General features: G+C 38.2%; 2 protein-coding genes across 2 annotated transcripts in view; one reads left to right on the forward strand and one right to left on the reverse strand.

The window, feature by feature from the left end:
* Window positions 1-13,594: 13,594 nt before the first annotated feature.
* LRPPRC (leucine rich pentatricopeptide repeat containing) lies at window positions 13,595-120,143 on the forward strand. The gene is made up of 38 exons (XM_029231905.1): window positions 13,595-13,768; window positions 27,788-27,987; window positions 29,286-29,408; window positions 35,661-35,782; window positions 35,887-35,945; window positions 36,617-36,703; window positions 37,319-37,445; window positions 37,779-37,923; window positions 38,237-38,382; window positions 38,638-38,743; window positions 38,825-38,932; window positions 43,898-44,016; window positions 45,965-46,058; window positions 49,156-49,222; window positions 58,245-58,272; window positions 60,393-60,450; window positions 61,545-61,651; window positions 61,864-61,941; window positions 62,282-62,326; window positions 62,688-62,801; window positions 63,862-63,992; window positions 64,705-64,790; window positions 66,196-66,403; window positions 74,376-74,500; window positions 75,166-75,272; window positions 85,286-85,354; window positions 86,158-86,248; window positions 93,551-93,693; window positions 93,834-93,939; window positions 97,548-97,674; window positions 103,545-103,633; window positions 107,272-107,476; window positions 109,534-109,673; window positions 109,810-109,925; window positions 112,369-112,443; window positions 113,729-113,813; window positions 115,523-115,665; window positions 118,012-120,143. The coding sequence occupies exons 1-38, from the start codon at window positions 13,620-13,622 to the stop codon at window positions 118,066-118,068; spliced, it is 4,185 nt and encodes a 1,394-aa protein (XP_029087738.1). The 5' UTR covers window positions 13,595-13,619; the 3' UTR covers window positions 118,069-120,143.
* A 9,766-nt stretch (window positions 120,144-129,909) lies between these two features.
* The window catches only part of ABCG8 (ATP binding cassette subfamily G member 8), an 18,732-nt gene continuing 7,948 nt past the window's right edge, over window positions 129,910-140,693 (reverse strand). Inside the window, 10 exon segments of the mRNA XM_029231617.1 lie at window positions 129,910-130,225; window positions 130,311-130,438; window positions 131,418-131,678; window positions 132,347-132,430; window positions 132,857-133,056; window positions 133,936-134,019; window positions 134,108-134,270; window positions 136,526-136,795; window positions 136,886-137,018; window positions 137,484-137,722. Coding sequence (XP_029087450.1) covers window positions 130,088-130,225; window positions 130,311-130,438; window positions 131,418-131,678; window positions 132,347-132,430; window positions 132,857-133,056; window positions 133,936-134,019; window positions 134,108-134,270; window positions 136,526-136,795; window positions 136,886-137,018; window positions 137,484-137,722 — 1,700 coding nt within the window. The 3' untranslated portion in view covers window positions 129,910-130,087.

Genomic DNA, 140,693 nt, shown 5'->3' on the forward strand with positions numbered 1-140,693 from the left:
AGAAACACACTGAGACACATACTAATGCAACTATCAAAAATTAAATACAAAGAAAAATATTAAAAGCAGCAAGGGAAAAGCAACAAATAACATACAAGGGAATCCCCATAAGGTTAACAGCTGATTTCTCAGCAGAAACTCTGCAAGCCAGAAGGGAGTGGCAGGACATACTTCAAGTGATGAAAGGGAAAAACCTACAACCAAGCAAGGATCTCATTCAGATTCGATGGAGAAATTATAACCTTTACAGATAAGCAAAAGTTAAGAGAATTCAGCACCACCAAACCAGCTTTACAGCAAATGCTAAAGGAACTTCTCTAGGCAGGAAACACAAGAGAAGGAAAAGACCTACTATAACAAACCCAAAACAATTAAGAAAATGGTAATAGGAACATATCAATAATTACCTTAAATGTAAATGGATTAAATGCTCCAACCAAAAGACATAGACTGGCTGAATGGATACAAAAACAAGACCCATACATATGCTGTCTACAAGAGACCCACTTCAGACCTATGGACATATACAGATTGAAAGTGAGGGGATGGAAAAAGATATTCCATGCAAATGGAAATCAAAAGAAAGCTGGAGTAGCAATCCCCATATCAGACAAAATAGACTTTAAACAAAGACTATTATAAGAGACAAAGAAGGACACTACAGGGCTTCCCTGGTGGCGCAGTGGTTGAGAGTCCGCCTGCCAATGCAGGGGACACGGGTTCGTGCCCCAGTCCGGGAAGATCCCACGTGCCGTGGAGCGGCTGGACCTGTGGGCCATGGCCGCTGAGCCTGTGTGTCCGGAGCCTGTGCTCCGCAATGGGAGAGGCCACAACAGTGAGAGGCCCACGTACCACAAAAAAAAAAAAAAAAAAAAAAAAAAAAGAAGGGCACTACATAATGATCAAGGGATCAATCCAAGAAGAAGATATAACAATTGTAAATATTTTTACACCCAGCATAGGAGCACCTCAATACATAAGGCAAATGCTAACAGCCATAAAAGGGGAAATCAACAGTAACACAATCAGAGTAGGGAACTTTAACACTGTACTTTCACTGATGGACAGATTATCCAAAATGAAAATAAATAAGGAAACACAAGCTTTAAATGATACATTAAACAAGATGGACTTAATTGATATTTATAGGACATTCCATCCAAAAACAACAGAATACACTTTCTTCTCAGGTGCACATGGAACATTCTCCAGGACAGATCATATCTTGCCTCACAAATCAAGCCTTGGTAAATTTAAGAAAATTGAAATCGTATCACGTATCTTTTCTGACCAAAACGCTATGAGACTAGATATCAATGACAGGAAAAGATCTGTAAAAAATACAAACACATGGAGGCTAAACAGTAGGCTACTAAATAGCCAAGAGATCACTGAAGAAATCAAAGAGGAAATCAGAAAATACCTAGAAACAAATGACAATGAAAACACGACAACCCAAAACCTATGGGATGCAGCAAAAGCAGTTCTGAAAGGGAAGTTGATAGCAATACAATCCTACCTCAAGAAACAAGAAACTCTCAAATAAACAACCTAACCTTACAACTAAAGCAATTAGAGAAAGAAGAACCAAAAAACCCCCAAAATTACCAGAAGGAAAGAAATAAAGATCAGATCAGAAACAAATGAAAAAGAAACGAAGGAAACAATAGCAAAGATCAATAAAACTAAAAGCTGGTTCTTTGAGAAGATAAACAAAATTGATAAACCATTAGCCAGACTCATCAAGAAAAAAAGGGAGAAGACTCAAATTAACAGAATTAGAAATGAAAAAGGAGAAGTAACAACTGACACTGCAGAATACAAAGGATCATGTGAGATTACTACAAGCAACTCTACGCCAATAAAATGGACAACCTGGAAGAAATGGACAAATTCTTAGAAAAGCACAACCTTCTGAGACTGAACCAGGAAGAAATAGAAAATATGAACAGACTGATCACAAGCACTGAAATTGAAACTGTGATTTAAAATCTTCCAACATACAAAAGCCCAGGACCAGATGGCTTCACAGGCGAATTCTATCAAACATTTAGAGAAGAGCTATCCTTCTCAAACTTTCCAAAATATAGCAGAGGGAGGAACACTCCCAAACTCATTCTACGAGGCCACCGTCACCTGATACCAAAACCAGATAAGGATGTCCCATGAAAGAAAACTACAGGCCAATATCACTGATGAACATAGATGCAAAAATCCTCAACAAAATACTAGCAAACAGACTCCAACAGCACATTAAAAGGATCATACACCATAATCAAGTGGGGTTTATCCCAGGAATGCAAGGATTCTTCAATATACACAAATCAATCAATGTGATACACCATATTAACAAAATGAAGGATAAAAACCATATGATCATCTCAATAGATGCAGAAAAAGCTTTTGACAAAATTCAACACCGATTTATGATGAAAACCCCCCAGAAAGTAGGCATAGAGGGAACCTACCTCAACATAATAGAGGCCATATATGACAAACTCACAGCCAACATCATTCTCAGTGGTGAAAAACTGAAACCATTTCCTCTAAGATCAGGAACAAGACAAGGTTGCCCACTCTCACCACTGTTATTCAACATATTTTTGGAAGTTATAGCCACAGCAATCAGAGAAGAAAAAGAAATAAAAGGAATCCAAATCAGAAAAGAAGTAAAACTGTCACTGTTTACAGATGACATGATACTATACATAGATAATCCTAAAGATGCTACTAGAAAACTACTAGAGCAAATCAATGAATTTGATAGAGTAGCAGGATACAAAATTAATGCATAGAAATCTCTTGCATTCCTATACACTAATGATGATAAATCTGAAAGAAAAATTAAGGAAACACTCCCATTTACCATTGCAACAAAAAGAATAAAATACCTAGGAACAAACCTACCTAAGGAGACAAAAGACCTATATGCAGAAAACTGTAAGACAATGATGAAAGAAATTAAAGATGACACAAACAGATGGAGAGATATACCATGTTCTTTGGTTGGAAGAATCAACATTGTGAAAATGACTATACTACCCAAAGCAATCTACCAATTCAATACAATCCGTATCAAACTACAAATGGCATTTTTCACAGAACTAGAACAAAAAATTTCACAATTTGTATGGAAACACAAAAGATCCCGAATGGCCAAAGCAATCTTGAGAAAGAAAAACAGAGCTGGAGGAATCAGGCTCCCCGACTTCAGAATATACTACAATGCTACAGTAATCAAGACAGTATGGTACTAGAACAAAAACAGAAATACAGATCAATGGACTAGGATAGAAAGCCCAGAGATAAACCCATGCATATATGGTTACCTTATCTTTGATAAAGGAGGCAAGAGTATACAATGGATGAAAGACTGCCTCTTCAATAAGTGGTGCTGGGAAAACTGGACAGTTCCATGTAAAAGAATGAAATTAGAACACTCCCTAACACCATACATAAAAATAAACTCAAAATGGATTAAAGACCTAAATGTAAGTGCAGACACTATTAAACTCCTAGAGGAAAACATAGGCAGAACACTCTATGACATAAATCACAGCAAGATCCTTTATGACCTACCTCCTAGAGAAATGGAAATAAAAACAAAAATAAACAAATGGGACCTAATGAAACTTAAAAGCTTTTGCACAGCAAAGGAAAACATAAACAAGATGAAAAGACAACCCTCAGAATGGGAGAAAATATTTACAAACGAAACAACTGACAAAGATTAATCTCCAAAATATACAACAGCTCATGCACCTCAATATCAAAAAAACAAACAACCCAATCCAAAATAGGCAGAAGACCTAAATAGACATTTCTCCAAAGAAGATATACAGATTGCCAACAAACACATGAAAGGATGCTCAACATCACTAATCATTAGAGAAATGCAAATCAAAACTGCAATGAGGTATCACCTCACACCGGTCAGAATGTCCATCATCAAAAAAATCTACAAACAATAAATGCTGGAGAGGGTGTGGAGAAATGGGAACCCTCTTGCACTGTTGGTGGGAATGTAAATTGATACAGCTACTATGGAGAACAGTATGGAGGTTCCTTAACAAACTAAAAATAGAACTACCATATAACCCAGCAACCCCACTACTGGGCATATACCCTGAAAAAACCATAATTCAAACACAGTCATGTACCACAGTGTTCACTGCAGCACTATTTACAATAGCCAGGACACGAAAGCAACCTAAGTGTCCACTGACATATGAATGGATAAAGAAGATGTGGCACATTTATACAATGGAATATTACTCTGCCATAAAAAGAAACGAAATTGAATTATTTGTAGTGAGGTGGATGGACCTAGAGTCTGTCATACAGAGTGAAGTAAGTCAGAAAGAGAAAAACAAATACCGTATGCTAACACATATATATGGAATCTAAAAGGAAAAAAAATGGTTCTGGTGAACCTAGGGGCAGGACGGGAATAAAGACACAGACGTAGAGAATGGACTTGAGGACACGGGGAGGGGGAAGGGGAAGCTCGGATGAAGTGAGAGAGTAACACGGACATATATACACTACCAAATGTAAAATAGATAGCTAGTGGGAAGCAGCTGCATAGCACAGGGAGATCAGCTCGGTGCTGTGACCACCTAGAGGGGTGGGATAAGGAGGGTGGGAGGGGGACACAAGAGGGAGGGGACATTACGGGGCTATACATATGCATATAGCCGATTCACTTTGTTATACAGCAGAAACTAACACAACATTGTAAAGCAGTTATACTCCAATAAAGATGTTAAAGGAAAAAAGAAAAAAAAAAGTCAAAGAGGAAAGAGCTTGCTGGAAACTTTCTCCAAAGGAAAATCTTTCAAGAACCACTCTCAGCTGCAGGAAGGGAACGTTCCCATACCAATTTGATCAGCAAAATGAATGGGGGCTTTGAGCAGTGCAGATCAACAAAAGAGTATCTGGTGTGACTGAAGGAAGGAACTCTCTGGTTAAATATCTAAAACTGCAAATGGGTAGGAACTGATTAAATGTAACGTCAATCTCACGAAATCAGTCCTAAATGAATCTAAAATTCACACGTCACAGGTTTCTAAAGTCAATTTAGCGCTTACAAATCTGGTCGACAAATAACTTTCCGATGCCCTGCACCAGGTGCTACAAGCAAGGGGAGAAGTAAAACTGGACCTGAGTTCTCAATTTCTCATCCAGTTGAGAAGGCCAGACTAACAGAATGAAAGGGGCATAATTAAATGCCAAATTGTGCAATACTAATTTTAAGTTGAATATAAATTCAGAAATGAGAGAAATCAGTGTTGGTTGGGGTGGAAGAGTTCCTGGGAGGCAGAGTAGCAAAAGACCCCCAATGAACGAAGACATATTCTTCTACGGGCCTGCCTGCAATTGTCACCATCACTGCTGTGCCTTTGCATTGTGGTTATTATTTTAAAACAGTGTAGGATAGTGGTTAGATACACACTGGCTTTGGAACCCGCCTGCCTGGGTTTCAAACCTGGCTCAATCACTTATTAGCTGTGTGATCTGGAGCAAATTAGCCTTTCTGTGCCTCAGTTTTCTCATTTATAAAATGTAGTTACTAACAGATCCCACCTTATAGAACCATTCGGAACATTAAATTAGTTAACGTATGTAATTCACTCAATGAGTTTATAATTTGGTGTGCATCAGAATCACCTGGGGAGTTATGTAAAATATGGGGTCTGTAGAAGTTAAAGAAACTAAGCTCCCTAGTGCAGCTAATTACATTTGGGGAGATGGTGGTAGAATATAGCGTAGAGACTTTTTTCTTTTTTTTTTTTTGCGGTAACGCGGGCCTCTCACTGTTGTGGCATCTCCCATTGCGGACCACAGGCTCCGGACGCGCAGGCTCAGCTGCCATGGCTCACGGGCCCAGCCGCTCCGTGGAATGTGGGATCTTCCCGGACCAGGGCACGAACCTGCATCCCCTGCATCGGCAGGCGGACTCCCAACCACTGCGCCACCAGGGAAGCCCCAAGACTTTTTTCTTTGAGTGTCTTATTTCCAAGCCACTTGGTCAGCAGACCATTTCACCTTTGTTCTAGGGTGTTTCTCCTCAACCTCCTTGCACAATTTTGCTTTGGAATATTTTTGGTGTGTTAGTTTCAATTTGGAGTATATCTGATTTTTTTAAAAATTCATTTATTCTTGACTTGTTCCCTTTTGTTGAAACTTTGGAGTATAGCTTGGTTATATTTTAATCTTTCAACATTTTCAGTGTGTTATCTTTTTTAATGTAATGAAGTTATAATCAACAAAATGATAAACCAATGAGAACACAGAGAATGAATTAAAACAGTAAAAATAATTTAAAAAATCAACTTACTGATGTTTAGAGGAAGCATGCTGTTAAAGAATTAAACCTAAAACTATGGAGAATAATGGTACTACCCAAAGTCAGTATGTATTAAGTTGGGCCTTTCTCTAGTGCAACAGCAAAAGCTCTCTGAAACCAGCTTAAGTACAAAGGTGATTTATTGGCTCATGTACCTGGTAATTAAGTCCAGGGGTAAATCCGGCTTCAAGCACAACTGGATACGGAAACACCAATAAAGTCATAAGCCTTCTCTCCAGACCTTGGCTCTGCTTCTCTGTGTTGTTCTCATTCTCTCCTACTACATACAGGTGTCTTGGTGGGGCAGGGAGAATGCCACCAGCAATTACTGATTCACGTTTTCATGGCTGATAACTCTACAATAAGGTGTCTTTCCTACCAGCTGCAGTTAAAAATTCAATGAATTATGCCATTTGCTTTATTTTGGGTCCCTATTACTCTAGCCAAAAGGATGGGATTCTCTCATAGCCTGGCTCATGTGCTGATCCCCTGACCACTAGTGGGGTGTAATATTGGAAATTAGAAGAAGTATGAATGTAGGGGAAACATTGTGGAACAATGACAAAAAAATGCTGACAGTCTCCTTCTAACATGCAGCGATAAACACGTATCTTTCTTGCCATATATAATTCAAAAAAGTGCTTTAATCTAATATAATTCAACTGTCCCACACTCAACGAAAACACACCACTCACTTTCCAGTGGGAGACAACCCCAAGACACACATTGGTTCTACATCCTGCTTGCTGTGCCACATTTGCAGGTGATTTGCATTCCTCCCAGTCAGGCCTGGAAAGCAAGATGGGCAGCCAAGAACAGTAGCCATATCAATGTCTTTGCAACTTAATGCAATGAAAAATCCATATATTCTTTACTAAGCACAAGTAAAGTCTATTAGTTTCCCTCTCCAGCTTAAACTGAAATTATCAGAAGGTAAATTGCATAAAAGTATCCAACTTGTAAAAGAAATTACTTTCCAACCCTTGGAGAGACACAAGCTAAAACAAAATTTCGTATTACCTATTGCTCTTAGAAAATTAAATATATTTTCTAGTTCCTTAAAAACAACAACAAAAACTTCAGTTAAACAGGAAATTTAAAAGACCCATGTCACATTTTAGGAATTAACAATGACTGTTAATAAAGACTTCCTAAAGTTTATGTTCAGCTATTACAAGGATGATAACTGCTTTCTGTCTTGAAGGGATTCAGTTGTATAGTACATTGAAATGCCAATTACGTTTGACTACTATTCTATATTGATTTATCCGGATACTATCCGCCCTGTGGGAAACACATAAACTTTCAGCCTTCACACATGGTAACACTGGGAAAATATCAGCAATAACCCCTTGTTGCCAATGCTGGTTACTTTCTTACAGTAAATGACCCTGCACCTGTCTTCCTGGTTTGTGCACTTACGAAAGAATTATTGTTTGATGGAAGTGTTGCTGAAGGGTGTAACAATGACAAATTGGACCTCCACTTATAATGAGAATCTCGGGGCTGTCTGCAAATAAAGGTCTGAGCAGAATATTTTTTGAATAATTGGGAATTACATACATGTATAAATTTGGATATGATAAACGTAGTCACAGATGGAAGAAGCCCTTGATTCATCAGACAAGTTGCCTTAAGAAAAAATACAATCATAACTAAACATTAAATCTGCTGCTTAAAATATGTTAAGGCTTTTAAGCAAACGAGGCTTTTAAACTCAAGGCAATCACTTGGTTCTTTGCTCACAGTAGTTTGGATGTTATTTGTGTGAAAATTGGAGGAGACTCCAAAAAGGCCAACAAACAATTATGAATGATCAGCTCTAGTTTTTGATTCTTTGCGATTCCTCATAAATTATATGAGGCCAAGAAAAGGTGAATTTGACCTAAGTGAGATTAATGTCCACCGCCTTGTAAATTTCCCATTCAGGGCGTTGAGTACCGTACTTTCAGCTAAGAATTTTGAAGTTAAATCTTTTTTTTTTTTTAAACTTTGGTCTTAAATGAAAATCTTTGTCTTAGATTGTATTAGCTACAATCTCAGATATTTCATGTTTTATGTAAAATGACTTAGCAACAACAGCAACTTTTAATGTGTGAGCAACTATTTGCTGGAGAAGTCAATCAACCATGTTGTTCCCATGAACACGTCTCCAGTTCGAAGAGGTACAGTCTGATACATTTATCTGCCTGTTTCTGTTTACCCTGCACTTATATTGACATGACTGAGTACAGTGTTTTTCAAACTCCAAGTCATGCTGTATTAATGAATAGTGAAATCAAAATACAACCAGCATTTAAGATCTTTTTCTTTATGAACACTTAAAACCATATATAAAGTAGAGAGAATAGTAAAATGAACTCCTATACACCCACCCAGATTTTAAAAATAGGAAGATATTCACACTTGCTTCTTATGTCCTTTTGTTCTAACTTTTATTCCTTGGGGAGGTTTCTTCAAGAAAATTCCACACAGCATGTTAATTTACTTCTACATATGCCAGCATGTATCTCTAAAAATATACAAGTATTTTCTTACACAGCAACAGAGCCCATTATTACACTAAAAAAGCAATAATTCTTGTATTGTGCATTATACTCGTGTCTAAAAAAGTCTTCTTTAGCTGGTTTGTTTGAATTAGGATCAATCAGCATTTTAAAAAATGAAATAGAAAGTAGATAAGTAAATATCTAATGGCATCACACGCAGCAAGGCTCATTACTGTTTTATAAAATTTTTTGGTATGTGTGTATTTGTGTCACTTATAAAATGTATTTTCTTACCATTGGTCATAGCCACGGAAGCGTGAACACCACTGGTTTAGAGATCCTCTCCTTTACTCGATAGGCTCTGGGCAAACTTCTGTGTCCAAAAACACTTTCTGCAGTTTAAGAAGGGATGTATATACAGAAAGGAGAGCTCTGTATCTTTACTTTTACTGTTCCCTCTGACTAGAAGTCCTCTCGCCATGATGTCTACTACTTAACATCTTCCCCAGCCTACGAGGGCTGAAATATCATTCCCACTATGAAACCTTCTTCTGTTCTCCTGCCTGGCTATCATTTGGCTTGTCTCTAATTCATTCTACTCATCACACTGCCTAATGTGATGGTTATCTATATACAATATGTGTTTTATCCTCTCCTATAAATTAAGCTCATCAAATGTAGTATGAATAATTTCTTTGCCCTGAGATGTAACTTGCCCCGTGCTTTGCTTACACTAAGCATTTAACAACTGGAAAACTAAGTTAGGAATTTGGGACACTGGCCATAGATTATTAGGCAGTAAAGATGTTGGGGTCAAAAACTGGACCCCAGGGAGAGACTGGAGAAGAACCCAAATTCATGAGGTTTAGACTTGATTATGAAAAGCAACAACAATATTGATAGTAGTAACATTATTTTTCACAGTTTCCTATGCGCCTGTAAGTACGTCACTAATATTCCCAAATAATCCTGGGAGGAAAGGGTAGATATCACCAGTTTTACACATTAAAAAAAAAAAAAGCAGTTAAGTACTTCTGCAAAGTCTGGCTTCTAAACTGTTAAAATTCTGTTCAGAGGCTATTCTATTTACTGGGATGGGGACCCCTAATTTTCTAACCAACAGTTGAATGCATTTCATAGTTCAGAATAACTTGAGGGAGAAACCAAGGATGCTCAACCAGGGCTTCTCTTCCACTTTGTCACATCTTCTGGAGACTAAAGAAATCTGAGAACAACTTGGTTAAGTCTGAACTGAAAACCAGGCAAAACCACTCTTTCTCTCTTACACACACACAGCACATACCTTGCATGTGTTAACAGCTAGTCATCCTTCAGACCTCAACTTAAAGATCCCTTCCCTGGAAACCTTTTTTGATTCCCAGGTGAGGCATACTCGCTCAAGGAAACATGTCTCTTTCCTTCAGAACCCCTGTTTCAGTGTTTAATTCATTTAGTGTGATTATTTTATTAATATCTGCCTTGTCCCTTAGAATGTAACTTCCATAACAGTAAGGACCATGCCTGCTTTTGCCCATCATGTTTTTTTCTACACTTAACTTGCTGCCTGGCAGAACTTAGGGGTTTAATAGTGAATACATTTATGATTGAATAAATGAATGCCTAGACAAATTTCATCAGTATTGCCTCATACTTCAAGAGGAAGCCTGGTACAAGAACAGAGAGAATCTTGGTTGGGGATTAAGGGTTTCAGAGCTAGAAGCAAGTAGAAAAGAATATGCATTCATTCTCACTACTGCCTCTACCAGCCTCATTGATTCTGCAACCACATGCCTTGTCCTTCCTTCTGTGACATTGGTTGGACTGTCTGGATTCTTACCTAAAGTCAATCCCTTCACTTTTGTACTGGATCCCATCCCGTCTTGCATATTCAATGTACTCTTTCTCCGTCTTATGCTGCATTATCAATTTTTCACCCCTTACTGCAGCACTGTCCAGTAGAATTTTCTATGATGATGAAAATGTTCTCTGTGCTGTCCAATACGGTAGCTACTAGCTATATGTGGTTGAATGTGGTTAATTACTAAGGAACTGAATTTTAAAATTTATTTAAATTTAAATCTCCACTTCCCCTTCCTTCATGTACTCTTAAACTTGCTTCGCTCAATCATTTAGCTCAGCATGTCACCAAAATGGCTCTTCTAAGCATCACCAGGGACCCCTGGGTTGAGAAATCCTATGGTCAATGTTGAGTGCTCATTTTACCAGAACAGCAGCATTTTACATGGTTGATAATTCTCATGGTTGAAAGATTTCTCTCTGTTATTTGTGAACTCACTACTCTCTCTTGGTTCTCCCCCTACCTCTCTGGCTATTCTTTCTCAGTTTCTTGTGCTGGATTTTCATCTTCGCATCCTCTAAATACTGAAGTGTCATAAATCTCAGTCCTTCGACCTCATCTTTTGTCTATCCATATTTTCCTCCTAGGTGCTTTCGTCCATTTCTCATCCATTTCTATGGCTTCAAATAATAGATACAGACTATAAACTCCCAAGTGTATCTCTAGCTCTGAACTCCAGACTTGTATATCATACAGCCAACCCCCTACTCAAACTTGACATTTGGATGTCTAACAGGCACTTCAAGTTTAATATTCCAGATTACTTTTGATTTCACCTTTTAAATCTGCTTTTCCCTCAGTCTTTCTCTTCTTAATCAGTGCCATCTCTATCTTTCTAATTGCTCACGTCAAAAATTTTGGAGTCATTTTTGACTTACATCCCATAGCGAATCCATCAGTAAATCCTCTTGGTTCTATTTAAATAGAGTGAGGATCTGACCCTTTTTCATTCTCTCACCTGCCACCCCCCTTGTCCAAGCCACTACCATCTGTACTCTGGATTATTGCAAAAGCCTCCTCACTGGTCTCCCTACTTTTATTTATCCTATTCCCTTAAAATCACCTTTTCAAACAGCAGCCAGTGTAATCCTTTAAAAATGCAAATGGATTCATATCACAACATACTAAACTTTCCAGTGGTTTCCCATCTCATTCTGAATAAAAATCAAAGCCCTTACTACAACACTCTGCATGATGAGGCCCAACGCCCATGGTCCCCGCCACCCCATTTGCTCTTTCTTCTCATCCACACAGTCCTCATTGTTCTCCGAGGGGGTTAGGTATACCATCCTCAATTCTTTTCCCCTTATTTATTTTACATCACAGTTCTTATCTGTCTTCCCAAACTAAACTTTGGAGCCAATCGAATCAAAATCCAGACTTGGTCTCTTTTGTTCTCTGCTGTATCCGCATCTCAAATAGTGCCTGGCACTATTTGAGAACACTAGTTATGTGTTCAATAAATCAGTGTTGAATGAGTGAATAAATAAATTATATCCTAGTGCCTAGTAGTATAACCCAGAGTAAATCATTTAACCTTTTTTTGGATCTCATTTTTCTCATCTCTCAAAGGAGAAATGAGCTGGATAACCTCCAAACACATTTATTCAGTAATTATTTAATGCAACCTACCGTGTGCTTGGCACTGGGTAGGTGCTTCCGCTACAGGAAAAGGTCGCACGGTTCCTGCTTTCAAGGAGCTCCTTGTCCGGCTTCCGGAAAAAACTTCTGAGCTTTCACCTGGGAATGCTTAGAATACAGCTAGGTGAAGAGGGCGCTGGAGAGTTGTCTGTACTTGAAGCCTGTTCTCGGCTTCCCACATAACTCCGATTGCCCCAACAGACACTGAACCGGCAAAACTTTGCTGAGAAATCTGCTCTGAATTGTGTTTGAAAATACATACATAACTTGACTATCAATTAGTGTTTTTACAAACTGAGATGGCATATTACAGTAGTTTTAAAAGTTATGTTTATGAATCGAAACCTTTGGGTAACTTGGAACCCAAATTTACATATATAATATGCAAAAAATCTTTTAAGTTGATTTACATGCACAGGGTACCCTTCCAGGTCGTAAGGCTGGGGGCCTCCTATTTTATCCCCAGACTTGGCTCAGGACTTTTTTTTTTCAGGACTCTTAATTATACTGTTATCTTGCCGGTGCATTTACTGAAGGAATGGGTGGGGTGGGAGTTGGGGAATATAATGCGTTCACCGCCAGCTTTAAAACTATACGACCTTCGTTATAATCCATCCATTTCATAAAGCAAGGCACTGCTCATGGACTTAAAAGTTGTACCTCCGTATACCTTTACACTGTCCCCTAGCCCCAAGCACACAAATCACATCACATTTAACCTTGGAGGCCCCTAGCACAGTGCAAAGGTCCTTAACGTTCTTCCTGTCCCACACTTCTGACTATAGTACGTTCCTCTCAGTAGGCGCGGCATCTTCGGCTTGGAGCGGGAACCGCGTAACGTTGGCTACAACTCCCGCACTCTGCAGAGAAACGTCCCAACTTCGGGTTCTTCACAGTCGGCTCTTCTCGAGAGTTCCCGGGTGTTCTCGCTAGTTGGCCCCCCGCAAGCCCTTGCGCGAACCTGGGAGGAGTCGACCTCTTCCGACTCTACCAACTGAAAAGTGAAGGGGTGGAGAGACATAACATGCTGACGTGAAGGAAAGAGAACGGAAAGAGACGCTCCGTGGAATGATATATCAAGCTACCTTGTAATGCACATATCTCGTGGGGATCATATGTCCTGGGAGAAACAGGTTTTTCAATCTTCCAAGTTATAACAACACGTGCCTCCCCCTACGTCTGGCGCGCCCGGCCTTTGGTCTCTCCCGCGCCGGACGACCCCGTGGTCACGTGCTCCCCCATCTTTGCCCAGCGTGCAGCCTACGGTGGGGACGGCGGAGCCATGGCGGCCCTGCTGAGACCGGCCCGCTGGCTCCTCCGCGCCGGGGCGGCCGCGCACCTCCCGCTCTCCCTGCGCCTTCTAGCGGGTGGCCCGAGCCGGCCGCACGCCGCCTTCTGTCCGCACGCCGCTCGCGCCGGGCGCGTCGCCGGGTGAGTGCCCGGCCGCTTTCTCAGCCCGCCTGCAGCGCGGCAGTTCCTCGGGGTAGTGGACGTGGGCGAGGGCCGGGTCCCACTTGTGCTCTTTCTACACCCTCCTCGCTGTTCCAGGGCCAGGCGTCCTCGGGCCTCGTATCACGCTCCTTACCGGGGGGTTTAGGGTGACAGGGTTGGTCGCCTTCAGAAGGTTACGGCCGCGGGCGTGGCTTGCTTCCGTCATGGATCCTGCCATCGCCTCCTCGGACTCGGTCATCCTGCCCTCTGGTTACGGACGTCCTAAGAAGCTGAGAGGAGCTTTGAAGGCTGCTGCTGGGGGTCAGGTGTTACTCTTCTATGATTGACCGGCTCGGGTGTTGTCCCACGTGCAAGCGTTATTGGTGCTTAGTAACCATCTACGATTTAGGTTTCGAGAGCTTTCTTTTTGGAGGGAGGATAGGTTGGGAATTGTGGGTGAGCTAGGGGTAGTTTAGAGGTGGAAGTTTAATTATCATCAGTGTGGGCTTTTGCCTCCGTTTTTTTCAGTGGAGTTTACCTTAGTATTTACGAAGATGTGCAGCGGGTTGGGAGTCGGGACAGTAGACTCTGTAAATGTCAGTGAATGGATCAGTGGACACATTCTAGGCACTCTGTGGGAACTGGGGGTGCAAAGGCAAATTAAGTTCTCAGTGGGTGTCAAATGTGTGAATAAATGCTCTCATGGATTGAGGTTTATCGGGGTAAGTTTGGTATAGACTTTGCCAGGGAGAGGATAAGGAAGCTTGATGAAGGTGTTAATTTGAGTAGTATTTTTTTTTCTTACATCTTTATTGGAGTATAATTGCTCTACAATGGTGTGTCAGTTTCTGCTTTGTAACAAAGTGAATGAGCCATACACACACACATGTTCCCATATCTCTTCCCTCTTGCATGTCCCTCCCTCCCACCCTCCCTATCCCACCCTCCCTATCCCACCCCTCTAGGTGGTCACAAAGCACCGAGCTGATCTCCCTGTGCTATGCGGCTGCTTCCCACTAGCTATCTATTTTACGTTTGAGTAGTATTCTGATCGCCCGAGAAGGGTAGATGGGCACTGAGGTTTTAGAGTTGAAGAAAAACTGATTTTGAAAGACGAGTGTTTATAAATAGAGGTACTTTGGGAGACAGCATAAGGACTAAGAGCAGAGGATCTGGAATAGGCCAGGGCTGGACTGCGGGCTTCTCTATTTGCATTATGCCACTGGACAAGTTACGTAACGTTGACAGGCCTCAGTTTCTTTAGTTATAAGGTGGGAGTAGTAATAGTGTTGGTGACATTGCATGAGGTTATCTATATAAATCTCTTAACATAGGGCCTGGTTCCTCGTAAATGCTGTATTAGTTACTATAATAGTAACAGTAATAGCTGTGATTGTGTGGATTTTTTGTGGTCCTTGGAAACCTACTTTATGTGTAGAATTACATGGAGGAAATGTTTTATGACTTCTTAGCAACTTAGTTATACATCTTTGGAATGTAGTCTGCTTATGACTTGGAGCCCACCTGAATTTTCTCATTAGGCCTGAACAGTTAACCTTTAGAAGTTGTGCCTCTGCTTTCACAGATCTACACTTCTTGGCTTTCAGAGATGTTCTTTTGAGAAAGTTGTGCCAATTATTTATATTTTTCTAGTCCTTAACATCCCTGTGAGGCCAGGGGAGGGTCGATGTTACAGTTCATCTTCGCTGTTGCGTTTGAGGAAAACAGTAGGGGGAACACAGTCTAGTAGAGAGGGTGTTGGTCTGCTCATCAGACCTGGATTCCATTTACTTGCTGCATAACCTTACCTAACCTTTTTGATCCTCAGTTCATTGTCTGTGAAGTAGAGGTAACAAGGCCTTTCCCTCTTCTTTTAAAGCTCATTTCTTGTCATTCAGGACTCAACTTAAATGCTATCTCTTCAGGGAGGCCTAACCTCAACACTCAGTGCAAACCCTATTTTAGTTGTATCCCGGCGTGTCTCACTTGTCTGATATTTATCTGCCCGCTGCTTGTTTCCTTAGAACTTAGTCTTGTTCACCATTGTGTGCTCAGCTCATAGCAGGCAGTAAAGAAGTGTTTGTTTTCTTGTTCTCCTGGACTCTGAACATTTTCTATACAGTTTCCTACCCACAGCCTGTAAGCATGCTCACATCTTTCCCACCTGAAAAACAAAACCTTTCCTGAAACTGGACTTAACTCCACATGCTCCCCAGTCTCTTCCTGTCTGTACTCCTGTCTCCTTCATTTCTTCACTTCGAATTCGCTCTTTGACCCACTGCAGCCACAACACTGGGAATAGCCATCGTTGTTTTATTTATTAACTTTTTATTATGTATTTTTAAATTTTAGAACTTATGTGCCTTCAGGAACAATTGCAAAATATTGGGGGGGGAAAGCAATAAACTAAAAATCACTCTTAATTCTATCACTCACAGAGAGCCATTGAGATGTGTGTATATATATATATATATATATATATATATATATATATACAGAGAGAGAGAGAGGGTGCTTTTAAAATTAGGCATGTGTGAGATGTAAGTTTATTTCATTTAATTTTTTTAAGGGACTTCTTAATAACCAGATCCACTCTTGGTTTTTTTATATAAATTTTTTTTATTTTTGGCTGCGTTGGGTCATTGTTGCTGTGCGCAGGCTTTCTCTGGTTGCGGCGAGTGGGGGCTACTCTTCGTCACAGTGTGCGGGCTTCTCATTGCAGTGGTTTCTCTTGTTGCGGAGCACAGGCTCTAGGTGCGCGGGCTTCAGTAGTTGTGGCACGCGGACTCAGTAGCTGTGGCTCGTGAGTTCTAGAGGGCAGGCTCAATAGTTGTGGCACACGGGCTTAGTTGCTCCGCGGCATGTGGGATCTTCCCGGACCAGGGCTCCAACCTGTGCCCCCTGCATTGGCAGGCAGATTCTTAATCACTGCGCCACCAGGGAAGCCCCCAGATCCACTCTTAAGGCCTTGACCTCTGGCATTACTGTCTCCCATTTCCCCCTTAATGAAACCCTTTTATTGGCATTGAAGATGACACCACTCTTTCTTGATTTTATTCTCTTTAGAATTTTTCTCATTTTTTGCATCCTTTTTCCTCTGTTCATCTCTTAAATGCTGATATCTTTGCGGGGTGGCGGTGGTTGTCCTTAGTCCTTTTGTTTTCTCATTTTTTTTCATTCCCTTTGGGCGACCTCTTCCATTTTTAGGGCATCAGCTGATACCTGCCTATTTGATGATGGCAATATTTTTCCTCCTGGAGGTGCCTGCCTGCTACTAGGCACCTCCACTGGTTGACCTATAGGTACTTCAAACCCATACATCTCAAACTGTTGCTGTACACCAGAAACTAACACAACATTGTAACTCAACTATACTTCAATTTTTTTTTTTTTTTTTTTTTTTTTTTGTGGTACGCGGGCCTCTCACTGTTGTGGCCTCTCCCGTTGTGGAGCACAGGCTCCGGACGCGCAGGCTCAGTGGCCATGGCTCACGGACCCAGCCACTCCGCAGCATGTGGGATCTTCCCGGACCGGGGCACGAACCCGTGTCACCTGCATCGGCAGGCGGACTCTCAACCACTGCGCCACCAGGGAAGCCCTATACTTCAATTTTAAAAATTTTAAAAAAAAAAGAAAATATCAAACTGGATTCATCTTTCCTCCCAAATCTGTTCCTCGTGCGTCCCCTGTTTTAGTGAATGTTGCTATTTCTGTCAGCTTTATAGAGATTTTTCATTCATATTTCTTTGACACTTCCCTGTTCCCATCCTCCCTCCTATGTATTGATTGCACAAATGATTAAGTTCTGTTAGAGCTACTTCATCTGGAATGATTTCCCTCTTCTTCCAACCTCCACTTTATTCTGTAGTTTCCCTGGTAATTTGATCTTGTCATTTTCCTACTTAAGAATTAGACACTGTGGTGGCTCCCATTTGTTCCAGGATAAGGTGCTTCATGATCTGGAGATGCCTCTGGAGCCTCACTTCTTGTGAGTTCATTCCCATGGTGTCCTCTGTACTAGCCATCTCCAACTCTACTTCAGAGTCCTCCACAGCAGGGCTTCTGAAACCGTAATGAGCATAAGAATTCCCTGGGGATCCTCTGAAAAATGTGGATTCTTACTTTGTAGGTATAGGTAGGGGACTGAGATTCCGCATTTTTAACAAGCCCTCAGATGATAAAGGTGCTGCTGGTCTGTGAACCAGCAAGGCTTTGATGGAGCATGTTGCACATCTCTTTACCTTTGACTGTGATGTTCATTGTTGGGTTGTGTCTCCTTTTCTCTGTTTAATCTCTGTTGCTGGCTTCTCCCTTTGACCACTCCCTTCTTGTGCTTTCTCTCAGATCCGGAATCACTAAAGCGCCCATTAACACTATTGCATGTGTACCCACCAGCACTCCAGACCTGGTTGAAGGTTCCTTGAAGGCAGGGACTTTGTGTTACTCTTTTTGCCTCCCCTGGTTTCTGACTTTGTGGCACATACTAGATGTCAGATATTTGTTGAGTAAATCAATGAAAATCTTAGACATTGAGGAAGGAATATTTGTGGGATGCAAAGGAGTTTGAAGGGGTACTTAACCCATTCATGTAGTGCAGTGGATCTCCACAAATTCACCCTGATCTTGATTTCCAGGAATGTCTGAGAAGGACAGATGAGTATTATTGAGTGAAATTATTAGAATTTATTAATACTTAGGAGGAAAGGTAAACTTTGAGCTAAATCAGTTTGGAAGCGGATCTGGATTGATGATTATCTTAAAGGTGAAGAGCACATATTGCCCTATGACAGAATGATGTGACTTCTAAAACTGAAAGGAGAGAAAACTTTTCCTTGTTTACCTCTCATTAAAAAAACGTTCTCAGCACATCTTAAAAGTCTGTCTGGGTCCTTTGGAGTTGCGATTCAGCCTCTGCTCCCTGTGGGTTTAAGTTTATCAATTACAGAGGACTGTGATAGGCACGTGTACAACATGTTATGTATGTGCTATCCATAGAGAGGAATATAATACTGTGGCATTTCAGAGAGAAGAAGGAAAGAAACATTTGTTTTGTGGTAGGGGATTGCTCAAGTTTAAGAGACCATGTGGTAATGAGTAGTCAGAATGTTCCAGGGGAAGAAAGAGGAGGAAGAAACTTGGAGGCCATACTTTTATCCTGTGTGTCTACGTGGGGTGGGATGTAGTGGAAGTTGATACTGCAAAAGCCAATCAATTTCTTTTTTTAAAAAGATAATTTATTTTTGGCTGCGTTGGGTCTTTGTTGCTGCACGCGGGCTTTCTCTAGTTGCAGCGAGCAGTGGCTACTCTTGGTTGCGGGTGCGCGGGCTTCTCATTGCGGTGGCTTCTCTTGTTGTGGAGCACAGGCTGTAGGCACGCGGGCTTCAGGAGTTGTGGCACACAGGCTTAGTTGCTCCACGGCATGTGGGATCTTCCCAGACCAGGGCTCGACCCCGTGTCCCCTGCATTGGTAGGCGGATTCTTAACCACTACACCACCAGGGAAGTCCCCAATCAATTTCTTAAAGCTACCAGCGTTGATTAGAAAGTTGGTTGGAAGCTGTTGGAGGCTTTTGAGAAGTACAGGTCTTGACAAAGTTTACAAAGACCCTAGGAGAAATAGGGACTGGGGATAGATAGACCAGTGAGGAACAACATTGATACATACTGCGGATTAGGCTTAATAGGGCCACAACTAGGTGGTGCAGAACTGAAGAAAAGATACTTCCTTTTCTGAAGGAAAGAGAACAGGAGCTTGGCGAGAATGTTAGAATTAGGAAGAATTGATTTGGAGATTAGGATAAATAATAGTACCTTTGGGGTAGATCTTTACCATTGTCAAACTGTGTTTGTATGAATTTATCACACACACATTTCATCTTCTGTGGGTTGATATTACAAGTTAGGAAACTGAGGTTTAGAAGGGTGAAGTAATTTATCCACGATCTCCAGTTGGGATTCAACTGCAGATGCTGTGATTCTCAGTTCCCAAGTGCTTTGAATATGTTGTGTTTTAGGTGCTAGAGGGATTACTTATGGACATAAAAACATTTTTTAAAAAAGGCAATACATAATACATTATAAATTGAGGAATTAGAGACTATCACAAGTAAGTAAGCACATGGTAAGATCTCAGAATGTAAACTCTGGAGGGCATCTCTAGAATAATCTAGTCTATCCCACTCTTGCTTTATATTGATAGACTCTACAGAGTATCTTGCTCCACATTACATCTAAGGTCCCAGCCTGGGTAACTGACTCTTGTTACTTCCTGTCATAGCTGAGACAAAGGAGACATCCCTTGGGACTGGAGGAGCCTGAGATGGAGGGGATATCTGGATAGGTGGAAAGGAATGGCATTGGTGTTTCAAGTCAGAAGACTGTTACCAACTGCAGAAGGGTTGCAGGTGACTTTTTTACTCTGAAGTTCTGTGACTTACCGTAGAGCATAAAGCAGTGTTTGGGGGACAGCTTAGCTGGGCAAGAGTTTTCGGAGAACTGAGGTCTTGGAAAATTCAGGGAGAATTTTTCAGGGAGAAGGTTCATTGTGACAGCTTTACAAAAGATTTTTTAAAAGATCCAACAGCAGATATTTATTGAGTACCTTCTATAATAAGAACTATTTATTGAGCGCTCTTTTGTTAGGAATCTTATTTTTTTATGTGATCTTTACAAGGTAGGTACTTTTTCTCACTTGAGGGAACTAATGCTTAAACCAAATACCTTTCCCAGAGTCACATACCAAGCATAGCTTGGATTTCAGTAGGCCTTTTAAAATAAGTCTTGTACTTTCTGCTAATACATTTTAAAAAGAAGAAATAATTTAGTTTATATTTATTATGCTTAATTTGCTGGGTCCTTTATGTATACTTTTCTCAGTGTTGCCCAGACCTTGGGCATTTGTGTACTGCCTTCACATTTTTTGCCAAATCTAGTACTACCTAAACTATTATTTATGTTTAGCATTTTTCTTTTCATTGGGTTTAGGTTTAAACTGACACTTTATAACTTAATTTTGTTTTAAGCAAGAATTCTAGGAAGATAAAGAGCTAGATGCAAGTTATTTTAAACTGTTTATTGAAGTAAATAAAACTACAGAAATAGAAAGTCTTTGTCTACATGCTATCTAAAACCATTTTCCTGGCAGAAGTGCAATATTTTGGGAAACACTGCATTATCTCAGTCTTTGTGATATTCCTGTGAGGTGAGTACTATTATCTCTGAGATTTTACAGGCTTAGAGAGAGTTGTGGTAACTTGGCCAAAGTTACATATCTTAGAAATGGCAGAGCCTGAAATCAGGACAGTCTGTTTGTTTGTTTGTTTTCCCTTCCAATGAGAATGTCTTGAATGGCCTAAATTTTGCATAATGGCTAACCGTTTATCCTTTTTTTTTTTTTCCATATAATTAGAGACTTTTGGCTTATAATTAGTGATAGTTCCCAGGAAACATGGCAACAGATATAAAAAGAATATGTTAGACATTTCTTATTGGAATCTAGGTTTCTATTGAGTCTGGTGTTAGCAAATTTGGAATACTAGACTTCTCAGTACAAGTTCTTCTGTTCTTAAGCTTCTTTCTTTTCTCCTTATAATATAGACTTTACAGTTAGGGGCCATGTTGGAAATTCTTAATTTTTTTTTAACACATAAAATATTCCTGTTAAATTTGACTCTAAACAAGAATTTTAAGGACCAAAATTAGGAGTAATTGCCAAAATTTCCCCTCCTTATCCCAATAACCATTTTACATTTTTACATTCAAGCCCACACTCTGAAAGCTGGTGTGTTTCCACTATGCCATGGAGCCTTCTGTTTTTGTCTCTAAGATTGTGCTTATCAAGTGTTATGAAAATGATACATAATACGTTAAGATGTATACAGAGGATTAATTAAGACTCTGTAGGGATCTTTTACATGAAATTTTCTCTATTACATGGAAGTGAGAATTAACAAATTGTACTGGCAAGACTTGTTGCCTGGAATTTGCAGTTAAATCAGGTGGGAGCCTTGGTGATTCTCATCTCCGCGCCCACCCTCTAAGCTTCAGTCTCTCACTTGGACTGCTGCAACAGCTTCCTAAATGGTATCTCTATTAAATTCTTGCTGCTGTCTAATTTTTGGTGCACCCTGCAGCTAGACTGATCTTTTCTAAACAGAAATAGATCATACCACAACCCCTGCTTACAAAACCTTCAGTAGGGTTATATACAGTTTTGTACTTGGAATGAAATCTGTATCTAGAATAAAATCCAGACTCCTTACCTTCACAATCCTCCATGATCTAGCCCAGCCTTCCTCTCCAGTCTCATACCATCTGTTGCTCACGCAGTTGGTCTACTGACTGTTCCACTTGGCCTAGAATACTCATCCTCTGATATCTGTATGGCTGCTGCTTTTAATCCTTAGTTAAAAATTTTGAGTGTCATCATCTTTGTACATTTAATCCAAAGTAGAACCCTACTGTTGTTTCATTGGAGTCATAGAACTTAACACAACTCGGGTTTTGTTTTTTAAGTTTAACTAATTGATTATCAGGTTTACTTACTAGATAAGTAGAAAGGCTGATCCTAGCACAGTGCTTTATACATAGAAGGTGCTTAATAAATCTTCTTTGAATCAATAAATGAAAGAATTTAGGTGTTGTGATAAAAGTAAAAAAAAACAGTTATAGGATCCTAAAGAGGCAGTGGCATGAGACGGTTTTGGGGGAGATTGATCTGGCAGTTGTATGAAGAAAAGCTGAAGCCTGAGAAACTAATATGAGTTTTGTTCCAAAAATCCATGTGTTCTGGATTGAACAAGGAACTCAGAAATAAAGAGGTATCTGAGGGCTCAACAGATGTGCTGTGAAGGATGAGAGGGATTGGGATTGAGCAATTATCCTAAGATTTTGAGCTTGAGGGAACAATGTAAAGGTGGTGTAGTCAGTAGCAGTGAAGAAATTTGAAAGGAATACCAACCACTTTTAGGAGGAGTCATTGCTTTTTGAATTTTTAGCATGTTAAAACTTAATTGGAGTCAGTACATACATAAAATGTATAAAATAATTATATACTGCAACCAAGTTGGGTTTATTCCAGGTGTGCAAGCCTGGTTCAAGGTTTGAATAGTCAGTTGATGTAATCAACCATATCAACAGACTAAATAAAGAAAACTCAAGTAGAATAGTTAAAATAAGGGATTGGTGAGAACATAAGAGAAATTTGGATACCTATTGCCTACAGAATAGTTCAGCAAAATATGCTGCTGTGAGAGCAGCATTGTGAAAATCAGTCTTGTATTTTATAAGCATGTCATAAAATCCAAATCCTGTCGTTATCAGCCACTGTAGACTTTCCCTTATCTCGTCTCACATTCCCTGCCTAGGTTTAATTTTTACCACTTTCCAGTGTAAACTGCCTGTTGCAGCCAGATTAGTTTCCTTGATGCCCTTCCGCCATGTTGAGCTTGTTTCAGGATGAAATTACCCACGTACAGGTACAGGTCCTGTCATTTAACTAGCTTTTACTGTGACTTTGGGCAAGTTACTTCACTTTTCTTATCTGTAAAGTCAAGATTATAGTCCTAATTTTCTATTACCTTGCATGTCTTAAATGCATAATAAACATTAGCTACTGACTATACCTATTCTATTGCTGTATCTTTAAACTCTGATAGCTCTAAATTGGCTCATAATAGCAGTGAAAAAGGAAGAAGAGAATAGGGAAGGGAGAGTTTTAAAAATGTATGTGATTAGTTTGGTGTATATTCAGAGTTTAAAAGGAATGAATAACAGTTCAATAAAAAGTTTACTTGAAAGAAATAAACACTGAGACTATCCAAAACATACAAAGAACTCTTAAAACTCAACAATGAGAAAACTTAATGACCTAGTTGAGAAATTAGCAGATCTGAACAGTTCACCAAAGAAATACTGAAGGCAAATAAGCATATGAAAAGATGCTCATATCATATGTCATTAGGGAATCGCAAATTAAAACAACAGTTAGATACCACTACATGCATGTTAGAATGGCTAAAACACCTATGGCATCTGTGGTGAGATGTGGAGCAATAGGAACTCTCATTTATTGCTAGTGGGAATGCAAAATGGTACAGTCATTTTGGAAGATAGTTTGACGGTTTCTTACAAAGATAAATAAACATAAGCTTACCATATGATCCAGCAGTCACACTCCTAGATATTTACCCAAATGAGTTGAAGATTTCTGTCCACACAAAAACCTGCACATACATGTTTACAGTAGCTTTATTCATAATTGCCCAAAATTGGAAGCAACTAGTATGTCCTTCAGTAGGTGAACTGATAAGCAAATTGTGGTACATCCATACAGTGGAATGTTATTCAGCACTAAAGAGAAATGAACTATCAAGCCATGAAAAGACACAGGGGAACCTTAAATGTGTATTGTTAGGTGAAAGAAGCCAATCTGAAAAAGATTACATCCTGTATGATTCAACTATATGACATTCTGGAAAAGGCGAAACAAGACAAGTAAAAAGTGGTTGCTAGGGGTTCAGGAGGAGGGGGAAGGGATGAGTAGGTGGAACACAGGGCATTTTGAGGGCAGTGAAATACTCTGTGGTTCTGTAATGCATGTCATGTATTTGTCAAAGCCCATAGATATGTACACGCAGAGCGTGAACATTTTTGTATACTATAGACGTTAGCTAATAAAAATGTATCAATATTGGTCATCATTTGTAACAAATGTACCACACTAATACAGAATGTTAATAGAGGAAATTAGGTGGAGGGGGAAGAGGGTCTAATACATGGGAACTCCGTACTTTCTGGACAGTTTTTCTGTAAACTTAAAAATGCCTTGAAAAAGTAAGGCATTGATTTTTAAAAGTGACAGGCTTAATAGGGGAGCCTATTAATTAGGGAACCCATGGAAGCCTGTTTATAATAATCTAATAATAATCTAGTCCTTGTACCTTTTTGAAATATGGACGCTCAACTATAAAATCATTATTTTTTTCACTAAAGAGTCAAAAAACACTAGCACCCATTATAAAAAACAACAAAACCTGAGAAAAATAACTTTTTAAATGCCAGATTTTGCCAGAGAAAATTCATGGGTAACCTGGAAGTTGGTTGTGAGTGCTGGAGTCTCAGGAGGGAACCTGAGAAATTTAACTCAAGAATGTAAAGGAGCCATTTATGATACTTGGGTGAAATGATAAAATAATTTTCCCTTATGTGTTTACATCACTTGGTCATCAGGTTTTGGAGGCAGTGCATTCCAGCTTGTTCAGGCCTGATGGTTAGGTTCCTGCCTTGCATGGACCCACCTTAACCCCTGCACTTGTTCTTTCCTTTCCTTTCTATCACAACATACCTATCGTTCTAGGCTGTGAACACACCCTTTTTCCTTCAGGGTGTGTTCAAGTGAATTTAAAAATAAATTCTGTGTCAAATAAGAAATGTAGAAAACGCTGCCATATGAGGAAGCACTGGAGAATCCTTTTTTTTTTTTTTGTGGTACGTGGGCCTCTCACTGTTGTGGCCTCTCCCATTGCGGAGCACAGGCTCCGGACGCGCAGGCTCAGCGGCCACAGCTCACGGGCCCAGCTGCTCTGCGGCATGTGGGATCTTCCTGGACCGGGGCACAAACCTGTGTCCCCTGCATCGGCAGGTGGACTCTCAACCACTGCGCCACCAGGGAAGCCCTGGAGAATCCTTTTGAAGAGTGAAGAATCCTCTGATTTAAATATGTAACTCTTTCCCTCCCCAGTTTATTTTATAGTAGATTCATATTTTGACTTAACTAATTAAAGCCAAACACCCGTGAAGGAGACTTAGCAGCATTAAAGATTTATTTTGTGAGAAAAATTAGCTTTAGAATGTTCAGCATGCAGTGCTGGTTTATTAATGTCTCTGTTTTCTGCCTGGATTTTATTTGTGTTTGTTTGATCTTACATTTTATTTTATTTTTTAATATTTATTTATTTATTTTGGCTGCACAGGGTCTTGGTTGTGGCATGTGGACTCTTAGTTGCGGCATGCATGCGGGATCTAGTTCCCTGACCAGGGATCGAACTCGGGCCCCCTGCATTGGGAGCGCAGTTTTACCCACTGGACTACCAGGGAGGTCCCTGATCTTACATTTTAAAACTGCATTTTAAACAGAGGTTTTATTTTTATGCCCCTTCACAGTTTATCAGATTTGGGTTGTGTAAAAAACATTGACAAATACACTTCACTACAATTTTGAAATCTCTTATGTTATTTAGCTTTCATTGTTGAACAATATTATTGCACACTCTCCTGAACCTGACACATTGTTCTGGGTGATTTAAAATAATATTTTGTGTTTGCCTGACTAACAAGGGCATAGGTTAGTAACAGCCAGACAAACAGCCAGAGAAAACTTTTGAAAATAAGGGATAAGTATATGTAGGCATGTATCTTCTGCGGTTTATAGGTAAAAATCTAGCATTTAATTAATTCAGTTCATTTAACTAACTTTAATCAACTAGCCATCTACAAGTGCTGATCATTAGGCTTCTTAACTAAACAAGATAAGACATTGTCTTGTTTAGTTACTATTTTGACTTTTTCCATTGTTTTCCAGTCTACTGATTTACATAGGTGGAATCATTGATGGCCAGAGTGGTTGTGATTTGTCCCAGGTCACAGTGGTAGAATTTCTAGTCGAGTATCAGTTACTGCCTCTGTGTTTTACATAACCTTGTTGTGAAACTACTGGTGTAGCTTTCTTTAATGTAACATCAGGTACTTAATCATTCAGTTTTGTGACTGGTTTTCCAGGTTAATAACATAAGATAGGAAGTCAACATTTTATTTTTAAACTCACTAGTATGTAAATATTTATTTTGGTAATTGTGGTAAAAAATGTGCACATGCTAGAAAAATGTGATTGTCATCCTAAACGCATTCTCAAATTAGCAAGTAGAGTGTTTTTACATTATAGTTAGTTACTATATACTTAGTATTATTTAGTTATACTTACTGGCTACTTCTGAAAAGTCTAAGATATTTGGGGGTAAAGATGTAAATCTCTGAGAATTAGATAATTTTGTGTGAGATTTGAATGCACAGAAAGAGTTTAAATTCAATTCAAAGATTTATGACAGGGTTTCCTTTACACATAAGGATTATTTCTAAGTTTGATGTTTGTAAATCAGGTAGAGCCTATTTCTACAGCGTAGAATACCTCTGATTTCACGTTTTGGAGCATTTGGTCTGCATGCTAGACCTGTTTTATTAAAATGTTGAATGGTTTAAAGGTTGTTTGCTTTTTGTAAACACACATGTACTAGTCTGACCTTAATTTTTTTTCCTTTTGACTTTCCCCAAATTAATGATGTTTAACAGCAGAAATCTAGTTTTATATTTGTTGGTTGCAGTTGTTAAAATGATTAGAAAAGTATACAGTTAGCATTTTGACGTATGAATTGAGAGTTGAAACATCAGTATAAAATGTTTCAGATTTATTTAGAAAGATGGGAAATTCTTTCATTGTTAATGATCCTTTAAAATGTATAATTTTAACTTGGAAATTGGTCTTCTTAATAATTCATAATAAGCAACACCTGGAAAGCATTTGAAGAATGCTTTAGAATTTTTCAGAATTTTAGATATATTTTAGATCTCCTGTCTCATTTGTAGAGGTGAGAAGAGCTTTGTAGCATAATCTTCATTTTCCTTCACTGACTTGGTTTTGGTTAAGGGAGATTTAAAAACACTTAAAACATACTGTATTATTGTCTTAGTTTGAGTTGATTCCATGTGAAAAGTTATCCAGACATTGTCAAACAGTTATTCAAGAGGTTAATTTGCATGCAATTTATGTGCATGTGACTTCATTTAAAGCAAAGGTCAAAACTTTCTTCCCTACCAATTTATACTTCTCTGTGCATTTTTGCTATTGTGCTATGAATTTAGGTATTTAGTAACTAATAAGAAAGCTTTGTATAAATTTTACTCACAAAGATGACCTATGTGGTTAGTAGTTGACATAGTTTATTTCTAATTGTCTTTCATTTTGTAGAGAGCTACTGAGCCAAGCCAGGCTGTATGCCATTGCTGCTGAAAAAAAGAATTATCTTCAAGAGGAGGCCACTTCTTCTCATAGAAGGAATACCAGTCAGTTTGATTGGGATCTAATGAGGCTAGATAATTCTGTCCGAAGAACTGGCCACATCCCTAAGACTCTTCTACAAAAAGTCTTTGATAACACCTGCCACTCAGGTATTTCAAGATTTTCTGTTCAAAAAGTTGAACTTAAGTACTGGTTTGGTGGTAAGCTCATTATAGAGCACATTACTTGATACTTCAAATTTTGTTATTTCTATTCATGATTTTATGTTATGATTGTGATCTGTTTTTCCAACTCATCAGAGCAAAGTTTTGAGTAAAACATTTTGTTTTGCGTGTTTATTTCAAAATCAGCAAATAAAAATGGTCTTTTCCCACAGTTTATGAAGGAATCACTTTGAGTGGTAAATTTTCTTGGAAGATATTAGTTTTTCTTATCTTCTATTGTATAGTGTCTGCTTTCCCTAAGATAATCACATATGACAAATTCCCAGAAAGACTGATAATCACTATTTCCCTTTCATTTTCACTTAGCTATTAAAATTTTTTTGAGTCACTTATGCAACTTTGATAATCTGATAGAAACTTGCCCTCAACACCCCCCCCCAAAAAAAAACCCTAACCACACATGCTCACACAAAAGCCCACGTGCAAGGCACACACGTAATTTTGTATATAGTTTGAGAGCATCCACCAGCTTCCCAAAGCCCATCCATGATTTCAGTCACATTAAGCTGTAGAATCTCATGATGAGGGATACTAAAGAAGTATCAGTAATAATTTGCATTTAAAGACAGTTTTTATCATTTTCTCTCTTTGATTTATTGAGTTGTACGGCTATCACCGCAGTCAATTTTAGAACATTTTTATCACCCCCAAAAGAAACCTCCATACTCCTAAACATCAGTCCCCAGACCTCCATCCCTTCCAGCCCTAGGCAACCACTAGTGTACTTCCTTGTAGATTTGCTTATCCTGGATACTTTGTATAAATGGAATCATGCAATAAGTGGTTTGTTTTTGTTTTAAAGTCAGCTTTCAGAGACATGTGGATAAAGGGAGAAGGAAGTTAATATTTTGTAGAGGATTATAAACCTAAGTTGGATATTCTTGGGTTTTAATTGTACTGCTTTGTACTATTTTCATAAGATACTGAGAAGTTTAGCCTTTCTATTGCAGTAAACACTAGGTTCTTTGTAGTCTTGCAGATTGTATAGATTTATAACCTTAGCTTCCCTAAGAAAACAGATCAGTTTTAAAAACTTGTAGTAACATTGTAAGTGATACTTGTTGATTGGGATAGGATTTTTCTGATTTATGAGTACTCTTTTAATATTATCTTTAGTGAGGCAGGAGATTTTAAAATATTTACAGATTTCAACTTAAGTTTTGATATTTATCTGCATGGTATTGATACTATGTTAAATATTATACGTTAACCTGTTTTCATAGGTAGCCGAGGTGGTAATCAAGCCTTGCTTCTGCTGCGCAGCTGTGGTTCTCTCTTGCCTGAACTAAAGCTCTCAGAGAGAACAGAATTTGCTCATAGGATATGGGACGAACTTCAGAAATTGGGTATGATTGTATGAATATATGATGTGTATAAAGGGTGTAGATACTTTTTCTTTTAGTAAAAAAGAATTTCTTTTCATAAATGCTGTAGTTCAGTTTTATGGAAGGGTTTTACTTGATTCATATTTTTTTGTGATATGACTTATTTGGTGAGTTATAGTGACATCTAGGGGCATTAAGAATAAAATAATTTTTCATAACAAGTATTACTTTTAGGGTAAGTTAAAAAGAACGAAGTAGAAAGACATTTAGTCTGTCAAAGTTATAAGTGCACATACTATTTGACCAAGCATTTCTATTTGTTAGAATTTATTAACATATCAAGCATTTCAGTGTTTTAATATGTTTATACTTTAAAAAATTCCTTTTGACGTACAGTTGATTTACAATATTATATTAACTTGAGGTGTACAACATAGTCTGTTTGTTAGAGTTTAGATAGATATACTCACATGTGCAAAAGGATATTCTTCATTGTAGCTTGTTTGCAAAAGTAAAAATTGCAACCAACTCTAATGTCCCTCACTAGAGGTTTGGTTAAATAAATTATGGAGTGTCTGTAAAATGGAATACGGTGCAACCATTAAAAGAATGCAGTTCTTCATATACTAATGTGGGGTTTTCTCCAAAATATAATTAAAAATTAAGATGCAGAACAGAGTATATAGTTTGATACCATTCTGAAGAAAAATGTTTATATGTGTATGTGCATATGATATTAAAGTATTTCTGGAAGGATGATAAACACTAGATACAATTTTTACTCTATACTTTTAAAAAAAATTATAGTTGATTATCCTATACTCTTTTATACTTTTTCATTTTGGGGCTATGAATAGTACCTATTCAAAAAATAAAATAGTTTAAAAGATCATTTGATAAAATTCAGTGTTCATTCCTGATTTAAGAAAATCTTAACAAAGCAAACTAGAAATATCTATATGTCAGTAAGTCACATAATTTAAAAACACATGTTGAACTGGGAGAAATATTTGTGAGAATGGTTATATTCTAAAATAGAAAAGAGCCCTTACATAGTAGTCATAACATTAATACCTCAATAGAAAGATAGACACGCATTACTTTCTATTATAATTGTTCACAAACATGTCTTCTTTCTATACTGTATATCCTTTGTGAGAGTAGAATTCATAACATCTTTGTTTTTCTCTTTGCCAGTAGAAAAATGCTTTGAACTTATTACACTTGTTAACTAGTTGTTGAATTAATATTGTTAGAAACCTGGTAGATTGCCACCGTGACTCTTTTTCACAGACTTTTTTTAAGCTGTAAGAGATTTTTTAGCTTAGGTAATATGTCCAAAGTTACAGAATGAGCTGTGACAGATCCGAGACTGGAACTGAGTTTTCCAGACTAAAGGGGATTCTTTAGTCCCCTTTAGTCTGGAAGTGATAGGCTCTCATTTCAATGTTGCCATATGCTAAATTTTTTTTTTTTGCGATACGCGGGCCTCTCACTGTTGTGGCCTCTCCTGTTGCGGAGCACATGCTACGGACGCGCAGGCTCAGCGGCCGTGGCTCACGGGCCTGGCCGCTCTGCGGCATGTGGGATCTTCCCGGACCAGGGCACGAACCTGTGTCCCCTGCATCGGCAGGCGGACTCTCAACCACTGTGCCACCAGGGAAACCCTAAATTTTTAAAAATAGAATTACTTCTGGTGTACTTCTTGGCCACATCATGATAATATATGTCTCCTTAAGTTTTTTTATTCAGGTTATTTATCTTTTCTGGAGTGTTCGTTTCTTACTCTTTAAGTCAATCCATTTTTCAAGCTATAATTTAAATCCTTGCTTTCTAGAGTTTTACCTCCAATCCCAATTAGTGTCTCATCAGTTTCCTGCATTAGAATTGTGAATTTGTCTTTTTTTTTTTTCTTTGGCTGCATTGGGTCTTCGTTGCTGCACGCGGGCTTTCTCTAGTTGCAGTGAGTGGCAGCTACTCTGTGTTGTGGTGTGTGGACTTCTCATTGTGGGTTTTCTTGTTGTGGAGCACGGGCTCTAGGCATTTGGGTTTCAGTAGTTGTGGCACGCGGTCTCAGCAGTTGTGGCACACGAGCTTAGTTGCTCCGCGGCATGTGGGATCTTACTGGACCAGGGATCGAACCTGTGTCCCCTGTACTGGCAAGTGGACTCTTAACCACTGCGCCACCATGGAAGTCCCTGAATTTGTCTTTTTAATAGATATTCTTCTCTTGGAGGCTGATGATCTTATCTTATTCATATTTAGATCTTTGTCATGAACCTTCCAGTGTTTTGCATATGTTGGGTACTAAAGTAGTAATAGTTGAAATTGTAGAAAATGTTCAAGCAAATTTAACTTGATTTCAAAAAAATTCAAATTCTACTTCATTAAATAGTAAATCTATTAATATTAACATGGTTCAAATGCAAAAGGTTCAATAAAGTTTATAGTGAAAGGCTTTGACCTATGTTCCCCAGACACCCAGTTCCACTCTTGGGGCCAGTCAGTCAAATCTAACTTAAAAAAAATTCTCTAAGAAAATAATCACATTTTGGAAAAAGATAGATGTAAATTTTTTAGAAAACTATTTCTTACAAAGGCTGTTAATCTCTTTGGGATTGCAAAAAACCTTGATCACTTGAACTCTGGTTTAGAGACAAAGGTAGGGAGGGATAAAAACTACTCTGAACAAAAAAGTGCAAACATGTTTTTAAGTATTGGTATTAAGGACAGGTCCACATTTAATATATTTATATAATCTTAATGAAGGGGACTATATAATGACATCTTAAAGTTTTCAGATGACACCGTATTTTTCTTGAACAGTAAAATGTCAAGCTAATTAACATAACTACACATTAAAAAGCCCTGTGAGATGACAGAAAAGTGGCAGGTAACTTTTACTGTGGGCAAGCACAAGGTAATACATGGAAGAGAGAATAATTATCCAAAATACACCAATGGATGAGCACTAATCTAGTAAGAAACCTGGCTTTTATCTAAAATAGTAATATTTTAGGATATTCTTTCAGGTTTGAACAAAATAAGTATAAGATAAATGTAAGTGGATGACAATTTACAAAATTATTACTTAACGAGATTGAACAAGAACATAATATTAAAACATTAAAAGTAATGGACAGCAGAGCCAGAGCCATGAGATAGTATTAGAGGTATAAGGGTATATGGTAAGGTACATAAGGAAATGCTATTATATAGCTTTTGATTATTAAAGTAAGATATTTTAGGATTATGTCCCTAAACTTTGAGTTTTTAATTTAAATTTTAAAGATTTTAATTCACTCTGAAAGATACACGATGTATTTTTTAAAAATTATTCTTCAAGAAATGACCCATGAAATTAACTAGACATAATAGTAAATATGGGGATAAAATTTTTACTGAAGTTCGCAGAAACGTTTTTGTCATCTGTAGAACGATGTCAATGTGGCAGAAACAAAGAAATGAAACCCAGTTGAGTTATGTTAACATTGATCTTGACTAAAATCTGTATGAAAATCCAGAGTAGATGTTACTTATCTGGATTTTCAGCAGTTTCCTAAGCTTTTCCAGCACACTAGAGTAAATACCTTTATAAAATTATAGAATATAACTTCCTCAGCCTTAGAGCTGTAGCCAACCATTGTTAGAGTTCAGCTTGAGTTGATGGTTTTTTGAAAGTTCTCAGACACTACATGGTAACCCTGTTGCATAATTATATTACAGATGTGGACTTGCATATGGTTTCCTATAAGGCCCTGTATAAAGTATTACAATGGTTAAGAGATTGGGCTCTCAAGGCAGACTACCTACATTCAAATTTATGGTCACATACTAGCCTTGTGGCCTTGGGTAAATGGAAGAGTCAGTTTTCCTAATCTGTAAGATGGGGATGATAACAGTACCTTCCTGAAAGCTGTTGTGAAGAGTAATTCAACCTCTGTATGCAGAGCACTTAGTACAGTGCCTGAAACATAGTAAATACACTACATGTCTAAGGTTAAAAACAAGTTTTCATTTAATAGAACAGGACTCTACTGCTTTGAATGTCAAACTGACACCACAGGCCTGTGTAGCCACAGGCAGTTGAATAAAGATATAAAATTTAATTCCTGACAATTTAGTAAAACATGTTAGCACTGTATTGATATGGTAACCCTGATGTCATGTTGTGCATTGGTATAGTAAGGCTGAGTGGTAACCTTAATTGATACGGCTTTAGGCAAGATAAACATAGAAAGAGGGCTTCCCTGGTGGCGCAGTGGTTGAGAGTCCGCCTGCTGATGCGGGGGACACGGGTTCGTGCCCTGGTCCAGGAGGATCTCATATGCCACGGAGTGGCTGGGCCCGTGAGCCATGGCCGCTGAGCCTGCGCGTCCGGAGCCTGTGCTCCGCAACGGGAGAGGCCACAGCAGTGAGAGGCCCGCGTACCGCAAAACAAAAACAAAAAACATAGAAAACAAAGGGCATTGGAATACAGGTAATTAACAATAGCAGGCTAGAAATGGTGTTCAGCAACTAGAAATGGAGTGGAAATGGAGACTTCAAACACTGAGTAGCCTGGTTAGTAAATAAGCAAAATTGTTAGCACAGTCCTACCTGTATATAACAACTGCAGTCACAATTCATCCATCTCAGGGTATCTGTAATGTGGCAAGGACTGCTTTATAAGGAAAAATCTTTCAGCCACTTTAAATGTAGGGGTCTTACTATTATAAAACTCTTAGAGGAAAACATAGGCAGAACACTCTATGACATAAATCACAGCAAGATCCTTTTTGACCCACCTCCTAGAGAAATGGAAATAAAAACAAAAATAAACAAATGGGACCTAATGAAACTTAAAAGCTTTTTGCACAGCAAAGGAAACCATAAACAAGACGAAAAGACAACCCTCAGAATGGGAGAAAATATTTGCAAATGAAGCAACTGACAAAGGATTAATCTCCAAAATTTATAAGCAGCTCATGCAGCTCAATATCAAAAAAACAACCCAATCCAAAAATGGGCAGAAGACCTAACTAGACATTTCTCCAAAGAAGATATACAAATTGCCAACAAACTCATGAAAAGATGCTCAACATCACTAATCATTAGAGAAATGCAAATCAAAACTACATTGAGGTATCACCCCACACCAGAATGGCCATCATCAACAAATCTACAAACAAATGCTGGAGAGGGTGTGGAGAAAAGGGAACCCTCTTGCACTGTTGGTGGGAATGTAAACTGATACAGCCACTATGGAGAACAGTATGGAGGTTCCTTAAGCAACTAAAAATAGAACTACCATATGACCCAGCAATCCCACTACTGGGCATATACCCTGAGAAAACCATAATTCAAAAAGAGTCATGTACCACAGTGTTCATTGCAGCACTATTTACAATAGCCAGGACATGGAAGCAACCTAAGTGTCCATTGACAGATGAATGGATAAAGATGTGGCACATATGTACAATGGAATATTACTCAGCCGTAAAAAGAAATGAAATTGAGTTATTTGTAGTGAGGTGGATGGACCTAGAGACTGTCATACACAGTGAAGTAAGTCAGAAAGAGAAAAAGAAATACCGTATGCTAACACATATATATGGAATCTAAAAAAATAAAAAATGGTTCTGAAGAACCTAGGGGCAGGACGGGAATAAAGACACAGATGTAGAGAATGGACTTGAGGACACGGGGAGGGGGAAGGGTAAGCTGGGAAGAAGTGAGACAGTGGCATGGACATATACACACTACCAAATGTAAAATAGATAGTGGGAAGCAGCCGCATAGCACAGGGAGATGAGCTTGGTGCTTTGTGGCCACCTAGAGGGGTGGGATAGGGAGGGTGGGAGGGAGACGCAAGAGGGAGGAGATATGGGGATATTTGTATATGTGTATAGCTGATTCACTTTGTTATAAAGCAGAAACTAACACAGCATTGTAAAGCAATTATACTCCAATAAATATGTTAAAAAAAATACAGGGGTCTTGTCAGCATTTTCTAACAGGAAGGGAATACTGTGCTTCATAAGTAAGAACTTTTAGTCCTTGAATAGGCAGTTACTTGTAACTGTCCATTAATTCAGTAATTACTCTCTTGTATACTTAGTTTCCTCTGTTCTGGCAGAATTTCTATATAGGTGGGTCTAAATATGGGGTATAATGCTGAAGTGATAATTTTACCCTCCTTGTTTGTTACATTTAAGTGCACATATTTCAGTTGTGTTAAAGGGTATGACTTTAAGTGATCTTCTAAAAATTTGATTTAAATTTCATTTATAGGTACTGTGTATGATGTAAGTCACTATAATGCTTTGCTTAAAGTCTACCTTCAAAATGAGTATAAATTTTCACCAACTGACTTCTTGGAAAAAATGGAGAAAGCAAACATTCAACCAAATCGAGTAAGTAGTTGCTATTATAAATGTTTATTGGTCATATCCACTTTTATTTTTACCCAGAAAAAAATTTTTTTTAGGCAGTATTAACTGGCCCATTTCATTGACAGGTGACATACCAAAGGTTGATTGCTGCTTATTGTAATATGGGAGATATTGAAGGTGCCAGGTATGTAGTTCTATAAATGTATGTTTAAGCCAACAAATTTTAAGTCTTGTAAACCTAGAATATTTTCATTCTTTTTTTTTTAAGTTTCTACTTAGTAAGAAAATTATTTCAGAAGTATTTTAACCTAGCAAATTTGGTCATATGACTTAGATAAAATATAAAATTTTGTGAAAGGGGAAATGTAATTGAAAATTGCTGTTTTAATTAAAAATTTCATTTACTGGAGCAGAAGTTTAAAATTGTTGAGGTACAAAGCTGGCTTTACTTTTTTTTTAATTGCTGTTTCCAAAAGTAAATGTTCTTAACCATTTACACTATTCATTTATAAAACTGATAATATTCTCTTTTTTCAGTGATTTGTATAAAATTAGTTATGACATTTCTCTGCTCATGTAAAATTTATTAATACTTTTGGATGGAGGGTTTAGGAAATAAGGAATAAATTGAAATGTACAATCTCATTTTTAATGAATCACTAAACTTTATGCTTTTTAAAGGTTAATTAGTACAGAAGAAACAATCAGATTTTTAAAACTTATCTACTGTTTTTAACAAGAGTACTTCAAGACTATTGATAGAACTTCAGGGAGTGGAATTTTGTGTGCACATGTTGTAAAAGGTGTTTTTCATGTGTATTTCCAAGAAGTATTTTTATTTCTGTTTTGTTGCAGCAAGATTCTTGGATTTATGAAAACTAAGGATCTTCCAGTCACAGAGGCAGTATTCAGTGCTCTTGTTACAGGGCATGCAAGAGCTGGGTAATGTTCCACCTAAGGTTTTATTCTCAAGTGAGATTTAAATTACAGAAAATTATTGTGGAAAATTCTTAAACTATGTTTATCTACCTCTCAAAAAAAATCTTGAGTGTGTGTGGTAGAACATGCACGTCTTAAAATAAATTATTCTTAAATTTATCTGTTTCATCAAACTTTTATTTGAAGATTTCAGTTTTAAAAATTGGACTTGATCCAAAGTAACTGACTTTGTAAAGTTTATTAACTACTCTGCTAGTGACCTGGAAAATATTTTTATTTTTGAAGAATAATTTACTAAATGTTATTCTTTCCTAAAAAGGTAAATTTAAGTCACAACATACCAAGTGAAAGAGGGCACGTTATTTAATGTCTATGTAATTATTATTTAATTTGGTTTCTCTTTTGGAAAAGTTACCTATAAAAATTTGAGATGTTTATGATCTTTATTATTTCAGAAATCTGTTACCAGTTTAATATGTATTTATTCTTTTCTGATGTTACGATTCTAAATGGTATTTAAGAATTTTAATAAGCGTAAGTAATACATTCTAGATTAAATGATATGACATTTGGCAGTATTATGGTAATCTATTTTATTTTCTTTGAATTAACTTACAGAGATATGGAGAATGCAGAAAATATTCTCACAGTGATGAAAGAGGCTGGAATTGAGCCTGGTCCAGACACATACCTAGCACTGTTGAATGCATATGCTGAGAAGGGTGACATTGACCATGTTAAACAGGTGTGACTTATATAAATAAGCATACTTTAAAATCATTTGTATAAACTGTGCTACATTTTGCAGGATGCAGAAAAGTGTAGTTTATATGTTTTTAAAGATATCTCTTGTAGACAGTCTTGAAGGAGAATTCTTACTATAGTTGAGTACTTTGGTGTTGATGTAACAGTTATTGTTGGAATAGAATGTTTTTCTGTTTCATAAAAGAAGTCTTAAACCTTTAGATGGTATGTGTTTCTAATTTTTTTAAATCTTGGTATTTTAATTTATTTAGCTTTAATAAAAAAAAAAAACTTGTGTCTAACTTGTTCTTCTAATTCCTGGAACTGTCTATAGACCCTGGAGAAAGTGGAGAAGTCTGATCTTTACCTTATGGATCGTGATATTTTGCAAATTATCTTTAGCTTCAGTAAAGCTGGGTATCCTCAATATGTCTCAGAAATTTTGGAAAAAATTACATATGAAAGAAGATATATTCCAGGTAGTTTTACAATTTTTATTTTCATGATTTTTCTAAAAATAAGAATTACTATTTTTACATGATGGAAAGGGCATTCTTTAACAATAGGGTATTGTGGTAGATGAACATAGGATTCTTTTAAAGTCAGCTTAATAAACTGAAAAACTTGAGTGAATGAATACGTGGGAATGTTTTGATTTGGAAGTATTTCACTATTATTTAGGCAGATAAATCCTTTTGGTATTTGTAGTTCATAAGTTTGTCTTTCATATTGGTAACAGTGTAGAAATATTGTTCAAATCAGTAACAAAAGATGTCTTTGTTTTCTTTCCAGATACAATGAACCTCATTTTGCTTTTAGTCACAGAAAAATTGGAAGATACAGCATTGCAGATTTTATTAGCATGTCCTATATCAAGGGAAGACAGTCTGAGTGACTTTGGCAGTTTCTTTTTACGACACTGTGTGACTATGAATACGGTATTTACATAGTCCATTTTTTCTTTGTAGACAATGTAATTGGCAGTGAAACAATATTCTTTAAAATAAGAGAACATATTATGAAATTAGACCAACTATAAATATTAAGAGAACTTTGTTTTTGTGTTGGAAGATTATTGGGTAGAAAGAGGGTGAGAAGTTCAAATTTTTTATCTCAAAAGTGGTAGAATATTTACAGAAGGTCAAATGGTAGGATATTTGCAGATCAGCTGATGTGGTGCCTTTCTTTTCTAGCCTGCAGAGAAGCTTAAAGACTACTGTAAGAAGTTAAAGGAAGCCCAGATGCACACATCTCCTTTCCAGTTCACACTTCACTGTGCTTTACTAGCCAAAAATATGGGTACTATATTCTCGTAATTAAAACCCACATAAGTAAGTTTTGCTGAGGTAGCTTTGTAACATTTTATGGTGTCTCTTTCAGATTTGGCAAAAGCTCTAATGAAGGCTCTGAAGGAAGAAGGTTTTCCTATCAGAACTCATTATTTCTGGCCATTACTAGTTGGACATCAGAAGGAGAAAAATGTTCAAGGTTAGGTTTTACCTTTTACAGATTTAATAGTGGTTTAGATATCCAGTATAACAGTTTCTACACACATCTAATTATTTGGGAAAACATGCTTATTAGATCTTATGAGAAAATAGAATTAAGTCGTAGTAAAGTATTAGGTAAACGTTTAAAAAACAAACATAATGGATTTCTTTCATCTTAATTTCTTTTTTTTTGCAGTACGCGGGCCTCTCACTGTGTGGCCTCTCCCGTTGCGGAGCACAGGCTCCGGACGCGCAGGCTCAGTGGCCATAGCTCACAGGCCCAGGCGCTCCGTGGCATGAGGGATCTTCCTGGACCAGGGCACGAACCCGTGTCCCCTGCGTCGGCAGGCAGACTCCCAACCACTGCGCCACCAGGGAAGCCCTTAATTTCATTTCTTAATTCATCTCTGATCTTGATATTCAGACTTGTGATTGTGGTTTTAAATAGTTCATTGTTTTAAGTTTTTCAAAAAACTCTTTAGTTCTTGGTTTTACATACATACAGTGTTTGAAATTAGTTTAGCCTTATTAAAGATAAAATATATACAATCAGACCATTTTCTTTGTGGACCAGTCTATTTCTTCTTAACTGAGCTGAGTTAAAATAATAGGAAAGGCAGGAAAACTTTTATTGCAAAATGAATGCTCATGACCTGACAGCCAACTGATTGAAGGACAGAAATGTTCAATCTTTCAGGTTCTTAAGTACGTTTAAGCATTTAGCATACTTTTACCTGTACACATGGGATGTCTATAGGATATGAATAAGAATTGAACAAATATTAAATTTTAGAGTACAGTATCTAATTCTTTGGTTTGCATTATTGGTAATTCAGAAAGAGTAGTCTCATAAAAAGATGCTTTTAACAGAAGTACTTCCCCCTTGGGGAAACAAAAAATGGTCTTTTTCATTTTATCTCGCCGTATAATGTGCTTTAGAATGAGATGCAGAGTTGTTAGTATGACATTGGGTGACAAACAAAATGCACAAACAACAAAAAAAAGTGCTTTTAGCAGACTTTCATATTGCAATTTTATTTAAATATATAGCTGTCTTCTGGTTTAAAGGAAATAGTGAAACAAGTATTCCCTAATTGTTTCTGGCTGTAAAAGTCTCTAAATCCTTTTTAGAAAAATTTTTGTGAAAACAATATGCTAGTTGATTAACTCTTTGCATATCCTCCAGTTCTGAAAACTCTAAGAGTTAACCTTTAACCCTAGTATTTTTGAACCACAGAAAGTTTACATCATTCCATGAAAATCTTTGGCCATGTTAGTATTGTCCACAATACACAGATATGAAAAGACTTTTGGTACTCCTGTTGAAATGTTTGTTTATTCATCAGGTAAATTTCATTTTCTCAGCCTATCATGGTATCTAGACTTGAATTGGTTACTACATTTTTACTGCTTAGTAAACGTGAAATAATTCAGGTAATTCTTTCCATAGTTGTAGCTCAAACTAGTAGAAAAGTGGACTTTATCTTGAAGCCATTTTTTTCTTAGAATCGTAGAATCAAAGGTGCCTTGTTGAAAGCTCACATTATATTAATGAAGGAACTGAGAGCCCAGAGAGATTCAGTGGCTGATCTTAGGTTCCACATCTAGTTGTCAGAAGTGCTGGGATTAGAACTAGGATTTCTGTCCTCCTGTTGTAAATACTTATTTTTAATACCGTAACACCTCCATATTAGACATTTGTAAATATGCCGTACTTGTTTTATAAAAATTCTTAGCTCTTGGTTAAAAATTAGGTATCGATTTTGGCATTAAGGACATATTTAAAAACTGGTACCAAGTTTTTTAATCAGTGAAGGTTTTAACTGGAAAAATAGGAAAGCTGGAAAGTTAACTTGAGAGTACAAGAGATTGTCAGCTGTTTTACAGTTTTTAAAAAGTACTTTCTCCTTTGCAGGAAGTCCTGAAATAGAGTAAAGTATGTATTCTACAGTCTTTTCTTCATGTAACAGGGAAATGGCTGTATATATTCTATGTAGTTTCTTTAGTGTAAGATAAGAAGGTAAGATTCTTTTTAGTGCAGTGAATTTGTTTTTTGTCTGGGGAAATATAAACTGGTAGAAATAAATAATTAACAGAAGAAAATAATGGCTACAGAGATGGAGGATGTAGAGGAGTGTTTCGTAAGGAATAAATAAAACCCTTCAGGAAATCAAAGAAAGGTATGTAGAGGTCAGATCAGACTGAACCAAGTGTTCAACAATAGGATGATCAAACTTTTATTGAATTCTAGAATTTTCCTGGCTGCAAATTTGGCCAACCCTTAAAAAAGATTCTTATAATGACTTCCTCATGGCTTATCTGGCTAGTATTTTTCTCTGTTGTGCAAATGGAAAAGTCCTCTCTTAGAATTTTAGCAAATTGGCGCAAGTGAGAGGAAATAATGCAGAGTGATTGAGGGATTATCTACATCCCTTGGTATATTTAGGAAACATGAAAATAAGAATATAAAACAGGTAAAATATAAAAGGAAGGGCTGGTATGAAAACCTAAATGCCAGTTGAGTGAATGGTTGAGTAGATGATACTTTTTAAAGAGTAAGAAATTGCCTCCTCGTAAAGTGAGCGCTCTGGGTAGAGTCTAAAATTATGTGAAGTTAAGAGTCCTAGTTGGTGGAATTTGTTCAGGAAAACCATATATCTTTCCCAATAGTTTGAACTACTTTAATTCTTATAAAACTTTTTGAATGGAGACTTTCCTTTAGATTCATAAACTTTCTTGTGCCTACATTTGAAATATTTTTACTAGATTGTTTAGATTTTCTAAGTTCACAGAGGTTTGGGATCCTCGTTTATCTAAGTTAACATATGATTATTTTAATTTTTATTTTAAAAAGAAATATGAATTGTATTTTTGAGGAGGATATTTGTAGGTATGTCAGATCAATCACCTTTCTTTCTCCTTATTGAGAAGTGTTTCCCTCTTCCTGTCCAACTATAGTTACTGAAGGGAATATCCTTGTGTGCTTCCTCAGAGTGCTTGAGGGAGTGATTGACCTTGGCTGAGCAATGGTGTGAACCCAGGTTTTCTTAAACCTGCTTTAGTTTCAGTTGGAAAGATACATGAGTTACAAATGCTACCAACCGAGGTCATCTAAACGAGCAGAATGCACTCCTCTCCCTGAAAAACATTATTGGAAAAATGAATTAAGAGAATAAAATATATTTGAGGCATAGATGATGAGGGGAAGTGTTTGTATAGGAATAGGAATCTTCTATCTGCAATCAATTTGTTGGCCTGTTTTCAAACATTAGAAAATGAAATAGAGTTACCTTATGCTAAATTTTAGAAATTATTAGAGTATTTTAAGACAGCTAAAAAAATTAAATCACTGTTACTATTAACATTTGTTTAGTATTTTTAGGGTTTCACACTTTTTTAGTTTTAATGACCATCCTGAGAAGTAAATAGGCAGCTGTATTATCATTCCTGTATGCAAAATGACTTGATCCCACATCCTTCTGATTGGAGGGAAAAGTGTAGGTTTTTGCAGTTTCGTAGTGTTACAAGCACCTGCCAGCAATTAGGAGACAAGGTTTCTTTTTCAAGACACGTCTCTGATCTTGAAGAAATCGCTTACTTTAACACTTTTGTTAAAATACAGATTATTGGACTTCTAAAGGCATTTCCAGCTTTATTTAAATAGAGAGGTATACACCCCCCTTCTCCCTGCCCACCCAGTAGGCTGAAATGAAAGTCTTGTTAGTATGAACCTGATATATTGATCTAAACTGAGTTGTAATACTGCGGTTCTTTTTGTTCAGTATGTTCTGTTTTTCCTGTTGTCCTCCATCTTCCTGTAGGCCTAGACCACAGAATTTCTTCCATACCTGTGGGTAATATTTACAATTTTTGTTACTTTGCTTCTATCCATTCAATAGGCATGAACTCTTATAGGTCAGAAAATTGTTCTGTTTATTGAGTGCCTTGACTCGTATTGCCTTGCTGATGGTGGGTAGAAGGATCAAGCCAAAAGGTACATGTTAAAGTGTCTAGAAGGCACGGTTCTGGCATATTGCCATTTCTAGTGTGTAAGCTAAGAAAATGGCTCAGAAAAGTGGAGTTACTTGCTCAGATTTACACTGCCATTAAGTGGAAGAACCAGGGTTGAAAGGTAGGTCTCTTTAAATTGCAAAACCTGTTTTTGTTTTGTCACTTCTCTGTAGTGTCTTATCAGACAAAGCAGTCATTACTGGCCAGAAGGGACATTGAGGACATTAGATTAGCAGAAGACTATTACAAGTAATTGAAAAGCAGCTAAAAAGAAAAGAAAAGCAGCTATGTCCTCCTGTCAGGTGCTTAGTAATCTTTGCATATGAAGAAGAGCGCAGGGCTTCCCTGGTGGCACAGTGGTTGAGAGTCCGCCTGCCGATGCAGGGGACACGGGTTCGTCTCCCGGTCTGGGAGGATCCCACATGCCGCGGAGCCTGCGCGTCCGGAGCCTGTGCTCCGCAACAGGAGAGGCCACAACAGTGAGAGGCCCGTGTACTGCAAAAAAAAAAAAACGAAACAACACTTTTGTCTTGGAAAGATTTCCTCTCACCCCATTCCTCTAATCGCTTCTCTCTGCAGTATTTAGTCATGTCAAGTTTTATTTTGTAGATCCATATTGCTCTGTGATAGCAGTGCTGTTTTATGATCTCTGTTCAATTGGGATACTGGAAATTACTAAGCATCTTGCTTGTTTTCATTTTTCTTATAATTTCTAGGGTATTTCCTTAGCACTTTCTCCTGAATTAATAGGGAGAGATGAAGGAAGGAGCAATAAAATTTTTTCATTTATCATCTTATTATCCAGTTCTGTTGTTCTTTCTCTTTCAGATAAACAAAATGCTGAGTACTTTTCCTACATTATAATTCAGAAAGTAAATGAACTGAACTTTTTGATTTTTTGTTAATTTATTCCAAGTTCCTCATCTTTGTGCTTCTAAATTTGATTTTACAGGTATAGTTGAAGTCCTCAAAGAAATGCATGAAATAGGAGTAACTCCTGATCAGGAGACATACATAAATTACGTGTTTCCATGCTTTGACAGTGTAAAGTCAGTTCGTGCTATTTTGCAGGTGAGTGCAAGTGTGGTTTTAATTTCATAATTGAAGAACATTTTTCCTCCCTAATGTTTTGTGGTAATCAAAGAAAAAAAAAGTCACTGAGCTGAGACTAAAATGGTTATGTTGGTATATAATTTTCTGAAGCTTTGTAAAAATATTGGTTAGTGTAACAGCTGTAGTTTTTTTTTTTTTTAATATTTATTTATTTTGGCTGCACCAGGTCTTAGTTGTGGCATGTGGGATCTTTAGTTGTGACATTCAGGCTTCTTAGTTGTGGCATGTGAACTCTTAGTTGCAGCATGCGTACGGGATCTAGTTCCCCTACCAGGGATCGAACCTGGGCCCTCTGCATTGGGAGTATGGAATCTTACCCACTGGACCACCAGGGAAGTCTAGCATCTGTAGTTACTAAACTTAAAAGTCTTATAAAGGTGAAGTAGTATTTTTCTTCTGTGTTGAAAAGACAGTATGTCAATATCAGACAAAATTTAAATGAAACAGTTTCACTCTTTAATCCCACTCTACAGTGCAACTGCACCTTTCATTTTTGAATATTACTTTTCACTCCTATATGAATTTTCATAATAAACTCTTAGTATATTTACTATTCTGTTTTTTTTTTTTTTTTTTTTTGTAAGTAATCTTTTGTTTGACCCCAGAGCATTGTTTTCCTGCCAGATAATTCCTGTGCCCACCAGAATAAGTAAGGCATTTATAAAGGGGCATATGAAAAATTGACCCAGTGTACTGGGGCAGCAATGGTTACACTTTCCATTTTCAGAATAAAGTGCTATGCAATTAGGAACAACATGGCGGAGAACCACACATTTTAGTAAGAAATATTTTGTTCAGAAGACCTGTTTCTGGGCTTCCCTGGTGGCGCAGTGGTTGAGACTCCGCCTGCCGATGCAGGGGACACGGGTTCGTGCCCGGGTCTGGGAGGATCCCACATGCCGCGGAGCGGCTGGGCCCGTGAGCCATGGCCGCTGAGCCTGCGCGTCCGGAGCCTGTGCTCCGCAACGGGAGAGGCCACAGCGGTGAGAGGCCCGTGTACCGCAAAAAAAAAACAACCCAGAAACAAAAAAACAGAAGACCTGTTTCCTAGGTGGTCACATAATGCCTTTATTTTTCTAATATTGTGTTAGAGTGTTCTTTTCTTTCCTTGAAATAATTTCATAATTACAGTCCTCTTCAAGGGAGAGTTTATGTCTTGAGTGTCTTTACCTTTCTTCCCTGAGTATTTAACAGTGTATTTTGACACTGTGCTATACATATTTTACTGTTAAAAAAGTAATTTTCCCACATGTTCTTTTTCCCCAAAACCTACTTTTTTCACGGCACCTTTACATTATAGTATGTAATTCCACAAATGATTGTTTATGTTTGTATGATGTTTTATTGTGTGGATATACTGTAATTTATCTTAATTCATTTCTTATTATTGATTAGTTAATTTTCAATATTGTGCTATTATTGTAAAGTGGTTTAGTAAACATGTTTGGCTAAATTTCAGCCCATATACTTAAATTATTAAATATGATGTTGAGATAAATCATTAGCCATTTGAAGTTAAATAAAAATAAATTTGATCTTTACCTCATTATATGTCTTAAAATATCATTTTAGATCAGTTCATTCAATTTTTATTTTGTTGTTAATTAGAGAATTGTTCTAATGTCTTCAATAGTAAACTCTTCCTAGAAGGAAGACACTCTAAGGGTAACAGATTATATGAATTTGAAGATAAGCATTTAATTTGGGATGTTGGGACTGTATCTCATAGCTTTTGCTGAAGTTTGGTTATTCAGTTTATTTGCATTATTTTAGAAAACGATCTATTTTAAATGAAGGATTATCAGAATACGGTCATATAAAGAAATGGGAAAACAGGAAGTTTGAATGACATATCAAAATATTTTTAGCTGAGGTGTATTATCATTGAAATATGCTTTATCCCTAGGAAAATGGATGTCTACATGAAGATAGTATATTTTCTCAAGCTGAATTGAGAATTGAAGCAGTAAATGGAAACTTAGACTATATTTTATCATTTTGTAAGTATGCAACATTAGAAGAAAGCTTGACAGGTGTTAATTTCAGTTACTTTTGAGGGCATACAGGGTGGTTCATGCCCTCACTGCCTGCCTCAGGTAGTTCAAAGTATTTTCCTCAAAAGCAAGGAAGTTTTTATATGTTTTATTTAAGTTAGCCTTATAAGATAGTTTATGAGTTTAACTTGTAGATAATTTGGAAGTAACTTTAAAGTTAATAGGACCTTGGAGATAACATGGTGTTAGGTTGGACTGGGGACCCAGAGGACTTGGGTCCATATTTATAATTTAGCTGCTGATTATAGGACCTGAAACAAATACCCATATTGTTCTTTTCTTTCAATTTTATGAAATGGGATAGTATTGCCTATCTGTCTACCTTGTGGGAGTTGTGAGAACCATACGAGATCTTGTTTTTGAAAGTGTTTTCTAAACTAATGCCTATTATGGCCCTAAGTTACACGAAGCCATCTCCCAGTCCTCATTATTAAAAACACAGTAAATGTTTCCAAACACTTATAAATGATAGGGTGCTTTACAACGTTCATCACATGTTAATAAACTTCCTCCATTGATAGATGAAGAAAGGCAGAGAGATGTTAAATGATTTGCCCAAAGTTAGTGACTGAGTCAGAACCAAGATCATCTAATCTCATGAACTTATTTTTCCACTATACTATGTTTTAATTTAATAAATTAGACATTTTTTAATTTTAATTTTTAACATATCTATGGCATTATCTTGACAGTGTTTCATATCTTGTGAAAGAGATATCATTTAAAAATAAATATACAAACATCAATTTCTAGCACACTGAAATGTTAAAAGTTAAGATTTTATTAACGTATATTCAAATTGTGTAAGTGGAAGCTTTGTTAAAACCAGATTACTGGTATATATTATCTGTGTTTGAGTTATTTAAAATAGTTTATTGTATTATTATAAAGGGGAAGGCGAAGTGTTCAGTATGAAAGCGTTGACTGTTAGAGGTGTAGTTATTTGAGTGTAAGGTTGAGTATTAATGCTGGCTGCTATCCGAGAGTATTGATTTTGCCTTCTATTCTGTATAATATATAGATTTTCCACACTGACAAGATGAAAACAGAAGCATTAGCTGAGGAATCTAGGTGCATAACGTGGATACATGAGAGCTGCCTTTTTCCTTTATCATACCATCCATTCCACTTCATTGTCAATCTCTTGAAATTTTTCACACTTCTTTGTTGCTAAGGAAACTAGATGCTTTTTGTCAGCAGCCTTCCAGCTTGCTGAGATGTTTCTGGTCACCGTTTTAATGAATAAAAACTTGATAACATTCTGTAAAATACTAATTTGAATAGTTTAGAAATAAGTTTCCAAGAGGTTGTTTATTAAATGTGAAAAAGAAAAATGCCATGAACTTAAAGACTAAAGAAGATTTCAGCTTCCTCACCCTTTGAATTATAGATCTTTGAAGAGCAGTTCTGTAATTGCTGGTATTCCCCGTAGGCTGCTTATAGATAGGCACTTTTGGTTACTACAAGGAATGGCAGATAGTAGAGAAAAGTAAATGGCTTGTCTTTTTTTTTAAATTGAGGTATAATTGATATACAATATTATATTAGTTTCAGGTGTACAACATAATGATTCAGTATTTGTGTATATTGCAAAGTGGTCACGACAGTAAGTCTGGTTAATATTCGTCCACATACGTGGTTACAAAAATTTTTTTTTCTTGTGATGAGGATTTCAAAGATCTGCTCTCTCAACAACTTTCACATATGAAATATAGTATTATTAACTGTAGTCACCATGCTGTACATTCCATACCCCTGACTTATTAAATGGCTTATTTTGATCAAGTTTGTGGAGTAGTAAGAAACATTTTCCCACTTGATTTTATAGGCATGGAAATTAATTTGATCAAGCAAAATTAAAGGTTACCGAAAAGCATGTGGTGTATCCACTTTAAAATTCCTGAGTGACTAAATACAGCTCATTTCAGAGACGATTTTTAGAGTTTTAAATGCCACATGAAACCACTGAGAAACTTATGCTTCCTGTTCAAGGGATCTAACAGTCTAAAGTATTTCTCCTTGTGTGTGCGGGTTAAATTTTTATTCATATTTAGGGAGATGAGCAAATCTTAAAACCTACTGTGATTTTTCCCATGAGTTTTTTTTTAAGTTAACCAGCTATCTTAATCTTTACCTAAACTGTATTTATTCTATCTTCAGAATTTGCCTCCATTATGAGTTCCTATCTAATTCCATCCCTCTTGAATCATTCAGTAGCTGCTTTGCATATATACAGAAAAGATTAAAACAATTACTTATAACATGGCACTATTTTAATATAGTGACAGGGAAAAATGAATTCAGGATATGCCTACTGTGATTCTGTCCCAAGATAATTATGGCAAGGGTTATGTGGAGAACCAGGTCTTACGCATTAAGGCCTGATTCTTATACTAAGGCAAATCAGGCTTAGAATGTCAGCATTGAAACATACAAGGCTGTATAAATACCAAAATGAATAGTAGAGCAAACAAATCATCAGAAAAGTGAAAGATCAGTATAAATCAGTTACATAACAGAGGTAAAGAGGTTATTATGACTTTAGGTTGTCACTCTTGCATGAATGCAGGTCATAGATCATGTGGAAAATAGAATGAGGAAGTGTGAGTGGTTCAACAGAATCCAACAACACTCTCAGAAAAGAACTTTTCCCCCTCATCTTCTGTCTTTAAAGGGTAGTTACAGTCTCTCCCTTCATAGTGCCATGTTGTCCAGTAACATACAGCCTTGGTATGTGTACCAGACTGACTTTGAGTACGCTGGTAGATTAGTTAATTGCCATTTATAGAAAAGAATATTTATAAATTCATTAGTTGTATAGATTTATGTAAATGAAGTAAAGTGTTTTAAAAGGATAGCTTATATTGCCAGTATATATTTCTGCAATTTCTAATTAACTTTGTATGCAAACTTTAACATTTTAAAAATAATATTTCCCAGATGAAAATTGAAAGGTGTTGGTATAAATGTGCTTTCAAATAAATTGATAATTTAAGTTTTTGGTTTTGGTCTGGGGTTTTATGATGATTATTTTCTTTTGCAGTGGAATCAAATACATTGCCCTTCTCATTTGCTTCATTGAGAGGCAGCCTAATTCTAGGCTTTAGGAGGTAAGATGATCACCTTATATAATCTTTGCCTGAATATAGACTGATTTCTCCTTTTTGACCTACTGTGTGAGGAAAGAAACAGATATTCTTATCTTCCAGTATACTAGTTACCTGAAATAACCTTATCTATTTTATTCTTCCTACTAAGTAGTTGTGAGTTTAGGCTGCCTTTTTTTATCATCTATTCCAAGAAATTCATACTGATTTGGTAGAGGTCTTGTTTCAAAAAAAGAAAGCACTCTTTGAATATGGCGAGTTGGAGTTACAGACAAATTTGCATGTATATTTGATTTATACTTTGAGCATTTAATTACAAGAGGAATTTTATTCAGTGTAATACTACTCTCCTCCTCGGTGTGCTCAGGGAATGTTAATGACCTTTTTTCCCAATTTTGTTGTTTTGAAAATATTCAAACATACAGACAAGTTGAGTGGTAAAGGAAATACATACCCTTTATGTAGATTCACCAATTGTTGATATTTTGCCATATTGACTTGCTTTCTCTCTCATACACTTTTTCTATAATATATACCTATGGACATATACATATATACACTTTTTCTCCTTTTTTGCTGAACTCCTTGAAGTTGTAGACATCATGATACTGGATCCTTCAATATATCTCTCTTAAGAATAAGGTCATCATCTATGTAATCACAATACCAGTATCACTCCTAAAAATTAACAATACTATAATAGCAGCTAATATACATTGTGTTAAGATTGTCCCAGCTGTTCTAAAATTCTTTTACAGCTGTTTTACTTTTTGAGGATTCAGTTAAGTTCATGCATGGTATTTGATTGCTATCTCTTTATTCTCTTAAAAACAATTCCTTACTTTTTTGGTGGTGGTGGGGAAAGAGTCGAGGCTTCTTTCTCTGTAGAATGTCCCTCTCATATTTTGTGTTTACCTAGTTTTTCCCTCACGATCAGACTCAGATTGAACATTTTTAGCAAGTATATTTCATAGGTGATTGGCAGTTCTTAAGGAATATAATGTCAGGTGTCTAACTTTGGTGCCATCAGCTAATTTTGATCATTTGCTTACATTGGTGGCCCCCACTTCTCTTCGTTGCAAAGGAACCTCATCTCCTTTGTAATTAGTAAGGCGTCTGTGGGGTGATACTTTGAGATAGTGTGTCTACCCTGTTTCCTAGCACCTTTCACTCAGTGGTGATAGTAGCCATTGGTCCTTGTTGAATCAGGTGTTAGCAGAGGTGGTTGCAAAAGGATAAGTTTCTAATATTGTCATTCTTTCTTTGTTTATAATGTTAATGACTTCTGATATTGATCCCAGTAATTTTTAGACTGTTTGTTGATGGAAGCACTAGGTTTTCTGTTGACATCTCCGGAACCTCCATTGCAGGCAAGAAGAGATGGAACAAGTAGGAGGGATTCTTGTTGCCATTCTTTATTTAGCCAGTGCAGTTCCACTCCTCTCATACACCTACACAGATGTAAATAATTGCTGTTTTCCTGAAGTTAAGAAAAAAAAAAACCAAGGTCTGTGCCTATAAAGTTTGAAAAATACAGAACACATAATCAAGTAGATAAAAATGCTAGTAGAGCCAAATTTTAAAACAGGAACCCATAATGCATTATGAAGTGAAATATAGTGACTTTTCATATAATTGTCCTTGACAAAAGACTTGAAAAAAAGTTTTTCATATAAACTTCCAGATGATGGGTATTTCCTTCTTTACCTTTATTATTTTTCTTAGTCAGTTTGAAAGGCAGTTGTTATATTTCACAAATCCTACACTTTTTTTTTTTTTTTTTTTTTTTTGGAAGGGGGGCTTTTTTTTCCCCAGCCCCTTTCCTTTTTTTTTTTTTTTTTTTTTTGCGGTACGCGGGCCTTTCACTGCCGCGGCCTCTTCCGCTGTGGAGCACAGGCTCCGGACGCGCAGGCCCAGTGGCCATGGCACACGGTCCCAGCCGCTCCGCGGCATGTGGGATCTTCCCGGACTGGGGCACGAACCTGCATCCCCTGCATCGGCAGGCGGGCTTTCAACCACTGCGCCACCAGGGAAGTCCTAGAGCAGCTTTTAGTCTAGGATTATTCCCACTAAAGTAGTCAAGCCCTACTATTAAGGTAGTATCCTCCTGATACTGATAATTCTATCTGCTAGCCCATGTATTTTAAGATTATTAGGAATGTGAACTATTCCAATTCCATGTGTGGGTTCTGGGAATTGTCTTTTTTTGAGCTTCTGGAAAGTTCTCAGGTAGTTTCCTGGACTTCAGATTGTTTCTTCACTCGAACGTGCTTATCAGTACTTAGCTGAAGCCTGAGGACAACCCTCTGCAGTTCTCCAGGGCTCTGTATTTGTCAAGGTCTCTCTGCTCTGATAGTCTGCCCTATAAAATCAAGTTTTAATTAGTCCCTTCCAGAGAAATACTTTAAATCTGTAGGTTCTAAAACTGTATTATGTTGATGAATTTCTTATTGTAGATACGGAAAGGTTTCAGGTTGTGGTAATTTGGCATTAATCATAAGAATGTGCAAAATTTGAAGTATTTGACCAGAGGTAATTTCTTTCTTTTCCTCCCACCCCCAAAACAATTAAAAATTCAAAACATAGTCATTACAGTCCATTATCTTGGCATTAATGTAGCTTCTATTCTTTCATTTGATGCTGAGCCAAATAGTATATATATTTTCAAACCCCTTTGTCAGTACATTCAGTACAGCTTTTGAAACAGTCACCTATCACATGCTTCTCAGGGTCCTGTTGTACTCTTCTGGCAACTTTAGAATTGGCTGAGTGACTGAAAGCTGTTCTGAAAACCAAACTGATTGGTATTGCCAGTAGACTCCTGCAGCTCCTATAAGGATTAGCCCATAAGAGATTCACTTAAAGTTACCAGAAAAAATTATTCATAGTTATCAGAAATAAGTTATAAAACATTAAATGAGATAGCATAGTCACTTTAGCTAATTCTAAGGGAAACTTGGATGTGCATTTCGGTATTGGAATGCAATTTTTGTAAGAGTTATCTGCCTTTAGTATTACCTGCCTAATAGTGGTAGATCCATGGTCCAAGAGGCAGTAGTTCCTCCCATGTGTTCTGTAACCTATTTGGGCCCAGATTAATTTTTTATGCTATCCCACAATATTTTTGAAAGACCAACACTATTTTCTTCATATATTCTGAGAGTGGTGTTTAAGTGGCAAGCTAGTATTTCTGTAAATTGATAAGCTCAGGAGATGGTCATTGAATACCAATTAAGTGTCATGCCTTCCCGAAGTTTCCCAGTGTATAAACCAAACTGGTAGCCTATAGAGGCGAAGTCACCTATATAAAATGTTTAAAATTCAGTATTGCTATTAGTTAGGATGAGATTATTCAAGGTTATTAGGGAATTTTTACTTTAAAATTTTTTTTAAAAAAATAAAGCTATTTTAAAGTATTTGAAAAGGCAGTTACTCTGGTAAAGTTAGTGAATTCTTCTGTCAAATCCAGGGCAAGAATATGTTTAGTATGAATAAGATTTCCTTTCCTCTTAACAATAGTTCCACCTGAACAAAGTTCAAATGAGAAGGAAGGCAGTGTACATTTTGTATATTAGTGAAAACTCCACCCCAGAAATATTGAGTCACTTCTAAGAGACAAAATGTCGCTGAAGATAGTTCAAAATTTGGTTGGCAAATACCAAAAAGAGAAATGTTTGAGAATTGGCTTGGAGGCACTTAAGTCTTCGTAGTCCATAGATAAAGAGTTCTGTGTGATATAAGGAGACATTTTTCTGACCCAATGGCAAGAGTTTGAACTTGACAAGTGGGAATCTGTACCATTGGAGCAGAGCTGCCTTTCACATGTTGAAAAACATCAAGTTTCTGACACTAGCCCTGTCACAGTCAACCAAGTTAAGTGCCAGGTGTTAAGTTCCTCTTTTCAGTCAGCCAGTGAGGCTCCCACTCATGACATTTTTACAAGGAGAAGGGAAGTACTTCATGAGGTACAGTTTGTGAGTACTCAGGAAGTATTAGCTCTTAGCGTGTGTTAAGGGCTGGGACTGTGAGGTAATAGGTAATTCAGGAATGAATAAGAATCTTCTTGCCCCCAACTTGTTAACTAGGTACCAGAAAATAGGAAAGCAACTGCAAACTATCTTGATAATTATGAATATATAGAGGAGAAGATACTATCTGAATGGATAAAGAAGATGTGGTGTGTACACATGCACACACACACACACAATGGAATACATTCAGCCATAAAAAGAATGAAACAATGCCATTTGCTGCAACATGGAGAGACCTAGAGATTATCATGCTAAGTGAAGTAAGTCAGAAAGACAAATGTCATATATCACTTTTATGTGGAATCTAAAATATGATACGAGTGAACTTATTTACAAAACAGAAACACTCACAGCCACAGAACACAAACTTATGGTTACCGAAGGTGAAATGGGTGGAGGAATAAATTAGGAGTTTAGGATTAGCAGATGCAAACTACTATATATAAAAGAGATAAACAACAGGTCCTACTGTATAGCACAGGGAACTATATTCAATATCCTGTAATAAACCATAATGAAAAAGAATATATATATATATATATGTATATATAACTGAATCACTGTCTCTTTCTGCCAAGGTTAGGGGAGGAATGGGTCAGGGCAAGATGTGTAGAGAAGGTGCTGAACTGAGGTTAAAGGATGAATAAGCATTTGCCCAGGGGAAGGAAGGGCATTCCAGGCAAAGGCATTGAAGCTGAGAGAACAGTGCATTTGGGAACCTGATGATAGATTGACATAATGGTTGCCCATGAAATAATGGCAAGAAATAAAGCCAAAGTGGTAGCCTGGGGCTCTTCACAATTGCTCTCATTCTAAGTTATGAAGTTTAGACCTTGAGTCATGGCTTTCAGCCGCTGAAAGATTGACATAATGAAGGTTAAGACTGACTGGGATATTTGAAGCGGGGAGAAAAGGGTACTGGTAAGGGTAGGTGGGGGAATAGGACAACAGCAAGAGATAATCAACAATTCGTGGGATCCTTTTAGGTGCCTGTGGAACGTCCGGTGAAGATAATTCTAAACTTAGCCTTTCTGAGTCTGTTTCTTCTGTGAATTTAAATGCCTGCTTGCAGGATTGTCTTAAAAATTAAAATGCACTTGGAACCTAGTACAGAGGATTGTTTTTAAGGAGCACCTAGGGAAGGAGAATTTCTGAAACAGATTGAGTAGCATCACTGGAAGACTGGCAGGGAATGATCAACAACACAAATCTCAAAACTTAGTCAAAGGGGACCAGAAGGTGTTAGTTGAATTTTGAATTGAGATTAGTGGTAATAGTAAGAGTACTTTCAGTGGAGGTTTGGGGCCAGAAGCCAGATTGCACGGATTGAGTGTGTGATGAAGAAGTGTTAACTATCCTTCACACAGCTTAGTTGAAAAGATTCTGTGTGGGGTTTTTTAGTTTGTTTTTTCTGGACCTGTGCCATCTGTCATGAAGCTTCACATTCAAGGTAGTGCTTTTAGTCATTTTCAGTTATTTTAGACATATGTACAATTTTGAAAGTTTGCCTCTATGCCTTCCCTAGGTACTTCATGCCAGGTTTGATGGCAATTTACTGTCTTAGGGATATTTTTTGTTCTACATTAAGTTGATGTTTGATGAAAGATATGATTAAAGTAGCTTTTCTTAAAAAGAAAGCCCAGTTTATTAATGATGAGAGTTAGAATAGAGATGTAAAATTTAGACCAGAGATGGTATGTGTTTATTTTTCATTATGGAGCTTTCAGTCATTCACGAAAGTAGAACTCCAAAGTAGCCACTGCCCAGCTTCAACAGTTAAGAGTTGGGCAGTCTTGTTTCATTTATTCCTTCCCCACCCCCACCCCCCTTTTTTCCCCTAGACTGTTTAAAATTATGGACCTCTTGTCATTCTGTCTCGTATATACCTCAGAACTTACTTTAAATAAAACAACCACTGTAATGTTATCACACCTGACAAAACTAACAGTAATTGAGAAAATGAATTCACTGAAGTCCCAAAGGGGTCCATGGTACAGGACAGATGACAAACCACTGCAAATCTTGCCACTTAATATTGTGCACTTTTGGGCACTGGCTTCTCAAGTCCTTGCAAGCTGATTTCCCTACTCCCCTTATTCTCACCTTCCTCCCCAGCACCACCACCCCCTACCCCAATTCCTTAGGTGTGGTAAGCATCTATCTACAGGTTCAGATTTCTTGGAATTAAAGCGGATTCTAGCCTAACCAAAAAAGATGACTGATTTTTTTTATCAATATAGATTTTTAGTGTATCTTATTCTTCACTGCACAGCATTTTATCTTCTTTTTTTTTAACTAATTAATTTATTTTGGCTGTGCCAGGTCTTAGTTGCAGCATGCAGGATCTTCTTTGCGGCATGAGGGATCTTTAGTTGCGGCGTGCGGACTTCTTAGTTGCGGCATGCGGGCTTCTTAGTAGTGGCATGTGGGCTTCTTAGTAGTGGCATGCATGTGGTATCTAGTTCCCTGACCAGGGATCGAACCCGGGCCCCCTGCATTGGGAGCGTGGAGTCTTACCTGCTGGACCGCCAGGGAAGTCCATATCTTCATATTTTGAGTGCTCACTCTTCTTTCACTTACTATTTGGCCCAAAAAAAAAAATTTTTTTTTTAAACATATGGAAGTGTCAGGTAGTCAGAGGAGGCTGCTCTGTAATCAGTGGATGGATGAGTTGAAAAACTTTCTTGTAACAGTTGAGAGATTGTCTTCCAGTTCAGCCTAGAGATACAATTTTTAGGTCAGTTTATCATGTCTTCTGCTAACTGATTACTCAAAGAGTTTTTTCCAAAACTGGAAGAAACACTATTAAATGCAGGGCTTTGTAAACATTTTTTTCCCCCACTTACGAATAAGATTTCATCTTCTTCAAAACTTTTCCTTAATGTGCTTTAGTAGGAGGGATGGTTTTTATCATAAGGCAGAGGATTCTAGAGGGGCATGGAACATGTTTTTATTTTTTGTTTTGAAGTACTTATGGAGTCATGGAAGTTGCAAAGATAGGACACAAAGGGCCTGTAAACTCTCCATCCATTTTCCCCCAATGGTTACATCTCATTTTATCACACGTATAGATTTGTGTAACCATTACTGGAGTGAAGATACAGAACTATGCCATCACTACAAATTACCCCCGCCCCCAGTACCTCTTTATCTCCCATCCACCATCCCTAACCTATGGCAGCCACTAATTTGTTCTCAATTTTTATAATTTTAGTTTGCAAAGGTTATATAACTGGACTCATAGAGTGTATCATATTTTGAGATTGGCCTTTTTTCACTCGGCGTAGTGTCCCTGAAATCCATCCAAGTAGTCATGTGTGTCAGTAATTCATTCTGAATGTTTTTAAAGTTGAAATAAGTGCCTTATTAACTCACTATACCAAAACAGTCCACCCTAAACTACCCAACCTCAAGTTTAAAGAGAGCTATGAATTTTTTAAAAGGCCTGTAAGTTTTGTGGGTATTTTACAATGTTAAGTATAATATACATAATTATAATAAATATATAAATCATATTCGCATTGTAAAATTATCATTAAAATGTAACTAGTCTCTTTAAAGTAGATTCTGTGTTTGACTTAAATATACAAAGCTTATAGACATTAAGTTTACAAAGCTTAAATAGTATAAGACTAGGGTTCATTGGTTACCCAGTTTTGTAAATGATTTTTCATTTAAACAGTCAGAATTTGGGTGAGCCGTTCTTTTTGCTTTCCTGAAATAATTTCACATTTATAGAAAATTACAAGAGTAGTACAGAGAACTTTTATGTATCGCATTTATTTAACTTTTAGCATTTTTTGACATTATCGTTATACATTCTTTCCATCTATTTATACATGCATGTATATATAAATTTTAATTTTTTGGAACTATTTGGGCTTAGGTTGCATATGTCATGACCCTTTATCCTTAAATATGTCAGTATATAATTCTACAGAACAAGGATGTTCCCTTAACACAACTGTATCACAGTTGACAAATTCAGGAAATTTAACGTTGATGGAATATTTTTATCTAATATAGCTCATATTACCAGTTATTGGTAATATCAATTATTTTCTCTTTCTCGCTCTTTTTTTTTTTGTCCTCCAGAACAGAACAGAATCCAGTTCAGGGATGGATGTTAGTTGTCTTTTCTCTTTAATTTTCTCCGATCTGGAACAGTTCTTCAGGCTTTGTCGTTTATGACATTAGTAGTTTTGGAGAATACAGGCTGGTTATTTTCTAGAATGTTCCTCATGGTTCCCCATGATTAGTTTCATGTTACATCCCTGATTGGAATACCACAGGAGTGATGTTCTGTCCTTCTCAGGGAATTAAATCTAAAATGTGTCCGTCAGGGCTTCCCTGGTGGTGCAGTGGTTGAGAGTCCGCCTGCCAATGCAGGGGACATGGGTTCGTGCCCCGGTCCGGGAAGATCCCACATGCCGCAGAGCGGCTGGGCCTGTGAGCCATGGCCGCTGAGCCTGCGCGTCTGGAGCCTGTGCTCTGCAACGGGAGAGGCCACAACAGTGAGAGGCCCACGTACCGCAAAAAAAAAAAACAAAATTAAAAATAAAATGTGTCCATCAGCATTTCATTAGTGGTATTAATTTTGATCACTCAGTGAAGATATTGGTTCGATTTCTCCATTATGTGGTTACTGTCTTTACCATTACAAGTAATAAGCAGTCTTGGGTAGACACTTTGAGACCATGCAAATATCCTGCTCCATCAAACTGGGACCCCAAGATTTACTGATTCTTGTTCTTGAATCAGAGCAAGAGCAAGAATCAGTACATCTTATTTTGAGGGTTCAAAGTAAATGAGAGTCAATCTTTCTAAATTACCTTGGCTTGAAAATTCACCTTGATTTTGGAAACACTTATTTACTTACATTTTTTAGGGCTTTGATCTGTATGCATTGCATATAATAATTGCTAGTGTCTTTTAACTTAAAAATGTTTCTTAAACTTTTGGGTTTATTTTTAATCCTTTGCTGCCCCCTGCAGGTCTATGAATATAAATCTTTGGAGCAAGGTAAGTATTCCTAATATTGCAAATCATAACATGGTATATAAAAAGCAAAAGTTATAATAGCTTCATATATTTGTCATGTATCATTATAAATTAAGTGAATTTAGAATCTTCAAGTTGGTCGTTTTAGTTTTAAAACTGCTTTCCTGGAGCATGAAATTTATTACTGAAGTGATCCTTTACTTTGTCCTAAATTCTTCATAAGGTTTTCAACTTTTCCAAAAAAACAACTGTTAACGTTATTGCAGTAACCATACAGATTTGATAATTATTTTTAAAAATATATGCATGTTTGTATATGTTTGTGTATCTATATGTATATCTATATATGAATGATATACAAATAAATTTTAAACTGTTATCTTTTTAAGAAGTTAAGTGCTTTTATGCAGGAAGTACAATGATCCTTATGCTGAATTACAAGAATATTTGTAGCTTAATAAAATCAGAATGCACATTATTGATTGGAATTCCCAATTTAAATAATTTTTAAAATCTTATTTTCATTCAGTTCTGTTTTTAGTATTACTTAAACTGCCATTCAAACTATATAGTTAGTTATATGGTTGAGATATTTATATTTAGAACTAATTTTTTGACTAGAAAGATTTTTCATTGGTTTATTAAATGAGTCTTTGTTCAAAATGTGGTGTTAAATTTGGCTGTCATGTCTGATGTATGGCTACAGCTTCTGGTAGAATTTATTGTCTACCTTCTACGCATGTCTGTGTTGGTTAAAAAACAGTTTGTAGGTAAGGATTGTTTTGTTTTGCTTTGCTTTTGAACAGTTTCTACCTTAACCTTTGAATTGCTATTAACAGCAGCATGATTTTATGGTGGAGTGAAGCGGGGTATGGTCAGTTTTGCCTTATTTTCCATATTAGAAAATAAATAGTTGAAGAAGCTGCTGTAGTTTGAGTTGTTAATACTTATGGTATGTGCTGGGCACTATTTAAAGAACAAATAAGTTCAGTCGTAGTCAGGAATAAAGACGCAGACCTACTGGAGAACGGACTTGAGGATATGGGGAGGGGGAGGGGTGAGCTTTGACAGGGCGAGAGAGAGTCATGGACATATACACACTAACAAACGTAGTAAGGTAGATAGCTAGGGGGAAGCAGCCGCAAGGCACAGGGATATTAGCTCGGTGCTTTGTGACAGCCTGGAGGGGTGGGATAGGGAGAGTGGGAGGGAGGGAGACGCAAGAGGGAAGACATATGGGAACATATGTATATGTATAACTGATTCACTTTGTTATAAAGCAGAAACTAACACACCATTGTAAAGCAATTATACCCCAATAAAGATGTTTAAAAAAAAAAAAAAAAGTTCAGTCGTAGTATACACATGAGGTAATTCAGAATTCTTAACTCATATCACTTCAGAAAACTATGTTCCTTTCTTATTATCTTCTGCCTGTGGATATATAGTCAAGTACTGTGATCAAAAGTTAGATGTCAGTACTGTATGTAGGTTTTGTAATCGTTTTCATCATAAAATATATATTTGAATTTTTTAAATTGAAATTTTGTGGGCAGAATTAATGTTGATGAGTAAGTCTTTGGTTTTTGTGTATTTGGTTAAGAATCAATGAGAACAAACATGTTAGAACTTTCAACCCCCTTTTGTTTTAATGCCATTAAAATGACCGGGAAGATGTTGAAAAACTTTAAAAAAAAGTTATTTAGTGGTTCAGGGAATTTTACTTTCTTATTTCTGTAAAACTACACTTAAAAGGAGGAAACTGGACCAATTTCAACAAGACCAAAAACAATACAATGACAAATAACATTGGTTGATAATTTCTATAAGATATTTCCTGTTATAACAGTTTATTTAAAACAGTATATAAAAGATCAGTTTAGAGGCTTTCTTAGTGACATTTCATGAAACATTGCAGTTTTCCTTCAACATGGATTTGTTTTGTTTTTGTTTTTAAAAGACAAGCCTATTATTTAAAAATGAAACAATCTCCTTGGCAGGTGGGGATGGTGTTGAATTACTATGATACAGAATAACACCTTACTGGGGAGAGGCTTTATTATTTCAAGAATTCAATTTCAGATTGTATTTGTTCTTGTTTGCTTCTATTGCTGCAATGCACGCATTTCCTGTCTTACCAGATAACAGAACTGTTGTACAAGGATGGACGTTATTGCCAGGAGCCTCCAGGACCAACGGGTAGCGTTTCAATTTCGATGATTGTAACTTATCCACAAATCCATTCTTCTGTGTAATGATGGACTAGAAGGATTACAGCAGTAAACATTTTCTTTTTGAAAGTGAAATTTGAAAACATTTGGTTATAAATCTTTATATTGATAACCACAACATTTTGAGATCTATGAGGTGTCTGGTTTTATCATAATTGTTTTTTTAAAGGGAGGGTTGGGAGGGCTTTTTTTTTTAGATATTGAGGAAATGCTTCTTATAGAATCAATCAAAATAGGCTTAAAAATTAGTAATCCTTAGTGTTTATGTGATTTTAATGTTTTGCCAGTATAATCAAACATATAAAATAGTAAAGCAGTCTTGTAGATTTTTCCACTTAAATATAATTTATTATTTTAAACAAACTACTAAAATATATTATTTGACATTTAATGATTTTTGTTTTCACATAATAAAGCCTAGAATATATGGGTTTCTGTAAGAAGGTACCCTTCTTGAAAAGTTCGTATTTTTCTATTCTAGGTATTAACACATGGCCCTATACATTTTATGCTTGAATGCATAGGAAAATTACTGTTGTTACAAAGCATCTTTGTTAATCTCAGTTTTTCATTGGCTAATAGGCAGCTCTCCACAGGATTACTGTATCTGCTTATTAAAATTATTTAACTTTCTATACTCAACATTTAATAGTCCTCTCTAATTTTATGTTTCCCTACTAAGTATTGCCCACCAAAAAATTAGTATAGAAGTGTGTACAAGGCATTTATTTATTCTCACTATTTGTGATTTGGACAAGAAAGGGGTAAGGCCTTGGGCAGGACAACTTCTGTCACAGAGTGGTGGAAAAAAATAGATTGAAGTAAGATTCAGTACTGAAAAGCTGTCACTCGGTCTGAAAATAATTAATATTCCTTTCACTCACCAGTTAGATATGTGCTCCCAAACCACATAATCTCTATGCCTCAGTGATCATTGTTGCCATTTCAGAGCCTCTCATCAGGGTGACATCTCACACCAAAATGATTTCTTATGAATTAATCTTGATAACATGACAGTCTCAGTAATTTTAGTGGAATGCTTTCTCTTGTTTTTTTCCACAGAAGCTGTTGGCTATTTTCTTTATAACTTGATTGACAGCATGAGTGACTCAGAGGTACAGGCCAAGGAGGAGCGTTTGAGACAATACTTCCATCAGCTGATGGAGATGGTACCATTTCATTTTTTGCTATATAATGCCTGTCCTGCCTGACATGTATCTATTAGATTTGAAATTGCTGCTTTTAAGTACAACCAGACCACTTCTCAATGACATAGACGAGTTGGAGACTTAAATTATGTCTGAGATAATTTCTGTTAGACAAATCTCAGTTTGGTTGTCTAAAACTCAGTTGTTTTTCCTCCTCCCTTCCCTTGGCACAGAATGTAAAAATTCCTGAAAATATCTACAGAGGCATTCGTAATCTGCTGGATAGCTGCCATGTTCCTGAATTGATTAAGGTGTGTGTGAAACAGTAATCAACTTTTTAAAATGCTTAATTTATATATAAAAGCATGTTAAAATTTTATTTAAATATGTTGCTTTTGGCCAAAAGTTTATTTAAATGACAACTTTTAAAACAAGGCTTTTCATTGATTGTTGGTAAATGCTGTTTATATATTGAAGAACGTGTTTAAAGTATTTATTACAGTGGTTATAAAGCATGAACAGAATTTCTGCAAAATTTTGGAAGATGGAAAAATAACAGTGAAATGAAATGAAATTTCCAAAATTTGCTTTTGACATTTGCTAGTATATTTTACACATGTTTTCTGATTCTAATTTAAATCCCAATTTTAGGATGTTAATATGTTGGTTGAAAGAGAGAAGACAGACTCTCGAAAAGTAAGTAGGCTTTTTGAGTAGATTCTACATGCTATAGTAACCACATTTAATGAGAGTTCTAGACTGTGTCCTTATAAAACCAGTGGTTCCTAACATTTTTGTCATCAGTGTACCTCTAAGAAGTTGGTAAACTCTATTTCAGAAAAATCAGCATATCTCAAAAAAATCGGCATATCTGAGAAATTTGCATATAATCTCAGGAGCTTTATAAACCCCTGGAGTCCATCCCCAGATCCCCAGATTAATACCCATGATAGCATTTATGACATTTAGGAAAGGTCAGTTTAAAGGGAAGAGTGACAAAGGGTGCATTTTCTTTGTAGGAAATTTCTTTCCTTCTTTTTTCTTTCCATTTCTGTAGACTGCACAGCCTACATCATCTGATTTGGAGTCTAAACTTGAAAAACTAAAAACTGAAAATCAACCTATAGGAGATGTCCTGAAGCAACTCATATTAATGCTGTGTTCAGAAGAGGTAACTTTTAACTATTTCAAATACACTATTAAGGTAAAAAGAAATTCTTTATAGATAAAGGTAAGCAAAGCCAAATATAATATTTATGATTTTTACAATTAATTATTATACATCATGTCTGTGAAGAATGCAATTAAATGAAAGGTTAGCTAATTTCAGCTACACCTTGAATGGCATGTTTTCCGGTTACTGTAGTTTGTTTACAATAACCTGCAAAGTGAATGATAGTAACAGCCATGATAGGTTTATCATACATGCCAAATGTCCTTTCAAGCCATGGCTCCGGTCTCTTATATCTAGATTGTCAAGCAACTGATACATGCAGTCGTCATTTGCAAGTCAAATATTACTGGGTTGTTAATGCAGGGATTGAAATTCCATTTTCCTGCTGGAAAAAAGTCTTTCTGAGATAAAGGGTCTCTTGCCTTTTTTCAGCAGGCGTCCAGCTGTACTTTGTGTTCATTTTAGTGTGCGTCTGCAATTTGTGGTATATCACTAGACTTTTTCGGTTTTTAGTTCAGTATCATTTGGTCTTATGCCTGTGTTTCTAGGGGAACAGAAATAACAGCTGACTTTAAGGTTATAACATGGTACTATTAAATTCTAAAATATTTCCTTACATTACTTGGATATTGAACTAGACTGTGAGGAACGTTGCAGTGATAGACATTTCTGTGCCTGGAAATTGGACGGTGAGTTAGGGCTCACTTGGTACATATTTAATCTGGAAGTCTTTTTTTTATAATACAATACCCAAACCATAAAACATCAAATTTGGCATAGTGACCTGTTTTGCAGTGTAGATAACAAATCTTTTAAACCCCATATATGTATATCTTTTCCTGCTTTTTAAAAGGCAAATAAAAATACCAGGGAGCAAGGTGAAGTTAATAACATGAATCCATTTCTTTTCAGGGAGCAAGGTGAAGTTAATAACATGAATCCATTTATTTTAAAAGTACTATTAACTTTTTTTACACTCTGAACATTGAAACTAGAAATTTTATTTTATTTTTATATTAATTTCTTATTTCTTTTTCACTTCCATCCTTTATTTTAGAACATGCATAAAGCTCTTGAATTGAAAGCAAAATATGAATCAGATATGGTTATCGGTGGCTATGCCTCTTTAATAAATTTGTGCTGTCGACATGATAATGCAGAAGAGGCATTGAACCTGAAACGAGAATTGTGAGTACCCTGGCACTGAAACAAATCAGCATGTATGCTGATATACAGTCCTTGATGGATCATGTAGATTGAATACTCTCATATAATGTGAATTTAAAAAATTCTCTTTTGTGTTTTTGAAATTTCATACTATAAGACTCTTTGATTAATTATGGCTTGTTTTCAGCAAGGAGTTTTTGTTTAAGTATGGTAAGACGTTCTATTCCTTAAAGCCAAAGTTTTTTTCCTCTTGATTATACAACTGTATATGACAACAGTGGTGATGGTAACTATTTTATAAAGCTTGTTAAATATTCCACTTTCTGTACTGTAGGGTAAATAAAATTCTGTCCATTCTAAGGTATCTTTGGTTTCCCATCCTGATACATTTACCAAATAAAAATATGTCTTTCAGGGGTATTTATTTCACTATTCATGACAAAGTTAGAATCACCTTAAGTGCCATGAAGCAAAAGAGTTCCTTATTAGTGTCATTTGCAGATGGAAAGATGCAATATATATGTAGTGTTAGATTTTTACTTCGTCACTTTGAATATAATTACATGTGGATTTGTATATGGCTTCAAAAATAAACCTTAACTAAATTGTAGAGGCCAATGTTAATAGCAGTTCAGATTCTGATGAGTTTTTGAAAAGTGATCAAGTAGATATTGCAGTCCTTTTAACAGTTAAACAACTTCTAACATAATATAAATATGGCTTTAATTTTTAGTGACCGTTTAGATTCTTCTGCTGTCCTTGATACCAGCAAGTATGTAAGACTTGTAAAAGTATTGGGAAAACATGGCAAGCTCCAAGGTAAGCGTCAGCACATAAAGGAAACATGTGATGCAAGTTTCTTGCCACTGGAATAACATGTGAATTGATATTAATGGTATATCATGTCTTGGAAAGTGCTTGAACACTTTGCAGAATTTGCATGTGAATCCAGCCAGAGCTGCATGGACAGTGTAGGCCATTAGTTTTAATGGATTGGCAAGCTTGTCATTTACATTTGCACAGCTCAGTGCTTTTTGCATTTCTGCAGCTAGTTTTTATTAGCATTGCTGTTTGGATTGAGTTTGAAGATCATGACTTATGGCACAATTTGCCTATATGCCTGCACTAATGGCTTTGTTTTCGCTTAAGAACATTAGAAGGCTGAACATAAAACCTATAAATATAACCTTTATTCAAGAATATGAATTTTGCAGGAGTCTTTGTCTTCACTTTTAATAACATTAACAAAATGTGTACTTTAATAAGGTTTTACATAGAAGTTTGCGGGGAGAGCCTAGCCGATTATATTGTTGATGTATATACTCTAATATTCTCGTAGTTGAGATAATGCTAAACGTAATATAATTACACTTGATAATTTATTCTTACTGTTTGCTTGTTTCTTTCTCATTGGGCTTTATTTTGAAACTCTTTTTTTAACCTCCCTCTCTTCCTTTTATTCCTAGAGAAGATTTAAAAAAAAATCTTTATAGTGAAAAATGTGGAGAAAATATTTGATTTGAACATTGAATTTTTTCCTAGGAAGCCTTTCTAACACAAAATTCTTTATGAAGATTAGACTGCTTTTTAAAAATCATTTTCTGTAAAGCGGTCAAAACATTTTTTCTGTGCAATAATTAAGAACAACATTATAAAAATGAACTTATTCCATATCCTAAAATGTTTGTTTCTGCCTTCCTAATGAAGCTTAATGAATCTAATGTATTAACATGCAGTCTTTTGGAAAGCTTTCATTGGCTCTGCTTGGCTAATTAGTATCGACATAGCAAACAGGCCCTATCGGTATCAGACCATTAGTCTGGCTGTATGTACAGTGTAAACACATCTTTATTATCTGGCCTCCTGACAAGCCATCTGCTGAAGAAACAATGGTGTGATTTAGCAGATGTTAGCTCTGAACGATAAAAGCATCCATTTAGGAGGATCTTACAGCTATAGGGCAGACAGTACAGGGTTATGTGGTGCAGAGTGGGCACACAGTCCCTATCTATAATTTGTAGTCAAAGTTGCAGGGAAATGATAAAACCATGCTATTGTGGATTTATAATTGTAGTCTCGTTTAGAAATGCAAGTAGTAATTAACTTGAAATCGGCATTATACACTAGAATTTACATTCCTGCTGGGCTTGAAATGCTGTTTTAATAGCAGTTTGTTTTCCCTACATGAAATTACCTAAGGGTCTTTTGTGCTACTTCATTGTAGATGCTATTAACATTCTAAAGGAGATGAAAGAGAAGGATGTTCTTATCAAAGATGCAACAGTCTTGTCCTTTTTCCACATCCTAAATGGCGCAGCTTTAAGAGGTGAAACTGAAACAGTAAAACAGTTGCATGAAGCCATCGTGACTCTAGGGTTAGCGAAACCATCTACTACCTTAAGTTCCCCATTGGTCACCCTATATCTGGAAAAGTAAGTTAATTGAATTTTCAATTTTAAATGTTGGCATTGAAAGAATGAATCTAATCATTTGGGGATTATACTTTGTAAATTCTCTGTAGTGCTGTGGAAGCCTTGGAGGTTATTCACCACAGAATAAGAGGACTTCTGTGGAGTAGGTGACCTATAAAATCACCAGCCGCCCTGTGGTCCTGTGGATTACTTCTCAATGGAATGAGCTATGGTGATTTTTTTTGTGTGGGGCATGTGATGATATTACATGAAGCCAAATCTAGTTTTTCCCAGTTTTGAGCCTTATAAGTGTTAATTATTAATAAATATAAGAAAGAAGGATTCTCTGGGGCTTTTGATTATGCTTCATGACTGTTATTCAGGTAATGATGTGGCAGCGTCTCTTCATTGCTCCTTTCCTCCATGTAGTATTTTAATTGTATGTACCAATACAGTAGTTATTCTGGCTTCGATAAATATTGTAGAAGATGTCTCTGTGTCTTGTGGGAAGAAGATGAATTTTGTTAATAGGGTGAGATTTACTGAATTTGAAAATTTTTACATTTGGAATGTTTATGTTGGTGCCCAATTTAAGGTATTTTTTCCAGTGCAAATCATAAAGTCAACCTACTCTCTTGTAATGAGTGAAACATTTTAGTAAGATGATAAAGTATCCTTTATTCTTTTCCTTTTGTGTTTGTTTTTCTTTTCCATTTTAAAAAATTTCTCAGATCTTACCTCTTTGTCATCTCTTCCATGGCTTAATGCAATTTTTAATCTGCTTATTTTGTGATTGTGATTTTCTAATTTTAGTTTGGATGTTGCCGTATCAGTGTCAGGAGAAAAGTAAAAGATAAATCTTAACGGTTCTCATATTCTTCCCACATTTCTGGTAGTTTTTCTTTATTTATTAGGGGGTATAATTAATTGAATATAATGAATGATTTAGTATTGAATTTAAAATGTGGAATAAAAACATCTCTTTTAACTAACTGTTAGGAAATATGTGTACACACATATATATATATCACACACATACATGCACATATATGTTTTATGAAATAATTTCTTTGCCATCAATCAAAAAATAGTTTATCAGCTTATATGATTTGGCTAAATCTTAACCTCCACAATCTCAGCATTACATCTTTTTAAAGAAATAGTGATTCAAACAATTATTGTGTTATTGAGTTCTCATGTTCACAGCCTACTTTATATAGAAATCCTATAATTAATATGCTTCCTCCTAGAATTTTTTTGATTGTTTAAAAGACCCATCTCTGCAAATTGCATGTGGAGCTCTGCATAGGGATTTGAAAGAAATGGGCCCAGTGCCCAGAAGAATTAGGCCCTCCTCCACCACTGGGCAAAAATAAAATAATTAACAATGAAAATGAGGCCATGGTAGAAAAAGTATCTTACAAATAGAAATACTTTGAAGACAGAGGAGATACAAAAGTTTTCCAGAAGAGGTCTGCAGATGGGGCTCATGAACCAAGGAGAACTTCCCCCAAGGGAAAATGGAAATAGCATGGGATTCAGGTGTTAATGTGGAGCATACTCTGTGCTTCCGATTTTACTGTACAGTCAGAGATTCGTGTGTCTCAGTAAAATCTGACTGTCCCTGTTAATTGGGCTAGAGGAATCTAAATTAGTTTCTTTTATGATTTTTTTTTTTTTTTACTACTTTCAGATACAAAGAGAAATTACCTTCTATTTTTATTTGCCTGAATTTGTTTTTGTTTTTTGCTATCTTTGCTTTGCAGAGGCAGTGTCCATGACAAGATCTTCAGTTTCATCTGTCATGATAAATAGGTTTTGTTGACTCTTTTAGAGTCAAGAGAATAATTAAAAGGAGATAAAGGAAATTTCATGTTTAGCAGAAAACAGTAGTAGCACTCCTGGTGGGGGCTAAGTTGGAGGAAAACATTGACGTTGCAACTTATTTTCAATTGTGTTTTCCCAACTGATGGAAGATAGCTAATTAATCAGAATCATGACAAGTGCAGTACTAGGATTAACTATGCTAGCCTGCCCAAAAGTCTACATGTATTTGATTTGATTAAATATGTTTAATCTTCAATAATATCAGGTAATTGGCCTCAGCAGGTATGAACTCATCTGGAGAATGAGGCTTTTATTCAAACTTGAGGTGGAATTATGAGAAACATTTCAGAACACTTTACAAAATCTTCATCCTTTCAAAGGCAAGCATCTTTTTGGAAAGTCATTGCAAAGACTCTGAAGAAGGCTGTCACTTACAAATTGTAATTCTAGAACAAATTTGCGAGGTTGAGTTCCTTAGAAAGATGATCTTTTAAGATTCAATAGATATTAATTTTGGACTGACTTTTCCAGCATTGGATAAAACACAGGAGAAATTTAATATTGTATCAGTTTGTTACTTGGATATTGTTTTAAAAGTTTTACAGTTATGAAAAATAATAACATTTTGTTTTTATTCATTTGCCAAAGGAAATCCAAAATAACAGGTTTGCAAAATTTTGAAGAACTTGTTAAACTAATCTGATTTGTATTATCAAAATAATACTTGCACTGAAAAGAAGTATGCTGATTTGAACAAAATTTTCATGTGTTTCGTTTACACTGGGACTGTTCTGTAAGACACATGTCTACATGTAGTCCACATGAATGTTAAACATTTTTCTTTGTAACTACTTAAAAAAATTTTTTTTAATTGAAATCATGCCTGATCCAGAAAGATGACCTGGATCCTCCATATTAAGGAAGAAAGAAATGCTTTAAAATAGGTTAAAAGAGCTTTTGATTAGTCTTTATGCTATGATAAAGGAAATAAAATTAATGAAATCTGGGCCATTAGTTTTTAAAGCATAAAAATTTGTATGATGCAGTTTCAGATTCACTTGTATAGCTGATCCATTTTGGTTTCATTTCATATGAAAAATATCTGAAGCTGTTTAACTGGATTATTTAGTGCAAATGATCAAAGAAGCTTTAATTTCTGCTTTCCATTTAGGATTTTTCTGTGCTGATTTGTGCTATAATCTGTATATACCCCCATGCATTTCATTTAAGTGAATCATGGACTTTGTCCATATAATCCTCCCAGAACTCTTGCTAAATTAATCTTGAGTTCTTCATAAAGGTCACAATTTCTGTAAGATGAACCTATACCAATACGTTTTAAAACTTACTGTAACACTTCAATATGTTGCAGAAGTGGGAAATACACTTTTTATAATGCTGGTTATTCTGTCATATATACTCCCCTTCAATTTTGGCATCTTCATTTGTACTGGATACTTTTATTATTTGTGGGAATGCTCGCCTTCTAGAGTAAAACTCTTTATGTGTTGAAAGGAAATTAAGGAGGTTTGGCTCTTTTACTCCATTATTGCAATTAAGAATTTAGCATCATCAGTGCCAAAGGACAAAAGTGGTTCATTTGCCCTAGGGGGACAGGACAGTGATAAGATGATTTTTCGTCAAGGATCATTGGGTCGTAATTAAGTTACATTCATGGCTATTGCTTTTTGAAGGATGATTGGTAAATGACAGGCTTCATGTGCTTAGTACGGACAGTGTTCAGTAGGGTTTTTTCTCCCTCTGTCAGAAAATCCTGTTGAGCCTGATAATGTAAATGTGGCATTTTATTCTGAACAAAAGAGCAGGGAAATGAGCTATCTTGTCTAATCATTCAGTTGTTTAACACCGACTTCCAGTTTAGACTCAATTGGCTGGAAAGCACTTGACATGTGAAGTTAGTGCTGTTCCGAATGCATGTTTGAGTAAATTTGAAAGTAAGTGACAGCTAAATTGTACCTAGGGAAATTACAAAGCCTTCAACACAGTTAATTTTTTTGGGAGGATTAGTTGTAATTGCAACACTAGTCTCCTTGAAGATTCCGCATTTATAGATGATGAACAGAAAAAGAAACATTTAGCTCTTTCAAGGGCTGGTTCTCTTCACAGAATAATTTTTGTGAAGTTGATGGTTTCTCCTGAATTGATTTCTTTCCACACTGAACATCTGCTTAAGATTTATAGAATAGTCAGTTTTTAGAGTGTTAAGGTGTTTTTTGTTTCCCCCTCCCTTGTTTTGAACTTTTTTCTCCCCTAAAGCCCCTCTTTTCTCCAGTGATTTCAGATTTTGAGAGCTTTTCAGTCAGTAAGCTCTTTAGGTAAATCGCCACTTCACTAACACTTTATGCATAATGTTGAAGCACTTTATTCCAATTAAAAAATTAATATTTGTCATTTAAAATTTTGATTAAATTGGAAGTTATTTGCTATAGGTAAGGAGACTAAGTTTAAAGCTACCAATAGATAGTTGTCACTGGTTGTTCTTGTTCAAGATTGTATGAAACACATTTGTGATTTTTACAGTTATATATAAAGGAATTTGAGTTAGAAGGACTTTGTTTTCTGGTACCTTTAAGTAGATAGTTTTATGATCAGCCTCATATAAATGTTATGTCCAGGGTTTGTTTTTCTGTCAATGACATAAAGCATACTTTCATTTCATAATAAGGACTAACACAAGAGGTAACATCAGGTTTGCCATGTTCTTATTGTACTCAGTCTATTATATATATGTGTGTTCTTAAAATTTAGAATTATAGAATCTTCCTTTCCACTGTTCTGTTTTTATTTCATAGGCTCCCAGAATTTTGATAAAGGCTATGTTGAGTTAATTTACATCAATCAAAAATATTTTAAAATGATTGATTACTTTTTATTAGCATGTATAGTTTTATTTATGAAAATCACTTTATGTATATCATTGAAATACTTTGGGAGGGTGTCTAGTCATTGAAAATATCACAGTGGATTTTTCTTAGAGATGATAGTATGTTATAGAGTTGATTTTCACTTAGTATTATTTGAGGTTTGTGAAAGCAGTGGCTAAATTTTTATCAGGATTGGACTTTTAAAAATTTGTGACCCGTTTGTATATAAAGCTTTAGGAATTATGCGTGTATACTGAAAAAAGCACGGAGTAAGTTTTGAATCCAGAATTAATGTTTTCAACAAGATTTCTTCAAAAGATTATTATTTTAGAGTAGAGTTTTAAATCAGTTCTAGTGTTTTAAAGTGTACAAAGGAAATCACAGAATCATTTTAGGTCACAGAAACTAGAATTACACTGATTGATAAAGTCTTCCCCCACATTTTGGGTATAAGGCAGTTTCCACCTTTTTCCATTTGATATTTTACTGCACTTACTGATTTCATCCAGCCTAATAAAAGTGGTATTTTCATGTGATGATTTTTTCTGCTGGTGTGAAACATTTGAATGAACCTAACAGGCTCAAGTTCATAGAACCTCGCGTTAGAGTATTAGAACTGGGAGGGAACCCAAAGGTCCTTGAGTTCAACTGTTGTGATAATCTGCTTTCATCACCACTTCTAGAAATGTGTCACACTGCTGTAGCCAAGCTGCATGTAGTACTTATCAATTGGGATTGAAATTCAAAAGTCCTATGCGTATACAACTATTTTCACAGTAATGTGAATTTTACATACTTTCTCATATTTTTCATTTCCCTCACCCAAAGTTTTCAAGCTTTAATAGGAAAGATTAATGATGACATCAAATCATACGAGGAGTGGACATTTTTATCTCTTTAAAGTGACGTGATCCAACCAAACACAAGTCAGAATGTAGATAATAAGGACTGAAAAGAAACGACTAGACCTTAGTTCATTTCTATCATCAGTAAGCACACTTTGTACGAAATGTTTCACTATAGATTTCTGATTCATTTTGCTGGCAACCTGGGGTCAGTGACATTGTTACTTAAAATTACTAACAAATATATATGAATTATTTCCATTTTGCTATACTTGTCTTTTCTGTTGTTGTTCTGAGCATGTATAATCTTGAGAAGCATATATTTGGAGACCAAAGACTATTAACATGTCTCTTTGATTGACAGAACAATTATTCACTCATTTATTGATAGCTTTGACCTAATGTAGGGAAAATACAATTGAGACAATATTATCCTAGTTTGGAAATTGATCTGAAAAAGCAAATTATACTGCTTTTTAAAAATCAGTGTGTGTTAGTTTTTCTCTTAAATATTTTGGTAGTTTTCCATTAAATGGAATTGTAAAAAGGTAATAACTTGTATCTGAAGCAAGGGAAAATACTGATTATATAAAGCTTTATATCATATGTGGTAGCATTTCTCTTGTATGACAGTAATCTAGCCTGCAACATCTACTTGCAGTTTTGAAATTAACCTGTAATTTAGTCTTCACCCCAAATGACAAAAATTCAAATGACTCTGTGGGGTGCCGGAAGATGCACTGTAAACAGGGCTTAGTAAGGGGATAAGGTAGAGTTCCGTCAGGATAGGCTCATTTTCACTGTGTCAGTATTGTAGTAAAATTAATGCTTCTTCATGATATTTTACTTTTTAGTACAGTTTAAAACCTTAATCTAGATAAAATGGTAATTCAGTCTAGGGCAACATAACATTTGTATAATGAACCAAAATGTTAGGCCTTCAATGGAAAATTTTAAAAGGCTTTCTTCCTTTTGAAAACTGTTGCACATGTGAGAGAAATGTGTTTTCGCCACAAAGATTGTCACTGTTATTGCTACTTGTACTTTGGTCCATGTCTCTAACCATGCTTCTTTTTTTAATACATTTCATACTTTCTTTTCAAAAATCTTTAATTTCTTATTCCATATTACACCACCTTATTAGGTTAAACAAACAACATTGCTTTTAATAGAGCATAATGTATAATTAGATGTACTCAACTGAAAGGGGGAGAGTCCAGGGACCTGATGACAGTGCCTTTCTCTGTTTACCTGGTGGCCTTAGGCTAATCAGTCAATCTCTAGATGCCTTAATTTCCTCATCTATTTAAAAATAAAGGAAGGTGGCAAGTAGAATTGGATCACATAATCTCTACAGCTTTTTCAAGGTCTTAATAATTTCTCATACTGTCATTTTCCAAGAGAAATAGTAGGTTTTGAGGACACACAAGAATGTGTTTCCACACTCTTATTTAATAAACTGACTTAATGAAAATATCTTTTTTTTTTAATTAATTAACCACATAAGAGAAGCTTCGATTTTATAATTGGAAATAATTTTTAAAAGCTTACCCTCTTATGAAAAGCTTTTAAAGAGTTCTAGAATTCACCAACCCTAAGAATATCCTAGGTTTAGCAACAGTAAGTTTCTATATGTATGAATCCTAAAGTTACTTCTTCCTGGGATTTCCTTGTGGCACAGTGGTTAGGAATCCGCCTGCTAATGCAGGGGACATGGGTTTGAGCCCTGGGCCAGGAAGGTCCCACATACTGCGGAGCAACTAAGCCCGTGTGCCACAACTACTGAAGCCCGAGTGCCTAGAGCCCGTGCTCCGCAACAAGAGAAGCCACAGCAATGAGAAGCCCACGCACTGCAACGAAGAGTAGCTCCTGCTCACCACAACTAGAGAAAGCCCACACGCAGCGACAAAGACCCAATGCAGCCAAAAGTAAATTAAAAAAAAAAAAGTTACTTCCTCCTTATCTGGAGAGGCAGCAGTATGAAACATATGAGAAAGGTGAAAGTGCTTGAAAAGTTCTTGATGACTGTTGATGGACATTTAATAAAGTTTCCCAAATCTGGAATTATTGAGGACCATAAACAAAGTAGTTGGAAAAAATATTTTGACAGTAGTCCTTGTTTTTAGAATAATGCATTCTTATAGCAATTTATATATAATCTGAGAGAATGCCTTCATCTTTTGGACTTTTTAATAAGTACCATTTAGCAAGCAAAATAATAAAAGTTGAAGCAGGGAAAACAGGGAACCACTAATGATGTCTGTACTCTGAACATTGATTTTTATGTAAGGATTGTTTCTTGTATTTTTTTTTTCCAATTTGGCTTCGTGGTATTCTACCTTAAATAAAACTCGTGTACCTTTTGACTGGTCATTGTATAGCTCTCTAATTAATTAGATATATTTTATTCATTGTTAATATTTTGATGTTTCCAAGGGATGACTTACCTACTGCTCTTGAAGTCACGATTGACTGCTATAAAAAGTATAAAATACTACCAAGGATTCATGATGTCCTATGTAAACTGATAGAGAAAGGCGAGACTGATCTAATTCAGAAAGGTTAGTCACCTTCTAATTCGTTAGTGTTGTTAGTTTTCTTTTTTCCCCTCTTGCTTATTTAATCTTAATGTGTTGCTGTGAAGAGAGAATTTAACAGGAAGGCAAGCACATCCAGAGAAACTTTGTTACACTTCTGAGTTGAAAAATATCAGGTAGATTTTTAACATTATAAATGTACTTGATTTTAGTAACTTCATTTTGAAAAGTCACCCCTCTTGTTTTTTTTGTGTGTGTGTGTGGTACGCGGGCCTCTCACTGTTGTGGCCTCTCCCGTTGCGGAGCACTGGCTCCGGACACGCAGGCTCAGCGGCCATGGCTCACGGGCCTAGCCACTCCGTGGCATGTGGGATCTTCCCGGACCGGGGCACTGCGCCACCAGGGAAGCCCCCCTCTGTTATTTTTTGGTCCGCTTCTTGATGATCTGCCTTTGTGAGATTTTCAGCCTTATCCTCACCAGTTCTCTTTGAAGCTAGTCACAGGTACTTAATGTCATAAATGTATGCTGTTACATAATGAATGTGACAGAAAATTGGTTGATTTAGCTATAACCTTTAAGTTATCCTAAGTATTTGTTATAAAGTTTTCTTGTATTTGTTCAGAACTCTTCAAGTGATACAGTTAGTCTATATTTTGTCTTCTAATATATTTTCTTCTTTCCTCTCTAGCAATGGACTTTGTGAGCCAAGAACAAGGTGAAATGACTATGCTGTATGATCTCTTCTTTGCCTTCCTACAAACAGGAAATTACAAAGAGGCCAAGAAGATCATTGAGGTATGATTTTAACTCCAGTATTCTAATTGTACAGCTATTTAGACTCTTAATTAGAATATGTTTACAAATTTTAACCTTTAATTACACATGTTCTGATTCATGTTAATATAATTCAGTCTCAGTAATGTGGGGTGAGAGGGAGAGACTCGGCCAGCTTCTTTATTGTATATAATTGCAGTTCAGAAAAGGCAGCCTGGTTGTATATTGAATTTGTTTCTTCACTTTGTTAAATTCACTGTTATATACCAAAATGATATTTGCATATTAAATCTTGGATTGTGGAACAATTAAATTAAACTGGCATTCCTGTGTGTAAAATTGCTAATCCTCTTTGCCAAGGAATTCTTTGTTCTTAAAAGCAGTGGAATTTAATTTGCTGCAGACCATGCTCAGATTTATTTGTAATGCTTGTCTATAAGTTAATCAGCCAAACAAGTGCTGTCTGCAGGTGTTTGGCATTTAATTTAAAATTTCTTCTTTTTTTCACTATGGTAAGCAGCTTACGGGAAATGGTAGGTGACACACCTGGGCTATTTAGGATTAGTATATTTTATCTAGGCTTGATTGAAATTTTGCTTACTGAAATTGATAAGTCAAAGGGCAACGATAAAGTCTGTCCAAATTGTGATTAATTTCACTATTAAACAATTCTGTATCTCCTAAAAAAATCATTTCAGAGAAGATGGACCCATCGCCTTAAGAAATAGTACTTTTAATGTGAGTAAAATAAACTTGTGAATACATCAGTAATCATTTTTCTCTCAGATATACTTTACTGTTACTCCATGTCTTTTCCCAAAAGTGCCCATGGTGGACGAGACATAAAGGTGGTGTTTGGCCTCCTTGTTTTTATGTTGATGACTGCTTATAATGGATTTGAAAATAGAGGCACACATCCCAGAAAATTATTAGTTTCTCTTGACATTTTTCAAAGAAAAGTCTAGTATGAAAAAGGACTGTGAAATTAATTCAGAACTTTCTTATATTTCTATCTGTCTTTAACTCAATCTGTCCTCCTGTCGGAGGGAAGTGTGGAGTATGCTGTCTTGGACAGGTGCTTCTATAGCTCGAGTAGTTCATTTGTATTTTCTAGAAAATGTTATAAATTCTCTCATTGAAAGTGCACAGTGTATGTATCTGAAAATGAGAGAAGCTGTCTGCCTGTTGAGTTCTGTACTCTGTATGCATGTTATCAGTATTAGTAAGGCACTGATCAGAGCAGAAATAAAGCTCAGGTATTCAGATAATAGTGATTAGAGGTTCTACAGCAGGAAATCATGTGCCTCTCTTTGTGTAATAAGCAAGACATAATAGGAAGCACAAAAGGCATGAGTGGGTTCTCCTTCTGACATCTACTTGCTAGTGTGATAATAAATAAGTTACTAAACCTTTCTAAGCTTCCTCATCTCTAAAAGAGAATATAGTATCTTTCTTTAAGATTCAGTCACATAATGTATGTAAAGCAGCTTGCATGTTTCCTGGATTATGGTAGTAATCAATATTATTAATTCTCTTTGCCCCTTAAAGGTAGAGATTGTGTTTTCTTCATCCCACATAATTCACAGTATGATGCTTAGCATAAGGTGCATGTTTGTCACATGAATAGGTGAGAGGAGGATGCATCTTAATTACTTTAAAGCTTTGCCAATGTACAACATCATTGAATGTAATCATTTAGGAATGGCTGTGTACTGATGACACAGTTTTTATAGTGAATGTGTACAGAATTGCTTAAAGGATACAGAATAGCTTTACAGAATCCCTCTGCAGTACCCTAGGGTAGGACAGCAGGGTGTGCAATATATGGAAATATACTGAAGCACGTTTTTAGGGTTTTTTTTGTTTTTTTTAATGGTTAGTTGGAATTGAATTAAAGTGGGAACTTGATTTTTTTACTATTAAAATTTAAGACCTGGAGTTCTCTCTTGTGGTTTTCTAAGGATTATTGGAAATATTAAAAGTAATGAAAATTAATAAACTAGGACTGTATCACCATATGAAAGAATATTATAAATACTGAGGAACATTTTTATTATTCCCCAAAACACAATAGTGCCTTATCAATGGGTAAATGGGTAGATTCACTAGAGTTGAATTTCCAAAGCAAAATATACAATAAAGCTTCTTTGTATTTGAAACACTGTGGGAGATAAGATAAACCAAGTCATACAAATGGTCTCATTAAGTAAAGAAAGAGACAAAATTCAGTGTATAATATGACCTGTGCTTTTAAAATGAGTTGGTATACATACATGTATATAATACGTTTTAACATAGTTTTATATTTTAATTCTACCTATGGATTATTGCAGGAGGGTGGAATTATAGCTGGCATTTTGCTATATACTTTTCTGTATTTTCTGAGTTTTCAGTCATGAGCATATGTATTCTTATTGTATATATACTCAGAAAGAGTGTTATTTTCTAGTAAAAGAGAGAGAAAAGTAAATAAGACTTACATCCACCCTCAAAGAGCTAATGTGAGATTAATACGTGAAGATAATGTCTATATAAGACTGAGAAGTGTTGACTGCTGTAAGAAAAATACAAATAGTTCTGAGAGTTCAAGAGAGAAAGTTATTCCCAGTGTAGGAAATTAGGTAAGACTTTATTGAGAAAACGGGGTTTAGGGTGTGGCTTGATGGATGTGGTAAGTACTGTTCACGTTTGGGAGTTTGATAGGGTTGGGCAATGTATTTAAGGTATTAGAGGTAGAACAAAGAAGTAGAAAAGGGAAGTCTCTAAGTAGTTCCTTTTTTTTCTCCAGCTTCATTGAGATACAAGTGACATTTAACATTGTATAAGTTTAAGGTGTACAGCCTGTTGGTTTGATGTACTTATGTATTGCAAAATGATTACCACTGTAGTGTTAGTTAACACCTCCATTACCTCATGTAATTACCATTTCTTTTTTGTGGTGAGAACATTTAAGATCTACTCTTAGCATCTTTCAAGTATATGAGAGTGTGTGTGTGTGTGTGTGTGTACGTGCACGCTGTATTGTTAAGTATAACTGCCATGTTGTACGTTAGATCCCCAGCACCTGTTCGTCTTAGAACTGGAAGTTTGTACCATTTGACCAACATCTCCCCATTTCTCTCCACCCCAACACGCTGGCAACCACCATTCTATGCACTGTTTTTAGGAGTTCAGCTTTTTTAGATTTCACATGTAATGGATATCATACAGTCTTTCCATATCTCTGTCTGACTTATTTTCCTTAGCATAATGCTTTCATGGTCCATCTTCATTGTTGCAAATGGCAGAATTTCTTTCTTTCTCATGGCTGAATAGTGTGTGTGGTGTGTGTGCGTGCGTGTGTGTATGACTTGCAAATATTTTCTCTCATTTCATAGGTTACCTTTTAATTTTGTTGATTGTTTCTCTTGCTGTACAGAAGCTTTTTAGTTTGATGTAGTCCCACTTATTTATTTTTGCTTTTTTCACTTATGCTTTTGTGTCTTATCCAAAAAATTGTTGCCAAGACCAGTATCAGGGAGCTTTTCCCCTGTGTTTTGTTCTGGGAGATTTATGATTTCAGGCTTTATGTTAAAGTCTTTAATCCATTGCAAGTTAATTTTTGTAAGTGGTGAAAGATAGGGGTTTAATTTTATTCTATTGCATGTGATTATCTAGTTTTCCCAATACCATTTATTAAAAAGACTATCCTTTTCCTGTTGAGTATTCTTGGCTCCCTTGTCAAATATTAGTTGACTATATATGTGAAGGTTTATTTCTGATTCTGTTCCATTGGTCTTTGCTTCTGTTTTTATTCCAGTACCATTCTGTTTGATTATTATAGCTTTGTAGTGTAGTTTTAGGAAGTGTGATGCCTCCAGCTTTGTTCTTTTTCAGGGCTGCTTTGGCTATTTCTGATCTTTTGTGGTTCCATACAAATTTTAGGATTGTTTTTTCTATTTCTGTGAAAAATGCCATTCAGAATTTTGATAGGGATTTCACTGGCTCTATAGATAGCTTTGGATAGTATAGACATTTTAACAATGTTAATTCTTCTGATCCATGAACACGGGGTACTTTTTCATTTGTTTATGTCTTCAGTTTCTTTCATCAAAGTCTTATAGTTTTCAGTGTACAGATCTTTCACAACCTTGGTTAAATTTATTCCTAGGTTTTTTTTTTTTTAATCATTTTGCTCATCTTGTGAATGGTATTTTATTTTTTTCAGATATTCTGCTAGTGGATAGAAATGAAACTGATTTCTATATGTTGATTTTGTATCCTGCAACTTTACTGAATCCGTTGATTAGTTCTAATAGTTTTTTGGTGGAGTCTTTAGGATTTTCTGCATATAATATCTTGTCATCTGCAAACAAAGTTTTATTTCTTTCTGATTTCTTAAATAGTTCTTTCATCCTGGGGTATAGGATTTATAGGAAGCATTTTGTAAGGGTAGATTGTTCCCAGAGACCCTTCAATATCAGAATAAGCAGGCTTGAGTTCATGCAGAAGACAGTGAACGCTCAGCAGTGTTAGAAAGAAATTTATACTAGCAGAAGAATGTGTGATGGATGAAAGGGGGTTGGGGACAGTGAGATTAATAGTATCTGAATTAGGATAGTGGTTGTAGGGGTTTTGTTTTTGTTGTTGTTTGCGGTACGCTGCCCTCTCACTGTTGTGGCCTCTCCTGTTGCGGAGCACAGGCTCCAGACGCGCAGGCTCAGCGGCCATGGCTCACGGGCCTAGCTGCTCCGCGGCATGTGGGATCTTCCCGGAGCAGGGCACGAGCCTGCGTCCCCTGCATTGGCAGGCGGACTCTCAACCACTGCGCCCCAGGGAAGCCCTGTTGTAGGGATTTTTAAGACACTTTACTCAGTCATCTCAAATGATATCTAATAATTGAAGGATAGTGACCTTAGCAGAAGGTATGGTGAATTAACAGAGGCATAATATCATCTAAGCTCTGACTTGAGAGAAACTAAGCTCTAACTTAGATCTGATACAGCATCTCCCATCATGAACCCTTATAAGTTGGCATTGGCAGATTTCGTCACCTAAAACTTCCTGGATGAAGTCCTTTAACTAAGGTGGTTGATAATATTTGAGTGGCTTCCCAGTTTGACCAATTTCCCCTCCTTCCGTCCCTCCCTCCTGCCCTTCAATAAATAATTATGGCTCACATCTTACAGTCTTGTTCTAAAGATAGACCTTAAAAAGATGAATCCATAAAATGCAATAATTGCTGTAACAAAGTGCTGTAGAAAGCATCTGTTTCAGACTAGATCCTTCTGAGGAAGTGATGTTTGGGATGAGAACTAAAGGATGAACTGGGAGCCAGCCACATAAGGAGTGGGAGCAAAAGCATTTCACTTAGAGGGCACTGTCTGTGCAAAGGCCTGAGAAATTTTGTTATGTTTTTATAGATGGTACCTCTTTTATGGTTCATAGTAGCAAAGATTTGGACTAAAACTCAGGCCTCCTGAGTTCTAGTCCCATGCTTTTTTGCTAGAAATTATGAAAAAATAGAGTGGTATTTCTTTGTTTTAGAAAAAAAATGACTTCATTCTTTCGGCCAAGTGTCTTTTAAGGTACTTCATTCACCTCCCAGGAACAAGTGTTGCAGGTCATTTAAATAAATTAACAGTTTAGATCATTCATTTTGTGTATTAAGACTGGAGGTTAAGTCCAGGGAGAGATGATAAAAACAAGTACAAAAAGTTAAATAATGACATGAAATGTTAAGTAACCATATTAAAGGTTTCTATAAAGCATTATATTATTTAATTTTATTCTTAACCCTTTGAGCAGTTCAGTAATCACTTACTGATTGCCTGCCATGTGCCAGGCACTAAGTTCTCAGGATACAAACACAAAGATGAGTAAGAGTCTGCTTTAAACTTATTTAGCATTTCTTTTTCTAACCTCATCCCTTGAGGTTCAAACCTAGATTACAAGTTAACCAATATTGGTAATATTTTTATACTTCTCAAATGATTTTCATGTACATCTTCACGTGAGCCTCACATAACAACTAATTAGGGCAATGAAACTTCATTCAGTTCAGGGTGTGAGTGTGGAGCTTATTTAGTTAGTAGTAGTCATGGAATTTGAAATCACGTCCTGATTTCACATTTTCTGTTGGTTCCCTTACACCATTTCTACCTCCATGATCTCTCTCTTTTAAAAATTGAGATAGGATATAACATTTCATAAGTTTAAGGTGTAGGACGTGCTTATTTGATATATTTATGTATTTCAATACAACCTCCATGATCTCTCGACCCTTAATATCTGAACCACCAAAACAACTTATCGTTTCTCCAAACTTACTCTTTCTTGACTTTTCCCTCTCGTCTTACCTGCTATTACCCTTCCATCACACTTCAGCCAGAGTAAATTTGCTGTCTTCTCAGGGGACAAAACTCTTCTTTTTATGTCTTTGCCTTTAGGACCAAAAGTTTGGATTACAGCAGTCTCCCAACCTTTGTTCCTCTTCCCTTTGTTCTTTGATAGATCAAATTCAGGGTTTTATCCTAATTTGCCTTCCTTAATAAGCCAGAATGGATCTTATATATAAGGAAGGGATTTTAGAGCTAGTTTCCCCCTCCAGCCCTAGAATTTCAAGAGATGTCAGTTCTCATGCACATTCATACCCCTCTCCCATGTGTTAGTTTACTTAGTATTTTCTGTAACACCTGGATCATATTTAGTTAATGATAGTTAAACTGTTAGTTTGACTTGCTCAGACATATTTTCCTCCTTACTAGACCATGGTCCTTAAGTCTGTCTCTGGAGATTTTACAGAAAAGGACAATTATTGAAAGGTTTAATAATTTCCATGATACCCCTTTTTCTCCTTGCTCTCCTGGCTATGGGGATAAGTAGTTGCGTTCTTGCGTTTTTGTTTGTCCCATACACCTCATGCACTTGATTTTCCGCCTACTACTCCAGCTAAAGGACATGAAGCCAGAGTAGTTGTTTGTTTTCTATTTTCCATTTCTAGCAGTAATGGTAAGAAAACTCAGAGCAGGTTAAAATCACTATTTTAGTTAAATTTAAAATGATTGCCTTTGAGATAGTGTTTGAAGTAGAAGAATCTTCATCTGTTTTCACTTTAAAGGTAATAATTACTTGATACCTATTTTCACTAGTGTACATTGAAGCCTATTATGATAACAAATTTACATCAAGGTAATATAATGAAATAAATGAAAATTATTTTTTTATTTTGGATTACTTTTTTTCTTATACAAGTGAACCTAGTACTGAATTGGAACTGCACAAAGAGTGTTTTGAAGCACAGTAACCCAGGTGGAAACAAACATGCTGTATTTTGGTTTTGGGAAGTTGTTTGTATTTTTGCTTGCATTGGGTCTTCGTTGCTGCATGCGGGCTTTCTCTAGCTGTGGCAAGTGGTGGCTACTCTTCATTGCAGGCTTCTCATTGCGGTGGCTTCTCTTGTTGCAGAGCACGGGCTCTAGGCGCATGGGCTCAGGAGTTGCGGCGCACGGGCTCTAGGGCACACGGGCTTCAGTAGTTGTGGCGCATGGGCTTAGTTGCTCCGTGGCATGTGGCATCTTCCCGGATCAGGCATCAAACACATGTCCCCTCCATTGGCAGGTGGATTCTTAACCACTGTGCCATCAGGGAAGTCCCTTTTTTTTTTTTTTAATTACAGTAATTACTTTATCCTCACTGTCTATTAAATAGATTGTATGTAACAAAAACAGGAAAAATTAAGAGTTGAGTTCATTGTTTTAATTAAGCAGTAACTGGTTTTGGATAAGTTACATTTAGCATCCCAATTAAAATTCTATTCTTCTGCATGTTTTATTACATTTTTCATTTTTACTTTAAATTTGCAATGTTTAAAATTCAATAAGATGTTAAGAGATAAGCCAGAAATGTAGACTATTACAGAAGCCTAGGAGATTTAGTTAATCTGACCTAGATGTTGTTTTGATGATTGAGATTTATTTTTGAAAACAGTTCTCAATTTCAAAATGAAGCACACAACTGCCGTATAAGTCAGTTGTCCTGCCAGTGACAGGCAGATTAATCAGCCACAAAAAGGAAGAGTTTGCCATAAAAGTTGTGCTAGTCAGATCATTGGCATTTGGATGAGACATAATATTGAAAGTTATAAGTGAATGTAGCTCTTGCATTTTGCCATGTTCTAAAGAGAATTATCTAGTATTTTTTCAAGGGCTTTTTGTATACATTTGATGTTGGCTTCATTTTCAATGTAATGCATTTGAAACAAAACAGATAATGTGAGAAAATCCTTGAGTAGAAATTGTGTACAAATGTAAATATTAATGGTGTTTGAGAATATATATCAACAGTTAATTTATTCAACATTTATTTCGTGTATCGCAAAATGTGGGTACTTGCACAGTTAGAATGAGAACACTTATACAACTTCTTCAGTACCAATTTTTCTGTCATTCTACCAAAGCTCTGGGATGTTAGTTCTTGTGTCAGTTTTTAATTTAACATTGTACAATACTATTTTTATTTATTTATTTATTTAATTTATTTTTGACTGCATTGGGTCTTCGTTGCTGTGCACAAGCTTTCTCTAGTTGCAGCGAGTGGGGGCTATTCTTCGTTGTGGTGCGCGGGCTTCTCATTGCGGTGGCTTCTCTTGTTGCGGAGCACGGGCTCTAGGTGCATGGGCTTCAGTAGTTATAGCACATGGGCTCAGTAGTTGTGGTGTGCAGGCTCTAGAGCGCAGCCTCAGTAGTTGTGGTGCACGGGCCTAGTTGCTCCGCGGCATGTGGGATCTTCCCAGACCAGGGCTCAAACCTATGTCCTGTGCATTAGCAGGTGGATTCTTAACCACTGCACCACCAGGCAAGTCCCTACAATACTATTTTTAAGAAATAAAAAGTAATGAGGGGGCTTCCCTGGTGGCACAGTGGTTGAGAGTCCGCCTGCCGATGCAGGGGACACGGGTTCGTGCTCCAGTCCGGGAAGATCCCACATGCCGCGGAGAGGCTGGGCCCGTGAGCCATGGCCGCTGAGCCTGTGCGTCCGGAGCCCGTGCTCCGCAACGGGAGAGGCCACAACAGTGAGAGGCCCGCGTTCCACAAAAAAAAAAAAAAAAAATTAATGAGGACTTATAAATAAGAGATCAGATGTGAGGGTTGCCTGGTGTCGTCCACAAAACTGAGTGGAGAAAGCAGTAAATGTACGTCCTCTGGACTGGAGCAACCAGGGTAATGAGTATGTTGTTTTCTTATCATAATGCTGGGAAATGTAGTCTTTAATAGGGAAGCCCTATTACAGATGATGAAAATACTGGAAGTAGAGTGACGGATCCTTGGAATTATATGTGAAGTGGTTTGTCTTTTATTTCAGTATCCAGAATTGTAAAGTAATTGTTTTGAAGCCAGAGTTATTGACTAAACCTTAGTAATTCCTAATTGAGGCTATAACACACATCTCAATTACTGAAATAAACTAAGACTATGAACTAATTTTAAGTTCTTAGCTTGTTTTTAGTACTTAGCTCTTTAAACGTTTAGTTTTAGATACTAGGCAAATGTGTGGTAATCAATACTTTTATCACTGATTTTTACAAAGCATGTTTCTTTAAAAGCCATTGGTTTTATCATTGTGACAATTGTTAATAAGTCAACATAACATATTAATAGTTTTTGCTTCCTGAATCTATTGGGATCTCTGAAGGCGTGTGTGTGTGTGTGTTTAATTTGACATATTTTGGAGTTTTTTAGTCCATCGTTTCAAGGTTTCTTTTTGAGCTACAGAAAGCTTAGCCATTTTTAATAATTAAAGATTTATGGAATGAAAATTGACCTACAAAGTAATGTTTTGAAATAACCCGAATCTTCTAGACACTGGTTAAGTATAGGTTGTTCTAATCCTAAAGGTCTTTGATAACTGTGGGATTAAGTTATAGGTTTCTTTTAGTATATACATTTGTCAGGGAGGAAGCAGGGTCATTAGAAGGAAAACTATTTGTCTTTGAGGGAAACTTAACATTTAGCTAAAGCCTTACCTGTGTGCTGTATGATTATTTTATTTTACAGACTCCAGGCATTAGAGCTCGGCCTACAAGACTTCAGTGGTTTTGTGATAGATGTATTGCAAGTAATCAGGTTTGTGTTTAATTTCTGGTCTCACTCACCTAAAACTGTGAGTAGAAAGCAAGTGTCCTACATGTCCTGTGAGCGTTTGGGGAGTTCAGGTGATGCAGCATTGCTTATCTTGGTTGTTTTCCAAATAAGCAATAGCTTAATTCTGGTTTCTGAGGTCCAGTGGAATCCCTAAAAATTTTAACTTGGGCTCTGAAGATTTTAGCTTGTTGCTTCATTCTACTTGTTGGTTTGAGCCAGCTAATGTTTCTTTGGCAATTTAAATCTGCTTCAGTCGTTAGTGACCAGAGGAGTCACTTGATGGGAGCCCATTGGAGTTTCTGCTTTACCTCTACTCCAGCACAGATATCTGTTCACATCCTGCCAAGAAAAAGCCACAGGGAAAGAGGAGTTTAAACTTTGGGTAGAGGAATATTCCTATGAACAAATATAGATATACTCACTGAGTCCTCCACCCTAAATATCTTTGAATTCTACAGAATGCTCCTTTGTGGAGGTTCCCTCGACTAGATAATTATTCATGTATGTTATTGACTCCAAAGTGTCCTTTAGCCCTTTAACTTAACATTTAAAAAAAATTATGATAAAATACATATAACATCAAGTTTATCATTTTAGCTATTTTTAAGTGTACAGTTTAGTGGCATTAAGTACATTTACGAAGTTGTGCTCAGTCCTTTAACTTTTGAAGTGAAGTTAATCTGCCCTTTGGGTAAAGTTAATTTGAAGGATTATTCAACTGTGATTTGTCAACTATAAAATGTCCTTTACACAATCTAGATCCATCTGTTAATCTTATTTTTAAGGTTGAAACTCTAGAAAAATTAGTGGAGCTGACACAGAAGCTATTTGAGTGTGATAGAGACCAGCTATACTACAGTCTGCTAAAACTATACAGTAAGTAAGCTGACTATTCCTCATGTTTTCATTTTGAGACATTTATTCTATGGAAGGCAGTGGCCAGAAAGGAATATCAGGCTGTGAGGAAGCTCCAGGGGTTGTCAAATGTGGAGTCTTAAACAGAGGCTCACGTAGAGGCCAGATTGAATTTTCTCACAAAATGTTATATTGTATCACTAGATACCCTACAGTCTTCATAATTTCTGACATTCTTGCTGCAATAATGAGAAGGTGAGAAAAATCTTCATCAGAGCCACAGAATTTAATAGGAGTTTTTGAGAGACTATTCTTTGTTTTCTTTTAATTTCTTTAGTAGATTTATTAGTCACTTCTATGAATAGGTAATCATTGACATGTTCATGTATATAGATCTTTTTCCAGAAAAATGCATATTGATGTACAAACTCATTGCTGAACAATTACTTTTTAAAATGTGATTGTATTATAATATAGTTTTGACTCAGTTCTATATTAAAAATGTTTTTCTACATTTTTTCACCTACAAATGGCTACATTGAACAGATATACTAGAATTTACTTAGCCAGTCTCCTACTGCTAGACAAGTGAATAGATTTCAGTTTTCCATATTATAAAATAACACTGCATTAGTCATCTTTGCATCTAATCTTTGTTAACACCCTTAATTGTTTCCGTAGGCTGAATTTGTGTTTTTATTAAGGGTTAAAAGTGATGAACTTTTCTGAAACGTTTGACCTCTATTGTCAAACAGTGCTCTAGGACTGTGCAGTCTCTTAGGGTATTTGGGTAGAGAGGAACAATACTTAGAATAGTCAGTGACCTTTCTTCCTTCCTTTCCTTCCTTCTTTTTCTTCATAGATATTTGATCTAGATTTCTTCTTCTCTTTTTCTTTTGGGAAGTTTTCCTTCACCAAACACAGACTGCAATGAATAAGGTGATTTTATTTGTCTTTTTGAACTTGTGTTTATTGTCATTGGAAGCTTTGTCTTACATCTTGATGGTGTATGTAAAATAAGACTTGCTGTAAAATTTACATTTCATTTGTTGGTTGCATTGACATACCACAACGTAATTCTTAAAACTTTGGCTTGAATATGATCAGATTCTGGCACACAATGCTCAGGTTGTTGTTGAATGTATAGAATTTAAAAACTTAGGTTTTAGGTATTTAGTCCTTAATTAGTGGATTATAACCTGTATTTGAGTGCTGATTCTCCCTCCTTCCCCTGCTTTTTCTTACTTTTGAAGAACTGTTTCTTGCTTAAATTCTAATTTTATGCAAACTAAAAAAAAAATACTAAACTTATATGTCCAGATGAATCTAAGCCTTTAAAATCATCCCCATAAGAAGACTATATAAACTTTCGTTCAGAAATACTCTGAAGCCCTTACTGTGCTAGCCGTTGAGGTAGGCACTGCAGATAGAAAGGTAGTGCTCTTCGGAAGAGTTAGACCTGAACCAACACTGAGAATACCTTGGGGTGAAAGAACAGCTGTAAGGATGCATGAGGTACAGCGGTAGTCCAGGGAAGGATGAGAGGCAGCCAGCCTTACGGACTTCCTTCTCCTCTGCAGATGACCTTTTGCTGTTGCTTTTTTAAAAAGAAAGAAAAGAAAAAACAACTTTGAAGTTCATCTTAAAATTTCCTTTAGGGATAAGCAGGAACTCTTATAAATAAACTCTGAGGTTTATTACCCTTTTCTTTTCTTTAATCCCCTCTATCTGTTCTGATGGACACCCCGCTTCCAGCTCTGTATTTGAGCCAGTAGTCTGAGGCGCTCTCCTCTCCTTAGCTGAGGAGCCTCTGAGGCTGAGGTAACATGAGGGTGGCCTCTCATAGAACTGGAAGCTGGAGGAATCATTATAGGGAAGTATACTTTTTAACCCAGTTTGTTTACTTCCCAACTTCTATACTGCTATAAATCAATAATGTGGTTGTGATAACCCTGATCCTTCCCTTTCTGAAGAAAAAGCAAGGTTTCTCCTCCTGAGACCTGGCCCCCTCTGTGTTGCCCTCTGACTTGGACCACTACTTAAATATGTTAAATAAAGCACTGTGGACTCAATTTATTTGAAAAGGAACATACAGTATGGAATGACATATGAAATGTGGCCCTGTAACACATGAAAAAAATCCATGTTTTAGATTGTGGATTTCTGAGAAAATGATTTGTTTCACCTATTGGAATTTTTTATGAGCTCATTCTTTTTCATGATGTAATTTTCACCCTTGAAAGGAGTTCATTTAATTATTTGGGTTTATTTGTTAAAGAGCAGTTTTGCTTGTTTATTTTAAAACAGTACCTTTCACACAGGTATACACACTTATTTTGTTGTGAATTACAACATACTACAGAAACATGTACAAGACAAACATACATTGCTCCATGGTTTATGACAGCAGCATCCATATGACTATAATCTAGATTAAGGAATAGCAAATGTAACTCTTTTCATCCCTTTAAATACTAGCTGACCTAAACCTGTTTTCATTTTCTGCTTGTTCCATATATGATGTTCATAGGTGGTCTGTTACAAGAATCAGCCGTAATTCAAACTTCAGTTCTATCCTTTCTAATACATTTTTACCTTTCATTGTGATAGTCTTGTAAAATTAGTTCCTAAACATTACATGAATGAAACAACTTCCTCACCTGCATATGTACTATTATTTCTAAATGACAATACTATAAGGAATATTTTATTTCTAAATGACAGTATTTTCACCTTCTTAACCATTTTCTTATATTTGAAACACTTCAGTTTCTTTACATATACAAAGTAAAGATAGTTTATTCTTTGTATACATACAGTACTGTAGCCAAAACTAAAGCTGTCTTACATTCATAATTTTGTAATAAAAATTCTTTGAATCTGTTTTTAAAACCCCAACATTTAAAACCTGAGCATTTATCCTAAGAAGTTATTTATGTGCTATTTTCTTCAGGTACTTATGACCACTGACATTTCTTTTCACACTGTGTGGTCTTTTCCCCCCCTCCAGTATTACACAAATACAACATGAATGTATTCTAAATTACTGAAGATTCAAGCAGTACAGTAGTGTACAGAGCAAAATTTGGAAATGTCATTGTGCGTCCACACCTTAGAGTTCACTTGTAAGTGTCCATCCTTCCAATTAATTCTCTCTACATTTCTATCCATGTATTTTTTTACATATACACCTATTATTTTGATTGTTTAATGCTCTACATGTTTCATGCTGTGTTCTGTGGCTTTTTAAAAATTATTATGAAATAAATTCACAGGAAAAGATATATACTTTTTCTCCTCTTTTTTCTTTTAATTAATTTATTTATTAATGGCTGTGTTGGGTCTTTGCTGCGCGCGGGCTTTTCTCTAGTTGTGGCGAGCGGGGGCTACTCTTCGTTGCAGTGTGTGGGCTTCTCATTGCGGTGGCTCCTCTTGTTGTGGAGCACGGACTCTAGGCGCATGGGCTCTCTAGAGTGCAGGCTCAGTAGTTGTGGCGCACGGGCTTAGCTGCTCGGTGGCACGTGGGATCTTCCTGGACCAGGTCTCGAACCCGTGTCACCTGCATTGGCAGGCAGATTCTCAACCACTGCGCTACTGAGAAGCCCTGCCTTTTCTCCCTTTAATTACCAGCTTCAAGTGCTGGTGTCCCTGGAACCTCCTAAGTTGATAATTAAAATTTTTTTAATGAGTTTATTAATTTTTTTTTGTATATTTGTGTTTCAGTTTGTCGCAGCCATTATTCTTTTGGGTGCTCAAATTGTCCCATCTTTGGCCACTGGGAACCCCGTCGCATCAGCTCCTGTGTCATTTGACACACCCCGTTAGTTTGTTGTTTTTCTTTTTCCTGAAATACCTTTTTTTTTTTTTTTTGCGGTAGGTGGGCCTCTCACTGTTGTGGCCTCTCCCGTTGCGGAGCACAGGCTCAGCGGCCATGGCTTACGGGCCCAGCTGCTCTGTGGCATGTGGGATCTTCCCGGACCAGGGCACGAACCCGTGTCCCCTGCATCGGCAGGCGGACTCTCAACCACTGCGCCACCAGGGAAGCCCGAAATACCTTTTTAAAAAAAAAATTTTTTTAACATCTTTATTGGAGTATAATTGCTTTACTTTGTTGTGTTAGCTGTATAACAAAGTGAATCTGCTATACGTATACATATATCCCCATATCCCCTCCCTCTTGCGTCTCCCTCCCACCCTCCCTATCCCAACCCTTCTAGGTGGTCACAAAGCACAGAGCTGATCTCCCTGTGCAATGCAGCTGCTTCCCACTAGCTATCTGTTTTACATCTGGTAGTGTATATATGTCACTGCCACTCTCTCACTTTGTCCCAGCTTACCCTTCCCCCTCCCCATCTCCTCAAGTCCATTCTCTACGTCTGCGTCTTTATTCCTGTCCTGCCCCTAGGTTCTTCAGAACCTTTTTTTTTTTTTCTAGATTCCATATATATCTGTTAGCATGCAGTATTTGTTTTTCTCTTTCTGATTTACTTCACTCTGTATGACCGACTCTAGGTCCATCCACCTCACTATAAATAAATAACTCCATTTCGTTTCTTTTTATGGCTGAGTAATATTCCATTGTATATATGTGCCCCATCTTCTTTATCCATTCATCTGTCGATGGACACATAGGTTGCTTCCATGTCCTGGCTATTGTAAATAGAGCTGCAGTGAACATTGTGGTACATGACTCTTTTTGAATTATGGTTTTCTCAGGGTATATGCTGAGTAGTGGGATTGCTGGGTCATAACCCCATTAGTCTTTGATAGGTCCTTATTTTCAGGCCAAACAAGACCATCCAGGCTTACGTGGCATAATTCCTGTCCCAAACCTGGAGTCCTTATTTTAGAGGGGAATGATATTTAGAGACCATTATCAGGTGATTGACACATGGGGAATTTAGAAATTGCCCCATCCTATCAGTAATATGTAAAAATTTATCAGCTTTGTAATTAAAATCCTGATCTCTAGAAATCTTCATCTCTTAGTTTAAATACCATAGAAACCCCATGTGAAGTGCCAGCTGTTGTTACACACTGGTCAGATAGCCATAAATGAAGCCCCATAACTATGTCTGTTCCTGTAAAATTCACTGATAGTGTCAAAAATCTTTGGTTTTATAGCTTAAGAGTTCTCAAATCATTTAGTAGTCAGCGCTCTTATTCTTTAAAGAGGACACGGTGAGTTCCAGGAAAGTGATGGAATTATTGAGGGAGTGTCCATTCCCTGGTCACAGCCCAGGTTTGTGGCTGTTTGATTCTTCAAATAACAAGTATGATTGTTGTTGTCTTGGTTGAAGGAATTTTAAGCCCCAGAGGGATACTATGAAGGAAAGGCATGGCCCTTCCTGTGCCTTCGTGAGAGCACGGCTGCAGATTTTGGCACTGACTAGTTTGATTGCCTCAAATTTTTGTTATGTATTCTGTGATCCAGGTACATTTCCAAGATTTTTTTTTCCAAAAAAAAAAAGTGTCTATATCTCAGTTGTTTTATGCTGTATGCACTGTCTAGTTCTCACCTGTATTTTGAAAAAATTTTCTTGTTACAAGCTGCTAGTCCATTTGAATAGGTGCATCTCTTATATCTTGTCCTCCCAAAGTAGAAGCTTTTCGTATAGTTTGTGCTTTTTTAAAAAGAATTACCTTCCCAGAGTTCTTTCAGTCTGAAGGCAGAGTTGTACCTCATCCACCTCTTCACATAACATAATAGTTATGTTAGCTTAAAAATTAATCTCTTTAAAAAACACCTTAGGGCTGTTCCCAGCGCTTGGAAATCTTCCCTGTGTCCCCCACAGTCCATAGTACTCTTTGGCACAGAACAAAAGTGGCCCCTTTCCCCTTCTACAGAATTAAAGATTTGGGGGCTTGGGTTTTTGTTTTTAATTTATTTAATCAAATAAACTAAAGTGTATTTGATAACCTTTATGTATAAAGTTTTATACATTAACATACTTGAAAAATTACTCTTGAATTTTACATTACATGAGAACATTTTAATGAAGGAAAAGCATAATTATCTTATGAGAGTCTTGCTTTGAAAATTGATTGTAAATTTAATAAGGGTTTTATATTAGGCTGATTTTTATTGTCAAAGTATGTATAAAATCACTCTGAACTTTAGGTTAATTTCTACTGTTTGGGCCACCTTTCAGCATATTCCTTATGAAAGTTTGGGCTGCAATCTTTGTATGACCCCTGGGAAATTCTCTGCTTGTTATCTTTTTCTTTATTGCAGGTTTCTGATGGAGTGTGAATGTGTTTTGTTTTTGTTCTTTGAGTTTTTTACTTCCAGGAGTCAGTTATCAAAAAGCTTAGCTTTTCAGTTTTAGGGTGGGAGGGAAATCTAGGAAAATTCCATGTGTTTTAGTATTTTGGTATTTTTGAGAAACAAATTTACTCATGTTTTCTGGAACATTTGTGTCCTGAAACACACCCTCTTCCTGGAGCTGACCATACACCATTAAGATATTCCTTATTCATATTAGCAAATTTTTTTTAAAAGGCCACATTTAAAACAGTACTTCTTTGTGCCTAATAGGTATATTGAATTTAGTGTCATAAGACATTTTTCATATTTTGCTCTAGTTTTTCACAAGCAGAAATGGCTTGATCTTTTCTTTTTTCAAAACCCGTTAGAATGTTTAAAAATAAATTCTTGATTCTTAAGTCTTTGCTATTTGTGAAGACTAGGTTACCACATAGAAGGAACTAGATATTTCATTATGAAGGAAGCTGCCTATTTCTTTCCAGTAAACTTCCTGTGATCTTACTTAGTCTGAGGGCATTATCAGAAATCTATTACACACTGACATAGAAATTCTTCAAGTTGACAGAAGAGACAGAGTTCTCCCTACTTAACTAAGGGAAAAAGGTTTGTTGATTTGTCACTTTTGACAAAAATCATACATTTGCACACTTTCAATCATTTTAGACCTTCAGCTGTGTACTGTATCCCATCGTCTTTCCAAAGTCTACTGGTCATAGTTGAATTGTTACCTGTTTCTGATTTTGATTTTAACAGTGGGCAATTTCTCAGTTACTTTAAAAAGGTAAACTTTGTATCAACATGATTTTCAAAGTTCTTAATAAAGTGTGGATTTTTTTTTCTATTTTTTAATAGGTAAGTAATTTCTATGGTTTAAAATTCAAAAGATACAAAAAGGTATACAGAAAGAAGTCTTCTTACCTTTGGTCCACAATCACCCTGGTCCTTTCCCTGGAGGCAATGTTTGGAATACTTCCTTCAGCATCAAATAAAAATAGTTCTGAATATTGTCATGAATTCTATTGAGTACGTTCATTAATTTCTGCTTATTTTTACAGAAGTGAATGGTGACTGGCAAAGAGCTGATGCTGTCTGGAATAAAATGCAAGAAGAAAATATTATTCCTCGTGGAAGGACATTAAGGTTATTAGCGGAAATCCTTAGGAACAGTAACCAAGAGGTTCCATTTGACGTACCTGAGGTAATTTGTTTTTAACTGTAAGCATAACAGATTTTGTTGTTTGTCTATAACTTTAGGTTATAGATTATCCCAGCTTTACACTGAAAAGGTCACTGTTGTGTTTACCACTTTTTGTTTAATTGAATAATTTTATTTTTAAGTTGTGGTATGAGGATGAAAAACATTCCCTGACTTCATCACCCTCACCTGTAGAAGTTAGTCTCCAGAAAGAGCTATTGAATGCCTGCCACAGGAAGAAAGACAAAGGTAAACGTGTACACTGGGGTCTTCTTTCTGATAGCAACATGGGATCTAAGCCCAACAAATCATTAGTGATCTCGGGTAGAGATGGAACTTAAATTGTATATATTAATTATTTTCTTTCATTTTTTAAGTTAACAAAGACATTTTGGGACAATTGGGAAAGTTTAAATATCGACTGAGTAGTGGGTCATTAAGGAATCACTCATTTTATTAGATACGATAACAGCATTATGATTTATAGGAAAATGTCCTCAAATTTTGAGATCTATAATGAAGTATTGAGAAATGGGGAAAAAAATCAAGATTTCTGTAATTTATTTTAAAGTACTTAAGCCATAAAAAAATGGTTAAACAAATCTGGCAAAATGTTAATTATTAGGTGTAGGTGATGGGTACGTGGAGGGGGTTATTATACTATTCTTTATATTTTTCTGTACATTTGAAATTTTTCATAATAAAAACTAAAATAGTGCATTTGTCAAAAATTACACTTTGAAAATAGCATTATCATTAATTTTTTGGCAAGTGTATTTGTTACATATTTTTACATGAAAGCAAAAAATGATTAGGGCATTAACCATCATACTAGTGTGTGTTAAGCAGTATCTCGAGGTTGAAGGCAGGACATGAGCCCTGTTTCTTGTGTTTCTTCCCTTTCTTCAGCGGTAAACTTACCTGAAGGTATGCCTACCTCTATTGTGACTACTTTAAAATTTCTTTGACCATCTTGAGCCCTCTGATACAAGCTTGCCTATCACATTCTAGATGTTTTCATTTAGACTTCGTTGTACTCTCCCCAGATCATATATTACTTTTGTTTCCTTCATTTTTGTTAATTTTTCTTCATAGAATGCTACTGTTACCTTTAACTCCTCCAGTTTTTGTGTACATTTTCAAGTATGCTTTATGATAATTTAACCATTATGCAGCAGATTTTCTTTTCATTTTAGTATTGACAGTTTTGAGCTCCCTTCAGTAGAAAGTTATCAATTTAGAAATTTATAGAACCTTTTAATTTCTTTTTTTTAATATTGTATTTTTAATTTAATTTAATTTATTTATTTTTGGCTGTGTTGGGTCTTCTCTGGTGTGCACTGGCTTTTCTCTAGTTGCGGCAAGCGGGGGCTACTCTTCGTTGTGGCGCGCGGGCTTCTCGTTGCGGTGGCTTCTCTTGTTGGAGAGCACGGGCTCCAGGTGTGTGAGCTTCAGTAGTTGTGGCACGTGGGCTCAGTAGTTGTGGCTCGCCAGCTCTAGAGCGCAGGCTCAGTAGTTGTGGCACACGGGCTTAGTTGCTCTGTGGCATATGGGATCTTCCTGGACCAGGGATCGAACCCGTGTCCCCTGCATTGGCAGGCAGATTCTTAACCACTGCGCCACCAGGGAAGTCCGAACCCTTTAATTTCTTAACTAGAAATTTTGTGACACTGACATAAAGTGTCTGAAGGAGGAATTAAGCTAAGCTCTTAAGCTTTCTTAATACTGCAGAGTAACTTTATTCTTTCTGAGTCATTTTCCTTTGTTGCATATTCAGTCTGTATATCCTTGAGTCTTTCACCATGTATCTCTTAAACCTAAATATAAAGTTCATTATTATCAATACTATTTAAATATTCTAATGGAATTTTGATTTGATTGAAATGAATGTAAGGTTAGTGTATACTTCCTGTTTAAAGATTCCAAAGCTCCATATATTGCCTTTTTTTAATTGTTGTTTTTATTTAAGTAAAAACATTTTAACCAGCTAACTAAATGTAATGCAGTGTATATTATAAATGTAAAGATATACCCCTATTCTAGTTTTTTTTTAATTTTTTTAAAAAATAAATTTATTTTTTTTTTTGGCTGTGTTGGGTCTTCATTGCTGCGCGCTGGCTTTATTTGCTGCGAGCAGGGGCTACTCTTCGTCGCGGTGCACAGGCTTCTCATTGCAGTGGCTTCTCTTGTTGCAGAGCATGGGCTCTAGGCACGCGGGCTTCAGTAGTTGTGGCTCGTGGGCTCTAGAGCGCAGGCTCAGTAGTGGTGCACAGGCTTAGTTGCTCTGTGGCATGTGGGATCTTCCTGGAACAGGGCTCGAACCCATGTCCCCTGTCTTGGCAGGCGGATTGTTAACCACTGTGCCACCAGGGAAGTCCCCTCTTCTAGTTTCAATATACAATTTACATTTATCTAGTTGGTTTCATTCTGTTAATTCTGCAGAGGTTTTAGTTACTTTTGTGTATATCTCAGAATTGAATGCTTGGCAAAATATGAATACTTTGAAAATTGAATTCAAGACTACAGTTTTAGAAAACCACTAGTAAGCTTTTCTAGATTATTTTGTTACCTTAAATATTCAGATTGTACTTACTGTGTATTTTCATTCAGCAAAGTAGTGAGCTATTATATATGCTTGTTGGGATGTAGCCAATAGTTGCAGTACATCATAACTTCTAAGCTCTATTAAAAGGAAAATATATGCATTATGTACTGAATGATAGATCCTATCTTAGTGAATATACAAATATTAAGATCATAACCTTTTTCTCTTGTTTTCTCTGAATTTAACTTGAAAGTTAACTAAGTTTTTGATACTGTCACTGCAGTTTAATTGAAGGGCTAATTCAAACTCCCCTAACTTGTAAACACAAGCATAATGTCTCCTTGTTTAGAAACCTCCAGAGTAGCTCAGAATGTTCTTCTGAGCGTTAATATCATGTTCATTCCTATTTGTGTGTTCTATATTTCTTTACATGGAGCTTTATATCCATAAAAGTTCTTATGTGATAGTTCAGTTATGCCCCATCTTTATTGTGATGTGTTTATACACACCAGAGTGTGGATTGTAGTTTCAGTTGGATGTTTATAGCCAGGCAATTTTATTTCAGAAAAGTAAGTGACTGAAAAGTGTAGTTACTTCTCTTTTGGTAACATCTTTTCATTCACTGACAGTTATTGTGAACAAGTGAAATAAAACTGTTAATCAGTCAAACAAATGTTGCTTAGTTTACTTGTTAGATATCTGTATATTTGAAAATTGTATGTTTTTGTATAAGTCCTGTCGTAGCCAAATAATTTGATCTCCTAATTTTAGCATTACAGGCTATACTCACTGTAATGCTGTTGTGTTGGAGTCTTAACCGCAGGAACCACCCACTTACAGATTCAGGAGCGCTTTAAAGTGAATCTTTTGCTCCCCTCAATCTAAATTATACCCCTGGTTTATTTGGACTTTAACACACATTTTGCAATTTATTTTGAAACTGGAAACTGGGATCATCTTTTGATAAACAAATTCAGAAGAGCTCTTTTTCGTTTTTATTGGCATGAAAATAATTTATTGACTTTAGAGAGCTAGTATGAAAAATAATTTTAAAACGAAGCCCTTTCTGGTACCATCCATTTGGATTAAGTAGTAGTTTTCATAACTGTCACTTTGTTTTTTAAAGATTAGAAGAGTGATAACATCTGCTTGCTTGGTCAGTGTGTGTGTCTCTGTAGAGTGGTATAGTGAGTGAGTATTAAAAGAAGCAGAAATATGGGGGTTTCGGGCTTTGTTTTAGGGCTTTTCCCCCTCCTTTTTTGCCATTTCAGAATAATGTCATCTCATTTTTTGTTGTTTTTTTCCTTCATAGATGCATTTAATATTTTCCTGAAAGCAAAAAAGCAAAACGTTGTGTTCAATAGTGAAACTTATGCCGGTCTTATAAACTTACTGTTGACGAAGGATAATCCTACACAAGCAGTGCAAGTGAAAGATTTGTAAGTATTAGTTCATCTATTACACCTCACACTTAAAAACAAATATCAACTATCATTAGGATTTTTCTGATGTATTGTAGTAGCAGTTGCTTAATTGCCTTCAACTAGTCACAAAAATTATATGAAATGTTTTTCTAATTTTATGGGGGTTTTTAACCTACAAAAAATATAACTTTTATTAGCCCTGCACACTGCAGTATATTTTATTTTACCTTATGTAACCCCACAACTCATGTATTCTATTCATATATAGAAAAGTAGTTTTTTTAATCATATTCTGTTTCTTGTTCAGCAACTCGAACTGTGTACCTTTAATGGTGGAAGCAGCCTGATACATGAAGACATCAAGGGCTTTGAACTTAGGCAAGGGTTTGAATCTTACTTGAAAGCTCGTGGGAAAATTTCCTCCTATCTCTGAGCCTCAGTTTTTCTTCCGTATAATGAGTAGATGATAATAAATCTTACATTAATGATTTCTTCTAGTTATTGAAGGAGATAGAGTGAAGTAGAGAAAATATATGGTACTCAACACATTTTAAATACCTTTTCTCTTTCCCCTTCTTGTTTTGTAATCTGTTTAGTGGTATTGGTGTTAGTGGCGGTAGTGGTTTTGTCTCTGGCTAGTTCCCTAGAGTAAAATACTTTGTTAATCAGAACGAGAATACAGTTTTCTTCCCTGGTGTTGTGTCAGTTAACTGACTCTGTTGTCTTATCCCCAAGGAGTTACCTTCAAAGTTAAGTAATTAATCAGAAAGGGCCTAGAAAGGAGAAGATCAAGGTCACCTGCTCTGGAAGGTACACCTGTCCTGTTGATGAGTCAATAGCTTTATTTTCAATGGCAAAGGTCAACCTTTTCCTAGTATATTGTAAGTTTTGAAATAATCTCTCCTGGCTAACTTTTGGCCTTCAAAATTTTTAAGTCTCAGCACTTTTGGAATATTAGAATCCTGAATAGAAAATGGATGTTTGCCATTCTTGGAATTCACTGGAAAACCTGGCGTTAATATTAGTGTTATGTTAAAGTTATGCACCATAGGGCCGTGTTTACTGTTTATGTTTCAGTACATTTTGAAAAATACGTTGTGTATGACTGTACTTGTCTGTGGAAATATATCTGTATCTATTGACATATACACACACACACAGTATATATAATTCATATATATACATATAAGTACTATATATGTATGGATACACACATATACCATATATATCTATGATCTTGAATCACTTCTATGTCTTGATATAGGACGGTCACACTGAGACTTTTAAGTTCAGGTTTTTAATGCATTGTGTCTCATTTGTGTTTTTACTCAGTTGCTAATTAAATTATCTCTCTCTGGAATACTCAGTACATCCTCAATTAGTGACTTGGAAAATGTGACATTGAACAGCATCCTGTCATCTATAACCATTGAAGTCATCCAGGAGGTGCAGGTTTTTTCCTACAGTTACTTTTCTTGGAAAATTATTATCTAAACACTGTCCACAATTATCAAAGGTGTTTTGAAACAACAGTGATTTGGGAGGAAAGGGTGGCAGAAAAAAGAGAGGAACATTTTGTGTTGAGAATTGGGTATGATTAACTGAGGAGATGGAAGCAAAGAAGGAAATCTTTTTCAAGTCTTTTAGTCCTGAGGTTGGTCACAGAGACCTCTGAAATACTTCCCAAAAGTACAAATTATAATTCTTTCATTTTAATTGGGCTTGTTCTAGAATGGTGAGCCTCACATTCTGGTAGCATAAACAGATAACCCACCACCCACCTCAAAGGTTCTGACTCACCTGATCTGGTGTGGGGCCCAGGAATCTGCATTTTACTAAACACCCCAGGTGAGTCAAGGATCACGTCTTAAACATTTTGATCACATACCATTATCAGTGAGCTGTACTACTGTAAGTATGTGATATGTAAGTATATTATAGAGCATACTCCAAAAATAGCAGTTTTTTGGAGAATAAGATTTAAAAATAGAAACTTAAACATTTTCTTGTCTCACCCTAGAGCATTCACACAGTGTGCATACCTCTTGCTGGAGACCCCTGATCTAGAGTAGTTTTTCAAATTGCATTTATAACCTGTTAGTGGATCATGGACTCTCTTTAGTGGGGCAGAATCAACATCTTTTTTAGTTAAATAGAATAGAAAATATCAAAGCATTCCATGTAGTAGAGATATTTTGTGAACATTTGCTTTCAGTTATATGTGCATCTGTATATCAGTGCACTGGTATGTACCGTAAAACATCGTTTCTTACTATGTCTGACTGAGAATCTTGATCAAACAAGTGTGAAAGCTGTTGACCTAGAAGATGGTTATAAGCACAGCCCTTCTATTTACACTTATGTCCACAACCTGTAAAATGTAGGTTTATCTTCTTTTCTTCCCTCCCTCTCTAGATGTTCATGAAACCTTTCTGTACTCCTGAGGTTACTTTTATCTTCCCCTGTGTTATCTTCCAGGAGTATTTTGTAGCTGCCTTCCCCATGTAGTTGTGTGGGCCCAAAGAGATTCCTAGATGCCAAGCTTTAGAATGCCCAGAGGCACTTAATCTGGGGATCTGTGCACATCCTTTTCTTTGAACCAATAAAACGTTATATCTGACTATGAAGTAATCGTATCTCGGGTTAGATCTACATTGGGTACTTTTGAAAATAACTCTGGACTGGGAATTCAGAAGCGGAAGTTAGAGTTCCAGTTCTCTGTTACTGGAGGAATGTCGTATAACTTCTCTGGATTTGTTTCCTGGTTCCAGCGTTGCCAGTGTTCCACTAGGTCATCTCTTCCCCTTCTGGCTCTGCATCAGTGATCAGAATGAAAAATAATTGTTGCTTTTTTTTTTTTAGAGGCATCTTTATTGTAATATGGTGTGACCAAATGAGCTACTGTAGCAAGTGGTGGTACCCCCAGTATTATTCTGGCACTACTACTCTATTATTACTCTATAAATATACTCTATAAATAGCAGTCTGTTACAGTTACCTACATGATGCCACCTGTTCAATCTTAAGAGCAGTTGTTTTCTCTGTGAACTAATGCAGTCTTTGTTTTTGCTGTACCTTTGCTGTCTCTAATGTATTGCGGATTCACATGACTACTAGTGAGATTTTTGCAGTTTAAGAAGGTTACTTAACCTTCCCAACAAGTAATGGAACCTCAAAAGTAACAGATGCCTTTAAAATTTTTGAAAGAAAAAAAGAATGACTTTCTTTCATTTTTAGTTAGAATTACAACATTTCCTTGTGTTTCAAAATAAAAATTTAGGTATAGTGAATTCTTTCAAGGGAGGGGAACTGCTTATTCATAGAGCAGTAATGGTTATGAATTGTTATTTTAAATCTCTGTTAACACTGAACTCTATTCTTAGGAAATTTGAGAATCATGTGGTGATTAGCTCTGCTTTATCTTTCAAGAATAGCACTTCATTTTCTCTTGTTCCTACTAGCTTCTTATTCTGTCTAAAAATAATGCTAAATTAATAACTGATGGTTTTTACTGGATTGGCCAGTTTTTGTTTTCCAAAGTAAGATAAATTCTAATCACTGCCTAATGTCCTATGTGCGTGTTATATAAGTACAATCCATAGACCAGTCATAGCTCTGAAATCTCTAATATGAAACTTTCCATGTGATACTATCTTCTTTGGTTAAGACAGAGTAATTTTTGCAGTTGATTGTAAGTTAAAAGATTGATACCCCTTCACTCTGCAATTTTTTTTCCTTTATTTTAGCAGTTCTAAAAATGAAAAGAAAATGTCTGGAATTCTGTGCTGTCCAGTCCAGTAGCCACTAGCCATAAGTGTCCACTTAAATTTAAATTATTAAAATTAAATATAATTAAGGTTTCCATTCCTCCATCACAGTAGCCAAGTAGCCACATGTAGCTGGTGGCTACCGTATTGGATAGCATGGGTAAAGAATATTCTCATTATCACAAGGAAGTTTGATTTGACATCTCTGTACTAGATTTTTTTCCAAAAGGAAAGATCAAAATTATGATTCAGAAGTAAACTTCTCTTATTTTATTGTATGAATGAGTACACTGCAGAATCACCAGTACCTTCTGTAGTTTTTCTCCCTTTGCCAGTTTGGAATATATTTTGGTTGTGATTGGTCAGTTTCTACATGTGTAATATATGTTCAGCATGTAATAGAGCTGGGGAGAGTTTTCTTCCTATTTATCCTCACTTTCAAATGTATATTGAATACACACCTTCTTGAGATAGCAAGAGATTATTAAAAGAAAAATGTTTTGTGTTTTGAGATTTTCAAAAGGTTTGACAATCAAGTGTGATGTCAGAAGTTTTGTTACCTTATGGTTTTAATGAATTTTAGGTAATATTTTCAAGTAAATATGGTATAATACATGTAATAATGTTGGCATAAGAAATGAGCTTAATTTTAATAGTGTCTGCTTGTTTATTTAATCATGCTAAAGATTGAGAAAGTAAATCCTTTATTTTCTGCAGTTTATAGTCTCATGTATGAGTTTTTGACTTAAGAGCTTTGACAGATGGCATAAAGGAAAAAAGTCAAACTGAGCAGTGGGTGCTTTGGTGGGATTAAGAGGATCGTTGGGGGGATAAAAAAATCCTTCCCCCAGGAACAGTAGGGGGGGAACCTCAGAGGCCGAAAGTGACTGAGAGGATGGGCACATCATGGTGTCTTTGGAGGATTTTCTTGGGATTGACGAGAGTAATTTAGCAGTGACCCTGCTTTTCTTGCAATCTGCTCAGCTTAGATGTTCATGTCGGTAGGCCGAGGTTGTTGGCAGCAAGATCATCACTGAGCTTGATAAGGCAAATGGCAGCAATTGCTTTTGCTCCTTTTGACCTGTGGAGATTTCCTAATCGGGAGATAAAGCCTAGGAGCATTAAGGATGCTGAAATTTCATCACAGGAGATATGCAAACCATGTAGCAAACAAATCATCTCTGGCTAGGGTTCTTTTTCTTCTTTCTTTCTTTTTTTTTTTTTAATTATGTAGGTTTTAGTCATAAGAAAAGCAAGTTTTTGCTCTTGAGTTTTAAAAAGTTGGGGGGGTTTGGGCTTCCCTGGTAGTGCAATGGTTGAGAGTCCGCCTGCCGATGCAGGGGACACGGGTTCGTGCCCCGGTCCGGGAAGATCCCACATGCCGCAGAGCGGCTGGGCCCGTGAGCCATGGCCGCTGAGCCTGCGCGTCCGGAGCCTGTGGTCCGCTACGGGAGAGGCCACAACAGTGAGAGGCCCGCGTACCGGGGAAAAAAAAAAAAGTTGGGGGGTTTCAGATTTAAGGCTGGGACAAGATTGTGTGAAATTTTACATTTTAATGTAGCAGTGGTTTTAGTTCTGCAGTATGTTCACCTTTAAAAATTGTATGTATCTAGATGACAGAAATTTGAAAATTAATCAGCCAAATGATATGGTGCTAGTAATATGCTTTAGTTTATATTTAAAATATAAAGTGCTGAAAATAAATGCTCATTTTTGTTGCCGAAAGAATAGTTTTACATTTTATAATTATGGTGAGTGTAGAAAAAAGAGGAAAAAGTATCCAGCTTAGGATACAGCAGAACAATGCAGGGCATGCAGTTATTTTAGTCATCTAATATGTCAGCATTCAAGAATCTGAACCGATTGTTTAAAAAAAATCTTGTACTTTGTTTCTTTTGTTGCTCATTTCCAACTTTGTCATCTGTCAGAATGCAAAAAAAAATTATCCTTCTATAACCATTGACAGGATAACACAAGAGCTGTCTCCAGGTCGATATTTTGCAGCAATATTTTTAACATATGAACAGTAGTTTTTATAATTTCACCTTGGTGCTCAACCATTTATTATCGTATCAGAAGCATGTCAGTAATTCCTTTCTAAATGTCTGCTTCTTTTAGCGCTGAGACCCACATCAAGGGCTTCACACTGAACGATGCTGCCAACAGCCGCCTCATCATAACGCAAGTTAGGCGGGATTATTTGAAAGGTATGTCACAATGCTTGACCTTTACGTCACATTAATGCCTCTGCAGATTTTTCTTGTAACGCCCTTCGAATACTTGGATAAAGGAGTCCATTTAGCAAATTACCTGCTTATCAAGAGCCTTTTGTGGTAGCTGAGAGACGTAAATTACTGTACATGCATTTATAATACAGCTTGAATATGAATGTACTTGTCATTTGACCACTTAGTCCAGTTTCCATTCCATTTAACACAAGATGGGTTTTCTTAAGATGAATCACAGCTCTTCAGACATGCAAAATTTGTGTTGCAGAAGGAGAGAAAGTACAGGCTTTCAAGTGCGTTAAAATTCACAGCACAAGTCATTTTGCTTTGGAAATTAACATACTTTAGAGCATCTGAAACAATTCCCAGCAGTTGTTTCTTGCATATTGTGTTGGTTGTATGTGAGTTAGCAAATGAGTTAAATTGAGTGTTAAATGTGTGGGATTGTGCACCAAGTGATTATAATATTGATTTTTAAAACTTAATCTAATACTTTTTTAATAGTTCATAATACCAACAGCAGTAAGATACAGTGTTTGTTTGGAGTTTCGAGTTTCGAGCTTTTGAATTAAGAGGATAACACCAGAAAAATGTGGAGATGACTTTGGGGAGGGTTGGGATGAGGCCATTTGTTTGCTAGAGGCTGTTTATGGGTTTGCAGAGGAATGGATTTGGATCGGATAGTCTTATGAATGAGCTCCCAAGGGGAAAAGTGATGAATCTCTTAAATTTAGATAAGCATCTTTTCACATTTAATTTTACATTTGAATTTTAGTTGATACAGTAACACCATGGTTTTGCCGATACAACAAAAGACACTTAGGAACTCTTTAAGGAAGGTTGAAACAGCTCTTTAACCGTTAAATATGTTGCCTAGTTTTTTCCTCAATCTGTATATACTCCTCACTTGCATGCTTATAAAATAATTTCACATCTCTGAAAGTTGCTGTCTAATTGTGCAGCTTTAATGTTGCCTGTAATGCCTAGAGGTATTGGTCTTTGGATGTCTTCCTAACTGGTTAGGACTGAGTATGTAAGTGATCATTTCTGCCTATGCAAAATTGCTGCCTCAGTATTCTACAGGCAGGACCAGCCTGTTAGACAGCTTCAGTCATAATTGAGTGTTGTAGGGCTTGCTATTAAAACTTTAAAAGCTTTCATTTTCTTTGCAATAGAAGAGGCTTTTTGGCAAGTAGATATTTAGAAACAATTTTTTTCTACTTTTCGAAATTTTATTTTTTGGCCACGACACGCAGCATGTGGGATCTTAGTTCCCTGACCAGGGATTGACCCGCGCCCCCTGCAGTGGAAGTGCAGAGTCTTAACCACTGGACCTCCAAGGAAGTCCCTGATAAACAATTTTAAAACATTGAAAAATTAAACTTGCTCCCATATAAATAAGTTCACTTTTATAAATGACATTTTGTAGACATGGAGATCAGAATAAAACACTTTTTTAATTTCAAGGAGTTAATTTTTGAGCTGAATCTAATCAGTGTTTAACTTGACTGCTATCCCACTTGTATGTTAGGTCCCTGTGAAGACAACAAGAAACTATGATATAATTTCACATCTGTTTTCAGCTGTTCACCTGGAGGTTGGTTGAGAGTAGAAGCTATGAACCCACCTCCCAATGCCTCGCCACGGACTAACCTACTGTGGTCATTGTCAAGGACGGGAATGCTGTTGGCACTATCCACATCTCCTTATTTTGTTCCATGGCTGACTAGAGCTCCCAATTAAAAAAAAAAAATTCAGGTTGCTTTTTCTCAATTCCAGCTAAAGCAGGAAGAAAAATAAAGCCAGTTCAAATGCTGTTCTGGAATATTAATAGCTGATACATCACACCGTTGCAATATAATCAATATTACTAGTAAATTAGGTGACAGTATGGTAAGGACTCGGGGAGGGGTGTGGATGGATACTGCTTTTGGTGTCCTGTAAATCATGAACTGCCCAGAAGTCCAGCCCTGTATGGGAATATGATTTCGGTTCCAAGGTCCCATGCTCCCTTTGGATAGACATAAAATGATCTCTTCTCCTCTATCCTCCGCTGTTTCACACACACATGCACCCATAGATGCAGGCTCTGGGGTGGTTAGATTCTTGGGTTGGTGTCTTAACAGTATGACCTTGGGGAAATTATTTAAATTATCTGTGCCTCAGTTTCCCACATATAAATTTGTTACTTACCTCAGAGGGTAGTTGTGAGTGTGTGTGACTGCTTAATACTGTGTCTGGCATGTAGTAAGTGCTCAACAAATGTAGTAAAAGCTCAGTAAATGCGCGTTACTATCATCACCATTGTTATCTTATTTTTGTTGCTGTTTGATCCACTGGTGTGGGAAGATCCTCCTGGCTGACAATATTCTTGGCTAATAAAAATATTCCATATTATCTGTGTATGACCACCAGTTAAGATTTTATCAAGTTTATTTTCTATAGATAATATTATTAAAGTAGTATAAATAACATTTTTTGTTTCCTGTATGTTCGTGTGTATTTATAAAATTTTATTGAATATGCCTTCTAAACTGCCTATTTTCCCTTTTCCCCATTTGAGAATCACTGGTTTAGAATGTAGATTTGGAGTAATAATAAATTGTTTATTCAGTAATAAATACTTAAATTCATGATGTCTTTTACTGTATCACTTTTAATAGAGTGTTTATTACCCTTTCCCCATTCTTCTGTTAAAGATAGACTGTTACTTGGAAAGCTGCTTTGAGGGTCTTAGTTTTGTGTAGGTTACACTGCTTTAATTTCTATAGAGCCATGAAGTTTTCTTTGGTAGCAGTGATTGTTGTGCTAAGTATTGCAATTTCCCTGCAGTCCATCATTTTATTTAATATAATGATTTTGCTACCCTGGCACTTAAATCAGTAAATCAGAAGGATATTCCATATTTATCCATAATCACATACTTGTAAGTATGATACTTTAAAAAAAAAAAAAGAAAGAAACTCCTGAAGGGTTTCTCCCCGGGAATCTGGTGAGCTTTATTTTCTCCGAAAAATCAGTGTAAGAAAATATCTGCAAGATATGTAATCGTGTAAAATAAATTTGTTAGTGTGTAAGTTGAGTGTTCCAGTTTGGCTGCTCTTCTTGTATGATCAGTCCTTTTTGGATTAGAAAGGGACATTGTTTTCAAGAAAGAATCTTTGCGGTATTAGAAGATTTTGATAATCATGAATCTTTTGAGTGTAGTAAAATCTGGGAAAGTATGAATGTGGGTAGAGGTTACATATTTTTGGAAGGCCTTTAATTTTTAAAATTTTTCCTTATTTATATTTCTCTGAACTTGTCAACTTCTTTGAAATTAGTCACTAAATGTTATCCCTGAATGGAATCCACATTGTCAGTAACATCTGCATTTTCTCTGTGACTTAAAGAAGAAATTTCTCTGGTCTCTGATATCTTACAGTCAAATAAATCTTTATTTTTTTTTTTTTAGGTTTCTCATAAAGTATTAATATTTCCTGTAATATAGAATAAATTATTCATAGCTTTTTGTGTATAGTCATTTTGTGCTCATATTTAAAAGCTAGTTTTCAAAACACATTAAAGTCAGCACGGTTCATATAAAAAAAGCTCTGTCACCTGCTCTTCTATTGTAGATGCTCTAACAACACTAAAAACAGCCTTGGATCTGGAGCAGATACCTTCTAGGATAGCAGTGACCCGCCTTATTCAGGCATGTGCCTTGAAGGGTGATACAGAAAGCATACAAGACATTCAGAAGTTGGTAAATGGACTCGAAGATTCAATTGGACTTTCCCGTATGGTTTTCATCAATAACATTGCTTTGGCACAAATAAAGAAGTGAGTATTTTCGAGCTTTCTTTTTCTCCATTGGATACTGGAAGGAACGTTATCTCAAATCCCACCTTTTATAAAACTAGGGTATTAGAAGCCGTATCAACTACAGAGGAAGTATCGATGCCAGTTGCTGATTATTCTATAGCTATCAGGGAATAATTATATGTTAACAAAATATGTTTTAGCTTTAAATTAAATCTTAAATCAACATTTATCAAAATTTTCAAATTCATAAAACTTGCTTCAAGGTTGGTAACTTTTCTCATTCATACATTCCAGGCCCTTATTGAAACACTTGGTTGCAAAAGTGAAAAATAAGTTCATTTGAATGTTAGCAACACTTGAAGGTGACACTCTACCAGTACATAGTGAAACAGAAGGCCTAGCAAGCTTGTTAAAAATACACATTTCCATCTTCCCCACCCTCCTACCCTTCCACCCGTGTCAACACACATCCACACAAAGGGAGGTATTTAGAGATGATTCTCATACCACCATTTCTAGATTCCTTGTTGAGGATCACTACTGTAGAAGTAAATAAGAACTTGATTTTTATTAACCTCACTAGCAAAGTTAAAGATTCATGGGGGTAATAATGGAATTGACATTTTTCATGCTTTTAGAAAAAAATGTTCTTTAGCAGTTAATCCTGCATACATTTAATGGGTTGTGATACGAAAATGTCATGTTGGTTTTTACAGGGGTTTTTGTTCCTCTCTTTGGGCAGAGAAGAGGTTTTGTTTTGTTTTTCACCCTTTTAAAACTATTTCCCCAAATAGAACTTTAAACTTTTCCTTTAATAAGAAAATGTGATTATTTTAAGTTAGAAGATCCAGAAAACTATCCAAGTCTTTGTTGCTGCACACGGGCTTTCTCTAGTGTGGCGAGCAGGGGCTACTTAGTTGTGGTGCGCAGGCTTCTCATTGCGGTGGCTTCTCTTGTTGCAGAGCATGGGCTCTAGGCGCACGGGCTTCAGTAGTTGTGGCACGCGGGCTTCAGTAGTTGTGGCTCACAGGCTGTAGAGCACAGGCTTAGTAGTTGGGGCGAACGGGCTTAGTTGCTCGGCAGCATGTGGGATCTTCCCGGCCCAGGGCTCGAACCCATGTCCCCTGCATTGGCAGGCAGATTCTTAACCACTGCGCCACCAGGAAGCCCCTGGATGAAATTTTAAATGTTACCATATAAACAGTTTTATATGAGGCCGAGAATATGTTTTTATTCACTATTAAATAATTCTCTAACTAAAACCCATAAGAAAACTTTATTGTAATGGTGTACTCATTTTTAGAGAATTCTTGTTTTAGGTAATAATTCCAACATAAAATTGATTATTTGGATTTCGAGTGCCATATCATAACTGTAAAGTATCAATTAAAGAGCATCTTAACCAAAAAGATAGTCATAAAGATAATTTTTTATCATAACTTGCTACATAAGGCCATGTAATTAATTTTTTAAAATAAAAAGTGTGAAGATACTTTTTTCTGAGAATTTTAGTATAAATTGAATATTTTTCAAATGTTATGTATTACCTGACAAAAACAAATTGTAGTGACTGTGGGTCGAGAGACATGAAAATATACCTTTTGAAGACACCATCAGCATTTTTAAGAATCCTAAGATGTAATACATTATCTTTACTTCATGCACTAGTGACCAGTTGCAGATTATAATGCCAGAGTTATATAGCATTTAAACAAGTTTTCATTTTACATTCCAAACAGCTGCAGAATCAAGTCTTTGAGATACAATAATTTTTTAAGTTATTGTCTTTAATTCTTCTCTATATAGTTGTTTGATCTTGTCTCTAGAGCAGTTTTTTAAAATAAGCAGCTACTTCAGTTACTGTAGCATAAAGCACCCAGTGATTGCTTGTTCCACCTAAATGTGATTGGGTTCAACTTGCATAGTGTTTTTTATCTGGTTAATTGTAAATATATTTCCTTTTTTTCCTAAAATGCTTGCATGTGTGAATCCCAAAGTACTCATACTGAAACTGCCTGCAATATTAATACTAAAAGCAAATATTTCCTTATAATTTATTTTACTTTCTTTTACAGCAGTAACATAGATGGTGCAATAGAAGACATTGAAAATATGCTTACTTCAGGGAACCAAACCATGGAACTTCAGTACTTTGGCTTGGCATACTTATTCCGAAAAGTCATAGAGGAACGGTTGGAACCAGCACTTGAAAAGAGTAAGTTAGCTGTTCTAGCCAAAGAACACAGAAGCACTTTTTCTCTCTAGTGAGTCTGGACTGACTTTCTTTGGTGGATGAGTTAGTTATACCACCGTTTAAATGAAAGATTTTTCTTACCTGTCATTTTTTTCAGTAAGCATCATGGCAGAGAGATTGGCCAATCAGTTTGCAATTTACAAACCTGTCACCGACCTTTTCCTTCAGCTTGTGGATTCAGGCAAGGTGGATGATGCCAGAGCTCTCCTACAGGTAATGACCCACCATACATGGAGCAGTGGGGCTTGTGGCTTGTGAGAAGTCAGTTAAGAAATTACTAGACTTAGGTGTGTGGTAGAATACCAGAAATGAAGTGTGGTGCTGCCTGCACATTTAAATTTGAACGTGAATCAAGGTTACATGACAGGGACTGGATTGTAAGTTACAGGTTGCTGGTTTTAAAGATGCCAAATCAGACTAGAAATGTCTTTAGATTTAAGTGGGGGTGGGGGAAGACATGTTTTGCCAAAATGATTTAAAGACAAATGTTTCTGTGCAGATAGGTAATGCAAAACAATTCCTTTGATTTCCTAGTTTAATTTCTCTAACGCTGCTCTATAAATACTGTGCATCACCATGGCAACACAGTTTGCAAACAAAAAGTAGGAAATGTTTGCTTTTCAAGTACAGCTTCTCTTGAATACTCAAATATTCTCAGTGCCTTATTCAAGATTTTTTAAGAATTTGCTTTCTATTCACTTGTGTGTCACAGACACATTAAATGACAAATGCAGGTCTCTGTGGCCCGCACTCTCTGTTAAATTAGCAATCTTCAGGGAAGGAGACAACTGCATTCATGCCATTTTAACAGCACTACATATAAAGCCGCGCGCCAACGGTGGGTGATCGTAGCTGCCACTGTTAATGTACACAAACAGGCACCGCCGGGGAGCTCCTTCCCAGCAGGTGGCAGTCAAACAGTCACCGTGATCCCGCCAACGGCTGTGTTTGTATAGACTCCCTGTGTCAAATTGAGGCCTGGGACCAATTTCTGGTAGTAAATAGTATTATATTCACTTAACGTTTTTGCAAGCTGCAGCACCTCTTAAGTAGTAGATAGGGAAGGTAAAACTGTACTCATTTGCTGGAACTCTGCTTTTGATCCTTAAAGTTCATCTAGTTTGACAGTAGAATCCAAGTCATTTTTAAAAGGAATTCCTGAGAAATTTCTCTGTGTTAACATTTTTGTAAAAAGTGTAAATTGGCACTGCCTCTAAGGCTTTTTTACTTTTGTTCCTGGAGAGAGAGAAATGCTAGTTAGTTGAGAATTTTCTTGATTGGTTTGGCATGTTTACCTTTTCTTTTCCTTAAAAAAAATTTTTGTTTTAAACAGAAAAGGCAATTTATGATGGGGATTTCAGGAATCTTTTCATTGTTTTGTTGCCTTTAGTATTACAAGTTTTATCTTGAAAAGAATAAATTCTAATGCTTTATGTTTGTGTGTACATACCTAAGTGTACCCACTCAGGGTATATGCATGTCTAGCTGGACGTGTGATAGTATTCATTCAGCTTTAACACATCATTGTGATGGCTCTTTAGGAAGTCACGCTTGGTATTTCATTTACCAGCTTGTTGATCAAGGCTCTTCCTAGCGAGCAGTCCAGAGTGGGAGACAGTGGGGATGTGGCAGCCGCCTTCAGAGCTGCATGTACCCACAGTGGCCTGTCTAGGGCTCTTGGCAACAGCCGAGCGTTGCTGCAACAGCTGTCTTTTCATTTTTATCCCTTCAGTAGACTGAGGTTTCAGATGATAAACCCTTTACCCATTCTTTACCTGCTTGTCAAACAGTAAAAGATTATTCTTACTGTAGTGAAGAATACTTTATTCACAGATGTCGAAAGCATCAGTTTATAGTGTAAATGTTCTGTGTGTCCCCAAAAGTTCTTTTTATACTAGTCATTTTAGTATTGACAGTGTTTTAAAGCTTTGAAAGAGCAATGTGCTTTTAGAAACTTAAGAGAATGACATCTGTGATGAGTGTAAACTAAAATAATGTCTTGCCATATTTGATTTTACTATAGCATCTAAGATGGGATAGACACTTGATTTATCTGGTCTGTCATATAAACTTTTTTTTTTTTTTGAGTTTAACTTTTGTCTCTTTCTCAAGCACTGGCTGTCTATCGCAATGAAAGCCTTTTATAAAATAGAGAGATTGAAATCAGTCCTTTTGTATGCGTAAGTGTAGGTAATTATACTTTAAAGAGAACTTGCTTTGTACATTTTAATTTTTATAAAGAAACGAGCAGTTATCTCCCTGACACCTTATTAAATGTATAATTAACCTTATGATCCCTAGCTCACTTGTGAATGCTTGGCAGTATAATTGGAGGGGAATAGTGTTTCTTTTTTCCCTCTTTCTTTGCAGTCCTAAACCTCTTTCTGTGGTTGTGGAAGCGTTGGTTGAATTTTTCCCTTTGCTTTTTAAACAGACCTTATACTTGCAGCGCCAAGGACAACATGCATGAAAGCCTGGCCTAGCTTGCACTTGTTTTCTTTTTTCTTGCCTTAAAAAACATTGGTCGACTGTTAGACCTTCCTGTTGGTAATGATACATTACTGTATTATTGTGAACTTTCTTAACTGGAAATATTCACCTTGGTCTGCTTGTTTATCAAAAACCTTCACTTACCAAATAATGTTTCAATTTTTAGAGATGTGGTGCAATTGCTGAACAAACCCCAATTTTCTTGGTGTACTGTATTAGGAATTCTCGGAGATCGGGAAAGGTACGGTGCTATTGTACTTGCTGACAAATCAATAATGCTATGAGCTAGTCTTGTTCAGAGGTATTGAGTATCATGTAAGAGCTTGTCAGTTCAGGACGTTTTCTAAAAATACTATAGAGATTGAACACTTGCTGGCCTGTGCTTGTTTACTTCTTTAGATGTTGATGCAGAGTCAGTTCTGACTCCTTGGTTGTATTGGAAATGCAGAACAAGTTCATACAGTGAATTCTCTATCCTTGTAGTTATGCATTGAGCCCCAAGAAAGGGCCCTTAGAAATGTAAGAAACAAATCCCGTTGCTTGGGTCACTGGGTAAGTTTCACAGTGCAGAAGCACTGCTGAGGGAGACACCTACTGCAGAGTGTCTCCTGTCAGGTGGCTCAGGTAGAAACCATGAGGTAGATGAACCCGTTAGCTTTAAAACTGGTATGTGAAAAAAAAAAAACAAAAAACTGGTATGTGCCACGGATTCATGTTCTCAGTTTGTACAGTTACCTTATTTACACTAAAAGGTATGTGTGTATGTGTGAAACAGACCCAAGTCTTATTTTTGATGTTTTTAAAAAAAAAGAATAAAAGCATATTTCAAAAAATTTTTTTTTTAGATTTGATTTTTCATGGTGAGTGGGCACCAGAAACCCTGTTCTTAGTTTATTTGGGCATATTATGAAGTTTTAAACTGAGCACCAATTGTAATGTTTGTTTTATGAGAAACATTTAGGTTGTTTACAACTCTGGGAGGTCTAGTTTTCCTTAATTTTCACATACTTCCCCCATACATACACACACTTTAAAAAATAATTTACCTAATTGCACTTTTTATCTCTGACTCATGTATTTATTTACAACAAACATCATTTAGAAAATATTTAGTTGTCCTTTTTTTTCCTTTCAAAGAGACTGTATAAAATGGTGTAGTATTTGCAGATAACCTACCACACATCACCTGTATACTTTAAATAATCTCTAGATTACTTATAATACCCAATACAATGTGAATGCTATGTAAGTATTTGCTGGTACACAGCAAATTCAATGTTTACTTTTTTGGACTTTCTGGATTTTTTTTTTTTTTGGTCCGTGGTTGGTTGAATCTACAGATTCAGAACCCACTGGATACAGGGGACCGAGTGTACTAAGATATACAAAAGGGAAAATAGTCCATTAAATTGAATAGGCAGTTCTGTTGCTGTTGTCAGGTTTTTTTGGTATAATGTCCATATATCAGTGTTTTATTTCACTGTTCTTTTGAGTCATGGTAATGTTACCTATATTTAATTTTCTAGGCACCAACTGTGAAGTCTTTGTTAGAATTGATTCCTGAATTAACTGAAAAGGAAGAAGCATACACTTCCATCATGAAAAGCTATGGTAATAAGTTTAATCTGACTTCATTATTTAAGTGATTTAAATATTTGTAGTATAGTCAACTAAGTCTTCAGCTCAAAGGCAGTAATCCTAAATATCAGATAATTGCTTATGGTACAAAATTTATTTAGCCTTAGGATATGTTTTAAAATTGTATTTAAGAAAAATACGAAATTATTCATGTAGTGTTAACATAAAGTATCTCTGAGCATCTTTTGAGGGGCCCTGATTTGTTGAGTAAGATCCCAGGTTCCTGGAAGGACTTGGAAGTCCACTTTGCTGTACACATTGGGAACCAATCCAGTCTCTCTAAGATGTTACGGAAAAACCTGAATGAACTTTTTGGCCAACCTAATACAATGTAAAATGGGTACATATTTGAGACTGCCACTTGACTTGCCTGTTTACTCCTTCAGTGGTCTACCTGCTCCTTTGAAATGACAATCACCTTAACTAAAAAGTGAGCCCCAAGGTTTTACCTGCAGTCACAACTGAAATTCTAGTCTTTTAAGCAGTTTCCTCCCTGATCGCCAGGCAATCACACATGAAAGGGAACCAGTCTAAAGTTTCCTCAGTAATCAAGATAAATGTTAGCATTTGTAAATTATGATCACCTGTCCATCTGACACCCACTGATTTGCTCACTTTTTAATGGGTAAGTAAAGAGTTGCTTTGTCGATTTTATTGTTGGCAGGACACCAGACTGAGCAATCAGAATTCTCCATTTTTCTACCCTTATGAGTGGAACATGATATATTTCAAAATAGTGCTATAATCATAAAGTTTCATTTGAGGAATTGGCAGATATTAAGTAATAACTAAGATGAAGTAGTGTAAAACAGCATAAAATTACTATTGTGTAATCCCATTTGGGAATTGGGAGGGAGAAGAGCAGGGAGATCAGGAAGTTTTAGTAAAAGGGAAGATATTAAAATTTTTGCAAATCAGCCACAAGTAGAAAGCCAGCTAAAGTTAGCTCCTAGGCTACTTCATCATCCAATTAAGTGAAATATTAGTGTAACTTGTATAGATGTATGTTGTATATTAATAATGTATATAAAATTTTTTTTGGTCATTGTAGCTAACTGTATTCCTCATTTGCTTATTTTAGGATAGGAGAATATATTGAAAGTCTTTTTTTTTAACATCTTTATTGGAGTATAACTGCTTTACAATGGTGTGTTAGTTTCTGCTTTATAACAAAGTGAATCAGTTATACATATACATATGTTCCCATATCTCTTCCCTCTTGCGTCTCCCTCCCTCCCACCCTCCCTTATTGAAAGTCTTTTGGTGGTGTTTAGCTGCTGATCTTGATGTTGATGTGGATATAGACTTCCACATAATTTATTTTACATACTCCTCACCACAGAAGTCCCTGGATTAGCTTAATTTCAAAGTGTGATTTTAAGCAGAAGAAGATTGAATGGTGTGTGCTTACTTTATGATTGAAGACTTCAGTTTGTGGTCACTTTAACTAGCATGGGTCTTTAAAATAACTATTTGTCATTTTCCTTCTCTTTCATAGCGGGTGATGCTGAATGAGAGGTGTGGGGAAGGAAGGGCGGAGCTTGTAGATTATGAATGCTGAAGGTAGTTAAGTATTCCTTTGCTTTGGGATAAAGGGATCCAGGAGTCCCTGAATGGCTAAGTGTTTTGGGAAAAGAAGAAGATAGGTTGGCTTTATCTGTGATTAATATCTTTTTCTCTAGCCTTGGACAGTGATGTCGCATCTGCTAAAGCACTATATGAAAATTTGACTGCGAAGGATGTAAAATTGAATGATCTGTTTCTAAAGCGTTATGCAGTTTTGCTGAAGAATGCTGGAGAGTCTGTCCCTTTCACTGAACCCCCTGTGAGTATTTCTTAATTAAGAGGGAAAAAAAATACCTCTAAAGATTTGTGTGTGCTTCATAATAATGTGTAAAAAATAAGTTGAATACTTAATTACATGAGGATTAGATCTCTGTGAAGGATCCTCCAGAGAGGGCTTTGGGAACTGAACAGTCATGCCATGGGTTTGGCTGCAGGAGAACATAGCCCTCTGGGGCTGAGGTTTAAAATACAAGGTCAGTCTGAGACCTTCAACTGTAGGTATGAATTTATCAAATGTCCTTGGGGCAGTTCCCTCTTCATTTCAACTTGAAATAGGGTTTAATGGCCTGCATTTCAATAGCTAAGCATATTATGTCACTGTTAATTACTTGTTCATTTCCATTTTAAGTAAGTTGGGTTTTCTCTCTTTAGGATTTTTTTAAATTGAAATATAATTGACAACATTATATTAGTTACAGCTATACAACATAATAACTCAATATTTGTATATATAGCAGAATGATCACCACAATAAGCCCAGTTAACATCTGCCACCATACATAGTCACAAAAGAAAAATTTTTTTCTTGTGATGAAAACTTTCAAGATCTGCTCTCCCAGCTGTTTTCAAATATGCAATCCAGTATTAACCATAGTCACTGTGCTGTACATTGTATCCCCTTGAGTTACCCATTGTATAACTGGAAATTTGTGCTGTTTGAACCTCTTTACCCATCTTCCTCCTCCTCAAACCTGCCTCCACCAGCCTCAGGCAACCACTGATCTGTTCTCTGTATCCATGAGCTCGGTTCTGTTTGTTTGTGTTTTTCAGATTCCAGATATAAGTGAAATCATACAGTGTTTATTTTTTTCTGTCTGACATATTTCACTTAGCATAATACCGTCAAGGTCCATCCATGTTGCAGATGACAAGATTTCATTCTTTTTACGGCTGGATAATATTCGTGTGTGTGTGTGTGTGTGTGTGTGTGTGTATGTGTGTGTGTGTGTGTGTGTGTGACATTTTCTTTATCCTTCATCCATTGATGGACACTTAGATTGTTTCCATGTCTTGGCTATTGTAAATGCTGCAGTGAACCTGAGGGAGCATATATCTTTTTTGAATTAGTGTTTTCATTTTCTTTGGATGAATACCCAAAAGTGGAATTGCTAGATCATATGTTAGTTTTATTTTTAATTTTTCGAGGAACCTCCATACTGTTCTCTGTAATGGCTGCACCATTTACATTCCCACCAACAGTGCACAAAGGCTCCTTTTTCTCCAAATCTTCGCTAACATTTGTTATTCCTAGTCTTTTTGATAATAGATATTCTAACAGGTATGAAGTGATATCTCACTGTTTTTTTTTTTTTTTTTTTTTTTTGCGGTACGCGGGCCTCTCACCGCCGTGGCCTCTCCCGCCGCGGAGCACAGGCTCCGGACGCGCAGGCCCAGCGGCCATGGCCCACAGGCCCAGCCGCTCCACAGCACGCGGGATCCTCCCGGACCGGGGCACGAACCCATATCCCCCGCATCGGCAGGCAGACTCCCAACCACCGCGCCACCAGGGAAGCCCTCACTGTTTTTTTTTAATTGTATTTCCCTGATTATCAGTGATGTTGAGCAACTTTTCGTGTACCAGTTGGCCATCTGTAGTTTTTCTTTGGCCACATGTCTGTTCAGTTCCCCTGTTGCTATTGAGTTATATAAATTCTTTGTATATTTTGACTATTAACCCCATATCAGCTATATATGTTTACAAATATTTTCTCCCATTCAGTAGGTTGCCTAGGAAATTTTGTTTTATTTACTTTGCTTTGTTTAATAAGAGAAATCATTAGTGCAAAATTCCTTTTTATTGTTTCATTGAACTGAAAGTCACCTAAAACATGTTTATTTCAAACCCCTCGACCTTCCATACCCAGGTGTAAATACCTGCATGTACTTGCCCATGCACACACACAGCAGAGGCTCCTGGTGCCTTAATTCTCAGTTGGGGGCCCTTGAACTGGTGATTTCATGAAGTAGAGAAGAGTGCTGAAGCTTGAGGAGACTGCAGCTGCTGTGGGCCCAGCAGTCTTTGCTGCCAGTTTGCAGTACTTTATGTTTTTAAGTTTTGTACCATCACCTCTTGCTGGTAACTTTTTTTTTTTTTTTTTTTTGCGGTACGCGGGCCTCTCACTGCTGTGGCCTCTCCCGTAGCAGAGCACAGGCTCCGGACGCGCAGGCGGCCCAGCCGCTGTGCGGCATGTGGGATCCTCCCGGACTGGGGCACAAACCCGTGTCCCCTGCATCGGCAGGCGGACTCTCAACCACTGCACCACCAGGGAAGCCCCACTGGTAACTTTTATCTGTAACTTTCCTCCCTTTTTTTTTTCCTCTACAGGAAAGCTTTGAATTTTATGCAAAGCAGCTAAAAGAGTCAAAGGAAAACCCTTTGTGAAGCAAGCCGGCGCTACTTTGTTTTGTGTGTATTTGTGATTCTGTGTCTAAAATGTTACTTTTTAAATGTATTTGAGAGGACAAAATAAACAAATGAAAAGTTACTTTGTTTATGTACTTTTATTTATTCGTAATATATGATAATATTGAACATCTTATTGACAATAACTGTGTATACTAAGTCACTAGACTTCTTTGGGTTTTGCCTACAATGTAAATCAATGGCATTTTCCTTGAGGCTCCTGGTGTAAGAAGCCATAGATTTTCAGGGTTCTTCTCCCATTTGACTTTTCAGATTCCCGGCTCTATTTCATTTATTATTTTCATAAAAAGATTGTTCCTTTAGTTAAGACTTGCTTGTCAATATTGTTTATCTGAAAAATTTTGGAGCTGGACAAAATGATGCTTAGTGGGCTTTCTAATGCTTAATATTCTATGAAGTAACAATTCTTTATTAGTGTAAAGCCCTGCGTACTTTTCCAGTTTTGTAAAATGTTGGCGCCAGAAGGCATCTCAGGAGTCATCAAATCCAGCACTCTTCATTTCCCAGTGAGAAGCTAAGACCCAAAGAGACTTGTTTGGTCAGGGTGCTCCCTCCATGCCTTCCCTTCTACCACGTAGGCTTCCACAAACCTCTGTTCACTGAAGTCTCCAAAACTGCATCTGAGTGTGAGTTTGATCATGAAGTAAGAGCAATGCATTTCCTTCGTCTTGGTTTCAGGTCTTCGTCAGCACAAGCTACACCCTACACTGGACTTGTTACTTCATACTGCATATCAATGAATATGTGAGTAAGTATATGAAGGAGTGAAACCTCTGTTTGTATTCAGTTTTATCAAAGTTATCCTCAAATTGGTCTTCATGCCTGTTAATATCTATACTGTAAATAGTTACTATAGAAGAATTTAAGATAGGTAGTCAAGACAGTTTACCATCTTAATATAATGTTAATCTATTTGGGGATTATATTATTTAAAAAGTTGAAAATGCTTCGTTTGAGAGTTATCCCCACTTTGGTGTATCCCTTGTTCATTTGAAATCGGTGATTAGCTACTGTTTTGGTTTCAGTGAGGTTACTTGGTTCCCACCATTTACGTGAAGGGAGACCTTGCCTTGGGGAGTAAGCCAGACTCACACTGTTTATGCTGCTAACCTGTGTCTTGTGGGATCAACCATTCTGCATCTACAGCCTGCAGATGGCGTGAGAGGGAGGGTAGATGGAGGGAAGCCAAAAATAAATGTCATCGTGGCATCAACCATGCTTCATCTCTGTTTTGTAGAGTTAGACCTAAGGAATCGGGCTCGGCCAGTGCCGAGTTCCAGCCTAGAGGACTTAGTAAAGCTTTCCTCTGTGTCCTCCTCAGGTGCAGGACCTGTACGTGTTGTTTTGATACTACTGATTTGCCATGAGCCTCACTATTAGCGATTCCACTGAAGCAGGTTTATATTTTGTAGTTATGCCAACCATAAGATAGTTGAGCTAGATTTTATTGATAGTCATTGAATTAGGTCTCTAAGATGAGGAACGACCTTGGGGCATAATCTGGACCTCCCAGTTATCTTTAGGGAAGCTCAGAGTACAATCTCATTTGCATGAAGTGACTCCAAGCCAGCCTTGTATATGGACTCTGGTAAAATGTGGGTCTAGTGCAGAGGAAATAGATATAAATCCCTCGATGAGCTTTCTACTGCTTAATAACATTTCTAGCATTCTGAACAGCAGGCTGGACCATTCAGTATATTACATACATTAAAGAACTATCAAGTCATGCATCTGTAGCACTGTATTGGCTTCCTGTTTTGAATGTAAATATTTAACATGTAATCATTGTATATTCTAGGTGAGCTTATGAATGCTTTCTAAATATCTAATAGCAAAATTGAAATAAATAGAAATATAAACACAATTATAGCCGCACTCAGTGGTACCTTTTAGATTCAAATTATAAGCAAACAGCTAATTCTAAAAAGTAAATGTCATAAACTTTGGGAAAGTATAGTGTTTTATATGTAATTGTATGTTCGTGTATTTAAACCTGATATAACTTTAATGTGAAATGCTTTGAATAAATTGTATTCCAGCAACCTGTGGGCTTCTTCATTTTTATCTTATTATGTTTTTATATAACCACTAAGCCATTTCAAGGACTTGAGTCTTAAAATTTTTAATTAAAAATTGTGTGGTGGCCTCTGTTGTGGCCGGAATTTCCTTGTTTTAAATGGTGTACAGGTTGTGAGTGGGGAACCAGGGAAGTCACTGCTTATCTGCTTTAAGGACAAACAGATATTCAGTCTGAGATCTCTGAGGTACAAAGTTGGCAAGAATTAGAGTTGGGTGTGTGGTGAATGACACTTACAACACAGGGGGTTTTATCTTGCTCTAAGTGTCAGACAGAGGGAGCATTTTACAGCTGCACGGATGACTGGGCTCCACTCCACCAGGGCTGTCTTCAGCACACTCCCCTCTTCCTCCTGTTCCTCGCTTGTGAATGCTCACTGAGGCCGCTTCAGTGTCCCCTCTCCCACCAGGAATATTAATTGTTCTCTCTCCAGGGCCCCCCTGAAGCCACTTGAAAACGCAGCAGGTATCAACCACACAGGTTGTAAACTCACTGTGAGGATCAGTTCTTTGTCTCCTGTCTGTTTGTCTCCAGCTTAGCACATTCATGAGTTGTCAGTGGTCAGTTCTGTGGGTTCTACCGTGTGTCAGGTGCCCTTCTTGCCTGATGTTCACAGTGAGGAAACTTAGGGAAGTTAATTTGCACAGAATCACAGCAATAATATCACATGGCCAGGACTTTGAGAGTCATGTACTTAGTCTGAGGTTACAAAAAACCCGATGGAATCCAGCCTAAACTCAGTTAAAAATCCAGTTAATGATCAAATTGGAATCTCTAAACTATAGGAATATTTTTTAAAAACCTTTCACATTAATACAAGTGTTTGCAGTCTCTGGACAGCTAGCACTGTATTTTCTACCAGTTAATCAAAATACCCAGTGCCTGGCATAATCACTGAGTTTTCAAGTTCCAATAAATTATTAAGCGAGCTTTATATTGCAAATTGTGCTTCCCGGTACAATTTATTTCTCCAGTCTGTCTGCAGTGTGTGTGCTGTGCACAGTTTTCCTCATGTCTTCGAGCAAACAATATTCATTTAGTATTTGCCTTTTTGAAAAACCAATATTTGTAGAGTTTCTGTAAGTGAAAGCAACATTCCTGAAGTATGGTCGAAATAGTAGCTGTAGCGGGTACAAAATCATGGTAACTTATCGCTTTGCTGTTGGACATCATGAGCTTGAGTTTCCAACAGAAACGTATCCTTTCAGGCTTGTGGACTCTACAAAGCCCACGTTATGCAGCCTTGGTACAAATAAGATAGCTGCATTAGCAAATTCAAAATAGGCACTTTTTTTTTTTTTTGCATGAAATAAACATCATCAGGTCCAGGTAGAGCAAAAAACACTTAACCAACTTAAGATCTACCACCTCTGCACATTCATTTGGACAACGGTTGGCTCTTGGGATCCATGTTTCAAGAGTTCACTAGAGAATAGATCTCACCAACCCTGCCCCCTGTGTGCACTTGCTGAGATTCTCTTAATTATTTACTTCTTTTTGTAGTTTCCTCCCCCAAGAACTTGAGCTCTCCCAGTGCTCTGCAGCCCCACCAGTTAGAACAGCCTGGCACTGGTAGGTGCCCAATAAGCATCACTGATTGAATCAGTGGGCACATCACCTGTCCCCCTTTCCAAGGCATGTTGTTTCTGAGATGTATGGTTTGTGTGCATTGGGGGGTTTCTTCCTCACACAAATTATAGGAGATAGAGGTGCCACTTTTTACCTCAGATCTAGGATATTGGGGCTGAGAGCTGAGAAGTCTTTCAAACCCTGTGTGCCCACATGTTAGCACTTCTGGATCTGCTGCCAGGAGGAAGAGGGCTCTCAAATGTGGGATGAAATCAGACAACTCAAGCTGAGTACAAGTGCAGTGCAGGAGTGGAATCAACAAAAACAAAGCTTCATTTTTAAGATGGGGCCATAGAGCTTTTTAGAGTTTGGGGGAAAAAGGAACACCTCCAATTTTACGAAAAGACAAGACCACCGCACGAACGGTAACTGTGAGGACTATTACATGGAAAGCTGCGAAGTGTTATCCATCCTTTGAATTGGTGTATTAAAATCTTAACCCACCGCTTAAAACATCATTGTTTTAACTGTTAAGCTGCTAACACCACATGCACGGCTGTTCCCGGGGCGCCATCAGAAAATGGGCTGTGCTCCATCTGCCTACCTCCGCCCAGGCTGTCTCAGGCAGACCATGGAATAAAGACAGGATATTGCTCTATCTCCTGGCCACTTTAGAAGAACCAATCATTTTATCAAAAACAAATGACAGATGAGATTTGAATTACCTAGTTTAGACTATTTGCAAATAAGGATGCCCTCTTTCAGGCACGAGCATGGGATGTATTTTCCAAATAAGCACAGATCCACCAGTAAGATGCTTCCTCACTCCTGCATCCTAGCATCCCATTCCCTCGCTGTCTTCCTCGGAGTCTGCTCGGTGCTCCAGATCCATGACTGGACCCAAAGGAGAGTGGCTCAGGGCAGCTGTGCTAAACTCTGCCAAGTGACTAATGTGCATCTCAGTAGAAACCCCTATAGCCCCAGGTCTGTAGTTAACACTTGGATTGGTGTAGCTTTAAATAGCACTGCTGCTAGCTGTTTCATCTGGGATCAAAACAAGAGAGTGGAAGAAAAGAAGAAAACAAATGCAAGATCTACTTCTGTGAGCCTGACCAGGGAGATCAGCTTGACCAAGGGCATGATTGTGTCTTAAATAATCTTTATAGGAACGGAAGCCGTTAAAAAAAAATCACCTCAGGAAATATTTGAGTTAATATAGGTAATTATTTTCTGCTTATTTAAAATTTCCCCGTCAGTAGCACGACTTGCAATTGGAGGGCTTAAAATGCCAATTTCAATCCTTTACCTGTTGACCAAGGGCCTGCAAACTACAGCCTCCGGCCAAGTCCAGCATGCTCCCTGTTTTCATAAATAATGTTTCACTGGGACACAGCCACACCACCCATACTTCAGAGTTGTCTGTGGCGCCTTCACACTACGACAGCCAACTTGGGTATTTGCGACAGACTATATGGCCTGCAAAGGAAATATTTACTATCTCACCCTTAATGGGAAAAACTTGCAACCCCTGCTTTTTTTTTAAATTGAAATATAGTTGATTTACAATATTGTGTTAGTTTTTGGTGTACAGCAAAGTGATTATATATTTTAAGGTTATTTTCCGTTATAGGTTATTACAAGATATTGCATATAGTTCTCTGTGCTATATAGTAAATCCTTGTTGCTTATCTATTTTATGTGTAGTAGTTTGTATCTGCTAATCCCATACTCCTCATTTATACCCCCTCCCCTTCCCCTTTGGTAACCATAAGTTTTTCTATGTCTATGAGTCTTTCTGTTTTGTATATAGGTTCATTTGTATTATTTTTTAGATTCCACATGTAAGTGATATCATGTAATGTTTGTCTTTCTCTGTCTGACTTACTTGGCTTAGTATGATATTCTCTAGGTCCATCTGGGCTGCTGCAAATGTTACCAGAGTGGGACCCCCTTCTGAGGCCCGAGAGTGTGCTCTCGTATAACACTAGGAAGTGAATTGTCAGAGGAGACACACGGACTGACAAAGCAAAAGACTTTATTGAGAAGGGCCGCCTGGGTGAAGAACAGCAGGGTAAGGAAACCCAGGAGAACTGCTCTGCCATGTGACTTGCAGTCTCAGGTTTTATGGTAATGGGGTTAGTTTCTGGGTTGTTTCTAGCCAATCATCTTCCTCGTGCCCATATGTGGTCTGACTCAAGGTCCTTCCTGGTGACATGTGCATCTCTCAGCCAAGATGGATTGCATTGTGAGGGTTTCTAGGAATTTGGCAGGACATATTATGGACTGGCATCTCCTCCCTCCTGTTCGCCCCTCCTGAATTCTCCTGGTTAGCTTTTGGTGGCAACACCGAGTTCTTTATCAGGACCTCCTGTTGTGAGACAACTCATAGAGCAGTTATTATTGTGCCCGGCCAAGGTGGGTGGTTTCAGTCAACAGTTTCCTAACACAAATGGCAATATTTCATTCTTTTTTATGGCTGAGTAATATTCTGTTGTGTATACATATACACCACATATTCTTAAACCAGTCGTCTGTTGATGTGCACTTGGGTTATTTCCATGTCTTGACTATTGTAAATAGTGCTGCTATGAATGTTGGAGTGGATGTATCTTTTCAAATTAGAGTTTTTATCTTTTCTGGGTATATGCCCAGGAGTGGGATTGCTGGATTAAAATAAGCTCTATTTTTACTTTTTTGAGAAGCCTCCATACTGTTTTCCATAGTGGCTGCACCGATTTACATCCCCACCAACAGTGCAGGAGGGTTCCCTTTTCTGCACATCCACTTCAGCATTTATTATTTGTAGACTTTTTGATAATAGCCATTCTGACTGGTGTGAGGTGCTGCCTCATTGTAGTTTTGCTATGAATTTTTCTAAAAATTAGCGACGTTGAGCATATTTTCATGTGCCTGTTGACCAAGGGTCTGAAAACTACAGCCTCAGGCCAAATCCAGCATGCTCCTGTTTTCGTAAATAATGTCCATTATTTACGAAATAAATAACTATTCTGCCCATTTTTTTGATTGGGTTTCTTGTTGTTGTCGTTGAGTTGTATGAGCTGATTGTATATTTGGATATTAACACATTGTCAGTTGCATCATTTGCAAATATTCTCTCCCATTCTGTAGGTTGTCTTTTCATTCTATTGATGGTTTCCTTTGTTGTGCAAAAGATTGGGTCCCATTGGTTTATTTTTCTTTTTATTTCTTTTGCCTTGAGAGACTGATCTAAGAAAATACTGCTATGATTTATGTCCAAGGATGTTTCTCCTATGTTCTCTTCACAACCCCTGTTTGTGGTAATTACACAGAAGCAGATCTCCACCCTTCTAATGCAGGGAGGGCTCACTGAACTGTGTGCACGCCTCTAGAACAGTGGTTCTTCTCCTTGGCCTCACATGCCCTGAGGAGCATTTTTTTTAAAAACAGACCAGTGGAACCAATCTCTGGGGGTGGGTCCATATTGGCATCTGTTAAAGCTCCAAGGTAGAGAACCACTGCTCTAGGGAAAAAAGAGAGGGAGGCATCTGTTAAAGCTCCAAGGTAGAGAACTACTGCTCTAGGGAAAAAAGAGAGGGAGGGAGGGAGAGAGGGAGAGACAAAGAAAGAAAGGAAGAAAAGACTGAATGGTTCTAACACTCATGACGTCACATGATGTACCTCAGTGGCTGTCAACCCTCACTTCACTCTGGAATCACTGGAGAGTTAAAGAAAAAACCCAGTCTTCTTCCTCCTCCTCCATTCTCCATTCAGGCCTAAAGCCACTAGCTGACCACACTGTGGTTGGGAGTGGCTGTGGGGTGTGAGTTGGGGTGGGAGAACTGTGGTGGGCCAGAGTACGGTGAGAAGGACACCTCTGCAGACTTAGGGACAACTTGATTTGGGAGTTAGGGCCTTAGGAAGGTGTCCACACAGGGGAAGACATGCAGTGGAGTTGGGAGATTGGTTATGTATTGGAGGTTAATTAAATGAGTGAAAATATTAAGGCTAGTGGAAGCCAGGTTTCTTACAATTGGAGGAGGGAGTTATAATTGCAAAAAGGGACAAAAACTAGACTCAACTCTGTGGTGGTAGATTGGAATTGGATGTATCGATGTGGGGAAAAAATATATATATAAAAATTTGGACAGATGTGTCTGTGTGTGTATGTACACACATACATACACATGTATACACATAAACATATATATGCATACATATAGTCCCTAGCTTTGTCCACTGAGAGGGCCTGGGAACAGTAATGCCCCAGTACCAATGAGCATACTTATCACTCAGATCTTGGCTTTTAAATACCATTTTCCACTGAAAGGAACCAAGATTCTTTAGAGGAATGTCTGCTTCCATGACTATGGGTTGGGAAAGTACATGATGAGGCTGAAACACTTTGTTGTGAAGTGTTCAGAGAATGATGGGGACCTGTCAAAGGAGGCAGAAGCCAGCTTGAATGGGCTCCCATTGCCACATCAGGGACAATCTGAACATCCAAGTTAATAATGATGGTAAGAGATTACAACCATTGAATAAACCAGGAAACCACAAGTTGATATTGATATAAATTTAAAAATGAATTAATGGAAAGTGATGAATAGGCCATTTACACAGTTTCTAAATACCTGCCTACAAATGCTTATTAATTACAAAAGGAGGGGAAGTGGTTGACTGTGGTGAAGCCTGGCAACTACTCCTTTGATCAAGTGATCAAAGTGAACAACATCAGTTTGGGACAAATCGAAATCATGCGCCACTGATAGGATGTAATGAGAAAAGCACATCTCTTCTGTGATATCCCTGCCAAAGGTGCGTGACCTGAAGTTAATCATGAAAATATATCAGACAAACCAAGTCTAGATATAGTCTACAAAATCTTCATGTGTCAAAGGTCATGGGAGTTAAGGAAAGCTCATGATTATTCTAAACTAAAAGAGACCAAAGAGAATTGATGACTAGATCCAATGCTTGATCCTGATCTGGATCCTTTTGTTATGAAGGACATTGTCAGAACAGTGAGTCTTTGTTTTTTTTTTTTTAATACATCTTGATTGGAGTATAATTGCTTCACAATACTGTGTTAGTTTCTGTTGTACAACAAAGTGAATCAGCCGTATGCATACATATATCCCCATGTCCCCTCCCCCTTGAGCCTCCCTCTCACCCTCCCTCTCCCACCCCTCTAGGTCATTGCAAAGCACTGAGCTGATGTCCCTGTGCTGTCGCTGCTTCCCACTAGCCATTTTACATTTGGTAGTGTATATATGTCGATGCTATTCTCACTTTGCTCCAGCTTCCCCCTCCCCACCGTGTCCTCAACTCTGTTCTCTATGTCTGTGTCTTTACTCCGGCCCTGCCCCTAGGTTCTTCAGAACCATTTTTTATTTTTTTAGATTCCATATATATGTGTTAGCATACGGTATTTGTTTTTCTCTTTCTGACTTACTTCACTCTGTATGACAGACTCTAGGTCCATCCACCTCACTACAAATAACTCCATTTCGTTTCTTTTTATGGCTAATAGTCCATTGTATATATGTGCCACATCTTCTTTATCCATTCATCTGTTGGTGGACACTTAGGTTGCTTCCATGTCCTGGCTATCATAAACAGTGTTGCAATGAACATTGTGGTACATGACTCTTTTTGAATTACGGTTTTCTCAGGGTATATGCCCAGTAGTGGGATTGCTGGATCATATGGTAGTTCTATTTTTAGTTTTTTAAGGAACTTCCATACTGTTCTCCATAGTGGCCGTATCAATTTACATTCCCACCAACAGTGCAAGAGGGTTCCCTTTTCTCCACACCCTCTCCAGGTGTTTGTAGATTTTTTGATGGTGGCCATTCTGACTGGTGTGAGGTGATACCTCACTGTAGTTTTTTTTTTTTTTTGTGGTACGCGGGCCTCTCACCGTCGCGGCATCTCCCGCTGCGGAACACAGGCTCCGGACGCGCAGGCTCAGCGGCCATGGCTCACGGGCCCAACCGCTCTGCGGCACACGGGATCCTCCCGGACCGGGGCACAAACCCGCGTCCCCTGCATTGGCAGGCGGACTCTCAACCACTGCGCCACCAGGGAAGCCCCCCTTACTGTAGTTTTGATTTGCATTTCTCTAATAATTCATGATGTTGAGCATCTTTCCATGTGCTTCTTGGCCATCTGTATGTCGTCTTTGGTGAGATGTCTATTTAGGCCTTCAGCCCATTTTTTAACTGGGTTGTTTATTTTTTGATATTGAGCTCCATGAGCTGTTTGTATATTTTGGAGATTAATCCTTTGTCTGTTGTTTCATTTGCAAATATTTTCTCCCATTCTGAGGGTTGTCTTTTTGTCTCATTTATGGTTTCCTTTGCTGAGCAAAAGCTTTTACGTTTCATTAGGTCCCATTTGTTTATTTTTGTTTTTATTTTCATTACTCTAGGAGGTGGGTCAAAAAAGATCTTGCTGTGGTTTATGTCAAAGAGTGTTTTTCCCATGTTTTCCTCTAAGAGTTTTACAGTGTCTGATCTTACATTTAGGTCTTTCATCCATTTGGAGTTTATTTTTGTGTATGCTGTTAGGGAGTGTTCTAATTTCATTCTTTTACATGTAGCTGTCCAGTTTTCCCAGCACCACTTACTGAAGAGGCTGTCTTTTTTCCATTGTATGTTCTTGCCTCCTTTGTCATAAATTAGGTGACTATATATGTGTGCGTTTATCTCTGGGCTTTCTATCCTGAACCATTGATCTATATTTCTGTTTTTGTGCTGGTACTATACTGTCTTGATTACTGTAGCTTTGTAGTATAGTTTGAAGTCAGGGAGCCTGATTCCTCCAGCTCTGTTTTTCTTTTTCAAGATTGCTTTGGCACTGTAACACTGCACATGTGTCACTTTTACATCACCACCATCCAAAGGGCAGACATCATTCAAGACTCACAATAGCCAAAATAGCCAAAGTAAGTGAGTCTTGAATGATGTCTGCCCTTTGGATGGTGGCGATATAAAAGTGACACATGTGCAGTGTTACAGTTTCACCACATGAATATCCCAAGTTTGATGGTTGTATTGTATAAGGGAAGTGTGCTAGCACTGCTCTTCAAGTCTGAATGTATATTCAAATCTCCTGGGGATCTTTTTAAAATGCAGATTCTGATTCAGTGGGTCTCAGTGGGGCCTGAGATTCTGTCAGTCTAACTAGCTCCCAGGCGACACCCATGCTGCTGGCCCAGCGACCGCACTCAAAGTAGCAAGGGCCTAGGAAACCCATGGAGAACATTCACTCTTTGCCTCTTAAACATCCACCTTCCCCCTTCTTTTGGTTCCAGACTCTGGTTTTCCTTTGGGGATCATTCCCTGCCTGCTTTCTGTGCACCTGTTTTGGGTCAGCTTGTCCTCAAGGCTCAGGCATGAAGCATGTGACCTGGGCCTGCTCCATCCCATACTGAGCCACCGTGGAAGGTTCCAGGTTTGTTCTGAGACTCAGCCAGGGCCAGTGAGATGCAACTGTAAGAGTCCTGGCTGAGCTGGCACAGTGTCTATAAACCTCTTCATCTTCTGGAGCCTTCCTTGGCTTCCAAGCCTCACAGTGGCTCAGACTTGCCTTCTGCCCACTAACTCCTAAAGGCCTCGAAGGCCTTTCTGACCCCACATGACTCCACCACATAGTAGCCCTGTGACCTTACTTAGCAAACAGTTACTCTGTGCCTCTCTTTCTTCATCTATAAAACAGGATACTGTCCACCACAAAGGGTTGTTTTAACAGAGAAATTAATGACGTGATCCAAATAAATAAAGTGTTTTGCCCTGAACCTGGTGTGGAGCAATTGCTCAGTAAATATTTAATTGTTCAGTTTGGCTTTTGGAGCCCATTACCTCACCCAAAAAGAAGGAATGGCACCTCGCTGGTATGTTTTAGGTCCTTTTCTGTACTGAGAATGGCTCAACAGAGTTTGAGGACCCTGGAAGATGAAGCCAAATATTCCACTAACTATTATGTTGTTGTTTCCGCATAGCCTAACTACTCGATTCATACCTAATTTGCTCCTGTCTTGTATTAGTTGCCTATGCAAATACATATCAAAAGGAAATAAATTAGCGACACTGTAGGTGTCCCCAAGTATGGTTTTCACATTCCCAGTAAATCGCAAGCTCTGGCCGGGGATCAGAAATATCTTTCGACTGTCTTTATTCTACTGCCATCCTGTGGCCAGCCTGTGCCACTGCAGCACTGTGGACAGGATGTAGCTGAGCTTTGTGTTCTCCCGGTCCTCCTTGTGCCTGGGAAGCGCCTCCTTGGGAGGGAGTGCAGTGGAAGGGCCTTCTCGAGCCCCCCACCGGCGGGCAGGAGTCTGGGCATGAATCACCAGTCCTGACTTGACTTCTGTTTGATGAACTTTAAGGACATATAGTACAGGACCATGAAGCCACCACTGATGCCTATGATGAAGAGGTAGATGGCGTAGAGAGGGTATGAGCCCAGGCCCATGGCGTTGAGGATCTGGGGACAGAGACATCAGTGAGCTCATTAAGAACACGCTCAGACGGCTGCCATCTCTTTAGCGTCCAAAGCCTTGGCTCCTTACCATGTCTCCCGGGATAGGGATGGTGATGTTGCCAGCTGCCAGGTGATACGTGTGCCCACCAAACTGGATCTGCATCAGCCCTTCAAAACACCATCGGAGGAAGGACATCTTGGAAATCCACGCGGGCACTGGAGGCGGTGAGAGTCATGTTACTCACACAGTCTAATGATCTGCTCCCTGGGAAGTGAGCCTGGAGGGTGGCCATGGTGGCTCTGACCCAAGGACAGCAAGTCCCCTGAGGGAGCAAGGAGGGGTGGGGGTGAGAACAAAAGGGTGAACGGGCAGAGGGGAAGCTCGGGACATGGACTGGGGCAGAGGGACCTAGTGGCTGCAGGATCACCGCACGTTTGACCCATCATAACCCCAGAGAGTAATTTCATCAGGTGTCCAGCATGTGCTCAGCTTCACATAGCTTACGGACTGGGGAGACTCAGCAGCCCCAAGCCAGAGATTACTGAGTCTGTACCCTGACCCTGCGGAGGCATCATGGTTCAGGGAGGAGGAGGAAGGAACGAACCCTGATCGCACAGGACAGGAAAGGCCTGTGGATGGTAGCGGGTGGCGTTCCTATAGAGAAGGGATGCACAGGCTCCATCGTGAGAGCATGGAGTGTCTTGGGGGCTTCAGAAGAGCTGGATGAGGCAGCAGGGAATGAGCAGCCCCAGGAACACTTGAGGAAAGCAGTGGCTGGATCTGCACCTTAGGAAGCTCGCGCTGCATGGATGAGGGTTGAGAGGGGACATGGAGGAACCAGGGTCACAGATACCGGCCTATCACAGTGGCCCACGATGGGCTGATAGGGGCCAGGGTGGGGGGGGGGGTAAGGCAAGAGGACACTTCAGAAAGACACAGGAGGCAGAACTGACTTGGCTCACTGGTGACATGGAGGGTGAGGGAGAGTCAAGGGTGGGCCCTGGGTGTCAGCCGGGCTGCATGAGAAGGTGCCATCTGCACCACGCCCCACTCCCCCTGTGTAGAGCCACTCCCTTGGCACCTGCTCCCAGAAGTTGGACGTAAGGGTTGAGCTCTCATCTCCAGGGGAAAGCAGGCCAATCCAGCCACAGAAGGCCTCAAAAAGCTTGACCAGGTGAGGGGAGCAGGCCTCACCTGTCCACGGGTTGTCCAAGCTTATCATGAAGCCCCCAGGGAGGTAGAAGGAGTTGTAGAGAGCGTTGCCGAAGAAGGAGGACATGTGGAAGGTGGGGAACAGGGCGGCGGTGGCCAGGGCCATGGTTCTGCAGCAGAAGACCACCAGCCACACCAGCAGGACGTGCAGCAGGAAGGGCTCGGGGCCCGGGCGCAGGTTGGCCAGCCAGTAGGTAGGCATCCCATAGATGATGATATAGATACAGTGCTTGGGAAGCTCCCCTAGGATCTGCGAAGGACAGACCTTGCAAGGATGTGGAGCCAATGCCTTCATCTGCTACTGTTCTTTAAATGTTCAAAAGCAGCAGCCCCCAGTGACACCAACCTTCCCTCCTGGTGGTTTGATCGGGGTTGCAGCACGGAGGGCTGGTGGGCGTGGGTGTGTGGGACTCTCAAGCATGAGCTCACTGCTGGCTTCCCCCTGCAGATGTCATGTGCTCCCTCTGGGGCAGTTCAGAGCTCCTAAGACCTGGTTTCAAGTCCCCACCCTGCCGGCCCAGACCTGGTAGCTGTGTGGCCTTGAGACAGCCACATAACCTCTCTGAGCCTCCGCTTCCTTGAAATGAGGACAGTCACACCTGCTTGACCCACTTCCCAGGGACATGGTGAGACTGGAGAGGTGAAGTATGCTAGGTGTTTCCCACCTCTTCTTTGTTAGGTTTCTGATGACCAGAAAAACGTCATTCCTGGTCCATAGTCCTGGCCTTGTAGTAAATGTTTAAACAATATCAAGTCTCTGAAACTCCCCAGAGCAACGTGGCATTTGTAACCACAGATGATACATGGCCCCACAGTTCAGCAAAACGCTTCCCTGTAACTTCTGTACAACGTGGAGCAGCTTTTTCTGCTCCTCCTCCTACCCAGGGTGGCCACTCACTCTCAGGCCTGACCAGTCAGCTTGGCAAAGAAATACAGCTCCGCAGTGTACAGCCCATCTTCTAGTTCATAGTAAAGCAGCGCCCTCTCCGAGTGACCTTAGAAAGGGGAGAAAAGGAGAATGAAAAAGTGAAATTAATTTAGTGTCTCTGTTTCTGAGTCTCTCTTAGTACAATTAAAAATAGTTTTATTGCCTCAATATCATGTATTTTTTTTAAAAAACAGGCAATTTTAGATCCTGATTTAGATGTTTGTAATTCTGTGAGTTCTGCATTGCTGTCAGTATAACTCCTGCTAGGACAGGAATGCCTCAGACTCCTTGGTAATTTGTTCTCATTTGCATACTAATACTAATGTTCGAACTTGAAAAACAACCATCATCTTTTATTTCACAGTCACGGTGAAATTATTCAGTAAACCCGTCTTCTCCAGGAGCTCAGAGGAACTCAGGCCGGCCCTGGACCAGCTCATTGCATGGCCGATGCTGCTCCACATGTGGGTCATGGAGAGCAGGCCACACTCACATTTGGCAATGACATCCAGGATCACGTTGAAAGGGACGAGAGCTCCGATCATGAACAAGACGGCCACCCTGTCCATGAAGGAGAGCTTGACGGCTCCATGGCCATAGTAGAGGAACCCGATGATCAGGGACATCAAGCAGGCCTCTGACCCGTGGATGAGGAGGGCTGGCAGGTCTTGGAAGTCGTTGGAAATCTGACGACTTAAAAAACAGAATAAAGATGTGCCAAGGGACAATAGGCACCAGCACTGTGACCTTGGCAATGTCCTTGAATCTCTGTAAGGCTCATTTTTCTCCTCTGTACAATGGGGAGGGCAGTGCCCACCTCAGTTACTGTGAGGGATCAAACGAGAAAATCGATGAATGCATCTGTCTCACAGTAGGTACTCAGTCAATGATTATGACTTTTATCACCACTGTATCACCTTGGTATTTTATTTAAAGAGTTATCCTGAGGAAATAACCAATCAAGAGCGTAAAGGTGTATGTACAAGGATGTTTGTCATAGAGTTACTTGTAATAGCAAATGACTGAAGGTAATCTGACCATCAATATGGACTTAATGGGTAAATGAATTATGGCTAGATTTGGAAACCCTGAGGAAGACCTAACCAGATGAGAGGCAGAGGAGCTATTCTAAGGCGGGGGGGAAGAAAGGTTATGGAACAACACGTATGATCCCATTTATGTATTAAAATGGTTATGTGCATGGAAACATCTTAGACTCACACCAAACACTCAGGTCTGGTTTTCTCTGAGGGCCGGTGGATCAAGGAACCTTCCCTTTCTACTTGAGGGTCTCCTGTATCAACTGAATTTTTCATAGTCATTCTGGGTGATTTCTACGAGCATCTGGCTATCAAGGAAATTTTGATTTTGTTTAAATAATCAAAGTAAGAGGAATGCTCTGTAGCACATGGAGGGCTGGTGCTGGGTTTTTTCAAATGATTCTGCCTCTTCAAATTCAAATTCCTCTTTCAAATTCACTTTAGATCCAAAGGGCTTAATTTGATACAACAAAGACTTTTGGGGAGTGTGTGTGTGTGTGTGTGTGTGTGTGTGTGATGAAATGGCAATTACCGGATCAGCGTGTCAAACTGCTGTAGGGGGCCAGGCAGCTTAGTGGGAGGCTGTAAGGGGTTGGTGTCCCTCGGGGAAGCCGGGCTGTCAGGAGACAGAGAGTGTCATGGGGGCTTGGGGGCGGCCACCTTTTGCAGGGCGCTCTACACGCAGGGCCACCTGGCTGCCTTACCTCTGCACGTAAGTGCCCACACCCTGCTCCCTTGACTCCACTGTCCACAGAAAGTCATCGAAGCCACGTATTCTTTCTTGAAACAAGGCTGCAAGGGACTGAGCCTTCTCCCTGGTGGCCACTTCCTGCTCTTGGCTTCGCCTGTCGATGCTGGTCAAGTCCACTGTAAGCAGAGAGCGACCCGGGCCCCGCAGGTGCTCACAGCCCATGACACTGGTCAGCCCCCGGTGCCCCGGGACATGCTCCCCACCTTCTGAGAGTGGACCATGAAGTGACGGTCAGAGCAGAGAGAGGCAGAGAGACGCCCAGGACTGTCCCCGATGTCTACAGAGAGCCTTCCTCGGGAGAAGGGCCAGTGAACACTGGCACTGGTCCCACCAAGCAGGCTTATTATGGGGACATCCCCAGGACAGAGAAGGAAGCTTTGGGCTTTTGGAGCCCAAGGCCACAGCACAGTTATGCCCTGGCTCTAACTCCAGCCGTCCACGAAGCTTGTGATGAGGACTCAGCCTCCCGGGCGTGCCCACCACGGGGAGAAGGCGGGCCGGCCACGGGAGGCTGAGCAGTCTGGCTCCCGGCAGCTCTAGTTCTCAATGTGAATTAGTCATTTTGGCTTCCCAAGCAGCCTGCCCAAAAGGGAAGAATGTTTTGGCTGGAGGGTGCCAGGGTCTGGCCAAATATTAAGTATAATTCTCAGTGCCCCGGGAGGAGGGAGCCAGCACGACCAGCTGGAGAACAGGCTGGGCCGCACGCACCTCCATGTCACCTCCACTGGCAGCACCTGGTAGCCCCAGACCACAGCCCTCCTCTCCCGGGGCCCCTGAAATGCCAGAAGGGCACACCCGCCAGCCACAGCCAGGGCCTTCCTAGGCCTCTCCTCCCTCCATCCCTCCCTTGGGCAGGGGATGCCTCTTAACCTCTCTGCCCCTTCCCTCCTCCCATTTTCATGACACATCTCAAGGCGGGATAACGTCTCGGAGAGGCCTTGTAAACCATGAAAGGTCCCTTCAGTGTGCGGGGCCCTAGCTTCAAACGCCAGATTCTCTGCCAGACCGTGCGGCCCGGATCCGTGAGGGCCATCTGCCCCGGGGTTTGTGGGCAAGAGCTCCCCCCGCCACCCAAAAATGATAATAATATAAAATTAAGAAAAAGAAAATTTGTTTTTTCAGATCTGGGCACCTGACTTCTGGCAACTTCTCTCTAGGGCTACAGCGTATTGTTCCCAATGGCCAGGCTGGCAGGTGCCCTCTACCCCCTTATCTGGGGGTGACCGGCCAGAGGATGACACACTGGCAGGAAGCCAAACTGGCACGTGGGCACAGGGAGGGAGGGTGACCTCTAGGTGAGTTCACACAGTGGCAGTGAGTGCAGAGGGCGAGGGCTGGTGGGCCAGAGAGAGTGGCCTGTCGTCCTAGGGGAGAGTTGGAGGGTAGATGCCGGGAGGAAGGTGTGGGCAGCAGGGCCTGGAGTCTGGGAGGGGCTGGGCTGGGAGGTGGGAGGCCCAGTTCTGCCGCCTGACTATAAGGACTCCAGTTTTCTCATCTATAAGGACGAAGATGACCGTGGCCTGGCAGGGCTGTGAGGGTCAAAGGGACACCCTCTGGGGCTTGGCACCTGTGGGCACAGTGTCTGCCCTCAAGGAGCTGGTCCTTGTCATCATGTTTACTGGGGAGGCCCTTGCTACACCAGGCCATCCTGGGAGGAAGGCTGGGCTCCAGGTGACCTATGTTTGGGACAAGCCACAGCTGCTGCTTCCCCAGCCCTGGTACAACCACGCAGCCTGTCCAGCAGCCACAGCATTCCTCAGCACTCAGGATCCAGGCACCTGCTTTCAGGGTGGGCACCTGGAAAGGCAACTGTCCCCACAAGAATTGAGGGCCATACGCTGAGGCCTCAGGACCCCAAGCAGAAAGGCATCTCTGGTGCTGACCGCAATTTTCATACCTAGAGATTCATTGGCCAAGACCACCAAAAAGCCCTGAGCTGGCCTGGGCCCTGGGTCCCCCTCCACCACCCAGAGCCTCTGGGCTCCCTGCCTTTGTGGGGGAACCAGGGCACGGCTTTAAGATTTCCTGGTGGTTTCCGACCTCTAATATCCCGTTTCCCTACAGAATCTGAATGAAGACCACAGTTCCAGAAATGGATCCAAACTCTCTTGGATTATATCTCCTCCGGTTTGGAGCTCTCAGAAGGTTCTTATCTGTCATGCACACAAGGGTGGCTATGTCAGAAGCTGCTTTCTTCAGGCCCCCATTCCTAGCATTTGATGCTTGGCAAACTGAAGCCTGTAATACACCCCATCTGCCCCCCTGTCTCCATGCTCGGTCCTGTTCTCCTGAAGCTTCTGAGAGTTTCTCTCCTGGCGGGGCTCGGGGTGTAGGGGAGCCCTGTTCTTTGCCTCTGGCCTGGCTGGCTCACCATAGTAGTCGGCAGGGTTGCTGTAGCGGGGACAGGGGTGGCCGGCTGCCGTGAAATACTGGACCATGTGCTGGGCTGCCCCCAAGTAGATGGTGGTGCCAAACGTCATCAGGAGGACCAAATCAAACAGCCTGAAGATATCGGAGCGAGGCTGGTGGATGGAGATGAGCACCAGCCTGTTGCCTTTGGCCAGCCTGGACAGGGTTTTCACCAGGTTGTGGGCCGTGAAGCTGTCGAGCCCAGAGGTGGGTTCATCCAGGATGAGGATTCCTTCCCACCAAAGAGAAGCCTGGTTAAGGGGCAGGGCTCCGGCTGGACCGGATTAAGCCAGGCGGGCGGTGCAGGCCCCTCCTGCCTCACCTGGGCTCCACAGCAGCTGCACTGCGATGCTGACTCTGCGCCGCTAGCCCCCGGACACGCCCCGCACGTAGGAGTTGCCTATGAGCGTGTTGGCGCATTGGCGCAGCCGCAGCTCCGCGATCACGTCGGCCACCTGGGAGGCAGGGGCCTGCGGATTTAGGAGGGCTGCGCCGGCCTGCTCGCAGCCTGGCCTGTGGCGACCCACAGTGGAAAGACGCCTGGGTTTACGGCGCCAGCCTTCATTTCCCCGATTCAACGTTTGTTCCCTGATTCTTTCCACACATCCAGAGCAGCTCCCACGTGCCGAGCACGGTACCACTTACTGGGAACGTGGCCATGCCCTGGCTTTCTGCCCGCACGGAGAACCGGAAAACAAGTGAGCAAATATTCATTACACATTTGGGGCTGAGATGGGACTTTAAAGGAAAACGGGGGATGGAGGGGCAGGGCTGAGCGCACGGTGGACGTTTTCGGAGGGACAGATGGTGAGCTGGGTTGCTCAAACTTGACCTGTGGCCGGACCCTGAGGCAGGAAGTGAGGGACGGGGAGGGGAAGGGTGTTTTGGCTCTTTGGGGATCACTGGGGTCTGTTAGTTACCCTTGTGTCACGCTGGGCCTGGGAGAAGTCTCTGGGCAGGCGCAGCTGGGCAACAAAAGCCAGGGTCTCGCGGACGGTCAAGTTGGGGAGCAGCTGATCGTGCTGGCGCACGTGGGCCACGCACTTCCTGACCAGCTGGGGCGTGCTGTGCTGCCCGTTGATCCAGATTTGGCCTGACTTAATCTTGCCGCCGTGGCCTCGCCCGGTGATCACATCCAGCAAAGAGGCTCTCCCACAGCCTGAGAAGCCACCAGAAGTATCCCTGAGAGCGGAGCTTCTGCGGGGGCCAGCCTGGAAGCCACTGCTGCCTGTGCGCTCTCCAGACTGCTCTGTCCTTGCAGATGTAACCAGCCCTCAGGGAAGGTGGCACAGCTCTCAGACCTGCCTGGGGCAGCCAACTTGAGCATCCTGGAGGATGCGGGGTGTTCAGGCCACGTCGGCCTGTGGCTGCGTGACAGAAGGCTGGAGTCCTAGTTGCCGCATGACTGCCTATGCCTGGAGCGATGCCCCCCCCCCCCCCCAAGCAAGGCTGGTGTTAATTGCACTGTGAAGCTTAACTATTTTTGCCTGGCAAACATGCCGGCAACATTTCATCATTCAAACATCATTTGGCTCAGAAGCTGGCATTGTGGGAAGAACTAATTTTGGAGAATTAATAGGGTGCCTTTTAAAAATGCAAAATTGGAACGTATTTTCAGAAAGGGAGAAAAACAGAGAAGTAATAAATGTGGAAATGATTTTAAAACTACAGTACAGTGTGCATATGGGTTCTGAATTTCTCTGCACTCATTTTTCTCAGTAGTACCTTCCACTCTTAAAAAAAAAAAAAGGATCCATGACACGCAAATTAACACCATCCACTTCTGAATGACATAGCGATTGCTATCAATTTGGGGAAGTAAGTGTCAGATTGGATCAGCTTCCATGAGATTCCATGAGACTCTTTCTTTGGCAGCCATTTGAACTGTAAATGCAAAGAGGGTTCAGGCTCTGAGAACGCCTTTTGCAAAGGTGCTGGGAATAGCTCAGTCCAATTCCCCCAGGTGGGGTTTTGGTTTCCTTATTGCAAACTCCTTTTGGAGGGTGAATTTTTCAAGTAGTTTTAAACAGGGAAAACTCCAATACACAGTGTAACAGCGCTTCCTTACCACAAGTCCAGGCCTTCCGTAGGCAGCCCCCTGCCCCCAGTGCAACAAACAAAGTTCCAGAGGCCTTCCCGGTGATCTGGCTGCTTACCTACCGGAGGTTCTCAGGGTGGAAGGGGACCTGTACACTGCCTCCTGGGTGTACCTCATTCAAGGTCCCTGAGAACTTAGGTGGCACAAAATAGCCAGGAGAGAAACCAGGAGGGCCAGAGCCCTCCCCCCGGCTCAGCCTCGGACATCGTAGGATCCAGGCTCTGAGAGCGCAGGGGACTTTGCTAACATTTACAGGGACCTTAGGATTCCCAGTCAGGGAGCAGGGTGACTACATTTCCTAAACAAAACCGTGGGAGGTGTGGGCAGCCTTTCTAGGGGAGGTTGCCAAGTATATTTGGGGAGATTCTCCGTGAACCAGGAGAAAACACCCACAGGCATTCAAGACCCTTATAAAATGGCTGGAATCTCCAAATCAGTAAATTAATTCACCTTTGGCACTACTGCTGATTCTATAGAAGAAGCTAAAATGCCTGGGGGGCTGTTTTAATTAATTTCACTTTACTGTTATAATTTTGGTGAGCAGAGTATAGATCACAGGTGGTATAATTGGTAAACCTTTCTAAGAAATCATTTAAATAATTTCAGCCAAGTAAACCTGCAGCTAAACAACACTGAGCCTAGAGTCGGAAGTTCTGGCGATGCTCAGTGTGATTCCCGCTTGGCCTCTCCCGACTTCCCTTCTCTTCAGCGGCAAATCAGGGTTGCTAACAGCTGCAGGACTGTGTGTGGCCAGGATTAACAATCATGACTCTCAGCTTTGTGGAAGTGCCTAGTGAGGCCCATATGCCTCCTCGACTCTCAGTTCATGAGAAAAAGCAGGTATAACCAGAAAAGCCACCAGGTGTTACAGACGAAAACAAAATTGGCCTGTGAAGTTTCCACATTTTTCTTGTTTAGATCCGAATTGCAGGGGCAGGACCAGAAGTTGGCGGGACTTGATTTGTGGGAGTTGTTTCAGTTACAAAGTGCATTTGCACACATCGTCGCATTTGATCTTCGGTTAGACAATAAACAGAACTTTTCCGCATCAGAAGACTAAAGACTAAAATGTTCAAAAAGTTGAGTAATCTCTACTCCTGGAAATGATTAATTGAAAGGTATAAAGTGCTCCCTCTAACACTGTGTAAGGGAGAAATGCCTTGATCTGTGTTTAAAAAGAAAGAAAGAAAGAAACAGCAAACCCCAAATGGAGTCACTTGTCCTAAGCCCCACACCACCGGACTGAGACTTAATACCTAACTTAATTACAGTTTCAATCTCTCCCGGGAGTGGAATCTTAAACCAGCCCATCTGACATTACCTGGTAAGCACTGATAGACCCCTACTGTCCCCCAAAGGAAGGTGACCTTGCCTAAAACAATCAGCCCTTTGCTAGAATAACTTCCTTGTCCTCCCTCCTTCTGCTTATAAAAGTCTTTCATTTTGTACAGCTCTCCAGTGCTACTTTCTGTCTGCCAGTTGGATTGCTGCCCAATTCATGACTCGTTGAATAAAGTCAGTAAGATCTTTAAAATTTAATCAGTTGGATTTGTTTCATCATCTGAGAACCAGGAGACCAGAGTTCTAGTTCTTGCTCTGCATTAAATGTATGTCCTTAGACATCATTCCTTTTTTCTAAACTTTGGTCTTATCTGTCAGATGAAGGGGGAGTGGTATGGGGCAGGAAGATACTCTAGCAATATTGAGAACTAGGTAGTTTGAAAACCCTCCTCTAAAGATGCTTCCAGGCTGGTCAGGAGAAAGAAAGATAGAATATAGTGGAAGGGAATGAACTCTGTTCTCCAAGCCCCCTTCCAGTTCTGGCATTCTACACTTTTAAGTTTGGCCTGCAGAAGTGACTTTTTTTTTTTTTTTTTTTTTTTGCGGTACGCGGGCCTCTCACTGTTGTGGCCTCTCCCGTTGCGGAGCACAGGCTCCGGACGCGCAGGCTCAGCGGCCATGGCTCACGGGCCCAGCCGCTCCGCGGCATGTGGGATCTTCCCGGACCGGGACACGGGTTCGTGCCCCGGTC

Source organism: Monodon monoceros, unplaced genomic scaffold, assembly GCF_005190385.1.
Source record: "Monodon monoceros isolate NGI ecotype Baffin Bay Population unplaced genomic scaffold, NGI_Narwhal_1 Super_Scaffold_19, whole genome shotgun sequence".
NCBI lineage: Eukaryota > Metazoa > Chordata > Mammalia > Artiodactyla > Monodontidae > Monodon > Monodon monoceros.

What these genes read in the sequence shown, in the direction of transcription:
- LRPPRC (XM_029231905.1), top strand. Translation starts at nt 13,620, where the DNA reads ATGGCGGCCCTGCTGAGACCGGCCCGCTGGCTCCTCCGCGCCGGGGCG. An exon ending in TTTACTAGCCAAAAATATGG is followed by an intron (nt 38,744 to 38,824) that starts GTACTATATTCT and finishes TGTCTCTTTCAG; the next exon opens with ATTTGGCAAAAGCTCTAATG. An exon ending in TTGAACCTGAAACGAGAATT is followed by an intron (nt 63,993 to 64,704) that starts GTGAGTACCCTG and finishes TTTAATTTTTAG; the next exon opens with TGACCGTTTAGATTCTTCTG.